The sequence below is a fragment of the Varroa destructor genome, unplaced genomic scaffold (assembly GCF_002443255.2).
Source record: "Varroa destructor unplaced genomic scaffold, Vdes_3.0 BEIS01000004.1, whole genome shotgun sequence".
Classification (NCBI taxonomy): domain Eukaryota; kingdom Metazoa; phylum Arthropoda; class Arachnida; order Mesostigmata; family Varroidae; genus Varroa; species Varroa destructor.
In genome coordinates, this window is record NW_019211457.1 from 13,474,791 (window position 1) to 13,597,436 (window position 122,646).

The 122,646-nt window shown below is 38.9% G+C and overlaps 9 protein-coding genes and 1 long non-coding RNA gene across 30 annotated transcripts in view; 7 read left to right on the top strand and 3 right to left on the bottom strand.

Moving 5' to 3' along the window:
• The window catches only part of LOC111249695 (uncharacterized), a 9,966-nt gene extending 6,715 nt beyond the window's left edge, over positions 1-3,251 (top strand). Inside the window, exon 4 of the mRNA XM_022803918.2 lies at positions 1-3,251. This exon is cut by the window's left edge and continues 3,613 nt beyond it. The gene's annotated coding sequence lies outside the window, so the exon portion shown is untranslated.
• Positions 2,876-4,802, top strand: LOC111248624 (coiled-coil-helix-coiled-coil-helix domain-containing protein 7). 2 transcript variants are annotated; one of them, XM_086987247.1, is made up of 3 exons: positions 2,876-3,256; positions 3,898-3,996; positions 4,626-4,802. In XM_086987247.1, the coding sequence occupies exons 1-3, from the start codon at positions 3,194-3,196 to the stop codon at positions 4,734-4,736; spliced, it is 273 nt and encodes a 90-aa protein (XP_086843373.1). In that variant the 5' UTR covers positions 2,876-3,193; the 3' UTR covers positions 4,737-4,802. The 2 variants fall into 2 exon arrangements, with proteins under 2 accessions (XP_086843373.1, XP_022657012.1); XM_022801277.2 differs by having other exon boundaries at positions 2,883-3,247.
• A 5,824-nt stretch (positions 4,803-10,626) lies between these two features.
• LOC111248623 (ethanolaminephosphotransferase 1-like) lies at positions 10,627-33,340 on the bottom strand. Of its 6 annotated transcripts, none has more exons than XM_022801273.2 (9): positions 33,184-33,340; positions 23,258-24,027; positions 19,630-19,698; positions 16,311-16,500; positions 15,310-15,463; positions 14,512-14,620; positions 13,919-14,109; positions 13,004-13,183; positions 10,627-12,428 (listed from the first exon to the last, which is right to left on the bottom strand). In XM_022801273.2, exons 2-9 carry the CDS (start codon positions 23,804-23,806, stop codon positions 12,212-12,214), a joined length of 1,659 nt encoding a protein of 552 aa, XP_022657008.1. In that variant the 5' UTR covers positions 23,807-24,027; positions 33,184-33,340; the 3' UTR covers positions 10,627-12,211. The 6 variants fall into 6 exon arrangements, with proteins under 6 accessions (XP_022657008.1, XP_022657011.1, XP_022657005.1 ...); XM_022801276.2 differs by lacking the exon at positions 33,184-33,340 and adding an exon at positions 29,187-29,653 and having other exon boundaries at positions 23,258-23,889; XM_022801270.2 differs by lacking the exon at positions 33,184-33,340 and adding an exon at positions 29,187-29,653.
• Positions 33,341-35,620: 2,280 nt separating this feature from the next.
• fs(2)ltoPP43 (female sterile (2) ltoPP43) lies at positions 35,621-41,319 on the bottom strand. 4 transcript variants are annotated; one of them, XR_015326508.1, is made up of 8 exons: positions 40,966-41,319; positions 40,029-40,227; positions 39,719-39,823; positions 38,964-39,159; positions 38,427-38,736; positions 37,849-37,986; positions 37,071-37,507; positions 35,621-36,857 (listed from the first exon to the last, which is right to left on the bottom strand). XR_015326508.1 is itself a non-coding variant. In XM_022803348.2 (8 exons), exons 2-8 carry the CDS (start codon positions 40,218-40,220, stop codon positions 36,805-36,807), a joined length of 1,167 nt encoding a protein of 388 aa, XP_022659083.1. In that variant the 5' UTR covers positions 40,221-40,227; positions 40,966-41,307; the 3' UTR covers positions 35,621-36,804. The 4 variants fall into 4 exon arrangements, 3 of the variants coding, with proteins under 3 accessions (XP_022659083.1, XP_022659084.1, XP_086843366.1); XM_022803348.2 differs by having other exon boundaries at positions 37,335-37,507; positions 40,966-41,307; XM_022803349.2 differs by having other exon boundaries at positions 37,335-37,507; positions 38,427-38,733; positions 40,966-41,105.
• Positions 41,320-41,425: 106 nt separating this feature from the next.
• On the top strand, positions 41,426-46,468 carry LOC147755866 (mitochondrial inner membrane protein OXA1L-like). Of its 5 annotated transcripts, none has more exons than XM_086987241.1 (8): positions 41,426-41,646; positions 42,749-42,811; positions 43,132-43,333; positions 43,780-43,960; positions 44,368-44,446; positions 44,645-44,809; positions 44,946-45,098; positions 45,969-46,468. In XM_086987241.1, exons 1-8 carry the CDS (start codon positions 41,572-41,574, stop codon positions 46,206-46,208), a joined length of 1,158 nt encoding a protein of 385 aa, XP_086843367.1. In that variant the 5' UTR covers positions 41,426-41,571; the 3' UTR covers positions 46,209-46,468. The 5 variants fall into 5 exon arrangements, with proteins under 5 accessions (XP_086843367.1, XP_086843368.1, XP_086843370.1 ...); XM_086987242.1 differs by having other exon boundaries at positions 41,427-41,504; XM_086987244.1 differs by having other exon boundaries at positions 41,535-41,671; positions 43,748-43,960.
• A 1,322-nt stretch (positions 46,469-47,790) lies between these two features.
• LOC111248890 (mitochondrial inner membrane protein OXA1L-like) lies at positions 47,791-53,309 on the top strand. The gene is made up of 8 exons (XM_022801961.2): positions 47,791-48,308; positions 49,077-49,220; positions 49,410-49,611; positions 49,960-50,140; positions 50,643-50,721; positions 51,650-51,814; positions 51,910-52,062; positions 52,431-53,309. The coding sequence occupies exons 1-8, from the start codon at positions 48,231-48,233 to the stop codon at positions 52,755-52,757; spliced, it is 1,329 nt and encodes a 442-aa protein (XP_022657696.2). The 5' UTR covers positions 47,791-48,230; the 3' UTR covers positions 52,758-53,309.
• Positions 53,310-55,010: 1,701 nt separating this feature from the next.
• LOC111249775 (mitochondrial inner membrane protein OXA1L-like) lies at positions 55,011-64,140 on the top strand. Of its 4 annotated transcripts, XM_086987239.1 has the most exons (10): positions 55,011-55,257; positions 55,986-56,141; positions 56,765-56,890; positions 57,496-57,694; positions 58,105-58,285; positions 59,350-59,428; positions 60,835-60,999; positions 62,132-62,284; positions 63,451-63,504; positions 63,988-64,140. In XM_086987239.1, the coding sequence occupies exons 1-10, from the start codon at positions 55,186-55,188 to the stop codon at positions 64,075-64,077; spliced, it is 1,275 nt and encodes a 424-aa protein (XP_086843365.1). In that variant the 5' UTR covers positions 55,011-55,185; the 3' UTR covers positions 64,078-64,140. The 4 variants fall into 4 exon arrangements, with proteins under 4 accessions (XP_086843365.1, XP_022659804.1, XP_022659805.1 ...); XM_022804069.2 differs by having other exon boundaries at positions 55,013-55,257; positions 63,451-64,140; XM_022804070.2 differs by having other exon boundaries at positions 55,013-55,257; positions 56,768-56,890; positions 63,451-64,140.
• Positions 64,141-64,926: 786 nt separating this feature from the next.
• Positions 64,927-72,487, top strand: LOC111249249 (uncharacterized). Its single transcript, XM_022802857.2, has 9 exons — positions 64,927-66,175; positions 68,152-68,372; positions 68,732-68,881; positions 69,192-69,380; positions 69,522-69,636; positions 69,742-69,839; positions 70,339-70,592; positions 71,033-71,136; positions 71,298-72,487. Exons 1-9 carry the CDS (start codon positions 65,869-65,871, stop codon positions 71,393-71,395), a joined length of 1,536 nt encoding a protein of 511 aa, XP_022658592.1. The 5' UTR covers positions 64,927-65,868; the 3' UTR covers positions 71,396-72,487.
• LOC147755867 (uncharacterized) lies at positions 68,012-69,659 on the bottom strand. Its single transcript, XR_015326510.1, has 2 exons — positions 69,520-69,659; positions 68,012-68,900 (listed from the first exon to the last, which is right to left on the bottom strand). It is a non-coding gene; the product is annotated as an uncharacterized LOC147755867 (long non-coding RNA).
• A 1,454-nt stretch (positions 72,488-73,941) lies between the features above and the next one.
• On the top strand, positions 73,942-118,557 carry Liprin-alpha (PTPRF interacting protein alpha). Of its 5 annotated transcripts, XM_086987236.1 has the most exons (17): positions 73,942-74,825; positions 75,029-76,984; positions 91,654-91,816; positions 96,673-96,866; positions 97,333-97,680; positions 99,938-100,198; positions 101,029-101,539; positions 102,069-102,301; positions 102,974-103,069; positions 105,459-105,763; positions 106,273-106,376; positions 106,713-106,930; positions 107,233-107,439; positions 107,942-108,288; positions 108,744-108,897; positions 109,335-109,487; positions 109,993-118,557. In XM_086987236.1, exons 2-17 carry the CDS (start codon positions 76,796-76,798, stop codon positions 110,050-110,052), a joined length of 3,543 nt encoding a protein of 1,180 aa, XP_086843362.1. In that variant the 5' UTR covers positions 73,942-74,825; positions 75,029-76,795; the 3' UTR covers positions 110,053-118,557. The 5 variants fall into 5 exon arrangements, with proteins under 5 accessions (XP_086843362.1, XP_022657409.1, XP_022657410.1 ...); XM_022801674.2 differs by having other exon boundaries at positions 73,942-76,984; XM_022801675.2 differs by having other exon boundaries at positions 73,942-76,984; positions 105,462-105,763.
• The last annotated feature ends 4,089 nt before the right edge of the window (positions 118,558-122,646 follow it).

Below are 122,646 nucleotides of genomic sequence, written 5' to 3' on the forward strand. Positions count from 1 at the left end.
ATTCTATGTACAATTTGCTCTGATTTCGAAAAATACCTTTTACTCATTTCACTATTCAACTGGTGGGTAACGTACGAACTTGATTCAGTTTGATACGACAAATACAAGTTTATATCTTTGCTTCTTATTTACTGAACATTTTAACGAATACAGTATATTTAAGGCCGTCCTACATTTTTTCCTTATAAATTTGATAATTTTCATCGAGTATTATACCCGGCCCGTTAAGTGCGTCGATAAAAAAACTTCACTCCGATATGGTGAAAAATCTAGTCCTAGTTTTTGTATTCGGTTTGCCTCTAGGAATTTTGAATTTCGTTCTAATCGAAAAATCATGAGTTTCTTCGTAAGCAATTTTTTCCATTAAAAAATCCTATATATACATATACATGATGAAATAGCAAACGTCACTAAAGCTCACAGCCGACGTGTAGCGATCAACGATAATTGCATAGTTCCTATCATTCGCACCTTAACATGTTGTATATATTGTACAAACACTCATTGCCATATATATACAAATGCATATGAATATTTCGGTACTGCTGCTGCCTTTAGTTTGAAAATATAACAACGACATTGATTGTTCAGTGCACTTGTCGTACGCGGCTTAGTCTGCAAAAACCGAAGAGGCAGTTAATGAAAAATCAATGATATACCTCGTGTAGAAGTCCGCAACAGCGCACCAATGATCGACTAATGTTTCACGGCGATAAGTTAGTTTAAGCAACGATAACAAATCCGTTATGAACCGTTAATGACCGTTAATTAACACATTGTTATTAAACTAAGGAGTTCTTTGCCGTCTTGAGGCGCTACCTATTTTGTCTCAATATTAAAATTGCGTCGGCTTCGAACGCAAAACAAATAATACCTTTAAAATATAGATACATGAATAGACATAATATGCAAGCACGCAGGCAAACGGAGAAGAGTGAACAAAGCGATCTCGACAATGCACAGAGTGGGATAGCCCTAACGCATCCCCTCAGAAGCTTTAGTCCAAGACGGGAACTTGGAGTACGTGTTACTGAAGAAAGGCGGTGTTGTTCTCAATGGTGGACGAGGATTTTCTGTGGACCTTTACCCCATTTTTATCACAATATTCATTTTGACCCGTTGTATGACGCAAGAGATGAGTAATGTCATGTATCGAATGTGGGATAGATACAGAAGGTATATGAGACACAACGTCGATCTCGCGGGAATCAATCATGTCGTCAGCGTCAAAAACATAACGCTAGAACAGTAGAGAAAATCAGCGTCTAAACTGGTTGTCAATTTTTCTGTATGAATATAGGATTGGAGGGCTTTGTTTCATAGATATGGGGCGAACATCGAGGCGTTCGAGTCCATTGAATTTTTTAACAGTCAAATTTTCCAAAACAAGATCTTACTTACATATGGCTAAAAATGGATTAAGGAATGAATAGAATGTATGACATTCAATTATGCATTATTAATAATGTAGTTCTTTCACAACTCTGTCGTAATTGGATGTGACATCGTCGTCACACTTTGTCGTGTCAGGCCGTTTTTTCTTCTTCAGGAAAATAGTGCTAAAAATATAAGAAGCAAATCCAATGCTGCGAAAGGAGAAGAGGTCAGTTCTATGTTGTTATTGTTGGACGTATTTTCTGCGCAAATTCTAGCGATTACTGCGTGAATCGACCCTATGATGGACCCGCCAACATTAAACACCAATCGAGAGTGCGGTGCAACCTAATGACCCCGGTGAAAGCTGCGCCCGCTTGTTGTCCGACGTTGTTGTGGCAACGGGCAGCTTCAATCAATAAATAACTAAAGAAATCGAGGCGGTACAATTATAGATAAATAAACAATTATATATATATATATATATATATATATATATATATATAAAGGACGAAGAAGAAATGCCAATACAACCAATTACGAGTTAACTGACTGAATAATTCTAAATAATAAGTGGAATATCAATTAACTTTTTGGAAGATAATAAAAAAAACTAGGAAATGTGTTTATAAAAACTTTTTTGTTTGCATAATCTGGAATGGCCGATATGACGTTGATGCAGTTCAGCTCCATCTACTTTAACCTCTGCCCTCTACATCAGGACCCGTATTCGATTTTTTTCGAAAATTCTGTCACGCTTCTAGTGGCAAAAGCTGCCAGTCAGATTTCTTCGATAAGAAATACACATTATATATATATTTTTTTATACAATTTATATATATACCTATTTTACTCAATAAACAAACAACAGTTTATAAAAATTATCGTGCATCATGTTTCGTTATATATTTCATGCTATATAGGGAACTATGCGAATATAACATTAAAATATATCTTTTTTGGTCTTACTCGGTCAATTATGTAGCCTCATAATTTACATAGCATTTTGCGAGACCACTTTGTGGTGCATTCTATACACCTCAGCCAAATACTGCTATGGCGAAGTTGCTATTCCGTTATAGTGCAGTGGCTTACGTTTTGGCCAAACTTAGACAGTCGACAGAATTCGGGCACAAGCAAGCTTCATGTCGTGCTGCACAAGATCAGCCGTCTATAGTACGATTACGGGATTGCGTACTTGGAGTATAAGACATACTGCAGATACGAACGTTTTTACCCTTAGTGGTTTCGCAGTACCGTGTTTGCCTACAAAACTTGAAAATGCGTGAGGTAATTTAGGTTCGGAACTAGGTATAGATACATTTCGTTTTTTCAGGTTAATACTCAACCATCCAAAGCAGTATTTAACTAACACAGTGCCTGACGCTAAAAACTGGTACTCACGTTAGACAACTAGCGCGATATAAACAGCAGGAAAGATTTGGCGTCAGTGAGGGCCAAAAAAACACCGTCTGCTACTAATGGTAACAACCGCACTGACAAACAGACGACATTGAAGCGACAATGAATCACGCGTTCCCAAAGCTAATCTAAAAGCTTTTTTACCGAATTACATAATAAATAAACATGTGGTGTCAGCTAATTCAAACTTAGACTACCACTTTACGCGAGTTACTTCGAAAATTCTTCTTCAACGATATGACAGACATTTCCGTGAATGAATGAAACTTGAAAAAGGGATTACATATATGTATGAAACCTTCATTGCCGCAGTTAACCCGTAGGTGTGTCGAATATCTTGAACGAAGTTTGTTAGATTTTAGCGGAGTTTTTGTCAAATAGAAGTTGCGCTTTCACGATGTCTAAGTCTAATATGCGAAAAGACCAAAACGAAAACAACCCCTGTCTTCGGGTAAGTTGGGTCGGTACTTCATATAAAATTTGTTTGGCTTGTTCAATGCAATAATGATAACAATAACAGTGCTTTATGTGTAACTGCAAATATATGTAATAACCGTCGGAATTTTTATTTGAAAACGATATCAATCAAGAAGTGATAAGTACTAATTTATTTTGTTGTCTATTTGTAAGTGGAAATTAATTCCATCGTACACATAATGTCAACACAGTATAAGCAACTGATGAATAAATAAATAGTAACTGGACTAATCTTTCCCTTCGGGCTCGAATCATGATTTCATAATTCGAGCTGGTCTGTAGCTGACGTCAGATAGACGCGCGTGTGCCAAGAACAGAGCCTGAATTTTGGTAAGCTACAACTAAGGTGACGTAAATTATTAACACCGTAGAGGCTCGTGGTTCGAATCCCTATATAGCATCTACGAATCAAACCAGTCATTTACACTTGTAGCTTTGTTAAAGAAAGGTTGTTTCCTCATTGAAATATTTGAAGATTGGGCTAGGACGGGGCGTGTTTGAAAGTTGGACCAACATCGTATATTTAAGTATTACGCCTTTTACGATGCTTTGCTGTATTACTGTATACATTGCCAGTGTTATTGAGAGATAGTGACGACAACAAAATATTCAATTTTATTTCAGGAACAAGAAATCAGTTTAAAATGTTTGGAGCAAAACGGCTACGATAAAGACAAATGTGGCCTGCAATTCTTAAATTACAAACGCTGCAAAGTGTTTTGGGTGAGTGACTCAAGGTTACATGTGCGTAGACTTTTGATGCTAGCAAGTTTCAGTTACGTCATCGAGGACCTCCTTTTAGGCACCAGTCTTCCGAAACCTTGATCGCGCAATAGTAAGGAGTGTGCCTTTTGACCTATGAGACATTCAGTGGACACATTATTCTATGTTAATGAAACACCCATGCAATAAGGAACACATTGTAATTAACCTCAATTCGTAATCGCTTAGTGCAAATTCTTCGTGTGTCTAGCCGCTTTTCATTCGAAAGATACTGCAGGCTTCCAAAAAAAGAGTCGGGTAAAAAGCAAAGCAGCAATAGTTTTAAACAGTAGACTTTTCATATTTAGAAGCTAGAAGTTGCCTGTTTGCCCTCCGCTATGATATGAAGTTAGGATTGTGAAATAAAGTCCCTTATTCAGAGGCTATTTGACCCTTGCATATTACTAGTGTTCATAGATCCACTGATTTAATACAGAAGTTGTAAAGTTCCACTTATGATTTTGTCGCTCTAAAAAGCTTAAAGGTGGTTTAGCGGATACATGAGCAAACTCTTGGTCGATCCCAGTTGAGTACACGAAAACAATATGTGCTTCGATGATAATTGAAATGTGATGTTATTTTGCTTTCAGACTCGAGTCATCAGAGATAGACAAAGTAGAGGCATTTCTCCTGACCTTCCTCCGATTGAAGAAAGAGCGCGTGCTAAGGAAGAGTATTTGAATATATTCGGTCTACACTAAGATATTTAGAAAATTGTCAAAATATATCAAAACATTTTCTGTATTATAGTGTTGATTCGCTGTAAATTGTGTGTTTATTTATAGATAGACCATGTTTAAATAGCTACACTTATTTGAAAAATTATGATAGCATGACTGTAATTCTACTTTTCTTGTGTTACTCTTTTGTCAATTTGTTTCTAGACAGGTGAAATTATAAGTAAGACAAAGAAAAGCATTTTAGGCTTCGCCGTTGCCCTCAAACCAACCTAATAAAGTCCCGACTGACTTAGGGGCAGCGTCAAACACACACAACCATCGACACTCTGATTTCAGCATTGCGACGGCGTGTCAGAATCAATACGATCGTATATTTCAAGATTTGTTCAGAAAGTTCGACCTTATTTCATTGCTGTTTGTCTAACGAGGAAACTAAAAATCTGCATTGAAAATGAAGACTTAAAGCCGTTTTGTTCTATTGTTAGTTTTATTACTAACTTTAATAATCTATTATTTCTCCGTTTCATTGATTAGTATTGATATTCGTATTATTATTATTATATTTCGTGATTACCATCGTCTTTCTGCAACCTCTCACTGCTAGCTTATGATCTTTCATTTCCACCGCAAACTCCCGGTTTTTGAGAATCATATTGACTATTTCAGCACACAGCCCTCATTTAAACATTGGTTGTCTCAATATTCTTATTTCTATATATATTTATTATATTTTCATCGTCATGATTCATGTTTTTCTTATATTATTTGCACAAATCAATTAATCTCTCTTATCTAACAGTTTCTACTCAGTAGTTCGCAACGCTTTTCCCTGTATTTGCCTGTTTTTTTTAATTTTTGAAATGATTTGTGGTTTTTCGTAACTTTTTTTCTTTGGTTGGATCGTGTGTATGTGTTGCTTTTATGCCTTGATGACGGCTCTAATCTTCTTAATTTTACTACTTTATGTGTTGAATTATTTGATCTAACCTATTAAGCTTCTTGTTTATGCTCTTCGTATATCTAACTGCTCGTTCACTTTCCTCTCACAGCGCTGTTCTTTTTGTACAAGGTAGACAACGGCTGTTATTTTTGTTTTTATATTTTATATTCTATTATCCGACATTAGCTATTACCGGACGAACTATTTGAGTGAAACGAACAGAAAATATCATATTATTTATTATATTACTACTATGAAATGAACTTTATAATATAACCAACCGGATTTGCTTTCATACCTCCTTTAAACCACTCAATAGATGGCAGATGACAGCAGCGAGAAATCATTTATATATATATATACACGGCGTGTGCCACCAATATATTTAATTCTAGCTTTTTCCGGTGTTAGTACTATATAAGGATGAGGTGTCGCTCGAATAAATCGTATCTATGCTGGTATCAATGCGCCGTTACAACGATGGGTGAGGGCGAGAGCAGAGCGAATCGTCAAAAAAGCTAATCAATTCAAGAATAGTTGAGGTGGTCGGCCAAGATTCAAGGCTGCGGTCTGTGTTGGAGCGTTTGACAGAGTATGAAGGGAGTCTCGTGATTTCCAAAGCTACCATTTCTTGATTATTCGAGGCCTGGGCGATGGGTAATGACTTTGGAGACAATACCAGATGTTTACGACTTACCGCGTAAGTCTTTTTCGGAGTTGTTCATGAGCTTTTGCCAGGTGCGGTCCGGCACTGGTTCGAATCCGCTATGAGCACAGAGACGACATGGGATAAGTCCGAGGCTGCCCTTTTCGGGTGGTTAGCAAAGGAAGCACTGTCTTAAAAGCAGCGAGTCTGAGGTATCAACGAGCTGCATCTATCTACCCAGGAGAAACGATGTCTGCAGTAGATTGCTATTTGACTTCAAACCGTTACTAGAACACATCAGGGAATCGTGCCTGTGTGACGATTTCATGAACTGCATGACGTGAGCCGTCTGACATCACGGCACTTGCCAAACTTGCACGAACAGCCGAACCGTTGCCGAAGCTAGCCAGCGTCCATAACAAATCAAGCTTATGCGGTAGTGCGCAGAGTGGCTTTCAGGCTGAGGGTTCCAGCGATAACAGCAGCCAGATCCGGTGCACTCGCGTGGCACGGAATAAAATACTCGTTTCGGATGCGAAACTCCTGATGGTGCCCACTATGAGGTTCCATGGTACGTACTACTGGTACACGCACCTGTTTAAAATCAGAGTAGCAATGCTGCAGATCGCGCGATTTTTGGGCTGAACTTGTGTTCCTGTCCTGTCAGTCTGAGAAGGTAGTGAATATGCACGTATTCAAAATCTCGTAGCAGATACTGACGCCGTGTTGACCTCGGCATATAACTAAAGATTAGGAAGGTGCTGACTTGGTGGAGGTTTTTGAAGGCCGAAACCTAGAAGCTTAGGAAGTACATACGTCTACGAATGTGATCGGCTGCAGGGAGAGCAAACTTAGAAGGAAAGTACTAGCCCAGAGGGCAGAGAGTCTTAGATCGTTTAATAAAATTTACATGGGTAGTGCGGCTGAGTGTAACGGCATGTACAAATAATCCGAAGTATTGGTACGTAAGTGACGATGCTTTAGTACCGGTACAAATGCGATTTATTTGCTGTGCACCTTGTCCTTATATATATATGTATATGCTCTATTATCTATATTATGTACATGACACACGACGCGGTAATATATCTTGGCTACGTCGCTGCTAGCAAACGCGTCATGCCTTGCCTGTCTCGCTTACGCATCTGATTTGCAGCAACCATAATTGCGGTTCTCATTTTCAACATTATAACATACCATACACATCACATGTGCTGCATTGTCTGTTTTCGCTCTCCTTATAATGATTATGCAACAAATTTAAACGAATTTTACTATGTTTTATCAGTAGATCAATAGTTGCTTTTACATCTAAGAAACGGCCGTACATCATAGGCATACATTGTTCGCTCAGCGTATCTTTCTATCAATTTGTTTGTCCCATAGCTCTGTTAACTTGAGCTGAACTTATAAAAACTTTTTTGTTTCATCGCCTTTACTACATCTATCTAACGCTGCTAAAGAGTTTCTGTTCTCGATGAGGAACATACTTTAGGCTTCAACATCAACAGGCTTCACATATGAACGTACATTCACGTAATTACAGAAGTACATTCAAGAAAGTATTTATTCATCAGCGCATTAGCACTAATCGCGATGGTTGTTTTTCTTTCTTAGTACGTTATAATATGTTGTATATCTATTCTGTGTAGGGTCATGTTAGTTCATGTGATCGACGTTTTTCGATTCGTGTTTTCAATTTTTTCGAAAAGAGCAAAGAAAATACGATGCTTTGCGGGTACAATCCGGTAGGATTGATTATAATTTGGCTAAGGTTTTTTGGTCCGATGTCCTCCAAATACTCATAACCATAAAGCATTTAACATATGCTCTAAAATAACCATTTTATTAGTGCTATCATTAAGGAAATTAGCCAAAACTAAAAATTACCAGATAGTGCCAACGGATATGTACACATGTTAACTGATTTAATAGCTAGAAGTTCAGCTAATATCGAGTGTAGAGCGGGCTGTGGGGAAGGTCTACATATGGTGGATTTTCTTGTTTAGCGGTTCGTAACTATATACTGCGACTATGTATAAATTTTCGACAAGTTTCACTAATAGTTGTTTAATAAAAGAAATGCTTTTCTTTAATATAATTCTGCCATATCCGTATGACAATTCGTTGGTCACGTCTAATCTTCGCCGTGTTACTTCTCGGATTAGGAAGGAACAACCTAAGCAATTTTGTTGATCTTATGGACAAGAATAAAAATGACGGGCAAGAAATCTAGGATCGGAAAAACTTGAAAATCCATCGAATCATAAATACCTGCTGCTCTGGTAAAACTGCGCAACCCCCAGTATTTGTGAAGCAAGCCGTTGAGGATTATAAACATGTATACAGGGCATTATAGCTTGTTCCCAATCCCACTTTTTAGCGCCAGCTTCTCAGTCTTCTTACTGCGCATATGTATTCTGTTAACTCTTATGTTCGTTTCGTAAATACTCAAATATTGCTGTGTTGTGGGGCTGTTGTGCTTAACTTGTGAGTAGCAGCCTTCACGTTTGTGCTGAAATACACGCATTTGATAAACGTACACAGATATACGGAGGGCATTTTCTTGCGACTTCTTCATTATAAGTCATTATCGTCGTTAATAGTAGTAGTCAATATATGTAAAAACAAAATAACACTTGTGTTTTTACTCTGTGGTTCTTCACATTCATACTGTGTTAATTTACCTCAGCAGCCCATCATTTTCTGTTTGACTACATATAGACGTAAGCGCTAAATAAGTATGTTCATTAATACATTTTATAGTTTTCTGTTAGTGTTCTCTGAGCCCTCTACTCTGCTTGTCTCCACATGAACAAATATTCAAAGAACAATAATCGCTTCATCATGTTTATATATAACACAAGCATAGCTGCAACCAGGAGTTTTCCCCTAGTTTTTGTCGGGTCTGATGAGTCATCCAAGCATCCATTTAAGCGATCCCAATTGGTGCAAAATTGATTGGAAAATTTGGAGGACCATTCCTTCTCAACTGTCAGACTTACCCAGTCTTGAAGTATAATATATTAGTATTCTTTTTTTCGTTTCTTTATTCAGAATCAAATCCGTTTTAATATCGTTCTGTATGCCATTGATCGTGCATGATGGATGATTTTGCTGCTTGTGCCTTCGAAATCGGTCTCTATCTGGATAACGTGCTCAGTGAGTAAAGTGTTGCTGTAAATTCTAGAGCTATTTTGCGGTTGATAGCGTTTTATGTTAATGTTTTATATTAATTTTCTGCGCGGAAGACTTCTGCATCACACAACCTGTTAGCACATTAAAAAAACCTCACCACTTAAAACAACTCATGCCACTCCGGAAATTTCGTATAGAGTACATTCCCCGCTACGTTTCATTGGAGACTTACAAAAACAGTGTGTATCGAAGGCTGACAACAAAAAACGAATTGCATGTATGTGTATATATATATATCTCAGACCGTGATGCATATGTGACATGGTGCATAAATCGCCACGATGCATATGACCTTAGCGATTTCGTAAGAAAACCCAGTTTAGCACGGTGATAATCTAAATCCATTGCTTTCTCCTTGCTGCTAAATGACTTACTTCTTCATGCTGAAGATCAAGCAGGAAACGTAGAAATGCTGCTTTATGCCGACAATATTATCGTCTTTGGATCGAGTCTATTTAATGCCTATCAAGCCCTTAGAGACTTTATACATATATAGACAAAGCGGTATCTGTGATTAATATCAACAATATTGGCCCTGAGGTTCCGCCTTAAAGGCCGGTTCGCTGCTATTGTGACATTCCATATTGGCTTAAATTACATGACCAACCTCAAGTACGTGAGTGTAATTTTACCTACAAGCAACCGAGCCTTTGCAGAGCGCATCATGGACAGAGTACGACGAGCGACGGTATACAAGCTCTCTTCAAACTTTCCCTATGACTGGCGCTAGTCCTAATCGGAATCAGGCGGCTAAGGTGGCTTCGCTGGCATCCTACTGAATTCAGGTATTGTGGAAACACCTTTCATGGGTGTAACTTTAAAATCGCGACCGAACTCAGTCTGCGTTCCTAAAACGCGCCACAGGACTGCATCGCTCATCGTTGAACAGATACATGTGCTTTCCATGCGACACACTGCCATTTGTAGAAGATCTGAAACGCAGTTTTTAATTTTCGAACCCTCTAGTTGCATGGAGTTTGCAATGCCCTCTAGTTGCATGGAGTTTGCGATGGTAGAGGAAAATCGCGACGATCGTCTTTGTTATGCCTTAAATAAGCCTTAAATAAGCAACGACATATCACCTATCTTACATAGTAGCCATTCACTAGGAAATGACAAAATTAGAATGACGTGTTGATTTTAATCTGTTTCATTGTAAAAATCTTTTCAACTACAAAGCTTTCTTAGGTAACTCAGGGGCATCTATTATAGCATTATCATTGTAACATCATAATAATGGACTAGAAAATGTGACACTCCAGTGGGACGACACATCTTATGCTTGTCAATGTAGGCAAGCAATTGTCGCCAATTTAATTTGTAGGAATTTACAAGCAGAGCCTTTCATAGGTTCTCAACGTATACCGACTCGTTTTCTTGTTGCTTTACTACTCGCCTTAGACTTTCGCTACCGCGCTCTTTAGTAATTTGTTTTATTGAGACGCAAAAACTGAATTGTTATCTTTCCTGAGCACGTTTAGCGTCAGTGTCTGTAGATGTCGGACCCAACACTTCCTAGTGTATGGTCCTGTTTTGTATAATCTGTTGTTAGTGATTAGTATTTCTGATTAAATCAGGTGTCTGCCAATCTGTCTAAGTTGATACAACCCTGATGCTGTTTCGTAACAGCTATGGTTTAACTCTATCGTACAACTCTCCATATCGTTACACTTATGGAACCTCGTCGACGAAGCTTACTTAGCGCGACTCTTTATTCATTTTGTTCTATCGAGCCCATTCCCCAAAGTACCTGGCTTACTCTATTGGGGTGTTTTTATCGCAAGATATTGAGCATAGCAAGACAGGCGATTTATACTGGGTTTCTGGAATCCAGAGATACATTCATTCACCTGACACAATAACATTACCTATTTAGTTGTTATTCAGCCACAAATTAACCAATCCAGATCCATTCACTCACAAACATGGAAGATATTTACGCGCATACTCAGCATGCCACCATACGCTCACTGATAATTATTTTGCTATTGTGTTTTCGTGAAACCGTGTGACTGTTTAAGAATGGTCTGATCAATATCGTGCTGACACAATCGACTTCACGTGCTCAACGCAGTTACGTTTTTTGGTCGTGATGGGTTAGAAGACACGCTTCACGCGTTTCAATAAAGTTACGGTATGGATATAAAACATACGGTATGTTAGCTTCTGTTTACGATAATTTTCTTATCGCATACTTCACGCCCACAGGCATATATTAAAAAAACACAACTTTTTTCCATTTTCGCCATTCATCACACATTTCCATGAAAATCTCTCTCTCCCTCTCATTTTACTTGTCTGTATGTACTACTTTTAATTTGTTTTTCTTCACGGCCGTGTTTTTTGTCCCAGTGAGCTGGTAGAACCCGCCTTCGCCGAAGCTATCTGGTGTTAGCCTTATTCTTTACCTTTTCATTCTTCAAATATTAGCCCTAAACATGGCATCTTCTCTTCCGCGCAAAGTTGCTCTCGTCAAGTTGGTTCTTCAACATAATAATTCAGGGTCGCCCGTTATTTGCAGCGCAATTTCGACGAGCGTGCTGTGGTTTGCGCAGTAGTTGCGTGTTGTTCACTTTATTACATTCCACTGGCTTCGTTGGCAGCGAAGAAGGCTCACCAAGGTTGAGCGTCGAATTTGACGTTGATCGGTGTGGGGGTTCATCGTTACTGGGGCGAGTGAAGGGACAAGTTAGACAGCCTTTGATAAAAGCTTTAGTCTATCTTTTTTGGTGCACGTCGTTGAACAGAGAAACAGTTGATTCTGAAGTGGTCGCACATCTGACGCACAACACAGATGGCGTAGTGGATGTGACCCACAAGGACGGCGGCTGTGAGGGTATATAGACAATATGTCTCGTTCCATCGCAATCCAAATACGGCGAAAAGCGTGGCAAGGACCAAAGCCAGCATTATGTTGAAAAGGTCGCATCTATGCACCAAAAAACGGCAAGAAAAACACGACATACGTGAGAGGAGAAATTATGTTGAGTGATGCCAATTAACTCTATAGATAAAGCTTCAATGCTCCATGCTTTTGTTAGCATAGGATGAATAAATATGAGGATTTCCGTAAAAGTGCAGTGGTAATATGTTTATGTACTAAACTTACGGAAATGTAAGCTGGCATAAGTTCGAAAGCAAGTTATTTGAATTACCACGGTACTGGGCGAAAAACTGAGGAAATTTTTACTTAAGGAAGTACTACTCTCAAAAGAGCAGGTGTAAACGTGATTTGTTTCATGCTGGAGAATCGAGATTCATTAACTTGAGAGTATCGATAAGAGGGTCAAAACCCGAAAATTTGAACGAACAACGGTGTTCACACCGCATTATAAGCTTAATAAAGTACACCGTGCACCTTTATAATAGTAATAATAATTAACGTATTCAAGTTTGCATGTTATGAATAAAGGAAACATATAGATGTAATGACTACACCAATCAATTTAAATTAATGGTAAGATAGCCGATTTAAACAGAGATTAATTGTCATAAAGATATTACCTTGTGGTTGTCATTTGGTTGATGATCAATCGAGTGGCGATGTTCGAAAACAGTGTACCGATCATCACAAACATAACACGGGGTTGCGTCTCAATGATGCTCGTTGGCGAGTTCAAAACCCAGATGGTTGTAAGCGCAAAGAAGATTGTTGGTGCAACCAAAGGGCGCATTCCTTCCCACCTAAGAAAAAAAATTAGTAAAATCGTCATATTTCGGCTAAAGAATAGCAACAGACGTTTGAGCTAAACGTCAATAGCCGTTGGTTAAATTCATTCGAATGCTGATAATCGTTGAACGTTATGTAAAGATAGGCATGCCCGATTGAATATAAAATACATTACTAAAAGAAAAGAGAAAATATGAACAACGAAAAACGCAATCTAATAAGCTACTACAGTAAAAAAGTATCGATCAGTATAGGGAGCTAACGAGCTAGAGAACCTCCCTGCAAAGGTAAGTTATGTATATGATTATAGAGGTTTGTTTCCGTTTTTATCGTTAATTTTATTTTAGTAAGCTATAAGCTAACTGCTTCTCTCACAGTATAGTTAATATGCAGACGTTACGCACGTCCATTGATGCATACTTTTTCACGCAACACCATTTTACAGCAATGGAAATTTGTGCATTTAAGCATATATCGCGCAGGCGATGCTGGTAGTTGTCTTGGCGTTTGTAAACATGTGGCGCGGTGTTATTTTTTAAGATGAGAAAGAAGTTTATAGCCTCCATCGATAGGCATCAAGTAGACATTACACTCTACAAGTGGAAACATGCTTTCCAAGATAAATGCGTAGTGACCCACCGAAAGAAAAAATCAGCCCAATCCGTGCATTTTTAGGGTCTCCTTTCAATAAAACAACTCCGCGCACTTGGACTTTGATAAACAGTAGATCTTACCGTTGGAACACTTACAACGAATGGTGACGAAGCGTTTTAGCCTGATAACCTTTGTAAATATTCCACAGGCTCACAGGTAAGCCGAGGCCAGCTGCACCGAAATGAAGTGCGGCTTCCATGTACAATCCGGAGGGATAGCCCAAAAGGGTGAACTTCCAGAACGTGTGACCATAGACGAAGGTCAGCAGGAAGGTGCAAGTAAGGAACTAAATGACAACAATCGATATAAAAATAAGAACCTTCATTCATATCACATGGTCATTCATTCATACCCAGCTGTGTTTGTTTAAACATTAAGTTAAAAAAATAAAAAGAAAACATTTTTTAAATAATCTTTTAAAATAAAACGTTGCTGCACCTCTACATCGTTTTATTCATGTCAGCTTATTTCTATAAATTATTCGTACTCTATATAATACATACCTTATTGTTTATATTATCGGTCTGTGTATAAATTACAAACGATATTAAGCTACATTAATATACATCATACAAATAGCGAATAGCAATGACGGATTAAAGGGTCTAATATTGTTAACAAAGTGCAGTTGGTGGTAATAAAATTGCCCTTTGTTCACAATAAAGTACAGAACAAAAACTGAACTTACGATTTGTGAAACATCATAACCCCATGGAAGAAAGAGGATGCCCGTATTATACTTTTCCCAATGCGATGCGAGGAAACAGTAGTGCACATCCCACAGAATCAAGTAGTATCTGTATCAATAAAAAAATTCGACGATTCAAATCAATAGAAAACTGGTTAAATTTTGACATCTTGGTATTAGTATCTACGAATATGCTCCAAAATTCAGCAAGTACTTTTCATAACGATATTTCGAAACAGACAACGTCATAATGTAGAAAGAAGTACGTTTCTTGATCAAAAATGAAAACTAGTCTTATGCAATTAAAATACTTTTTACGATCTCTGGCTGTGACCAATATTGAAGTCTATTTGTTGTTAACGGAAAAACTTCTTACTTGACAGTTGTCACACACATATACAGAAATAAACTTCATAGTGTACTGACGATGCTCTTTGACGAATCGGAAAAGCGGATAGCATATTATAGTTATATTTAGACCAGCTGAAATTTAATTTTTGGCTCAAAGTTGAATGCAATCGACAGTTTACTTTTGTATACTAACAGCACAAGAGGTACAACAGTCAGTTTTAGAATATGACAAAGTAAATTAAGTGATATTTCTAGAACTGATATTTTCAAAAGACATATGTCATGAGCAACAAAAACTCTGTTATACATGTATGTATACACGACCATTTTACAAAAGGTTTCGTTTGGGTAACAAACCAAATACTGATTGTCATACTGAGTTTGGATGAGGTTAGCACCTACGCACTAAAACTATGGTCAGCCAGTTGGTTGTACTCCAGCACTTACCGCCATGCAGAGACAGCGAAGTTGAGTCTGCCGAAGACTGAGTACACGCAGACTGGCATGAACAGTGTGGCCCATGAGTCAAGTCCATGATCGAACAACTCTCCCATAGGGCCGCAGAGTCCGGTCCGGCGGGCGTGCTTCCCATCGATGCCGTCTGCAACGAACGTAAATTTCAGTGTAACTAGAAAATCATACCGACATGCCTTTTGATCACGATCCATACAAAAGAAGTATTAAAAGCTGAAAAACCACATTGTTACGAAGACCAGTGCAAATCACTTGCAAGCTGATTTTTTACAGTCGATTAACCAAACAGCTAACTATTTCAAAACTGTGTGCTATAGGGATAACGCTCCATAACGCTTAATACAAGACCCATATATCGCGATGCGTTTTATTGCTTATTACAGTACTTCTACATCAAAAGGGATCCATCTCACTCTGCAGCATATTCTATCTAGCTTAAATTGGTTACGCTGATCTCTGTTGACCAGCTACTACCAAGGAAGCACAGACTAAATGCTTCCGGCACTAATAGAACACTAATTAACTACTAGGCAATTAGTCGTAGTAGCGGTACTCGGAGCAGTCTGTATTTATTCTATGGTGATCGATTTTCAACCACTACCTTAATGAACGAAAGCTTAGCTGCACGCTAAACACATGTATATATCTGACATTCGCAAGCGAAAAATGAAAGAAATATTTGATTAAAATAGTCATAACGTTGTCATTTAATCTACTACATGTATCGGTTTAAGATCCTTTACTAGGAAAATCCAGATCTACAAGATCTCTAAGATACAACGTTTCATATGTTAACTAAGGAAAACAAGTAAGAAAACTCTCCGCGATCGTGGCGCTCCAGGGGTTATTTACTTATTTGATTGCGTCATGATCGTCGATGCATTCATCACTAATATACTATTTTCTAGTTCATCAGTTTTGCTTCGAATTAGCTCCATAACTGAGATTCCTAAATCAAGCTAAACTATACTTACCGAGGGTGTGCGCCATGAATTGATTAAAAGCGCAGACAAGCCAGACCCATTTTGGTACCGGAGGTGAGGGGTGGTCGTCACTTGATGCATAAAAGTCGAAATCATACCATGACAACAGGCATAGACTCAGCACGTTCAACATGAACCCGCCAAATGTCAAACAGTTGGGAGCTACTGAGCGAGGAACCAGCTGAAATAAAGAAAAAAGCGAATTTTCTAATTGATTTTCCATGATAATAAGTACAATCATACCTGCATGTCTACATAGATATCTGCTCTTAACATCGTGTTTAGATATTTATACGATTTATCTGTAGAGCCTAATGTTCAGTTTATCTGTCAAAATGTGCAATTAACAATCGACAGCCTTAGGAATCAACATGTAGTATAAATAGACTAGCGTAGTAGAAGTAGCGAATCTCTGACATCTCTACCTTTATGCTGTATTGTGTATATTAGTCCAATAAATTAATCGCTGAATCTCAGCGATTCAAAATTTTATAATTGATATACACATGTGATATGTATATGATATACGTAATTCAGTACGGTAAGTAGTGTCAAATGATGGCTGAAAACTATAAATCCGGCCGTGAATACTGTAATCATAGCACGCGTTCTGATCACGGCTTCATTTATAGTTAAGGCAATACTGCCGATAAAGATCTCTGCGAGCATGGTAATTAAATAAAGATGTCATTCAAAGGTTTGTAACATATGTTACGAAGAAGTGCATGCATGAAAATACTGTACTTAACGACATGAACAAGATCTATCTATAAAATTTTCATTAACTGTACAACGATGTATCATATACTTGATAAATATCCCCAATTAGTTCCAGTATTTACTTTCAATTTACTTTGTCTGGTCGAATGTTTGGCACCACTTAACTTCCTTGCAATTTATATGATGTCGTATATATATAATATGCTAATTAGAAATAAGAGATTAACCTGCTTTCGGTGCACCCTGAAAGGGATGGTTCTTATTGTTGAGACGCTTTGCGTACCTGCCCAACACCTTGTAATACTTGTAATACTCTCACTCAAAGGTACGTACTCGCCCAAACCCGCTATTTTAAGGTTAAATAACCCACCAGTTATAAAACTCTGGTAAAAGTCACAATTTGCTTGTAGAACGCCACTAAGACCGTTTGAGATATGTTCCGCTGGTAAAATGTTATCAAAAAGGATCTACAATATTGACTATCTAAAAGTTCTGCAAGACATGAGAAATCATTTTATTATTCAGAGTGAGATAATTTATGCATTGTAAAGGCATTTGAGCAAACTGCTGCGTTGAGCCCACCCTTAGGTCACAACAGCTGCGCATAAATCAAGGAGAAAAAAAGACAAATGCGTTTATGCCCCGCAGATTTATTACGAAAGAAAACAATGCTCATAAAATGTTTAATATTAATCCATTACGAGATATCTCACGACTGCTCTCTTTCAAAAGTTCCGCTACATGTCATCTAAATAAGAAGCTACCTTGTGTATAATAATTATTAAATAGACACCTTCGAGCAAACACAGACAGAATATTCAAAAACAGTGGCAAAAGATCACGGGTTTTATCAATTTAACCGTCCAACCATGGCTTCGCCGGCAGAATAATCCAGACTCATGCGTGCAAACAGTAAATAGTGACTTCAGACAAAAAAGAATTAAATTACCTAAAAACAAATTGTACATTATGACGCGCGTCACAATGATTTATCCTGACATAGCCATAATTCCTCCAATTAAGCCACTACATACAATTATTTTATTGACGTTATAGGCTTGCGAGGCTCTTCGCAATGACGGAAATCAATTTGGCCTACAGTGAAAGAAAGGCCTTTTGTGAATCTTGCCACCTGCCGCTCACAGCTTGACTATGCAATCGAATCGATGTACAGAAAAATTCACTAGCGTGTTGAGTATACTTTCTGTTACTGACGACGCGTGTTTAAATGGAAAAAGCGGCCACAAAAAGAGACTCCGTAGTGAAAAAATGCCGAACAGTGAATCTGTGAAATATTATGATATGTATTTTAACATAAAACTACAGATATTAGGTATTTGGACGCCGCGACACTAGTTACTCGTCTAGTGGCTGGTGCTACTCGATGGTATGCTGCGTACGCCTGTCCAAACGTCATTTTTTTCCAGCTACGAGGTATCGCGCTGGATAGATTCAATTGAATTAGATATGATGAACTAATACACTACCATTAGGAGGAAATTACTGCAACTAGTTTTCTAAAGCACAAACATATCGACGCCATCTCATATAGTAAATAGTTGCAAATTTATTTAGTATTTAGAAGTAGTTTACTAATAAACTACTTCGAAAAGAGTACCAGAGAAATCAACATGTAGAATTAGAACAGAATTACTGTAACTCTTGGCTAATGTAAGCCGTTTGGATCGCTAGATTTTAGCTTTGCTAGTCGCTATGTACGACGACGTGTTTCCCCTTGGTTGAAAAAGCAAGAGAAAAACAATAATTGACGCTTTCAAACTTTAGCAATTTCAGCTTAAACATTATTTTCTACAGCGGATAAAAATTATCGCGGAAGGCAGGCTCTATAAAGGTCGGAGTTCGCTAACATGCCAGTTAACTAATCGACAGTAGTAGGACCTCATCCTCTATTATTACGTATTAATATCTTCAGCAGCAGATTATTTGACTGGAAATCACGACCACATTGATTTATTTACGTACACTTACTTCCACTCTGTACCCATAAATGTGGATCCCGTCGGCCTGAGACCATCCAAAGATTAGTTCTGGCAAACGCAATATAGAGGCAACACTATTTCGCAAATAAATAATTTCAGTGCATGACCAGTAAGTACGTAACTTTGACGACAGCTAATCTGATTGTGGGTCAAAATAGCAAAGTACAAGCATTAAAGTAAGTGATAGTCGAAACAAACCAATGTAAGGCTTGTGGAGCAATTCGTCGTAACGCCAGCATGATCGCTTAGTACAGGTAATATCGCGGAGTCTACAACTAGTCGCGACGATATAGTTCGTGCTAATAATGTGGTATAATACTAACAGTAATAATACCTAATATAGATATAACGGCTCTATGGCATGCAGAGGAAACTGGTGCAATACCGAAACTGTACGTAGTGTAGACAAACGTAATTTGGTGTCACTAGCATGTAATTACACATGAGAGATTCAAAATGATTATAGACTAATTACAGATATGGGTTCAATGTTATCCAAAACAAAAGATACTTGGGCTTGACTCTTGATGTTCATCTAATAATAAAAATGATAATGATAATAATATCAAGACAAGACCGATTCAACTTACCTTGACGCACTGGTTCCAAAAAGGGTGCATTACATAATTGCTCAATGGTGAGGTGTCGATTGCTGAATACTTTTGTACACAGCACCCAGTCATCATACGGAGAAAATACATGAAACACCGCAGCAAAAAATAAACGTTAGTGCAGTTGAAACAGTGCTAGCTCACCATGATCGTCAACTAAAAAATACTGTATCTTATTCCAATATTTCACACCAGTAGTGGAATTCCCCAATATTAAGGTAGATCTATATGTAGGTAGTAAATAAAACAAATTTAGTTATCCACAGCCCTGCTGTTGAAAAAGTGTAATTGACATCCTGAGGCATATAATACCGTCTATATTTGATAGATTTTGTTTTCCTAAAATGTTTGAAAATTTTTAATTATGGTACCCTCGAAAAAAGTACTGGTTGCAATGATAATATTTGCTTTATGGGTGCCTGCTACAAACCCTGCTGTTCTCTTAAAAGAAGGCCTAGCAAAAAAATGCTTTATCGTTACAGAGTAAAAATCACCATAGCCTTCAGCAAACCAACCCCTCCAATTTTTCGGAGGGACGTTGAAGCACTCAGTCCCGATAATGCTGAGCTTGCTGTAATTTTTATGGAAAACTTGCGCCACCTCGATGCAATAAAGATGACACATCAAGAGTTTAATTTAGAAATTCTGCTCAGATTTGAAATATATTGAGCGTAAGTAGCCTCATTTCAGCTACAAATAGCTGTTGCGTTGAGGGCCCGAACATAATTTGCAGACATTCATAATTTAATACGCATGAAAAACATCACCGCCTGAAAATGAATGTGTGCACATCCCTGACCTGAGACAACTGTCTTCATTGCTTAAGCATATAAAATTCATATAAATGGCTTGATTTACCTGAAGTGTCTTTTTGCAAATAGGCCTATATAATCCGAAGGTGTAAATATTTTCCTAAAAATTCATGTTCGTTAATTGTTAAGTAATTTTTAAAATCGTTGCTGTTATTTCTTTCTGAAGACTGTTCAGGCGAAAATTAATTCATGGAGTCATTTTTACCTTCCGGGCGTAAATGTTGAACGAAGTTCTCCACTACAATATATTGCACATAACTGGAATAGGCTAGAATTGAATGACATTACACTGGCCTCAGAATAGATTATCAGACATTAAAAATTCCAAATCATTAGTGAAATTGGCAACATCATGGGTACTTGTATTGGATTTAGTACACCCGCCTATGAACTAAAAACTCGGCAAGGACATATGTCTACTAAGGCATTCCGGACTCAAATATTGCCACCATATCACGCAATGTACTGATTTATTCACAATGCTAGTGTATCTATTTCATTTGCCACTTTTCTATACCGTTTATGATAGCTACAGCGTTCATGATATATTAATCAATTTGCTGTTACAAGCCAAACATGCGGACATATGTCAAATCAGCCGTCTGTTGATGACATTAAAGCTTCCGACAAGGCACACGGGGAAAGGGGGGTCGAAACGGCCTGAGCGAGTCGGTTTGAAAGTCAAAAACCCACGTTAGGCCACGCGCAAGGTGGGCACGGATGGTGTCGCCATTGCGAGCACATCCTATATACTGAGAAAAGCGAAACTGCTAAACGAATGGATGACTGCATATTGCGAAGTGACTCACGGCGTCAAACGTTAAACCTGTGTGACAAATACATGGGAGCTTGGTGTTAAATTCAAATAACGTGATTCATACTCGCTACATGCCATAATTTGTGTTGTCCCTTTGTTTTGATGTGTTACCATAATATACAACTGGTCAGGTATATCGTGCATGGCTAGCATTTTTCCTACGCACAAATGCTGGCTTCTGGGTTGACAGCGCAACGGTAATATTAAAAATCGGGTAGCCTATAATAAAAATAAATCACGTTGTCTTAATGATTCATGTCAAAGACGTATTAAACTGTTCCCTTTAATCTATTTTCAACTTATTATATTATATATATATATATATATATATATATATATATATATATATATATATATATAATGGTAAAAGTTGAAATTATAGTAAAGACTAGACGTTTCATTGCGTAGTCATTCAAAATGTAAGCTATATGGTTAGTGTATTATAGAATCCGTGGAAGAGATGAAACCTGATTCTCATTGGGCCAGGTTACACGGATATAGAATGCTCCAGTACCACAATCTTTTCATAACACACACATGGCATATTATATATTAAAGTGCATTCTATCATACAAAAGCTGTGAATGTGTAGAAACTGTTTGAGCAGCAAGTTTTGCTATAAAAGTTCCGCAGGTATTTTGCTATAATGTTGTCGTTATTTAGTATTTTTCGCGTTTTTTGGGTGCCCACACGTCAAGAATAACAACGCAAAGACAAAAAGCTGCAACATGCATCGGATACCTATCGGGTGCGAGTACAGTATATTGGAAGCAAATTACAGTGTAGCGTTTCTTGGTTTATCTAGTCGATAGCTTGTACTCTTTATACAGGCCATGTACTGACGTAGCTGGTAACTTTCGACACCAGCAACTCCTTTTCAAGCTCCTTAAGCACTTTCGTCATGTACATCATTGGCTCACTTCTGTCGTACAATTTCCTCGGCCTTTTCTATTCATTTCACACGTCATTGTATTACGAATTTGCTTTCTTTCTCTCCTTTTTCTATTGTATCTAAATGATGCTCGGCGCTTCTAACTATGGTCCCGTTTACGTCGCACAATTGCGTAAGAGCAAAATCTACACATTCCATTTTTGGATTGAAATTGAACAGCCCTAGAAACAGTCGATTAGGTACAGTTGTTTCGATGGACGCCTGCTATTCAAAGTTTAGCTTCCCATAGTATATAATACAAGGTTTTGAGAAAATGCGGTGTGTAAAAATAATGTTTTTAAGAAATCGATGTACCCCAAAATGCGCTAAACTATTCTTCTTCCATATCTATTATAAACAATGAAAACGTATATTCCAATAACGTAACCAATGAAAACTACAAGCCGTAAGCTCATAATTTACTGTACAGAAAGCCTGTATCCCAAAATAACTATCCTGCTTAACCCTTGCCCACAGCACGAAACCTATACATAGCCAATACTAAAGTTATGCAGTATCTGCGCGTTCTTTCCTTCATCGACCTTAAGGCACCTTCCTCCTACACCGCACCTCACGCAAAAACCCTGACATATCAAAGATTCGGCGCTAGTGAACACCTCTGTGACGTTTTCACGAACACATTAAAACTTTTCTGACAGGAATGCTTCGCTTTTCGCTTCGATTATTTCTGGTACCCCCCCCCCCCCCCCCTTATCATCTTCCGTATTCTCCTTGGTCAAACCTCACTTTTATATAAGTCGCCCTCACTAGCTTTCACTCCAGTACTGTTACCGCCACTACTGTCATCATCATCATTACACCTCGAGACATGACATTTCACTCACTCTTCCATCACTCGTAAGTGATCTCTGAAATACTTTATCTTTCTTGTCCTCTCTGACTTTTTTAATTCCTAGCTGTTGTCTATTCAATCCTCTGGAGTACACACAACCTCCGGATTATCCGAATCATTAACACAACTCTTTAATTTTCACGTTATCTAATAGTTGATGAAAAACCAAAAAACATCACATCCTAATGGCGCACCTTATAGTTATCGAACCCGGTCAGTTGCTCCTTGGAGAGGTAGTCCACCTCCCAATCCATCGCGTCCGGCCGACGACGCCAAAACCGCGGTTTCTGTTGTTTGTGTTGCGTCGATTTGCGTGGAAGTACCGCTGCAGCAGCTGCTGCTGCCGTCACTGTTGTCGTTGCCGACGATCGCGCAGCGTGTTCGTTTTCGCATTCGGATGCTGACAGTGCTGCGGCGCCCAACGTCGCCAAGTACACTGAATCGCTGGCAGTGGAAGTAGGCAACAACTGGCCAACGGCGGGACGGCTCGTCGTCCTGCTGTTGTTGTTGGGAAGGGCGCCGTTCGTGTCGATTTTGTCTACACTGCTGCTGCTACTGCTATTAGTAATAGTTGTGATGGTGATGTTAGTAGTTATAGTAGTGGCACAGCTTTTAGGCGCCGTGCTTCCCCCGTTGACGACAACGCGATCGGATAGAGACACCAGATGATGGGTTGTCTGCTCGACGACGTCGAGCTGGCGCGCAGTGGGACCCGCTAAATTTCGAATTGGATCAGGCAGCATGGTGGGAATTGTATACTGGTGAGTCAGAGATTAATCCGAGTTTGGTCGAAGTTAGGAGATACAGCAGTATTGATCTGTAGAGGCTAAAAAAGAGGAGGATTCAACCGGATAGTATTGAAGGTCGAAGACTAAACATAGAATAAATTGCTGTTGATGCACTAAGTACGAGTTGAGGGACGACTACGCAGCCGATAGAGGCACAGGTGTGAGTTGACGAGAATCTGAAACGAGGCGGAGACAAAGCGGAAATCGATGTGCGTTAGAAAACGATTAAATTTTGACTTTGAATGTTATCCATTATACAATAGATAGTCCATTATATATCACTATAATACAGGCTGGTATGCAGTAAGCGTGACTGTGCCTACAAGAATAACCATTTCCGGTACTCTCAACCCGTGCGGTCGGATTAGTACATAAAACAAATCTTGCGCCGCATACGGTTAGGAACAATTACGAAAATAAGATTATTGAAATATTAATTATATATCCTAAAAAATAGCGGGAAAGAAAAAAATCCTTATCGACGTATAAACCACTTCATTTTTAGCTAGAACTGTAAATTAATGCAACATTATTTGCAACATTATTATATATATATATATATATATATATATTATATGCAACATTTGCAGAAATGCAAATTAGCAACAACTATTATGGACAACGAGGAGTGTTGTCCAAAGGCAGTACAATGAATTTCAATGTGGGGCGAGCAGTTTTTCTCAGCACAATAAAAGTCGATCGGATAAGTTGACCTTGGTCATGTCGATTACAGAGGTACTACAATTATTCTCATTTCGCCCATTTGGCGAACCATTCACTACTTGCAATTTATTTAAAATACGAAACAAAAAGTTCAATCGCGATAGCTTTTAAGTAAATAAACGTCCGGCGAATTATATAGATGGATATTATGATAGCTCGCTTCAAAGGATGCTACCAAATATTCTCTAGCTATGTAGCAATTCGGTGGGCTTTAATGGATAAAACTGGACAAACGAAACCTCAATCAAAGGACACCCGTGACTATTCGCACACTTTTAAACGAGGAAAGGAGCTTGATAGCAGATGAAAACATTGGAGAAGAGACTATTTAAACAATTCGTTGCTAAAAACGGAAATAGATTGAGGATCCTTTTGCTCTGTAGAGTGTTCGGCGCCCACTAGAAAAAAAGTAGGTAATTCTGAGAACAATTTATTACTATAACACATAACATTTTTATACGCTTCTTTGCGTGGCGATTTAGATATATCTTATTGTAATGAAATGAGTAAGTTTGATATGTTATAAGTTTTTTTTTTGTTATAAACGAGGTAGCTTTTTATATTTACGTAGCGTATACCTCGATTTCTGGAGTCTAAAAATAGAATCTTCAGGAATTTGAGCACTATTAGTTAAATATGTAGTTATGTAAACGTTGTACCTCCTGTGTTGCCGAATATCTGCTCTTGGCTACGGGGCACGAACGACGTAAAATAGAGTAGATGATTAGTGCTTACCTAAGCAGTCAGTGGTATGGGCTGCGGAAGGCAGGAAATCAACACAACAACATTTAAGTGCATAGGTTTCAGTTCTATGGTATATAAGTTTCGTACCCATTTTTGTAGACAGTGTTGCCTAGATATCTTTTCTGTTTCTTAAGTGGCATCTCTATTCTTTTTATAACGCTGTACTATATTATTATCATTGTTATTGACGTGTGAGAGCATAAGATAAAATTAATTTGCCAATAAGATAAACAATAAATGTATTCATATACCCTTTTAATAAAACAACGGAATCTGGATGCATTCTCCTGTTTGTTGTTTTTATACGATATATGTACCCATCTGCATTGTCAGTCATATGAGTTGAGTCGATAAAAACGTTTTCGAAACTTAACTGTTTTCGTTAGGAAGGCGCACCTCATAAAGTAATTAGTAGAGATCGATCCATAGGTTCGTTTGTTTTGAACATCTTAATCTGCGCAAAAAAAATGTGTCGTATGTATGGCGACGCCATTCTAAAACTTTGACTGGTTATGGTGCTTCATAAATTTGAATATTATAATGTACTTATTTCACTTATTATACCATATGCAATGTATAGCCGAAAAGTGGCTTTTGAAGTATTACATCAATATATTGCTTCGTAAATTGGCACACGATAGTCTCTGGCCTAACCCTATCAGTGTATCATTCATTACTCGTACTTGAATCCTATAAAAATTATATTTTTACTACAACTGATAACGGTTATTGAACGTAATCGACTACACAAAGAAAGTGCATAAGATCGTTAGCAAATTTTTATTCGTATCGTGTCGTGCACTGCCATCATCGAGTAGATGGGAGGAAACTTTTCAAAACGTCAGCGAGACAACACGCTTAATTTGCTCTATTCTTCTATGCTATAAGGTAAATCCGATGAATTACCTTACATACAAAAATGAAGTGATTCATAAGGGCTCGAATACTGGACGAATCTTTTTTGTATCAAATAGCGAATAAGATTATACAGTAACACAGGTCACCACGTCAAGCCTTTCAATCTACGCAGCAAAAGTACGCAGTCAAATGACAGGTAATTTCGAGTCATATGAAATCCGTAACTTTACTTCGAGTTTCGGGACCAAGTATTCGGTGGTTGGAGTCGGAGTGGAAACAGCACTAGAGTTTTTTTTTATCAAAATATAATAATTGCAATATTTTCAAGCGAACGAGCGAGAGGTTTTCACAGTGAAAGTTCAGAAATGCGTTTTAGCGAGACTAATGTCGTCGAGAAATTCAATGCAAAGGACTCGTTCTTAAGTTTACGCATTAGCTCCCGTAAAAAAATCGTTCACTTATCGCTTTGTTGCTTTGAATTTACCTAAAACATTTTAGTTTTGATCTCGGTAACAAAGCAACTTTTCGACCATATGCGCCTGTTCCTCCTTATAAATAATCTTAAAACGACTGAAAATTGGCGTAATATTGGCTAAACTTCTATATATTGGCACTACCTGTTCAGGACTTCCTCTAAGAACTCGCTATTTTCGATTAAGCCTGGACTTCGGAATAGCGTTGCATGGATCATGATTAGCTCAACATGTGTACAAAACAGTTTGACTTAAAAAATTAGGATCTCTTACCGAAAAGGTCTGTATCCAGTTGGGATGTTGTGCCGCGCCGAACACAACTTCCGCCGCATTTTTTGAATATTCTTATGTAAATGTTGACACTGTTCTCCCATTGATCATCTACCTTTCATCAGACCCGTTTTACTATTGTCAGCTTATTTTTTTTTTAACCAAATCCAATCTCTAGCAACGGATACCCAAACCGATAAATAATGATGTACATAAGAATTTTTGCTTAAACGTACTCGTCCCGTGTACAGTTTCCGCAGCCTTTCACGCACCATCACTTGGTTTCATGATACTAACTCGCAAATCTCGTGTCAGTCTCTATAAGAGTCAGCTGCTGGAATGTTTACTAAGCCTTTCTAGCACTATTTTATATTTGTCCACACGTATACAGGGCTACACAGACATATGCTGTACCACAAAATAACGTAACACGAAATTGTGAAAAATGACGATGTCATACGAGCTAAATAGCTAAGATGGCACGAATAATAGAATAAATGTTCTGAAGATCATTGTAATACTTTTACGAAAAGTAGCCTATTTGACTTTACCCTGATATAATGTATCGCAAATATTTTTTTGACACGCATTTGCCATGACAAAATTTGAGGCGTCGCGATACAGCAATTATTAGCATGAAATCGAGTTCGGTAAGCGTATACGATGCAAGCAATCACTAAAGCCCTTTATAAATTAATTACATAATATTATAAATGTGGATACTGTTGCAGCTGTGCAATTAATACATTAGAAATACTGAAACGAATCAGGGAAAACAATTTGAAGCGACCGTAAATTTTTTTCGGTCAATAATTTTGCACAGCAACACTGCACTATGCCCAAATTCGGTCACAGCTTTCATCGGCGTGAATAACTCGTTCACAACGTTTCTTGTAGTTCCGAGCCCATCCAAACGCTTTGGGATTACTTGGTCAACTGTGAGTCAATTTATTATATAGAGCACTGAACTAACAAACCAAACCGCGTTTAACTCCGTTCCCCCGAAGTGCCCATAGTCACAAAACAGCAGTCGTTGGGTATTACTCGTTGGGTGGATTGCCACAACTTTACGGAATCCTAACTCCAGACACTCGTTTTATGGGCGTAGAAGAAGCTCACCAAGCAACAAGCTCTTTATCTTCCTTTACAAGATTAAATTACAATCTGGAAAACTGGCTAAAGCAAGAGCTGACATGATCATGATAACAAGCTCCCACGGCAAGCACTATTACGTCAATACACTTTTTTTTAATATCTATTCCGCTTTATTTAATCAACTTCCACATTCCGCTTCGCGAACCATTGCTTCTCCGTAGTTGACGCAGAGAAATTATATTTAAACAAATTGCTCGTGTAAACTTACTGACAACCATTAAAAATGGAAAAAAGACAAATGGATAGTAATAGGTACTAACGATCCTAACCTTCTCGAATAATCTTCACATTTCCAATGAATATACAGCTAGCTTGCTCATCCTTCTCTTAGTCTATTTCAACTGAATCTTTTTTTCGCGTATCGCTCCTGTACTACCTGATTTTTTTGATCGTACAAAGGTCGAGTGGCAAACCTAAACACAAAAGCACTTACTGGCTTAGCACTCGGTGCCTTTTGGCAACACACCCTTTCTAGGAACTCTGAGAAACGGTTCTAATTACGGCCATTTAATCTAATTCTTTAAACTCTTCATCTTAACAAAATTGATGTTTTTCCTTGACACGACAAAAACAAATTTAAACATTACACATGCTAAGACACTCATGCCCACAAAGGAATGCCGCATGCCAATAAACTCTAAAACGTTTTTTTATTGATGACACAACTGTTCGACTGTGGCCCTAGCTCAAAATAGTCAGCCATCGGCGGTCGATAAATCGCGTGGTCCAGAAGTGACAAATAGTAACGTAGCCAGTGGGCGGATTTCGAAAGTTTTACAGTTGTTATAGCAGGGGCAAGCGGAGCTTGGTGGCACTTGTATGTGATTCAACTACGCTCTGCTACTACGTTCTACGTATCTGCCTCCCTAATTGACAAAATCTAGCAACGGAAGCAGATTTTTTTCTAAAATTAACAAACAGACACTAATGATCTCCTCTTTAACGACTTCTTGCCCATACACGCTATTATAGGGGCATTCTTTCTGGGCTTCACTGCTTTTCGCCTTCCATTTATTTCGTTCGCAAAAAAAAAGCCTTCGACACGACTACTTAACCGAAAGGCACCTACTTCCCTCAAGCACACTAACCTAATCACCGTGAGGGCTGCTTACTTTCGATAGATCATCACTAGTCGAGTAGTCAGCGCGCTCGAAGCGCCTAAAGAAACAACTATGTCTCACGTCTTTTATAGTCTCATATAAACACTCTACAGCGGCACCGCAAGTTCCCATCCAGCAACAACCAACCGGACACTTCGCCCGCGTGACGAACAATGAGAAACTAACTGATCGACTGATTCTCTCTGCGAATGGCGGGCTATCTAGACCGCAAATACGCGAGGGTGAGCGACTATGGCTGCCTCGGCAGTAACATTCGAGCACACTGTGTGCGTCGTCTATCCGTTAGTTGTAGTCGTAGGCCGCGCAGCAACGTTGGTTCCACTTAGCGCTCTATCTGCGTGCTTGACTGAGTGTCACCACCGATAAGGGCAAGCTGCATATGGCGATATTCGGTTGTAAGACGAGTGCTCTTGCGTAGAGCAGACGGTGCGAGGAAGAAGGCACCAACAGCGCTCACGGAGGCTCCGCAAAAAACGCTCAACTTTGCTGAGGAGTCCGGTACGATATTTTACAGGGCTACGTAGCGAAACAGTCCGCTTTCGATAGAAAGACAGAGACTATATGTTCACGGAAGTTTCGCCGTCGGTGTTTCGTTTGTGGCAGATGAACGAACGGATGGACAGGTACACAGGTTAACGGTAAAGACGATGGCGTTGGTGCAACTGCGTCCCCTTTAAATTTTTAACCCCCCAGCGAGCATAGACACTACAGCTCAAAAGCAAATGTCGAGGCCAAAGAGCTAACGACGACGGGCTTCAGTACAAGAAGCAGTTTTCGTTTAGCGCGAGAACATCTATCTGTTGGTTGACCACAGATTGTCGTTGGAGTAAAACCAACTAGCTTAGCAATGATATGGCGAAAACGCGAGCCGCTATATCTTTTCATTTACGTCACGCAGGGAAGATCACGGTGGTGGTAGTCAAGACAAAACGTAATGTAGGTGTACTACAGTATAAAATGGGCTGGGTATATCGCTCGAAGAAAAAAGTTTATTGCGAAGCAAGCTTCTGCACAGATGGCTGACGATAGCGCAGAACCAGAGCGGTTTCAGAGGTACAGGTCATATCACATCCGAAGATAGGTGCAGAAAAACAAAAAGCGGAAGGGCAATGTGTATATATATATGTGTGTGTGTAGAAGTGTATACATATATACGGTATTTTCGCCAAATGAAGGAAGTTGGTTTATGAAAAAAAAGTTCAGTGAAGTTTATTCACCCTTTATCAAGCAGACTGCAATTACTATTGCATAGTAACTCTTAATACAAACATATTCTTGTACAACTTAGGAGATATCAGAAATAATATCTTATCAAGAGGGTGCTTTTACAGTATGTAAAAGGATTGATAAACCGATTAAGTAAAGGTGATTACTAAACCCATAATTAATTTTCCAGTTGTTGTTCCCAATCCTATATGGACATTCAAATTACTGTAATCATCCACCATGCGAACGACTTCATCATTTTGTGGGTGTTTACCTTGTCGTAGGATATGTATCCTACGACAAGGTAACCAGGATAAGTAAATCTCGGTATTTGCCTGAGGATACTTTTTGAGTGATAGAGGTGGCAATTTTTAAAAGCAGGTCTTGACTAAAGAAACACATCCTAGCGACATGCAATTACTCCGTACACTGTTTAGAGTGCGTCGCTATATTAGGCTTAACAGAAAAGTCGATTTGTTTTTGGTAGAATTTAACTAAATACACTGACCGCTGATTGAAAGTGTTCCTAGTTTCTGATGAAATGTATTTAGGGAAGCTGCTTCTCTTGTCGTCAACGTTGTTCAAGTTACCTACGTATCCAGCGTTCAGACATTGCTTTGTCGCATATTGTTTCCTATATTAGTACCTGAGAGATGTAACAAAACAGCAATCGAAATAGCATTAACCTAATTACATAATACTCCCCGCTAACGCATCAAGGGCGCACTCTTTTTTTTTGTAAATAGTTTCCATGTTCGTAATTGCGTTTTTTGAAAATTTATTTTTTTTTAGATTTTAACAGGGACGTCATTACAATTGAATATCAAGCGTAGAACACTTATCGCAGCATCTTAGAGTATGTTTTTTAAACTGACGAAGCCACGCTGTCTGCCAAGCTACAGATTAACATGGCTCAAGGTTGTATTATTTGATACAGATGACGTATAACGCAAACATAAAGAATAACCATAAATGTAAATATAAATCAATGATTAGTCGTAGGTAACCCTAACATTGTTTTCCCTATATAAATAGGATTTACGTCCAGTTGTTCCTGGTGAACAGCTTATCATTGCGCAGTCTTTAACAAGTACTTCTACCAAATTCGTTGTTGTAGGTGTTAACGTATCTCGTGATGTGAGCGACATTCACAACAAGCGCCCTTTCTATCGCCACTTAACACTCTCCTTCGACGGGTTTTATCTTCAGAAGGTTTTGACGTTCGACGATATGTCGCAAGTGCCTAGCTCCTATAGGCAAACCGACTCTCCACTGCGTTATACATAATGATGCAAACAGAGGTAGTACTTCACGCCGTGCGCTCCTTTACGAAAGATAGGTGTAAGGTAGATTGTCGACATATCGTCTTGTAGGGACTTCTGAATAGAAAACATTCCGCCAACAACTGCACCTTGTTCGAGTCTTAAAGGTGGATGGCTGACTGGCTGGCTGGCCAAACGCCGAAAAAAGCATCGACATAAGAAGTTGCCAGGAAACGAATGTTTCAACGGAGACAGCAAAGATCTGTAACTACTCAGCCGTACGTAATGATTAAAATATATCAAAAACAATGAATGAATGTAGTAACTCTACACCCGAAGGAAGCGCGAGCTTAGCATGTGCCAAAGCGTCTGCCTACATAGAAGACGGACTGGTGCCGTATAACTGATTATAATTTTATATGATAAGACAACTTAGGGCACATAGTTCGGACTAGAATAAATCCTAGTACGTAATCAATGATATTAAAAAGAGCACAGAGCTAATATTCGGTCTGGGTCACGACGAAATCAAAGCATCAAACCTTGACAAATTGTAGTAAAAAAGCGCTTCTAAATCTACGATTTATCCCGCAAGGTGAGATCGGTGCATTGATCTTAATAAGTTATTTATGTACTAAGCGCGCAATACGTCGCAAATGTGATATCCTTGGCATATGTTTAAGAAAACGAAGCGAACATGCAAATACCGAGCAATCATCTATTAGATTCTTCACTTTGGAACGGAATGTAACGTGTACCTTATATGTTTTAATGTACATACCATCCAACGAAACTTTACAAGTGAATACTCTTCAATAAACATCAGATAAGCTTTGTACTTAGCACAGGAGTATCCACAAACATTTCGATCTCAACGAGCAATTAGCACACTGCAATGTCCCGCCATGGCAGAAGTCGGAAAGAAGGGTCGTTGCTTCAAGACCCTTCAACGAAAAAAGTATTACGCAATATTGAATAAATTATGTGAATAAGAAAGTAATTTTTCTTATATAGACAATTTCCGCTTGAACTGTGATATTGCATTCTCTGGAAAAGTTCCAAATCCGTAAGTTATTTCTGACTGAATAACCAGTACATAGAATTGCTCGGGTCCTCTGTAATGACACAAAGGTCGCTAAAGTTGTGAATAGTTACCGGGTGTCATTTTTTCAACTGTATACTACGCCATTTTTTAACTGGATGAGCTTGAATCAAACGTCACTACCTCTACAAAAATTCAGAAAGCGCGGAAGTTTAGGACGGGTTGACGGGCTTCATTACGTACTTCATAAATAAGCACAGCGTACTTAGTGCTGTTTGGACTCGGGTAACAATGCATAAAAAAATTATTTCTTTGAGCAAAGATACTGTAACCAAATATAACTTGTCCGTCACTACCATAACGAATGTTTCAGTTGTTTAGCAGCGATTCTACTGAATCGAACTCGTCGGTGGAAACTTCGTAGCTGCAAATTCAGATTTCTTTATGGCATAATCTATCATTCCGGTTATTTACTTACAGTCTGTCTGTGAACACGTTCAACTGCTTTGAACTTGTCGTTTCAGGACTTCTCTGCTTAACTAGCCCTTGCTATTTGACCGGTCACAAACTCAATTAAATGTCCTGCATTAGACATGGCAACCGGTACGTGAATATGCCTTTCGCGTATATGCTGTCCCAGTAGTCGTAAAGCGAAAGGAAAAATGATCGTAAATGGAGTGCTTGCAATCTCCTCTTTACGACAAAAATACCATTGGCTGGACACATAGGCCTGATAAAGCTCTGTGTCGCTAAAGCAGCCTGATATAGCTGGCAGCAAGTGTTTAGGTATAGCGTTCACAGTTTATCAGCCACTATTTGTTATCAATAGACGATTTCATACTTGTGATAAAAATAATAATTAAGTGATCATAAAGACTAGCGTAGCCAGAACTGCAGAGTAGTATCTAGAAGAGAGCCTGAGAATGCGTATTTTGAAATGAAGAGTCGATGAAATTTTCGTGTTTAGCAGACCTTAAAACTGAATAATTCTTAAATAGCTTGGCTAGTATAATTAGCCTTCAATACGTGCTAAAGCTTCTTTTCCTTGATTTTTCACACACTTCTCTCAGCGCTATGGCGGTTTCTAGGCAGCCATACACAAATTATTTGCATTTCCATATGCGATTACTCCATCTATGGTTTTTCGAAATAAATCGATAGTGGGATATGCGCCCATCAGTTGCCCTTTAGGAAGCCCCAAATCACATGAACTTGAAAAGTGGCCATCAGTTTTTTTAAGGATCTATTATTATAATTATAGAGTGATTGCTTTTTCACTTTCTAATGTCTTTAATTAATTGTACTGACACAACCATTGCTTTGCACAAATATCTTTGTGTGCTTCTCCTATATTTTTTTACCTCGGCACTAGCTGGCTTTTTTATGCTGAAAAGCTGGCGATTGGTGAATTCTGAACGTAAGGAAGCTTGATCATATTATATATAACGATAGGTCTACTTAAACAAAGACCAGAAATAGCTAATTTAAGTACCACCAACGACGCATAAATACCATAAACGTTGTATAAATAAAGAAAAATTTTTATATGGTATACTATTCGGTTGCAAGCAGCTTTTGCGTTTTTTTAACAGCGTCGTCTTTTTTTTTTTATCCCCAAATGAATTATTGCCAATCACATTTGAGGCCTGTGAAGTATTATGAAAGAGTCAACCAATTGCAGACTTATTTTCCGTTTCTGGTGAAATAATAGGTCGCATCATGGTGCGTGAACTTTTCTCCCAGCTTCTGTTCGTGCTTTCAGCTCCTATAGTACCCCACTGCCATCAATAAGGTAAATAGGACTCCGATTTGAGATGTATATACGGCTCCTACGGCAACGCTGAAATTTTTTGTCAATTCCTCATTTAAAGAAGATAACGGGGCGATTGCCAGCTGACCCATACAAGTGTTATAGATCAAATACACTATTATACTATGATATATACTTATAAGCGAGGAAGCGACCCGCTGCGTTAAAAAGGTTCAGACGCAATGCGTCGCATTTTTCGAGGGTTTTTAAGTGTCCAGACTTGCAGACTGCTTATCAGCGCTTGTGGGTACGCGTTGATTTCATAGGCAGTAAGCCACATCGACAATTAAGTGGAACGGAGCAACTACGTCAGCAAAGTTGGAGTACCTAGCATTCATCTGTTTAAAAAGATGACTTTTTCGAGTATAAGAAAACAGCGAAGGAGAAATTTTTCCTATGCTTTTGTTACTTGGCAACTTGGCTGTCTAGAGAAGTACGCATCGACTCGCAAGGGTCCGCTAGAGGCTCGAATGTAGCTGGTCGAAGAACAGCAAACGTGAATCTACAATGAGAGATCGCGAAATTCGTTGAAATTATCTATTCTATGCACGATAGGAGGGGAAATCAAGGAAATTTCACTGAAGAAAAGATTACCTATACATTATTAATATTTAGTAATAATAGCAGAGTGAAATATGGATAGTATTTTCAATGAATACGGTTGAACGTTAGGACTGACCAGAACTCTGTTTGACAAAGCTGTCATTGAATATGAGGTGTGCAAGAAAATACTGACCAAATACGCAGGCAATCGTCGTCTCGTATTACAATAATTAAATGTTCAAGTTTTACGTTCAATCCTACCGGTAGAAGTTGCTTTAGACAGCTGATAGTATCTTCCAGCATAAAACCAAACGGATGCTTCGGTGCTTCAACTATTTCACAAAATTTGCAAAATTTTGTAGGCCAGCACGTTACTACTGCGCCGTGATGCTTCGGTTGAAGACAGCTTCATAGAACTGTACTGGTTGAGTAGACTCGTTGGTGGCACTGAATTGAGTGTCACCAATAAACCTATTTTAATTTTATTTTTATCTAAACCATACAGTATATACACATAGACAGATATTATTTTAAACTAACGAAAAATAACAACAAACAAAGCAACCATTTAGCTGTACTTGGTTTATTTACGCTGGTACTTTCACTAGACATACGTACTTAGCACCAATGCACATTACGTGACCGTGCGATTAACAACGTTTGTTCATATGCAGGTCGGCTATGGGTGCTTTACATTTATTAGTGCTTTACATTTCCTTTTGTACATACCTTTCTTTCTACATATGATAACATACTACGGGACTAGGATGGTCGCCCGGAGCTAGTGCGCGATTCGGCACCGTCAATATATCGTATTTTAAGAGAGATCTCTTGATACTAAGATGCAAACGACTCAACGGTAGCCGCTCTTCGTATTTTTCGTGAATCGGTTCATTCGATTTGCATTAGTATTGAAACTACGTACATGATTAATATTTTCCTGAAATTGAAGATATTAGCATAGCATCGCAAACAATACTTTCGTCACTTTACGACCTTAGCTCGGACTCTTCTTCAAGCAAACTCCCGATTTGTTTATGAGAATATGTGTAATAAAAAATAAATAATTGCTCAATTAAAGCCAGATTTCGACACTTTCAGATGCGTTCAGAGTCATATGGCAGAAAGGCTGTTGGAAAGTAAAAGCGAGATTAAGTGTATATAGCGTATCGAGTTATTCACCAGTAGTTAAAGTATCGTACACGTTGATATTGAGCAGATACAGCAGGCATGCAAGAAATTTCAACACTATCTTTTTCACCATACACACAGTGCATTAGGGTCATTTTAAGCCGGATAACTATTTTCTTGTAGCGGCGACTCTTTATACAATAAACCCTAAAAGCTAAGAAATAAAAGTTTTTAATATTAAAGCTCCTTCGCCTCGCCCATCACTTACAATCTTTTTGTTCCTGCAGTAAACAACATTAGCTGCGCCATTTCGCAGTCAACAACGAGATGAGACGCTTGGCTTTTGATCCCTTACTCTGTTTGAAGCGGTTTATTTTTTAAGCAGAATGCAGAAAATATTGCCTTTTGTAAGCAAAAGGCCGAAAAGAGAGCAGCACTTCCACTATGTGCTAACAGTCTCAGTATCAGTATTAGTACCTGTTATTACTCTTTACAGGTATGCTATCATCAATTCGCGCCTGCTTAGTCACTTCGTTTCATGTTCTTGCGAATTTTAAGTGGGAAAACCTAACAGTCACAGTCATCAATTGATTGCTACAGTGTTGCGCAAATCTATTAATTAGTGTCATCGTCATCATACGCTTCTTCTTCAGCGAAATTAACACATCCTGAAACCGAATAGTAAATAAGGTAACGTTAGGTCGTTGACCTATAATGAGCTATGGGCAAGCTTCAATTTAGCGCAAAGAGTCAGAATGTGCACACCGAGTCACGGTTTCTAGTGGGTATCACCATGCCAAATAATAGTAACCTAATTACTGCTGACTTTAAATATGCATTAGAGAGAATTAAGTAACAGCTTATACCTAATATCAACTTGCCATTAGGTTTCCACATCGAAATCTTTACGTCGCTTACTATCTGTAGAATGTGCACATGCTAGATCATCACACGAAACCATAATTACTTTAGTTCAATTTTAGCGGTTTGCGATATACTTCGCAAAAATGCTCAAATTCTCTGATCCATCCAACAAGCATGCATCCGGATACTTTATAGTGACACGGCAAGACTCGGACATACTGCCCCAAGCGGTTTAATAGCCATTGAACAGCTCAGTGCATTAGCACTATCCTACAATGAACCTTCGCTGTCGACTTCATCGTCGTCGCTCCCGTATCCCGTCTGAGCAGCCTTATCATCGAAATCAATTCTCTGGAACCTTCTTTCAATATAGCTGAGCTCATCATAATTTTCTAAACTTTCGTCAGGCTCTTCCATTGAGTCCCATTCGTTTTCCTGACCGAAATCGTCGTACCTAAATAGTGCATGTGATCACGTTATAAAACATTAATGTTATATTGAAGAGTAGGAAGCTAGGAGAAACTCAAAATAATTTCTGCTACATAACGTAGCATCGTTCCCACGATTAGACATATTCTCTGGCGAGAGCTGCCATGACTTGAATTGACTACAGCCTTTTAAAAGCACTAACTGTGAACTTTATATATTACTCTAAAACTCAATTTTCGGTACAGATGCCCGTAACGTAAAAATGTTACAGAAAAAGCCATACATGAGATAGCGGGATGAAGAACGTCAAAATATATAGATATAGTCTTTCTACACTATGTACAGACAACCTTTATAATCACTTACCAATCCTCTTCGTCGGGATAATCTGCATTAGGGTGGTTTTCGTCATTGCTGTCTTCATCAGCGCTGTAGAGAAATGGATCTTCAGGAAACTCGTCATCAAACATTAGCGTTTCTTTCGCAACATCGAATGTCTCAAGTCTGCGTAAAGCAACAAAAAAGGATTCGAAGTTGTTACAAATGATTATTTTTTCAACAGGGAATCAACGACAAGCAGTTGAATAATAGTAGAAGTATTACAATTCGAAATCTCATAAACTCAAGATCTACCCCTTCTCGTATCGTATGAAGTAGAATTTTAGGAACATTTATCTGCGCTTATGAACACGTATCCTATTTGCTCGACGACAACTAACCTAATTTAGTTACCAAGGTCTGTCGTATATTTGAATTTCTGCATTTTTAATAGCCTTCTTTTTCATATTTATGCTTTCTGATTTACGTTCTCCGACATACCCGATCGTCCTACGCTAAACGGCAAACAAATCTCAACAATCTGGCGATTGCCAACTGATAATAAAAATCATAGTTTCAAGGGAATAATAATAACGGAATTATAGGTTAGTTTTGACTTCACTCACACATAATCGTTGGCATACGATTGTGGACACAATGGAAGATCTTCTACTGTGTTTTTGTCTGCTTGAGCCACGTAGATATCGTAAACGAATTTTTTCTCCATTGCTGAGTCGGTTTGAGTATCTCCAAGGGCTTCCGAAGAAGCTTTGGAATCTTCGCCAACCTCTTGCTTTTCGCAGTTTTGAGCTTTGACATCATTGTCGCCTTGTCCACCGAACGAAGTCACGCTAGAGACAGTTGAGCTGCTAAATTTGGCACTTGCTTTGCGTGATATTTTTGATGAACCAGCCAGCTTTGCGCCGTTTGTTGCTACTAGAAAAGAAATGGGAATAAAAGTTTTTCTTAGTTCTAAGACGTCGCAAAAATTGGCGCGTTGCACGTAGATGAGTTCTAATGACCACAGATCGTTTTGAACTATTAAGACATAAGCAGAAGGTACTGCATCGTCCGCCCAGCCAGGTTAGGCAAAAAGTCTCTATCCCCTTGTAATAAGAGTTTAAGCACAGCCGACAATTAGTAATTTTTCTTTTTTCATATACCAATAATATCTTCATGCAAAGCATCGTATATTTTCAGGCTGCTATCATTCATTTTATCGCCGGCATCACTCCAATCACTTGGCACCAATGCGTCATCTTTTTCAACTTTTCTATTCCGAGGCTTCTTTGTGGATTCTAAAATTTCATCATCCATAGCTGATAATCGCTTCAGAAGCTTCTTGTGCTCCTGTAGGATCTAGAACAGAGCAAACGAATCACACAAGCAATATTGCTCATTAATCAAAAGTTCTACTGACCTCTATGGCGATATTATGCAACATAAAGAACCTTATGCCTTAGACGTTTAATCTGTATTTGCAGAGTACTGAAATGTTTGATACAGATTTGCAAATGAAAATTTTCTGAGCATAAATGATGTCTTCCATGGATAAGGTCGTTTACGCATTTCTACGTACTGTGTTAAAAATATTAATTTATCTCTGGTGCTGGTGTTGTTAACATTAAACAACTTTTTGACCACATGCGGTTATATTTACTCCATTCTCGTAAACGACATTTTATCAGTAGTCTTAAAACGATCTAAAATAGGTGTCATCTTCATCACTCGTTTGTTACATTGCTACCAGAGGGCTTCTTATTTGTGTGCACCTTCGATAAACTTGAGATTCAGATTCAGCACGAAGATTGATTAAATTTAGCTCTGCAGAACCAAACGGAGGTATTCGCAGTTATCAAATTTGTACTCGCTAAACTCTGATGGGCATTTTGTAGCTTCACGTTACGAGCAAACTCACTTCGAGCTTTCGTTGTCTAGCATCGTTCGTTCTTACTGCAGCATCCTTTTCAATTGTAGCAGTTTCCTGATGCCGCCGAATCACGGAGTGTACGAAGTCGATATCCTGCAATGTTCACGTAACAAACATCTTATACGAGCTGCTAAGTTTTTTGGCGCGAACTTTGTTTTTGATAGGGAAAAAGACAAATAAAATACGTAAGTAAAAAATAAAATATAAATCCATCATCCAAGTTCATAAATATACTTCTTTCTTTATCTCTTTCTTTTTCGGAGGATCGGGTCGCGGAATTGGTCAGGGAAAAACTCACAGCCCTTTCTACAGTTCCGACGAAAGCAAGCATAACTCCTCGTGCGGCCGACTTAACCTCGCTTTGAAAAAGGTCTCGATCCTGGTCGTTGTTGGAGTCGCAAAGGCTTACACGTCGCCGTTTAGCCAAGCGAAGAGCTTCCACAGGCGCATCGTCAATGTGACGTTTAACACGAATAATTGCCGATGACATTTTGAGCCTGTCAATATGACAAAAAGGAAGCGATATCCCGTCTTATAAATTAATTTTCCATGCATTCGTTTTCATTCGCCTCTAGTGAATATAATTCACGTGACTTTTATTACATAATATTACGCAGAAAGTATATGTTTGTGGCACGAAATTCCATAAAATTAGCAATGAGTTAGAAGGCAATACGATTATCGTAAGCATAAAGACGACTGAAGTTGAATTATTAGTGGTACCTTCCCACTTTATTAATAGTATAAGTTACTGAACTATAAGATTTTCAGTTATTGATCCGCTTATTACTTGACTGGAATATGGCTATTAGAAGTGCCCACAGTCACTCCTCAGTTGTTAAAATCAAGGCCTTGCAATATGCGGCACGAACTCACTATGAAGAAGTTGCGTCCGCTTTCAAGACCATAAGATGTTCTCTATACTTATTTATTTGATGAGACACTGATTAGAACAGCTTGTAGAGAAACAGGCAATGATTTTATATAGAATAAATAAATAAACTTAGCTATCCGCAGCCATTTCCAGCGACGGCGTAATTCGACCCAAGTTGATGCAGGTAGGTAGCGTCGTCAAGACTTAGAACACTTAAGGATTGTGTAGACCTGGCTAGATTGATAGAATATACTGCATGGCGTCCTTTATATAAATTGCAGTTTCGATACAAACCTGTAATGCAAAAGGTTCAAATTCGCATAACACTGCACAAATAAAATCAGAAGTTCAGCATTCTCACCAATTTTACGAAATTCTAAGTTGACTGCTGGAGCGGTTTGACAAACTATCTCCCACCAATATTCCTTCAAAAATAGTCCAGTCTTGGTTGTGCCGTTTTGTGGTGTGAGATGGTTAAGTTGGGATATCACTTATGCTTTCATACAGTCCTGATGACACTTTAGCGAAAAATCTCGGCTTTACTTAGCACATGGACAGAATCAGGTGTTTCGCACTTGCTGTTGTGCGCCCACTCTGATGCCTTTGAGTTCTTATTCGAAAAGCGGGGTGGTGCTTCAAATTAATCCACTAAAAAGAGAACTGGAAGAAACTGTTACCGCGTGTGTATCAGTGGTCTTGCCATACTGTGCCATATACTCTTAGCAAATATTTATCGATTGGTTCCATGGCTGGAACATATAGGCAGCTTTTGCGTATGTGAGAGATGTTTTCAGAGGACCAACTGGATGGCGCTTCTGGCGCACATTTCGAAGTACTGCTCAGACCGTAAAGGCCTGACAGTCCGGTCACGGAAAGAGAACATCTTGTTCGATGCCACTTGTAAGAAGGAAATTTTAGACGTGAATATTTTTTGTGAATTCGATAATTTGCGTCGACGATCGTAGAAATGTTGCGCAGTGCCGTCTGTCGTATTGCTGTTCGTCAGAGCTTTCTAGCTACTCTCCGAGTTCCGACTGTTTATGTAAATATACGGTTGAAAATAATGGGTAATTGTGTAATTGTATTATAATATGTCATAGGCCTCAATGAAAACAATCTTTAAATTTTCTAGCTGCGACCTGTAATATCATCGATAGAAATCATCAATAGTCAGGTGTTTTTTTTTACTGTTTAAGACAACATTAATCGGGGTTAAAGACAGACACCGATACAGCTTGTTTAGCAACAATGTTGGATGGTTATAAGGTCGGCTAATAAAGGTCTATTGTTCCGCAATATCCACCACATACTCACCAAAGGTCCGATCCATTGCTGTAGCTGTTGTTGACGAAAATGTTATAATTTATTGCTTGACTCTCTCAATTTGGTTGAACCGTAATGTTGAATTGGAGGAATCTCTAGCGCTTTCCTTATTGATAGGAAATATCAGCAGTAATTATACGCAGTTCAAAATAGCGTTTGTATTATAGCACAAATGTGAAATAAGAGGTTATGAAAAATGTGAGCTTTTTTCTAAAATATGGAATTTGTGAAGATACTAAAAATATATGTTTACCTTCGGTTTATCTTATTTGTACAAAAATATGTACCCTAAATACTTGAAACATGAAATATAATTGTATCGAATTTAAGCCTCGAAATATAGAGGCAACATATCTAGGCGTTACGCAAACGTTCCCCGCTCACAGCGTGCAAAACAGTTAGTAATGGCTGCGAATTATGAATGCAATGCAGCTCCAATTGTGAATCATATGCTTATTAAATCATCTGCAGAGATTATGGTATTATAAGTCGATATACATTTTTTTTAAAACTCTCATAACAACGACATGAACAAGTCCGCAAAATTTTATGTTTGGTACAGCAAGACTTGCTTCCATTAGAGGTCTAAGACTTTTGGTAGGACTGAGTTTTGTTGGACTTATGTGGGGTGTGTTCAACGCACCTATGAAACATAACGGTAGCCAAGTGGATATACTTGATTTGGGAACGTTGTCTAAGGTGTTCAGCTAGGTACTTAGTAACCTACATAAAATACAACCAATACCGTTTAGATAGATTTACAAGTTATATACTTTTACAAGACACTTGACTCCTTTGCGAATACATCTTGTTCTTTATAGGGTACTTCGATATTCTCGCGCTCGCTGAGTTCGACGCAGCGAAGACTTGAAGCGGTTTCTCCTGTAAGTACCTCAACTATGTTACACTTGATCACCATCACATATTATGCTAACGTATGCCAACACTACCGGAAGTTGCGTGACTATCAGACCGAGCGCTTGGATGGCGCGTAGCAGTGTTCAGGGGACTCAAGAGCCGGAACCTATGAGGCACTCCAGGCCAAAAGTCTGCTAAGTTCCAAAAAGCTGCCACCATTCAGTAAACAATAAAGACCCTGTTTGCCATTTTTGCGTATGGATTGCTTTATTTTACTTCACTCGTGGATTAGTATGTAAATATGTATGCAAAATCAGTGCTAAAACGGAGACCTTTTCTATTCCAGACAGCAAATGTCAACAAAACCAACTCCTCCATTCTGAATACTGAAGCCACCGAAGCTGTGGATCTGTCGGCTCTAGCCGAGAATCTAGTTACCGATCTGATTACCGCCGATGGTAGAACGCCGAGTTTAGGCGATTACGGTTTGGGCGGATGGACCCCCTGGGGCCTAATACAAACTGCCCTCAACGAGCTGCACTCACTAGGTTGAGCCTGTTATTTATTTCGTTTAATTAATTTTTTCTTTTACGAAATCGAATTATTTTTTTATACTTTGGTGTGTTCGTCTAGGTCCTATGCAGTCGGTACCGGTTCAAGGAAGTATACAAGTTGGCCTAGTATTAAGATGAAAGGAGATAGTAGTAAATGGATTGATTCAGGCGAAGAATACCACGTCGGTTTTTAGCAGTATATAGCTAAATGCAACTTAACCTATTTTTCTTTATCTACTAACAGCTTTGAGTCTATGCCCGTCGTTTTACCACGTCAAACGAATGAATCAACTAATAATTACGAAAAGTGTGAGCTTTAGGGCCTAGTAGCTTGTTTTTTATAGTTAGCCAGTTATATTCGAGATGCAATAGTATATAGATAATTAAAAAAATATATATTCTTTGAAGATTATGCCGATTATGTGCTATCTGTCCGCTAGGTGTTCCCTGGTGGCTTTCAATCACTTTGGGCACCGTGACACTCAGGCTGACTTTATTGCCGCTTATCATTAAAAGTCAACAGTACAACGTCACATTAAACAACAACACACCGAAAATCTTGGAGCTGAAACTTCGACTAATCGAGACTCGTCAGATGGGGAATGAACTTGAATTCGAAAGGTAGTTCCATTTGATTAATAGGCGATTGTTTAACTATGTAGACAAAGTTCGAAATTTTTTTTATAGTAGCCCATAGCGCTATTTGTTGTTCGAATTAACATAGTTTCTAGCCTTTTTTTTATTATAGGCAACGTTCTCTAATTAGTTGATAAATACATAATCCTTTATCCATTAGAATTGCTTCACTTTTAAACAAGATTGTTGACGAGAGCATATAGGGAGAGAAACACTTCCATGAAACGTAGTAAAATGCGTAAACCAACGTCAAACGCAGAACTTTCTACTGGCCTTTTCCACCAAAGTTTGTGAGATCTATTTAGCGTATTTTTGTATGAACTCAAATGTAACGTAAAAAAGGCGTTCTGAATGATGTTATAATGATATTTATGCTATTGTTGGGCTCGCAGGGCGCAAAACGATTTCATGAAGTTCTGTGAAGAGAAGAAGGTTAATCCCCTTTATGGGTTCGCTCCAATGATTATACAGGTTGGTAGCGATAGATGCGCAGAAGCATATGGCGTACAGAGCTGTTCCGAACTAAAACCAATGGGAAACTATTCTCTGAACTCATGCATATCTATGATAAAGGTTTCGAGTCAACTATATATATACATATATATATCATCAGCATGGAAGTAGTGCAGTTTATTTTCTACTCGATTTTCCGGTTTGTTGCTTTTTTAGATCCCAATATTCGTCTCCTGCTTTTTGGCCATTCGAGGCATGACAAATTTGCCACTGGAATCAATGAAAACCGGAGGCTTTTATTGGGTTTCCGATCTGACCACTACAGATCCATATTGTATCCTGCCTCTCTTTACAAGTTCAGCGCTGTTTTGCTCTACTTATGTAAGTTTAATTATATTCTCACATTGTTATTCGTACTATTACTAGAATTCGTTCGACATTTCGTATGATCACCAGCATCACTACCATTACCAACACCAGATTCGTTTCGTCGTTGTTTGTCTTGTTTTGTTTCCAGTTAGCTTCAAAAACTCAAGTTCAGACACAAGACATAGGCATATTTCGGTACGGCATGTACGCACTGCCATTCATAATCTTTCCAATTTCGATGCAGTTCGCCTCGGGAGTTGTCTGGTATTGGACTACCACAAACACATTTACGTTCTGTCAGGTAAGAGATGTTTCGTTGATTACCCTTCTTCTCTTGGACAGGTCGCAGTTTCCACATTAAAAAGTGTCATTATCCCTTCATTGGTTAACTTTATGCGTGCGCGTTTATTAAGTGTGACTTAATACGAACGAGAGAATCTAATGTTGAGATTTCTTTTGCTTTCAGATATTTTATTATTTTCGTGATATAGAGATAATAGTAATAATAATTGAGTTACCAAATCATTTTCAAAAATATCATTAAAGGGGAAAAATTCTTTATTAGCAGATACGGTTACCGCATACATTAATTCATTACCTTATTGTTTGGGTATGTGCTACACACTCTTGTCTACTTTTTAACTGCGTTTTGATAGTGTTTGATATGTTTAGACATGAGAAACACATTGAATTACAATCTCAAGGGTTTTCGGGCTAGAATCACACAACTGTCTCTTTAATTTGTTTGCACTGAAATAGCACAGAATCACGCACAACAAAGCTAACTAGGGTAAGATTTTACTGGCTCGAGCCACCTTCTAAGTTTTTCCCCTTAAAAGTGAATAAATATTTCTTTCTTGATACAAGCTTCAGCATTTCGTTTATGTGGTTCTTAAGATCTTATTACTGGTACTAAGATTATGACTATCCTATACTTGCAATACGGAATACTCAAAGCTCACCATCTGAGAAAAACAAATCGATTAGAGAGATAAAAGGTAAATCATGTCCTATTGAGTTGTAAAAGCGAAACGGAATCTCGGGTGGCCGGTTATGTTGAACATAAACTCGGAGGCTTATGCATCTCCGCTGTTGGGTTCTAACCCATCGTAATTTTCTCGCAAAAAATTAACCGACTTTTTCCTTTTGACGTTTGGATTGACTGAAACAGCTGGTCTTTCTGAACATATCCACCGTCCGCAAATGGTTCGGAATTCCGAAAATTATTCATCATAAGCTTCCAAAACCGGGTATTCCTCTGGAAAAAATGACGGCCATGAGGCCATCTCAGCGAACTCGCCTACGGGAGGCTGTTACATCTGCTCTCAAATCTGACATGCCAGTAAATCAGCCCGGCAGGTTTGACCGTCCAAAAATGATCGTTGATGATTCTCCTAAACGGCGTAAATAGGCAAACAGTGTTAATTAAAAGACCGAAAAAAATGTGAAAGAAAATATTTGATGACAACCGTCTTGCGCTTATAGGGAATTTTGCAAGTTAATTGATTTTTCATGAGAAGGAACTTAATTAAACAAAACCTAACTAGAGAAGAATCGAGATGAAGTTATGGAAGCTTGATAGATGCATTTTCCTAGGAGTGAGTTGCTTTGTAAACTTGTATATATGTATATTAGTAAAAAAAAATAAAGGCTATATGTGTTTTACTTGAATTGCGTTACCTTGTCTTGAGATGGTTTCATTCATGCGAGGGTAATTTAAAGCTACGACGTAATATAACTGAAATACATTCACTATCGTCACAAGATGTTGGCGAATGAGGTGACCAGGATCAGTAATTACTCATCATAGGATATCTAACTCTTACCATTAGATGCACCGGAATTGCTAAACGTTTAGTAGAACCCATATAAAATTATATTAGAAACTCGTGAATCAAGAATATCAAGAAGAAAGTTAAGCGGTTTGTCGTACTCTTAGATTCAAAAATTGCCTATTTGTCACTAAATCGGATCGACGAATTCTTTTTTAGATGCATCTGATCTGCACATCAAATGGCCTATTGTTTTATATTCCTCAATTTTCAACATTCTATTTGCTAATATTTACGCGTTTGTCTATCCACCAAACATCAGAACGCGTTACTCTCGGCTCCACATAACAGAGAACCTATACATGCTGTTATTTGAGCACTCTACATATTCCATATGGAATGCTGGTAAACTTGTCTTGAATTGCGGCTCGCCAAAACCTTTTAACCATATTAAAGGTTCGTTGGAAAGGAAACTCTGTGCGCGTTTTGTTAATTAGTTCGCTTCTATTCGATAACCATTCGTCAATCTCAATTATGCAGTCATACAAAAAATCAGAAAAGGTTAGAATGCAAAAATGTCAGAAAGATAGATAGACGGTGTTGATAAATTATTTCTAGCTCAAAAATGCTCAAAACTGGAACCTATATCGATAGCGGAAGAAAATTATTTTTATGTCATACATAAATATTACTATTGCTTAATATGAATGTGCAGCAGTTAGTAACCTTTCTCAGCCACTATCCAATCATAGTAGGATTTTACATATAGTATAATACGATCAAAAAGTACGCAGAACCAAAAAAAAACTAGAGCTTTAGGATCAACAAGCTATTTCGCGAAAAAAGATTATTGAATTCGTGAATAGGTACAAGTGATTTATAAAACATGTGGGTCGTCATTTGAGTCTTTTTGTTTTTCCAATTGCTGCTTTACTTTAAGTTATACTTTTCTAACCATTTAAAATATAAAGTTTATAATCAAATGCTTATTCATCATTAGGTATTATTTTAGTTTAAAACAATGATGTATATTTTGCCCTCAGCCATCGATAAAAGTAATTTGATGAAAGATGTAAGTGTTAGAGGCTATAATAAATGGTGAACATGCATTCTCACTTCATTGAAATTGCTGCCAGTAGCAAACACCCTTCTAACTCCCTGCCGTTTCAACAGATGCGGTGAAAGGATTATTTGTTGTATTTTCGAAATACTCTAGTGATTGGGTCTTGGGCTCAGAAAAGACAGTAGTAGTCAAGATGACGCGACAGGGTTTCGAAATACCGCGGATGACAATGATTGGAGTAATTTTGCTCAACTTCCACAATGGATGCAAGGGAATCTAGCGAAACGATGGCACTATCGATTGAAGAAATATTATTATCTGTACTGTGAATTTGGAATAATTTCTAAAAGTTGCTTGTTGAGGAAGACGATTATCATATTCAACTGAAAGCCGCCGATGCGCGGTTCGGAGTTGGCATCGTTCTATTCCAGCGCAACATCTGAAAAAGAACGTTTTGTTCCACACTGTGCCCACTAAAGAAGGAGTCTCAGGCTGGGCTCTCGCGCATGTATGAGAAGCGTCAATTTTCGTCGTTTTTGAGTTTTTTAAAAAAAGCGCGTTCTTCGAAGTGAATCTTCTCGATTCACAACCAACCAAAATGCTCCTAAACGTGTACCGACTTACAACTCAAAGGAGTATTTTACCTTTATTGAAGACTTCAAACATTTATTTAAAGGTAGGTCACTGCAGTTAACACTGCGAAAACTAACTATTTTGTTAGTTGTGTAAGTGACCGAATTCGGTGAGAATTTGTTGTTGTTTTCGCTTCGAAATCGTGTATAGCATGATGTCAGTTTTGATTTGAACGTGTCAAAATTTGCCTATTTGATTAATGATAACGTCTAACTATTGGAATTATTATTCTTAGAAACAAGTAGCTAAAAAAGTGCCACTTTGGTATCTTACAGTAGAAATCAAGCTGAAACCGAAACGAGCTCAAGTTCTCATATATAATTTGGAAGTGGTTTTAGTAGCAACGTTCGATTTTCTCTATATATCGTCTATATAATATTATATAGGATTCAAAATACAAAAATGTCTATAAATATAAACTATAACACAGGCAGTGTACGCATTTTAGTGTAAGTACTATGCAATCACTTAATTTTATTAAGTCCATTCCGATTTGTGAAGTTACAGCTAGCAGATCTTACCGATACGATCAAATTAATGAGATATGCCTAACTATTGCTGGCAGTCTGCCAAAGTAAGATAATTTCTCATAGATTGTATGTTTGACTGTTTTTAAATCTCGTTAGAAATGTGGTTCGGGTTGTGAAAGGGTGTCAATTAAAGACAGCTCTAATGAAGTTTAACCAAACGTTCAGCTTTTGCGGATAATTTCTTTTAAAATGTTTTTTTTTTTTGTTTTTAATTTAAATTTGAGACATAAAACGTAACCTTTGCAGCGAGCATCATTAATATGAAATTTCTTCTTTTCCAGGAGACGTTACCACTGCGTTCATTCAGCGCAACGCCAAAAAAGTTCGAGGCCGAGTTTTTTAAAGACATTAGTTTTAGTTCTACTACCAAATTAAAAAATGAGTTAACTTCAGCCGACATACCGAACATCAAGTCGTTCTGTCCGGTGAGCGTTTTCAAACAGGCAGTTGCTAAAGTATGATGATCAGCATTAATTCATCTATGACAGTTACTTGTCAATATCAAATTATTATTATGCATAGTACATAACAAATAAAGAGTCAGTACCTGTTTTGCTTGATTATATTTTTTACGTTCGTATCTCCTCATTTCAACATGCCTGTCTCTGCTATAGGACGCTTCCAATGACGAAGCGCGCTGTGGTTTTGAAGAGTTAGACGCGAACCAGTTTGTTAATGGCGTGCGTCCTGGCAATAACCTACTCGCAGCAGTTCCTATCACTGCCACTACTGCTCAAAGCTTAGCTGATGCAGGCCTCGGTGGATGGACGCCGCCAGGTTTAGTGCAAGTGACTCTCGACAATCTTCATTCAATTGGTTTGATAAGTTGCTGAATTTTATTCGTTATCTTTTATAATGATTGTTATGTGATACACACGATTACACAAAACGCATGAAATAACTACTATTTTTCTTAATTAATAAGAGTGATAGAATACTTTCGTGAGTCGTCACTAAGATTTATATATCGGAGCGGTGTCTTGCACGGTGAGAAGAGCTAGAAGTCACTGTTTCGAATCACCGCACCTGACATACACTGTACACGACGTATGATTAGTGAAAAGAAATTTTGAAAACTTCACATCTATATGATTCATAGTTTATCAGCATTAAATATGCTAACTTTTTTTATCTGTGTGCCGTTTTTTTTGTGTCCTTGTGTAGGTCTTCCGTGGTGGGTCGCAATTGTCGTCAGTACCTTCACAATAAAGTTGCTTCTTATTCCACTTGTCGTAAAATCCCGTATAAGTTCTGTCCGTTTACAAAATAACATGCCTGAAATGATGAAACTCCAATTAAAAATGAGCGAGGCCCGAACTAACAGAGACCACGTCGCTGCAAAAAAGTGCGTGTTTATAAGTAATACATCGTGTAGGATTTTTTAAAATAGTGTCGTTGCCATTGGAATTTAAATCGATGTGTGTAAAGTGTTCTAAAGTTACATATTGTGTATTAATTAACAAAGAGGAAACTAAAAAAGTCAGCCACATTAAAAATCTTTTAGGACTTATCAGTTTTCATTAGATTAAGCGCTTCGATATTGTATGGTGCATGCGAGGATACGATGTCCACCCGAACGGCGAAATACTGTAATTGCTGCTCTGGAAGTGGTATTTGTATGGAACCTGTTTGTACTGTATCTCATCCATCATCATACGCAACACTAGTAGACCTCTGTGAACTAATCCAGGCAAACATCGACAACAGTTAACTGGAAACTAAACGCAATCCTGTTAGCAACTTCAGTTCGATTTACTACTTAGAAATTAATTTTTTATAGGAACGTTGTTAGAACGTTGTCACTGTTAAGATAAATATCAGCGTGTTATTTTTGCTGTTATTTGCAGGGCTGCTGAAGAACTTGTAGCATTCTATCGAGAGAAAAATTGCAGTCCAATATCACCAATATTACCAATTGTGGCACAGGTTTGTATGACGGCTTTACTGTATTATGAGAACTTTTTTCAAATTTTTCATATGCAAATATATTAAGGCACCAGCTTATCCTATTTTTGAAATGCAGGATGATTGTAGAATTGTTTTTGGCGTTCACCTGAAGAACGCTGACCTTTAAGAAAAGCGCGAAAAAAAAATTGCGGGCAAGGTAAGCACTTATTTACCAGTTACGTAAGATTTCGCTAAAGATCAAATCATCGTTTTCGAAATTTTAAAAAAAAACATGGAAAAAAGAGTCTGAAACCCGCCTTGATTGCCGAATATGTCAAGTCTAGGCTAAATACTATTTTCATGTTTATCTGACGCTGCTATTTTTCGACAAATTTGAAGTTTTTTACTCTTCCTGCTATTGCTCGATAATTATTATCTAGAAGCTTATTCACCGTACAGCTTCTATTACGACTGCAATAAAAAATAGCGTGATGAAACAATATCTTATCATAATATTTTTTATTCAGTGTTCGTTAATTATTTTTATGCCTAATAAACTATAATTTCTCGGATGAAATAGATTCAGAAGAATGTATTGGAAATATCAAATATTGTGAAAAACTTTTTAACTTCTAGAAATGCACGTTATTGAACATTTACTACAGGCTTAGCAAAATAATTATAGTACAATTGCTTTGAATGATTAAAAAAATAAAGAGAAAATATGAACATCTTGAGAATATACTTAGGGTATATTCACACTTTTCCCTTTAGTTGATAATTTTGTCATTACTAAAAATATTAGAAACCTAAAAGCCGTGATATCTTTATGTGAATAAATACTAAAAAGTAAACTATTAAATAATATTTCCTTATTAGAAGTTAGCGATTAGCTATTAAATTTGTATTTCTCGAATTTTTCGGACATTTGCCACTTTTAACCTTTGACTGTTTGGTTACTTTTCAGGCTCCTTTTTTTATCTCATTTTTTCTCGGTATTCGGCAAATGGCAACTTTGCCGCTGGAATCAATGAAAAATGGAGGTGTGTTGTGGTTTACCGACTTGACTATCGCCGACCCATTCTACATTTTGCCGTTTCTTACCAGCTTGTCGATGCTTGCCACTCTTGAGGTAATTGTCACTTCTGTCGTGATCGTAGTAAATCGCAGTCGTATGCAGTACCTGCATCATTGTTCAGTCATGCTATATTTGTTGTTTTTTTGTAGGTTGGCGCTGAGACAGGAACGAAGCCGGAGCAAATGCAGCAAATGAAGTACTTCTTACGGGCAATACCTGTTCTTATATTTCCCGCGACGATGTGGTTTCCCTCAGCAGTTCTGTGCTATTGGTTAACCTCGAACGTGTTCACGCTTGGTCAGGTGAGATGCCTATCATCAGAATACTTTTTTTTCTAGTGCGCCGATTTAAGCTGTTGAGGTTTGTTGTCAGTTCAATTTTTTACCAGGCAGTGGAATCATTTTGTTGTCTCTCTTGGTTTTAGCGCTCTAACTTCGACTTCTTCAGTTATTACGCATGTGTCAATCCCAGATCATTTCTAGTATAGATATTATTGATTGATTGTGTTAATAAAACAGAGGTATGTGTCATTCCTTAAAGCTGTTCACAAATGTTTATTAGCCAAATTCACATGTTAAAAAAAAAATAAAGAAGAAACATTTGTTCTTATATTTTCATTCGTATTGCGGTCAGATAGTATAAACGGAATGAATACATTCGCCTATTGCAGGTGGCAATTCTGAATGTGCCTGCTGTGCGGCAATGGTTCAACATCCCCGAAAGGATTCCCCACGTTCACGTGATGCCGCCTATCATGACCATGAATCAGAGGAAGCCAGCGGAGATGATGAGAGAATTCCTTCGAAACAGTCAGATCAGCAAAGAACTCGAGGAGCGAGGGCTGGGAGACAGGATCCGCCAGAAACAGGCAGCTATTAAAGCTTGTGCTAGTGCATCCAACAATAAAATAGAGCAAACAAGCAAACCATGTTTTAATCATCTACCAAAATTAGGTGCTATCGAGCGCAAGGAAGCGGACAAACGCAAAAACAGTTAAGGGTATTCTGGCTGTAGTAATTGTGCTGATAGAATATTAATGGAGCCCTATATATGGGCTTAAATTTGATATTTGCGTTTTGTATGTCGTTGCTATTAAGTAGATTTTGTCAGCTTATTCGTCTGTCTGATCAGCACGGAATCGTGCGATAAATAGCGAACTGGATCAGTAGTTGTAAAGATGTACATAATTTCATGTCCGTAGGCATGTCTACGTGTGTACATACGGAAATAAAATTAATGATTATATGCCAGAAAGAGCAGTAAGCGCTGAGCTGTGTTGGCTCAGCTAGAGTGCAAGAAACGTTTGCACTATATAAGGATGTAAAAAAAAGGATATTTATCTAAAACGGCTGTGAACCGAAAATATAACCTTACTTATTCCCCTCTCTACATAGTGAATTAATCTGCATACTAGCGGGTGACTAGCAAGTCGAGTGGCGCCGCATTTTGTTGTTTTATTGGCAGGCAAATGAGAACTCCATTTGGTATTATATATAAAAATTTATGTGGACAGCGCTTTGTAATGAAGAAGTTCAGATGTCTTACCTAAGCACTGAGTCTTTTTTGTCTTTCGACTTGTCAAACAACTATGTGTTATATTTGTGAAAGAACTTCGTAAGCATGTTAACTATTTAGAATTGTTACTATAGTTCTATCATAGCTTGTTTCAACGGCTAAAATAGCTTCCGTGTAGTCTCTAATGATCAAAATGGTCTCAATAATTAAAACTCATGGTCAGAATGAAAACACCTAATTAATCTATCTACTATATAGACTATGTAACACATACAGTTATCTGAAAGGGCTTGAGTAATAAACATGCCTTGTCATTAGTTGAAATTATTCGAAGTATCAAACATATAGCATCGAATGTCTTGAGTGTGAACTAACTGCTGTAGAAGTCTCATTGCTGTAGAAATAATCTCAAAAACGTGATCACAACTTAACTTTTTGCAGAATATATTTGCTTAGCCAAATTTTTTTTTTCTTTACAATAGGCTTTGAATCAAAACGCTTTCGATTTTTCTAGTAGTTTATTGCCGAAAAAATTTACGATCAAGTTTCGGTTAAATATTGAGAAGCAAAAGAATATTAACAACTGTATTAGAAATTACCAAAATTACAATATTGAAATACAAATGGCCGAGAAGGTTAATTTTTCTAATGTGCTTTTACAGTCATTTGATTAGTGATCGAGCATTTGGTGCGTTAAGAAGTTCGTTGCGTATAAATAATATCATCATTAGTATCCATTTGATTTGCATGATGCAACGTCACTCTAATGTGATTTAACCTTTGCCGCCGGCAACCGCCCATGCTACCCGTATTTTGTACGAGCAGTACAATCTTCGACGTTAATTAGTAGGTGAAGAAAATCTTTATAATGGTACATGGCTTGAAGTAAAAATAATTTTTTCCTTTAGATATTTCTAAACGATTTAAAATTAATGTTTTAAATTTTCAACCGAGTATTGACGTTAGGCATCGTTTCAGATTAAGAAACTTGGTTTTGCAATAGTTCAAAACGAGCAATATAAATGTTCCAAGCTTTTATTTCCTGCATTTAGTTGAGCATGGCTTTAGCCATTTGACCTGTCCTAATACGAAGCAAAACCCCTACGCCTGGTTTCAAACCCAGTCAGATCTCTCGCCTGCCTATTTTTAGTAGTAGGTAAATATGTTAGCACTACACTATCACATAGACAGATCGAAACTCTTTTATCTTGTTTGTTGTGTGTGAGCTCATTATATTGCCTTCGTTTTAGTGTTGTCTCATTGGTAGGCTACTTGTCTCTACTGTCATAGAGAACATCGACGGAGCGGTGTCTCGAAAAAAAACCCGGGAATCACACCACCGAAGACATTACGATTATCGATTTATTTAGTGCTCATCGATTTTTTGATACTGTCAGAGCTCGCTGGCATAAAACATAGTTTTCAGGAGCCTATTGGGGAAACTGAACCATTAGGTTTTGCTGGCTAGAGCGCGTACACTAGCGTATCTTACAGGTTACACCTTTACCCATTTAGTTTAAGACCATTTAACCAACCCAGCTGCTGTGTTCGTTAAACATTGCATACCCTCACATATTTTCTTGAATTGTACCTCATTGTAAGTATATAATACTTTAAATGATTAATTGCTAGTGCTTTTACAATTAACATGAGCGACGCCGTAGCGAGTACCCCATGAACCGTGCGGCCCTCATTCTGTAGCAGTCCAAATACGGATATGTGCGCGGTTCGAGGTACCGCTGTGTATTGCTTATAAAGGAGGAAATGTCTGTTGTTTCATGCGGTTTGTAAAACAGGGCAAAGGAGACTGGATTTCGTTGTTTTTTCGTTGTCGATGCTTGGGAATTTGTCGAAATATTGTTTTTGGAGTGATGTGAATTTTGAGAAACAACCTCAGATTTTAAAGCGACATGTTAGTTAATGTGCGTCGAATAGCGGCCCGCAGAGGCAGTGTGGCAACAATAAGGAGTTCACTCTTTTGTGTAAATACCTATTTATAAAATTATTAATGAATGCTTGCAGCCATAACGAATATAGTATTCTGAAGTCCTACGCACTTGTTATGGATTTATGTAGGAGTACAGTAATCTGGCCACGATTACCCTTATGTGATAGCAAATAATTAGGTGACCGCATGTTGCGGACTCAGATTGAAGATAAGAATAATTACTACACAAGATGTATTAAGTTCTACAGAAAAATTTCATTTTTGAAAATCTATTCTACTTTGGTTAGGAAGTAGGTATCAGAGAGAATATGCACCTGACAATCTGAGAAGTTTAAGGCATGCTTTTGGATTACAATATAGAACGTGGAGCATTATTAATGCTTCATTTTTTAGTTATTCAGTTTCTACGCTTGGCAAATTGCAGATCGGCATGTGTAGTTAGTCATATTATGTTAGATCGATAAGTATTCCTAGCAGTGCAAAGTATGTTAATAAAAAAACAAGTCTTTTCACTATAATATCGAGAGGACCACTTAAAAGTTCAAGTCTGAAACATACAAGTTTCCATGAATAATGTGATATAATACAATGCGTTAAAACCCCACCACCGTTTTTATATATTTTTTTCATTTATCCGGTCTAGATATTCTTTTTTCCCTCAATTAAGCTCCATAGCCACTCCATAATCTTAATCTCTTAACCACGAAATCTTACCTATTAAATTACTCAATCTTAATTTTGCCTGCTTATTTGCTACTTCAGGGTTTGTCGTTGAAGTTACGTTCATTGAGCACGACACCTCGAAGACTCGAGGCAGTACCTGCGACAGCGATCGTGGCTGGACTTGGCGTCACCCCCTCAACGACGAGCAATGCAGTTGCTGTTTCCACATCTACCGCAGCTTCTGCTGTCCCTGCCGTAGGTTGAACACATTCTGTATACTACTTGTACATGTACAAATTGCTATGTTTTATATACTTTGTATAAACAACGAGTCGAATGTGGGCAGATTAACCAGCGCACATTTATGTAGCCATCGGTGCAAAAGTGTACGAAGCTTGGAAGCAATGATAAAATCTACAAACAAAGTGGAGAAGATTGGGTTTTTAGAATCAATTTTTTTTTCAGAGTGAAAGACTTAATGTGATATTAATCATTAGTTAGCATCTTACAACTTCTTGTTTAGCAGAACATGAGGTTGGGTAGAATAAATCTGCATCACTCTTATTTGTGATTCGCTTTATGATTTCCTCTCGCGCGATGTAGTTTCTGAAGACTATGCGCTTATGTCGTGTATATTAGTATTGTGTCTCCTTCTGAGTATAATAGAGCGATTGAATTTATCATGCATGACAGCAAAATAGGATTATCGTAAATTATTGTTAAAATGCCCACAATTAAGACACTAATAAATGCAGATCTAATCCAAGAAAATGCGCAATTACTTCTGACCGCATGCCGCTCTTGGAAATCTCAACTCCAACTCACAATTTTGCCGCCGGCGTGGGGATCTCCTTATTCGACTGTCGTATTTGATACAGAAGATTACTGCTAGTGACTGGGTGTCAGCTAATTCGCTGTTCGAGTCACCCTATCTCCGACATAATAATGAGATTTTTGTAGAGTTCATCAACCATGATGTGGACATAGAACAACTGATACAACAGGTATAATCTAATTATGTACATTACGATTCATTGTTGAACAGCTAATCGGAACAGGCTGTGATGTTGGAGCGCTGCGTGTCTGGAAACGCAAATAAGAATAAGAATATTATCTCATCTCCTTAGATTAGAGACCCTCACTCGTAGTGGGAATCAAAAAAATGCCATATGACCACAAAGTATCTACACACGGAGCGGGGCAAAAGTCTCTTGACAAACTGAGAAGTAGTCACCCGATAGTTTGGGAGTCTTCACTTAATTTAACGTTTTTACTGCTGCTTTTAATACTTTTTACTTTCTTGCTGCTTAAATAAATGTGAGATGGAGACTTCCAACCTGTCAAGTGTCTTTTCTTAGATTATTAGAAGATTTTTCTTATGTTTGGCCAACCGTTATATTTTATCAAAGCCCGGCAAGATGTATAGAAGAAACGTAAAAACATTATAGAGTAAGTTGTACGATAGTTTTCTGAGCCCTTCTGTTCTGTCGTTCTTCAAGAAATTACAGAATAATATAATTCTTAGTTGAATCGCTATTTCTAAAATACATTATCTAATTGTTACTTTCGTAAAGATGATAACAGTGAGGGTAACATATGCTCTTTTCAGTCATCGCATTCGGCCACAGGTGCGGCCACTGAAACAGCGATACCCAAAATCAGTGCTGAGGAACTTGAACTTTCAAAGTTGGCTGAAAGCTTGAACTCGGAGATCCTCGAAGCCACTGGATCATTCGCCGAACTTGGTCTCGGCGGATGGAGTCCCTCGGGCCTCCTGCAGACTTTTCTCTACACTGTTAACTCCTATGGTCAGATTCTATGTCTTTGGAAACCTATGTCTTGTTAATCAACAGCGGTAAACGTTATTAGTTATCACTCTTAGATAATTATAAAGGCTATTAAAGACACCTAAACTTTTATATGCTACAAATCTAAAGTGTTTAATCATAATCCACGTTAATTGTTTCGACGGATCGGAGCATATATTGAAGCAGGATATTTGGCGCTGTCCATAATAGCGCAAAGGATAAAAATACATTAGTATGCATAGATTGTATATAAGCATTATGTTTATTATTGATATAATTTTTCTGCAGGAAAGCTAAGAATTGAAGCGCACTTATTGAATAAATGAATTCAAGTTCATTTCGATGAACTCATCGATAACAATAAAGCAATTTTTTAGTGACGACGGCCTGTGATTTGATCACTTCTATAGGACTGCCTTGGTGGATGACAATTGCGGCAACGACGCTGACTTTCAAGTTGATTTTATTTCCTTTGACTATTCGAAGTCAGAAGTACGCCATCCGAATGAACAATCATCTGCCAGAGCTGCAAGAGATTCAGCAGCGTCAGCAAATAGCTAGGCAGGAAGGCAACAATCTGGAACTGTGGAAGTAAGAAACTGCAGCTGGTATAATAACGAGAAAATAATAGATATTAAGATATGTGTATTCAATGTTGTATCGTCTTTACTCATACTTTGAGCAAAATGTTATCCGGCGCCTGTACGGTACCGGATATTAAATATAGATATTAAGACAGGCTATTAAAGATATAGGCTATTAAATGCAGGTTTTAACAAATAAGAAACATTGTGCCTACTACACCTAGGCTTCGGGTGTTCTGGCATTCGTTGCATTTGAGGGATTGTTACCCTGTAAATAAGAAATTTATTGTGGAAACGAAGAGATTATTATAGGGCTTCATCCAAGGTTTGCATAACAGTAAGAACAGCACTTCCATGAAATTTTGAGATTTTTTAGACATTTAGGGTATAATAATGGTAATTAATTTATTAGTGCATATATACATATAAAATTGAATTGAAATGAAAAGATGATTGAGCCAGAGTATAAGTCAGACGTGGTTGAACGAGATTACTACAACAAGGTACCACGGTTAGTACACTAAAGTAACTACACTGTGCATCTCTAAGTTATCTGATATGTAGCCAGTCATTAAAATGGCATTATAAGATGCGGCCAATGGACCACTGGGAGGAACTAACGAGTCAGTTTAGTAATAATAATAATAATATGGGCATTGACATAAACATGCATGGCTAAACCAGATAACTATAAAGCTTCTGATACAGCTGTGGCGAGTCTCCCTCTAAAACCCTGATACGCTGCTTTTTGGGCAGAATTGCGAAAGGGTTTTTTCGGGAATATTCATACATACAGGAGAGCAAACTATTGATCCCTTCAGAGCACATTAGTTTACCAAGTTAAGCTATTCCTTGCTCTTGATCTCTTACTTGGCCCTATATAGTTCTGTTTGTGATCGTATTGGAGTAGTTAACATTATCGCATTGATGGAATAGGCGGCAGCGCCGAGGCATTGGAACCAGAGGGTCTTCGGTTGTAATCTGCTAAGTGTTGTTATAAGCGGTGTTGTACTTAATTTGTTATTTAAATAGATTCTTATGCTCTTTCTAACTTTCTACTAATTAATTCAGGGCGAGTAATGATTATGCTGTCTTCCTAAAGGAAAAAAATATCAACCCGTTAAAAGGCATGATCAACATGGCTGTACAGGTGAGTGAGTTATCTCGGTAAAGTTTACATAATTGGCTTTATTCAGGTACCAGTAGGTATAGATTAGGTCTGCCTTGCGTATCGGTCGATATGGATAATTTGCCTGTACATTTCGCTGAAGTCACCGGTGAGTTGTCTTGAGCATAGCGCAACTATGTGAGTGGAAAAGAGTACTTTTGTTCGTAGTCGTGTATTAGTATTGTTGATCTATTAAATGACAAAAGACAAAGCCTCTGGGCAAATGTTTACAGGCAACGTTAATAAGTCAGGATGAAATAAACGCAAACATAACATGTAGATCTATTTGTGTACCTACTCAATAAATAAGGTGAATATATGGCGTTTATGCATATAGATATATAGCATCATTTACCACTATGGTTAATTAAAAATAGCCAATATTGGCGGCATTTAATGGTCATACATTCATTGTCCCATGGATTTCCAAACCTAGTCGTTACTGCGATGCAATACAACAGATTGGTCAATTTGAAAAACAAGCGAAGCACAATGGGATTTATTAGCGGTGGTCGTTTTGAATCTAATGCTTCGAGTTAGTTCTACGTCCGCCGCTATTTTTCAGTTTACAATAAACTTTCTTTGCGCCTTGTGTGTTAGATTACGCCAGATCTAAACCGTGAGGTATTACCGTCCTGGAGGGGAGCCACAGTATTAGCGGGCTTCAGTCTCCAGCTGGAACCCGCAAGAAGAAGGCTTACGTGGCGCAGCATAAGCTTCGACATTAAGTACTTAATTTCATGGTTCTTCTCATCAGTCATTGGCTATTCAGTATACTTTTGAAATGCCGTGGTAACATCAAGCTAAAATGTTGACGGTGAAATAAAAACCAGCGATGGCCAAGTATTTGTGGTTACCATGGAAACATATTCAAAAAGATGCGCAGTAGCTACCTAGATCACGGCCCCCAATAACGTCTGGTACTGCTTAACATGATTCCAATGTTGGCATTATTCGTCTAATGTAAGGTTAAATCGTGTAGGGATTGAGTTCGATTCAGTCATAATGTTTTCTGCATGCTTCTAATCGAAAATACTTACATAGATTTTTTTGGAACCCGTGAACTTACCGATTATACAACTTAGACTTCAATACTGCTTTGATATTCCTCTGATTTTATGGAATTCTCATACACGAAGCTTTGGATTTCGGGGCCTTATGCCTTGTTTCGGGGCTGATTCTGATATTACCTCACGTACATACACAGACTTGCACAGCACTTGCACCACGATATGGTGCCTATGCTACTTCGTGAATCTATAGCGCGTTCTGAATAATATCGAGTGGCGGCGGAAATACTAAGAAATGTGAAATGATGTTTTCAATCAAGTGTCCTCTCAATGTGTGCTTTTTCTTTGCTTTTTGTACGATTCTGGCAATTTTCTCAGGGTCCCGTCTTCATTTCATTTTTCTTCGCTTTAAAAGGCATGGCCAACTTGCCCCTGAATTCTATGAAAACTGGGGGAATGTTTTGGTTTACTGACCTCACCGTCCCAGACCCGTTCTACGCGTTGCCAGTATTGACCAGCCTGACTCTCTTTGCAACCCTGAAGGTATGGAATTATCTAAAAACGCTAATGCTTCTAGGTGAATCTGGCTAAGCATGAGTAATATACGACGGTATTAATTGTATTTATTCCAGTTAGACTTGTCGAATAAGTCAGCTATATGTAAAATTAATATGCTAGATTTTATTCGAAGGAGGCACATATCCACTGATCGGTTTTATAATGCTGTCTGGTTATTTATCTTTCCAAAATGAACGAATGCGCAATATTATTTCATCTGAGTGTTGAACATAATTACTTGTTTAGAAGCATTAACCCGGTCGGGATACTAGGACATTTCTGTCTGATTTAAAAATTATTTGCAAATAAAACTATGTACAATATAAATGTACTTGTAAATATGATAACAAGTTTCATTATTACGATCATCCTAATTACAACTACTATTGAGACGAATATATTGTAACAGGAAAAACCCGATCCTAGAACGACATATCTAAAAATATTTCGAAACTTCATTCTAGTGCAATAGATTTGTACACGCATCAATTTTTACAATTTCTTAGGGAAATGGGCGAACTTAGTACCATAAGAAAACATAATCATATGCCAACTCATTTAGGCAGTCAACTCCACATAGTTAAGCTTGGACGCGAAGGCTACTGTGTCGGACATTATGAAATAAGGATATAATTATTAAAGATTAATACTTATAATCACAAGCATTATCAGTGGATTTTCTAATAGCAAAGATATTCAAGAGGACCGCGCGCAGCCTTTCGAAAATGTGAAGACAGGATAGGTATTCTACGTGAGGAAATGATAAGCAAATCGGTAGAGCTTTAAGTATCGAACCAGGCGATTTCGATTGTAAAAACTAAGGTAAACACTGGATGCTCTCATTGGCAGTTATCGTAGAGTCATCAGAAATGTTTTTACAACGAAGATTATTTACGATGTTTGATACCAAAGTTTAATAAAATACTTTTTTTTCGTGTATAAAAGAACTGAGGGATCTCTATATTTGCCTACAAAATAACTATATACATCTTATTCACCATGTGGATGAAGAAAATTTAAACACGGCTTATTAGCCCTTTTTGTAGGGCATTTTCATCTAGAAAGCATCTAATGGAGAACGTTTCCCTCAAACGGGTGAGCATCTCTTCATTTTCAGCTAGGTGCAGACAGTGGCGTGCGTCTTGACAACATGAAATGGGGTCGATACGTTCTCGGAGCTATACCCGTTATTCTGCTTCCTTTTACAATGAATTTCCCGGCGGCCGTCGTCTGCTATTGGTCAACATCCAATCTCTTTACACTTGGCCAGGTGTGATTTTTGTGTTAGTTACAACATAGATAGAAGTATACAAACATACTAATTCGACCATAAAATAACTATATTGGATGTACGAATAATTTGGTTCCTAACATAAGCATAGATACGCTTATCTATTACGTTTTTTGAACAGGCGTTCTGAAAACATCTGAAATATTCTTTCTTTTTATAAAATTATGTTATTAACTTTAGCCTATATAGCGTTCAACTGGATGAGGTAACGTTTATTTTTATTTACTATTTATATATATAACTATACATGAATATGAAGTCAATATACCGGTTCGATTTTTGCTGCGTATAATAAAGGTAGTGACCGAGTTGCCAGTCAAATATTTATTCATACATTAAATCACGATAAATCAGTTTCAAATTTTTAAAGTATCGACCTAAGGACCTACACGGAATAGGAGAACAATCTAATCCGAAGAGCCTAGCACTGAACGTTTGAAAAATAATTCTGTCTGCTGGTTAAGTCGCTTTCTCAGTTGAAAGGTTGAACAGTCGTAATAATAACATTTTGTTAATAATAATAGTAATTATTGTTATTATTATATCATACGTAGCATAAATAAGTTCATCACTTTCTCATATGTATACACTACGACCTTCAAATGATCTCCCTTGTCTTCGATATGTATTATTATTAATGAGAAAATGATTAACGGATTTTACGCTCTTAGTTTGAATAAAACACCGCATACACTTAGATCGCAGTGCGGCAGTAAGCAAATGAGAGAATACCTGCAATCGCATACGTGTGCTGTGAAGTGGATAAGCTAACCTAACTAAAAAGTTTTCTGTTCTATCAATGCTGATTGATTCTAGCAAAAAGCGGGAGTGATGCGTTTCGAGTTAGAAGTTTTTATTTTGAGTTTTACATTTGTTGGTACCGTCTTAGTTAACTATTACTCCAGAGATATGGCGACTCCTTTAACCACGAAACGAAGTGTGTCTGTATACGGTTTCGAATCCAGAGCACTTGACGTGTCCCTACGTCTAATAGGTTAACACGTTACCACTGCACCAGTACAGAGAGGTTTGACAATTCTACGCACGACGATTTGGAAAAAAACGCGCCACGTTGTGTCGCTAGTAGCAGAAGACAAAGAAAAGGCAACCTTAAGTTACTTTAATTTATTCATTTTGCATTTCAGGTAGCCGTCCTGAGGATTCCTGCTGTCCGTCAGCGGTTGGATCTTCCGAAACTCGTGCGTCACAATAGAGAAAATTTGACTTTTGGGAAAAAAAATTTCGCTGATAGTGTCAGAGAGGCGTTTCAGCAGCAAAAACGAACCCGGATGGTTAGAGAACTCGAACGACAGGACGAAATCCGCTTTAAACAGGCTGGGATAGGTCCTATAGTTAAGACATACAAAGATGATCCGACAAAAGCCAAGGCGGGGATGGTTGCGCAGGCAAACAAGCGTTAAGACCTCTAACATTTTCAGGCAACCATGTATGTACATTGTAATGATCGCATAGACAAATACCCTTGTGACCTGGCTCGTAAGGGTGCAGCTGAGCTAATAAAACGAAGGGAATAATGAGCTTAGCTCGATTGTTCACCTCTATAACGGTTTGTCCGTAATTGATTGTCTGCGTGGAGGAACAGGTTACAACGAAATGGAGTTTGGAAATAAATGTAAATCTTTCGACCTCTTGTCGGTGTTGTTCCCGTGTGAATTATTCAGGCGTGCAGCGAGCAAGGAAAACGTCACAAAGCTAAAGGCTGTACATACTGCAAGGATAAGAAGTGCATTCGTTATGCACGTCGATTTTAAAAGATCGAAAAACAGTAGAAAATAAAGAAAGGAACAGTTGTATTCATAAAAGGGCCACAAAAAGCGTGTTTTATTATTCAAAGAAGCTTCTGTACCTGTATTTAGGTTATGCATTAATGAAAGCGATAGCCGTGGCGTGCTAACAAAGTTACATTTTCTTCAGCAAACATTTTACCTTGCGTTGCGAAATTGTTACTAAATGTTTATCAGATTACATGAATAAAAAGATTATTTTTATACGTATGACCGTCTAACTCTGTTTCTGTTAGTAATTGCAACCGTCGGTCCAATCAAAAACGCTCAATTCTACTAAGAAAAGGAACCGCAGGTAGTTACCGATAGTGACTAAGTTTGCTAGCGAGCTTCAAATATAATGGCTTTTCCCCTCAGCCCACGATTTTAGAGCTCCGCTCTACCTCAGTAGTCTATTCTATGAGAGACCTATTGAGCATTCACTGAATGCTCATTCACTTTTGCGTTCCTTGTACCTGTTCCCATGTTCAAGTCAATGGTTTCTCCTGCAGCGCATTGACCTGCGATACTGATGCGACACTGAATGGACTTCTCATTGAATTACCGAAGCCTTTGGAGCGCTGTCGGATGCATCGTATTTGAGTTCGGACCTCTGCTACATCGGCTCTATCCTGACACTGATTTTCAACACCCTCTTCGCTTTGTGGCTCATAAGCCTTTCTTTAGCCACCACATGGTTCTTTTTGCTCTAGTGGATGCTGCAGTACGCTTTTGTCATGGTCTTTTATCGCCCATCTTTTTAGCTAGAGACACCAAAAGATTTGGTTAGGTCGCTTGGGATGGGTTGGGGCGGCAAGAGTGCCTGTGGTGGTTGATTCAGCTAGCGGCTGGTTCTGTTTCTACACATCTCGATCTGCAGCACACGCTCGCAGACAAGCGTTGGCTAGTGAGTGGACGGGCAGTGAGAGCTTGATCGTTTTCGTGGGATCTCGATGATTTTGGGTTCGATGGGACGATCGTTTGGGTACGCTCCGTCTTCGGATTCGGGTGTGGATCCGCTATTCGCATGTCGTCTGTTTGGATATCGAGGGTTGTCTGATGAGGACGAAAAAGTTCGGCTAGGTTTAGCTTCAGATCATTGCCGGAATAACGACCGAGACAGAAGAATTAGTAACAACAACAATAACAGAGGTGGGCAAGAAACATACATGGGCAAGTACATACTGAAAACGATGCTATGCGAAGTAAGGATGCGATTTCTTCGGCATTCAGTGTGAAAGAAGGATATGTAATTGAATAATGAGGACCGTGAATATTTCTTGCACATTGAAAAGTTGCAATAATTGCGTGACATCAAGAAAGTGCCCAAAAGCGGTCATAACTGTAGGCGCTCGAGTGTCAACAAGAGATAATCAAGGCTAAACGTTGGGTGGATAATAAAGTGGCAATAATTGTGAGCCTGATGTTCATAAAGTACAATTTCGACAGTACAGATGAGTGGGAATAGGCGTATTTATTCGAAAAAAAAATAGTCTTAATAAGTTGTTGCAAATAACATCCGTGTTTATTCCAAGAATACCTCGAACTACCTGTTCAGTTGGATTTAAGTGACGATAATGCTGAACATAATCTGGGTCTAGTTGCTCGCGAATTTCAACGAAACAATACATGTCGCATTGAGGACAAGGACTTATACAACGTCTCCAATTTAGCAAACCATACATTTGATGTTACTCGTTGTTGAGAGAGTTAGGGTACTCACATAATATACTGGCTGAGACTTGATAGTTAAAAGTATTTACTAGTTGGTGAGGTACCATGGCCCCGACAGGCGCTGGTGCTCTGGGACCTCCGTATCGGCTATATTTCAATGAAGATGAAACAAGGTCAAGAGGGAACGAAGATGGCAAAAACTGCACAAACGTCAGTTCCAAGGAATCGTTTCTTGACCTAGTAGAAAAACGCTCGAAGATAGTGGCTCGCGCGCGAAGTCACGGTCAACCACAAAAATACGTATCGCTCGTGAATGAGCAAGATACTGGTACCGACGAAGAAGAAACTGTATTCTACGAGAACAATAACATTAGCATTCATGCAAACGGTAACTCAAATATAAATCCTCAAGGTGAGTCTTGCTTAATACCCGAACAGCGTATGTAGAGTAGAAAAAAATTAAACTGTTTAAACCTTAGCATTAATAGGAATGCTGATTCAGGCACCAAAGACACGGCTTCCGGAAATCTCGACCCACATGACACAATCTATTTGTAGAGGCAAGGAAGAACGTCGTAACGTTAGATGTTAATTAGATGACTGAATAGTTGGGATCTTCAAAAAATTATTTTAATTTTCGGTTATTCTTTATATTTACTTCAGAGTTAGTGTCAATTCATCAATTTGGCTTCAACGAAAAACATTTGGGAACACTTTTTCGAAAAAGTGCGTGATTTCGCAACTTGACGATTTTGCCCTCTATTTAACATAACGTCTCCCGACCATTTCGACCTCTTAGACTCCCTTGGTAGTTGGCATTGATAACTATTTGAACGCAACCAAAAAGCGTTGGCGGCGCTCTCCTGGACGAACTGGACCATGCGTCTGTTCACTCCATATTTCGAACGTAAACTCTGCTTCATCATTAAGCGTCTCTAAGTTTCGCATGCAAACAAGTTTTTACGTACCCCATTTCAGACACGCATATGAAAATACGTCGGTGCATCAGTAAAAATAAGACAGAGTATCTTGCCGAAACGTATACGCCACTAGCTGATGCCAAGAGACCGTTATCCTTGGTTCCACTATTAACAGGTCCATATTTATAATTTTTAACTTGCTTATTATTATAGAAAACATTAAACCCGAGAAATGAGTTTATCATCTCTTTCAAGTAAATAATAATAAAGATCTATCTAGGAAGTGAAAGCAGTGCGTTTTCATGGCGGGTGCTATTAGAAAGTATTTGTTGCGACAGCGTGGTTGTTGCGTTTAGTGACTTGTTAGGTTTTAATAAAGTTTTATTATTTAGTAACTTCTTGTTGTCTCTCCGTGTTCAGGTTTATTCTTACTTCAATAACCAGAAGGTAACAGACCGCACTATATTGGAGCGTTGATGGCACATATGCAAAACGAGGGACAATACAATTTTTTATTTACCCAGACCGATATATTTAAACGATAATCCTCTTACGGGAGCTTGCTAAACTTGTCTGTTTTTGTCGCATAAGAATGTCCTGTTCGAGAAATATATTAAGCTCGTTGCACAGGAGCGCTCGTCATGTTGGCAGCAACATAACTCAATTGATTACAAACAGAAAGACTATATTCAATACTAACGTCATAACCCGGTTGAAGTACGGCTTAGTTATGATTTAATTTGCTTAATTGTTTATACTTAGCGTTGTCCCCCGTTAAAACGCATGACTCTATTTTCTTCTCAGCTGACCCCGGCCCCAGGAAGTTTTTGATCGAGTGTAGCATTTCTAGAGCGGCTGTTAAGGTTTGCAAACCGGAAATTTGACAGCTTCAGAGGCTCTAACTTTGTGCAACTGCTACTAGTTCAAGAATATTAATCAAACAGAACCTTCTAGGGCTTTTCATATTTCTCCGTGAAAGAATCATCATTGCGCAACTTATGCGTACGTTGGTTTTGAAGGTACAGGGATTACCAAAAACGTGTCAGAAAAGCATCAAGGCTACAGGAGCATCAAAACTCACGAACAGTACTGTGTATTGTGCTTGTGGGTTTTTATCTATAATGACCTATCTGTTCTGTCCAATGAAAAAGTTATGCGTAGGAGACGGCAAAAGTAATTCAGCTTTAGTGTAAGCTTGCTTATGTCAGGGTGACTTCAATATTTGATGGTTTAAAGCTATCCATGTATTCTTATGACATGAGCTACGTGTTCTATATTAACGATGTTCGTGTCTGAGAAGGGCTTCAATGGCAAGATTATTCAGTCCAAACGATATGTTATTTCGGACAAGCCTATTAATTTTTATTGTTATTTCTTAAAAACATGTGTATCGCAAATTGAAATCAACTGTCTAATTAGCTCCAATTAGCTACATTTACACATACGTTGGTATTTTACAAACTTGCAGGACATGTACGACGAGAACAAGGAGAATCCATAACTGCGGACGTCTTCAAAAACCGCTCGACATCAAAGCACCCTTCAATTTTCTCTTTTCGGCGTTATTTGATAGCCATTTGTTTGCTTTGTATCGCTTTCTTAGGTCTGTATTTTACATTACACCATGATGGCTTGGATCTTCGCACAGCAGTGGGATTACCGGCATACTTCAACATTACATATCGCATTGTAAGTACCTCATTGCATTCATCGTTATATTTCTGGTACAAAGACTTTTTTGGTGAAGTCGATCCCTTTGCGAACTTCGCGTACACACATGTACCTAAATCGTTTGCTAGAAATAATTCAAACACTCATTTTTTGAACCACTGCCTCAGCAGCTCACCGTTTCCGAACATTTGTGAACTCGACGCATTGTTTAAAGTATCTTATGGTTTCCATTTGATAGAAAGAGATATTCATGTTAAGGATGGACGGAATTTTGGCTAATTCCTGTACGATCCCACCCTGTATGCCCTCTATTGGCCACACTCTTCTGAGGTCAACTAGAATCAATTAAAGTTGTTTACGTTTGCGTTTACTGAAAGGTGATTGGAGGATTGCAAGTAGATACCAATCTCGCCACGCTGCAGCTGGTCAACAATACTCGCGCCTTGTTCTTTTCTGCTGGAAATACCATTGTATGTGCAAGAATCGATGCCGACCACCTCGTTTGGAAGCGCACCCTGATCCACAAGGTAGCCCAGACCTATGAGCCTTAAAAAGTATTTGTTTATTAAAACGAGTCTGACACTTGTGTTCGGAAAAAAATAGTCTTTTAGAGTACCAACGTACTGTAAAGGTTAACAATAGTCGAGTTTATGAAAATAGTGTATCTTCATAACAAAACTTTGAGAGAAGCAACAATACAAAGAAAAAAAACAAACAACATCCATATGAGGCTGTGAAACATTCTGTTAGATTTTGGCTTACTCATTTCTAGTATACGATTTCCTTTGAGGGAAAGTATATAGTAACTTCGCTAAGTACAAATTGTAATGTCCACAGGTCGAATACGTGCAATGTAATGATGCCGTTTGCGTCTTCTACGGCAATAGAACGATAACTGCTTTAGAGCCGAACAATGGGGGATTTCTATGGACATCGAGGGTGAAAGCGCGTCCCTTTCTCATGACAACCTCGTGGGGGAGTCGAATTGTGGTGTTTCACAACGAGTACATGATTATTTATCGTCAGGTGACAAGAAAATTTCAAAAATATTTATAAGCTGTTTCACTATACTGACAGTGTATATCGACGTCAAATTTCTATTATACTGTTCGAAGCAAGCAAACACCCTAAAACTTAGAACAAATCTAAGGACCATTCCTCTTACAGGATACTGGCAGCTCGATGACTCATTTTCGAATTAAGAACTGCTCGCGGATTAACTATATTCAGCCGATTGGTGTCCGCCTCGCCGTATTCTGTCAGCACAACATCAACCTTTCGAGTGAGCTAATTATCATCTTCAAAGTGTACGCAATATTACAGTCCTTACGTAAAGAGAAACTCAGTTCTGTTAAATCGAACTTGATTATATGTTTTTAATTTGCAGGCATTTCATTGTACATCATTCCGAAATCGGTGTTGCTCCACTTCACACCACAAACGCAAGATAAACCGATTTCAGCTGATTTCGTCGGATACTTCAAGGTACTATATGCGGCAGAACGTGATCGCGCAGTAGCAAAATACTTGCTACTTTGCTCATATTGTTTTGGTTCGACACCGTTCGTAGATATGCTTCATTTTGTGCTGGATGATAACACTGCTTAGTGTCCATACCGGACAGAAAACATCAATCATTCCTGTAGACCGTACAGTGTGGTCATGCAGGACGACTATTCGTGGTGCTTGTACTTGTGAAAACTACAATCCTTATCAACTCGCTTTTCTGTGGCGTCATTTGTTAATGAGCTGTTCCTGTGAATTTCACTCATGGCTCTCATAAAATCATAGTTATAGATAGGCTTCTCTAATATTCACCTAGCGCAAGGGTAAGAATACGATTATAGCACTATCCACTGGATACTAATCTTCGTAGGAATTGAGCTTAACAGTTAGATTTTATTATTAAATCATAATTTTCAATATTTATCTGTTGACACTCTTTCCTTCAACGTCATTTCTGCCTGACGGGTTCCTCTCGTAGTTGCCGGTTCGAGTACACACTTACAATGATACGGTCCTGTACATTTTACATGACCGAGGCGTTGTTTCAACGCTAAGCGTGACCGAACGTCGCGTAGAGGACATCCTTAATATATCTGCCGATGTTCGTGAGGTTCTGCCGATCAATTGTACGCATACACTCGTTCAGACTCCGAGTCAGCTATTGATTTACAGTGAACGTGGTGCCGTTTGGCGGAAACCCATTGTCGATGAACATATCACCTATATACGAAGGTGAGTTCTGCCTTTTCTAAAATCAAGTAATATTAGATATACTACTCAAAAGAGAATATATTTACATTATATATATATATATATATAATGTAAATACCGTAGATGGAAGCTACAAGATGTAGTATTCAATGATTCGAAAATTCGGTCGAATATATCCTACAAGTTTGTGTGTTGTAACTTCTTGTTCGTTCATACATAATAATTTTACTAATTGCAGGTATTACCAGTATATATTGCAGTAATTCCTGCAATTAGTAAAATTATTATGTATGAACGAACAAGAAGTTACAACACACAAACTTGTAGGATATATTCGATCGAATTTTCGAATCATTGAATACTACATCTTGTAGCTTCCATCTACGGTATTTACTACGCTTAAAATAGAAAGATATCAAAGTGAAAGATGACGTGAAGAAAAACTTTTGTCTTGCTTACAGACTCAGTCACAATTTGATCCTGCTGAAAAAAAATCTTAACCAACTTGCGATTCTTGACATCGCCCTCATAAAAGAGTTTAAGGTTGACTTTGGAAGCTATCAAGGTATGCAGCGTTTGGCCATACTTGATTATTGTTAATTTTTTTAGCGTTACAATTTGATTCTTCACCTGTATAATCATCTCGATGTTTCTATATATTCTTTATTCTACTCCATTCAAAGAAGTTCTTTAAACTCTGTATTTGAATTTTGCATGCGATTGCAGAGCTGCTTTTGGTCGAGGGCAAAGACCACACATTATTTACAGCGAGCGTGGCCCAACACAACGCCACAATCATTCGAACCATTCGATACCATGACTAGGTATCGGTTTGCAACTGTATTTCATTAAAAAGCGTGCACCTGATAGACTGTCTGGGAACTGCGTCAAGGAATCTAACGATCTGGAGACCTTCTAGCAGTTCCAAAAGCTGGCCTCGACCCTTCCGAAAATGCCAAACATTAACGTGGTATATATATATATATATACATAAATGAGGATTTTCTGGTATTTTATCACCTTAATTAATGCCATCGTCTATCAAACACTTTCTAACTGAACTGTTCTCTAATGTACAACCAGAGATGGTTTTCAATCTGACACGTGTGCAAATGGCGTAGGTATATGCTGTTTAGGAGATTTGAGATAACAAAATCCTATTTGTTTGATTCGTTACTTGCCGTTGAGTAATACCCCAAACTTTACTTTGTCTTTGATATCAAGTTGTGGTAATGGCGATTCAGAATTAGTAAATATTAAAAAATTACGCTTGGTTGTGCCGTAAATATACTCTAGGCTTATTGTGGAGTGTGTGTAAAGTTCGGTTTCAAAAATATATGCATTTATCTTATAAAAATATAGCTAAATTAAGTTTATTAGGCTTATTGACGTCAAATAGGGTAATTGACTCAAGATGCTAGAGAAATATCTTCAGATACCAATTGCTGTTCCTCTGTGTTATATGGTTTCACGTCTTAAATATGACTGCGTAGCTGTGACTTCAAATTGTATTATATAAGGAAAGAGATAAAGACCACAAGCTAATGTCATTTTCCGGATGAAAGTCCAAAGATAACATACAGTTACATCTAAAGATGTTACCGGCTTAGCCAAACAACTATCATGGTAAGGAATGCAATTCCATAGTCAACAAGTATTATTCTATATGAGTACGTGCATCTACTAGACTACCATTCTTCCCAAACAGATTAATTAGTTTATTAGTTAGCAAGTGGATTGAATAGTGGAACGTCTGAATAATGAATCTCCATTTTAGAATTATTTAGTAATTTGAGCTCATATGCACTATGTGCAGGATTGTGCCATATCCTAAAAAAACAATACATATTATCAACCAAACATTTAAACATGTCATTTTAGACATAAAATAAATGTGACTTTGATCATTATAGGAAGCCGAGATGTTTTACTGTTACCTTGTAGTAAACATGAACATTTTTAATCTTATATTGAAGACCTAATTGCTCTCGGGTTTCACTTCTCAACGTAATTATTGTTCTTTAGTTCATCGTCATTGGATCTTTAAGGATTTTTAGTTTATCATCATAAGCTTGAACAATTTTAGAAATGGATAAGCTGGAGAATTGATCGATGCCGCTAGAGTCGATTGGGTATTGACGATTCATACCTTGTAACCCATAAAGATGATAGCGGTATCATTGAAATGACACCATTGCTGTGAACCATGAAATATTAAGGACGACTAAAAGGTACCAAGACAAAATAAGTAGCTATGGTAGCCTCGAATGGTCTTAATCTTGTTAGCTAATGCTTAATGGAGTTTGCAACCGTAGCAAAGACGAATTAAGATTTTGATGGTAATTTTAACAAGACTAATTTTAGAAACAACTGAATATTTTATATACAAAAAAGGGATTGACTGATAATACCGTTCAATACAATTAGACAGCTAACTTTTATTATTTGTTATGCCAATTGTAGCAACGAAAATAAATAGATACAGAAAGACATTTCTTCTTGTAACAGTTCTATTTTTTAACAATGTTGTATTAGCAACATAAGAATTTCAAGCTAACAGTTGATACATTCGGTTTAAAACAATGGGTTCAACTTTCCAATATAGATTTAAAAATCAACGTATTTACATTAGAATGTTTCCCTACTGGCTACTTTGTGGCTTTGTATACAAATATATTCTAAGAGCATATATTTATGCTCCCAGACATCTGCATAATTTGCTTTTTCTAGTGTTAGCATTTGCCTCAACAGTATTTAGTACTATTGCTGTCAACTAACAGTAGTTCGTTTAACATTCGAGTCGCATCCATTCAGGTACTGACCTCGTCTGAGCTTCTTTAGCTCATCTCAGATATTATTTCGTTTGTTTATGCCCTATTGGCTTAACTTGTCTGTGCACATTTTGAGCTTACTCTGTTCCTAGAAGATTCAACTTTGATTGGCTAAAGTGGGCTCAATAACGGAGAACAGGTGGATACTGTTTAGCTCTGGAGCGCTCGACTCCGTGGTGGTGGCGCGGTAAAGAATTTGGCTAATACACTGAGCAATACGAGAAATGGTCAAGTCTGAAACCGGCCATAAACAGACAATTCATTTCGACCTGTAGAAACCACCAGCCGCCTGCATCAATGTTTACTGAAAATAAGGGCATCGGACGTGAAACTCGAAGCATCTATTTATTTGTTTTGTAGGTTTTAAACGTCCCGCTTTTCCTAACTTCCGCACTCTCTCGTTTTTCTCGCACCCAATTCGCTCAGTCGCCCTTTCTCTCTTAATTGGTGGCGCTTGCCCATTAGCCGCTTGCTCGATGCGAATCGCCCGGTCGCCTTTCACAATGCATTCACCCAGAGTATACGTCGCATTCTGTCCGCAACTCCATATTTATCAGGGGAACAGAGAGTAGTGAGCTGCAAAAGGATCGTGATGGGTCTCGCGCTCGAATCGGCAGTGGTTGTCTGAAGCGTTGTGCTGCCGTAGGTTTTCTGGGGGTTCGCCTAGTGAATTAGCCGAGCGTCGAGCGTTCTCCCCTGAATCTCTGCGGGGCGGCGAGCTTCAACGACGAGAGACAGAAACACTCCCGAAGTTGAAGAAGAACAAGTCCTAGAGGGTTGCTGGCGGCAGCCGCTGCATCCGACGACAACTGTATCTGCCTGCGTATGACTGAGAGCGTATGAGAGTGTGTATGACGGGGTGTATGTGTGTGTGTGTGAGGCTGTGTGTGTGCGAGTGTGTGTGTACGGTGTATTATAGGCAGTAGCGACCAGTAGTATTCGGTCAGGCAAAGGATCCGCAACAATCAGTGAGTGCGAGTCCAGTTGTCGGTCATGGACGACGACTACGGCCCTATACCGGATACCGAAAGTGGACCGGATTATGCTGCAGGCGACAAGAAATAATCGAGCTGACCCGGCCGCCGGGCGTAGCCGATCACTCAGAGATCAGTCAAATAGTTTTCGACCGGAGAAGAAAAAGAGCTCTTTGCTCTGCTAGTGGTGCTGGACAAGTCGTGGCTAACAACAGCGGCAATACCCGCAGTAGTTGAAATAATGGAAGTGACGGCTGCACTAGACCGCCAATCACTTCGTAATGATAGCGGTGCATATCTGTCATTCTAACAATGGTGAAAAATGTTCGGGACCGCTAGTCAGGAAACTGCCGAAACGGACACGAAACCTCTGGTCATTGATTCACCATTATCTACTGCGCGCTGTGTTTGTCTCGTTCAGTAGTCGGCCAGTTGGTCGAATTTCTCCGGTAATACCTGTAGTCGGCTGATATTTACTTATCAATACTATACTATTAGCACTGCAAGCGGTGATAGTTACACCAGAAGCCCGAACAAAATTCCAGATGAAAGCCAGTGGTCTGTTCTCGGTTTGATTAGCAGCTTGATTCGACGCTAATTTATCTCTTGGTTTTTGTCTGTTGTCATTCTCGTATGTCGATTCCGTTACTAGTTTTTCGTAGGCGGATCAGTTCCTAGTGAATACAGGATATCCGTTAGATCTACCGTATGTGGCAGCTCCGGCAGCACCACCAGTGAGTTCTTGTCACTCCACTCTCACATGTCAGAGCATAGAAACGGATATAGTGGAAATCGCGTAATGATCGTGGACTTCAGAACTTCGCTTTGGCTTTTACATAGCATATTGTTCGAGTCGTAGGCTGTGCTTGATTTGGATCGGTTGCTTTCCCTATAAAATACAGAAAAGAGATTACTGTCTGACGTTTGTGTATGCGCGATTTGAATAGCGGCAGCGACAGTACGGATAGCTGGAGCGTGGTCAACGGTGGAAGTCGGAGCAAAACGGAGGAAGTCGCTATCATTAATAATTAAAGTGAAACGAAATGCAAATAAATGGTTGCAGATTGAAAGAGTAGTGTGAATAAAATAGCGGGTGACGAAGACGTCCATATGAATGTGCTCACTGTGGGTACAGCGAGTGTCGTAGCAGAAGTAACACAAAATAGCGGCAGCAGCAACAGTAACAATAACGACGGCTGTATGTGACACACTTTGAAGTGAAGGAAAATTCGAAAGAACCACTTTCGCGCGGTCAGTCGGCCAATTTCATGATATCGGGTGCACTTCGGACGAGTGGTGTGTGACTAGCTATAGGTGAAGGACACTTCCGTGTGGCAATAGGTTTTAGGAGGGTTCTTATACCATCAGAATAAGGGTCACTAGAGAAGAATGAATAGTTGAGGGGAACACGTGTCGAAATTTGTGCACACACTTGGAAATTTGAAAAGTACGTTCCGGCCCCTTCAACCACTAGTGTAAGAGAAACGAAACGCAAGTTACGAGAAAAACCGAAAGAGAAAACGAAACATTCAGCTAGAGAAAAATACAGGGTATAAGTATACATATAAAGGCCATTGTAATTCTTAGTTATGCCATCTGGAGGCATTTTTGGTGTCCAGATATTTGGTGACTGTCTGCGCCATGCTCAGATGGGTGACACCGTCAACTCAACCGATATACCCTTAGTGTAACAAGAATTGTCAACGATGTGATATAATGTTACCCCTAGAAATGATGGAACGAGTTGGAATACCCGTTTGTTTTAGATGTCTGCTGTTCTACGGAGAAATATGTGTCTATACCGAAGAGGAATCATGGGGCACAAACTGTTCTTAGAAAAGTTGAAAACACGAATTGACCGTTTCCTAAACGTCGTCTCCGACTACAAATGCAAATGAGAAGCGTTAGCGCTCGTATGAATACCAGTTAGACAGCTCACTGTATTCATATCGAGAGGGCCATATTATGGAAACAGGATTAGCGTCGTGAAAACAATTCTCTCCGTCGAGCAATGCAAAAAATAGGTCCCAGTACCGTTCAGCGGTATCTAAACAGTGGAGTTTGGCTTTCGTTGCTCAAGAGGGTTTCGTACGGCTAAGGATTACGACATAAAGATGAAAATCGTTTTGAAACCTGTATCTTTTTGTTGAGGCCGAGAAAAATTCTTGACTACATGCCTGTGCAGTTGACTACGCGTATATGTCGTGTTGCTGCGGAACCATCCGTCGAACCTGTGCGAACAGTGTCGGAGACTAGGGCATCATAACAAAAATGACGACAAGGTGAATTATCAACCCGAGCCACATCCTCTCTATTCGGGACAACTCGACCTTGCGACGAACCGTGTATATATATATAGTTTTAGGTATTACCAGGACGCACACCAGCCGTGATCACGGCAGCTGGCGGGCCAACCACAATGTGGAACATGATCTGTGACGTGATGCCGACCATCTCCGAGGACCGCAGCAGTTGCGGCCCTCCTGGTCCTAGCGGTGGCGGGGGGAACTGCTCCGGCGAAGAGAATGAATCCAGTAACATTGAACAACTTATGGTCACCATGCTGGATGATCGAGAAAAATTGATGGAGAATATACGTGAAACACAGGTAAGCATGCAGATAAAGTAAAAAGATGGTGTTTGGGGAAACTCGAAATATATTTATACATAAAAATCCAAAAACTTATTGATGTTATTTGAAGCTGTAAGTTTGCTTACTATAACTTGTTGTTTTATTTGTTTATAGTTGTTTTTCAGTTTGTGATTTGAAAAAATTGCACAGGTTTTGTCTTATTGTTTTGCCTATTATAGCACACTTCATAATTGAAGCATAGTATGATTGGGTTTTAAAAATTTTAAAGTTTGCGTACAATCACGCATGACTATAGATGCTGATGACTGATTAGATTAGAAGCAATTCTGAAAAGATAAGTTATTAGCGCCGGGCGTTAAATTTATTGTTGTGGCTTGTTTTGAACTCGGGGGCTATGTAGATATCTATTCGTGGGTGCACATCTGGTAGGTATTCATTTGCTGCGAGATAATTGAGTTTAGGTTAGTACACGAAAATTCTGGATCTGTTTGTGGCTGTGTTAGTTAACACTGAGAGTGCTGCTTGTTTGTATCGTATTTAATCCTCGTCTTTAATTATGATCACTTTAATCCAATACAATAATATCAGTTTTTTTTTCATATTATATGTTCTAATGTTGGTAGCAGTTACCACTGACTAGATCTTTCAGCCCTTTGTCGTTGTTAAGTGCATGAAAATAAACAGAACATCACACCGCCTAGTTTTCGGGATGCATTGTTACGTTGGATTAAGCCCGTCTTAATATGTGCCACAGTCCATGTGCTTCAAACGAAATTTCGTGCATTACTTTTTACTATAATAGTGCATAGCACGTGCGAAACCAACCTTGACGGGGTGTTTGTCATATCTGGCATGCGGTTATTCGCTAATCCTGGTCAAAACCGACAGCCAGTTTTCCTTCCACAAAACAACAATCTCGTCATGGCGAGCAACGAAGCGTCGTCTTTGGAATTTGAACGAAGCTCAACTTTTATCCAGTCTTCATGCGGTGGACGAGAGCCCACCAAGATCATACATTTCTTGGGATTCGACCGCGTTTCGCGCCAAAAGAAGCAGCGTCCTGCATAGCACAACGGAAAATATACGGTGGAGAAAGAATAGTGCGGACTCCAAAGTTAATCGCGGCCGTCTAAAAATGCATTTTTAGTGGTGCTTTTTGTCAGTCAGGACGTTAGTGAAAAAATTTGATACGGGTAAGCGTATAATATAACGGATTATTCACGAGGTCCCCAAGTATACATCATAAGTCATAAAAGTAAAATAAATACTCTCTAAAAACGATAAAAACCAAAAAAAGCCATCCGTGTTATTTGCTGCTCGTTTATTTTAGGAATAAGTCAGTAAGTTGTCCTGAATTTTTCTTATACGAGAAATTCTCTATCCTCTCTGCACAAATGATCGCTAGCTTGCTTACGACTCAGAGGACGTGCCCTTATGAATAGAAGCAAATTGTTCGCTAAAATTAACGTTCCGTGTGTGGTGTCTAGTAAAGGAGACGTTACGGCGTAATGTTTCTTGCAGAAAGGCGAACGCATCATTAAAGAACTTTATCTGCATGTTCTGCAATCAATGTACCAATGTATGTGCAACTATACCTGAAGTGTCTAAAGAAAAACCATATGACCTTTAACGAGATGGTGCACCGGCTTATATAAGCCGGTTGATGCAGGGTTCGCTGCTTCAAAATACGAGTACATCCTGGGATGAGCACATGTGAATGCCAAACAGTTTATACTTGAACCCGTTAAATTGTCATGTGTCTTGTGCTCAGCTTATTGCTGAACTGCATTTACTGCGAGTATATTACCACTGGTAGCTTTAGCTGTATGATGTGATCGCACCGAGCACCAAATCATACTGGCCTAGACAAATGCTAATTCTGAAAAACACCCAACCTGGGCCTGATCTGTCATCAAAAGGTGAAGGTTCACTGAGGAGAAACTCTCCAAACTTTTTTGCCTGAACATCACAAACACGATTTATTGATTAGAAATAGATTACAAAATATCAAGGCAAGTCAAAGATAAAAAGCTGTTTCCTCGGTACGTGAGAGTAACTTCGTAATTCAAAACGTTTTTCGGCTTACATTTTTTATTGAAATTACAAGTTTTATTGAAACCAAGAAGAAAGAGCATTAATGCTCGATAACCATTTTGTTAGACGGTCCGCCATATATGAGCGAAGCAAAGGTCAAAATTATTGAATATCATTGACCGTGGATTTTACAGCTTGGATATTTATTTGTCAAGACAGCAAGCAACGTTTCATCATTAAGAGACATGTCGCGCCTCACAGTACGGCTAACTGCTTTTTAGCCAAAAATCTAACCATCGGGGCCATCACTTGAACAATCTCAAACGATGTTAGCATTTAGCTATGAGCTCCTAAGTGGGATGTCTAAAAACCCACTGTACTCAGCGACAGCAGTACAGCACAGTAAAGCGTTTACGCAGATCTATGTGTACACAATGTGTAATGTTGAGATGACTCATTCAGTATTTTACATTAGTCAGTCACAGAATAGTGAATATATTGTGTCGTTTATGGCAAGATAGAAATTATACTAGCGATGCGTTATAGTTTACCATATTATCATCATTAAGCTGATTTTCACCAGTAACCATCAGATCATATCAGTGTGTAACAGAGTCAAAACGATAATGGCCATTATAACTTATTTTTATTTGTTCCCTAGGAGACCTTCTTGCTGGTTGCATCTATACGGCGAAATACTATCCTTCGCTTAGCCGTTAGATATGCTAAAGTTTACATAACGTAACATCAGGCAAGCGTGTTGTTGATAACTCTAATGGTACAGGGAATGTTCAGTAGTCGTTTAAGCTGCGATAGGTAGAAAAAAATAGTTTCCGCTATGGCTATTCTATAAACTAGCAAACTAACGATTTCCTTATCGTTATTGACGAATTCACAATAAAACCGTCCTCGCTTCAAGTAACTATGTTTTTAAGCTAATCCCTACTTCCACTAATTGTGCTTTTGGAAAGTCATAAAGCTGTGAGAGATATAGTTCAATATTTGTAAAAAAAAAGCTATACAATATTTTCTAGAAGCATTTCTAAAGTTCAGACGAATCGACGGAAATTGGGTCGCGATCTTTAAAGCCGATCGTAAACCAATACGAGCCACCCGATTGTATATATATATATATATATATATACATATATGAAAAAAAATGCCACACCAGGACTTTTGAGGGACTGTTCAGTTTGCTGGCATTATTTTTATTATTAAAACTCTATTACACTATATAGCTACTAACTATATCAACTCTTATTCCATTGTCAACACCTACGTTGTAAATGTCATTTCGGAAAGCCTCGAGCTGGCCTTGATTATCTTGTAAATGGATGTATGCAAAGCGTTCAACAATAATGCGACGATTATTATCGGACGACATATCGGCTCATTGTTATCCGTGGCTGTATTGGGAATTTTTGATAATCGACTGATTTGATCGCTACTTTATCAAGGCAATAGTTACTCAGGCGACGGAATTTCTTAATACCTGACTCACTAGCAGGTCTGCTTTAGAGTTCACCTATCTTGTTGAATATGCGACCATAACGGACAGAGTTCGGGCTTTGGCGAGGCAAAACTCAGCAAATAAGTGAAAAAAATAAATGGGACCCTTTTATTCTGATATAGAGCTACATTAAGCCTAGGAGTGTTTAGTAAATTGCAACATGAGAGGGACTTTTTTTTTATGAAATCGCTTATTGGGCTAAGATCTGTTTAAACAAACTTTTGAAGTTTTTTGAAGTCCGAAACATGTTAAAGAAACAAAGATATGACAAAATGTAATAAAAATTTTACAATATCTCTTTCTAAGACATCTTTAAAAAGTCTTTCTTCAACTTTTAAAAAATTATTTTCTTTACTCACACAAATTGCGCAATATTCGATTGATGCCTAAGTGTAATAATAATAGGCGTTTTTGCTTACTCCTTCCTTTATCCTGTTTTTTATTTACTCACCCTCAAGTTTTATATGCTGTTAAGGAAACTCTTTTGCTTCATAAAATTGTTGTCAACGGATATTTTGTGCAAGTCGCAAGATTCTCCCTTAAACTCGACTAATGGATATATTGAACCGTGAGAAACGGCATTTTCGACCTTTTCATTCATTTTTATAGAAGTAAAAAAATCGGCGAAACAATCCGGGACAAATGTAGCGTGTAGACGACGCTCAAAAGAGACCTGCTAATTTAAGATATAACGTTGCCTGCAAGTTAAAGGGCTCACTTCACTCGACTTTTCAGGTTTAACGGGGATCTTCTTGGGCTATTTTTAATGAGAGCCAATTGTTAAATTGGCCTAAATTTCTTAGCTATCGAGCCGTAATTTTACAGGGAACAAATATTTTAAATAACTCCCATAAACTTTTTTATGATCCGAGGAAATGACGCAAACAGGCTTGTGGAAAAAAGATTAAGTTTTTTAGCTTTATTTGAAATCATCGACCATTAGCTAACAAAGACTTAGAAAAAGAACGTAGTACGCAAAAATTGCGATTATTTATGCGTCAACGAAACATATATATGCGGAAAAACAACGGCTTTTTTCTTACTTTTTCGGCCAAACCGATTCACGACCCGTTCCTAAGAAGATTCGTGCTATGCACAGGTTTTGGCGGCGTACAGTTCAAATGCTATGACTTATTATACCGGAAACAGCACAGTTACCCGCAGTTGTCATTGTCGAAAGCGTCCTGCCTCGACCATTTTGCGTAAATATTTTCCTTTGCGGACGAAAGTTTTACACAAAAATTGAGACTCCTTATGTGTGTTTCTCACAAACAAAACATTAATTTCCTGGAAAAACAGTTACTGTAGTAATCGCATTGCTCTGCACAGTTCTAAATAAGATCATAAATGGGAATATTTATTGCAATTTCGTACTTCTTAATTGGCATTAATAATAGTCTTCTTCCTCGTACAGTTGTCTAGTAAATAGGAAAGTCTGGTCGTGATAGCCACAGTACGTAAAAACGTTACATGAACTACTTGCGAATGGATGAAAATTGGTTTATTAGCAGCCATGTGGCCATAACAGGCGTTATCATTATTGCACTATGTTCATATGCGCTTGATTAGGTGTCGTTGTTGAACAGGGCGTTATGGCATCCATCGAGTTGAAATTAAGGCATCTGCCTTTGGTATCCTACACGAATGAGAAATAGCTGATAAGAAGGCATTATAACTTGTATATTGATTCTATTATTATTATTATGAACAGTATTTTATATTATAATCAGTACTGTGGCTTTTATCCAAAAAGGACACCCATCAAATGAAATAAAAAAACAATTTTACCTCATTGCTAGTAATATGCCAGTAGTGCGCCGTTCCTTTGGGCGAAAAACCACCGGTAGCATTAAGTTTGCAAGTTGATTGCAGTGCCGCTACCGTGTATGCGAGTCTTACGAGTAAATTTCTTTGCAGACCAGATGGAAAAAGTTATGTTCTGGAATATAGGAAGTAGGGTAAAAAAAAACCAAAAGGCCTGGCCCGGGTCTAAAAATACGCTTTTGTCAACCAGGCGACGATGCCACGCAAACCGAGAGAGTTTGCTCGAACTATTCGCTATAGACGGGATAGTTAGTAAACGCTTTTTAGTTAAATAAATCTCAGATAAAAAAAAAATCGTTGCTATTGCCTATTATCATTACCTGTAACCAGATAGATATTTGCATGTTGCTAAGCTGATTACGATTTAACATTATATACTGTATTAGATACAATTGTTGAACTAATATAAACTTTGAAACATTTGAGCTGCTCTAGGATAGCCCATGTGATAATGCGATGGATATTATGTCTGTCTACTAAACCTAGGAACACTCGTAGGTACTAGGTATACTTCAGGTTCAAAACTGGATGTAGACACACTCCGCTTCTTTATAGAGCCAGCCATTTGAAGCAGTGATTAACTAAGGCAATAGCCGCCCGGCGTAAAATTTCAAACATTTTTACGATCTTGAATGGGCTCACCTTTGTTAAGGGGCTAGCTATCTTATAATCTCAATTAGGGTAATACCAGACTCAAAACACATACCTCATAGATACTCTTAAGTGTAATGCGCTGTATTAGACATAGTTGCTGTGTTGGGTTCAAGTTTTCTTATGTGTATATTGTAAATAGTGGTGTTTGTCTACAATGTGTATCTATGTGAAGTCAGATGAGGGCCGACTTTGATCCACCTACGTCGGCTGTTGCTGAAACGAACATGAATGAAGAGAGCAACTTAGTCACGTGCAGGTCATTTTTTCTTTTACTTCTAGGTGCCTAGGGTACCTTACCATTCCCGACCCTTGACTTTCTCTGAACACTTTCACTACGAATGTGCGTTGCCTTGTCCTAGATCCAGACAGGTCCTACATTCCGATATATAAATTCAACTATTTGCACATTGAATAGCGGGAGTGATTCTTTTGACATGAGCTTCCTAATTGATGCAAACGGATGCATTGCAGTACTGATCACATATACGAGTTTCCGGTGGTCGTGAGAATGCCCAAGAAATGAGACGGCTGACAGACATCGTGTAGAGGCCCAAACGGGATGAATGAACACAGCACAGCTCGTCACACGAGACAGATTAGACACTGGCTAGGTAGACATACGAGCGGCCTTAAAAACTGCCGTCACATCCGTAAGTGGAAACAATAAAATGACGACGTGGGTATTTTAACCGAGAGAACTGCCAGAGCCCGAATATGCAGCAGAGTCTGTTCCTGCCTCTAAGAAAACAATATTTTGTTGTTGTTAGTATTGCGATTACCTTGTTGATCTGCCTAAATTGCCTCTTCTTTAGATATATATATATATATATATATATATATATATATATATATATATATCTTTATATATAAATTATATGTACTCATATGAAATCAACTATTTCGAAATTAGTATTTTTGCTATAAATGGTTTTTATTAACATTGAAGTCCAGACTGTTTTCATTATGCGATATACCAGCACACGGCAACGAAAAATTCGTGCAAAAACAAGGTTGATCTCGTTAACTTTTTCTATACGGAACTGATTTACAAGCACAGGATTAGCTGAAACTTCCTTGACTCGCATGCTGTTGGCCGTTGCTAGCTTTCCCCGTACACTGAAGGTAACGGGGCACTTCGTAGAACCAGTCCATCTATATCTGGAATGCCATAATCATTCTAGATTTTACTAAACAGATAAAGAGCGAGAGGCAAACTTCAAGCCTGATTCATACCTATACGCTATGTTTTGTAAAATGACAGAAACCCGAATTCGCGCATCGTAGGAATCGTATCCTTATCACACACTTTGTGTCCATGAATATGCGGAGGCAATATTCAGACGCAAATGTATTATCTATGCCTTGTTTCATATTCAATCATAACCGAAGTCGTAATAGATGTACTAAGAACTTGTTATGACTGTAGAAAAAAAATCTTAAAATCAAATCGTTTCTGTGAACAGTGTTTTCCGCATGAGCTTGTTCGCTGCAGACGCTTCGCGCACATGCCACCCTCCGCCACCATCCAGGATTATCTGTAGAAGATGAAAAGGATGATTTTGTGACCGAGATATAGTAACATTTCATGAAGTTGATTCAGCTTATGAAACGATTTGAATGATCAGCCCATATCTGCCTTCGGTTGCTAAACTCAATGTTCTATTATTATTCTTATTATTATTATTATGTAGCCGCATCCGACTGAGTGCAAAAAATTGGAAGCAAAATTCTGTAGCATAAACACATGTAATAATAGAAAATCTGATGCATTTGATGGTTTGAGCAAGTATGTAATTCCGGAATGCCAATTCCGTCAATCAGGACACCAGGTCGTGTGTTGGTACGAAACGTAAAATACGAATACAGATTAAAGGAGTGACACTGATGATAATAATAATAATAATAATGTTTTGAAGATCCACTACTAAATAATCAGTGACAAAATAAGATTGTTCGAAAGAGGCCAAAAAAAATAGCTGATCTTGTCTTATATTCTTATATGGTGCGTGAGGTTCCATCGTAATGAACACTGGATAGTTTATAACTTAAAAATGCAAACCCATAAACCTAGATTGGCTATATAATGTTTTTCATTTACAACACACGCATCTGAATACGACAATTTTATTGACAATGATTTTTTTGTTGGTAGTCGTTATATTCCATCACTAACACGGTTTTTAAAAGTACACGCTACCCTTCAGCAATTTTTAGTCCAAAAGACATAAAGGAGCCAATGGTATGCTGCCATGTTGCACGATTAAATCTTCTAGAACTACAAAAATCACGACTCTTATGGCAGTGGTCGGTCCGTCTAAGTCCTTACCGTTTTTGGCAATGAACAGATTGTCATTGCCGCGCACTGCGTAATGATTAATAAATGTGCTATATATTGTAGTATACATCTTTGATATCTGGTACTTTGTTTCACGACGTGGGAAGGCTTACTGCTGAACCGCCGCAACGATTCGTACCGGTAACACGCGGTTATCAAGACCGATGTTTGTTCCTAAGTGTTTTTAGCTACAGTCTGTTTATCATCTGGGGCGACTTGATATACGATAACTACAAGACGATATTAGAACAGACGTATAACCATAAGCTAGAATTTGTGGTCTTTTTGGACTTTTTTGACTAATATTATTATTATTCACTTTGAATTTATTCTTTCTTGGTCAGTCAACTGCTGCGTAGCTGAGCTGTGCCTTAATTCAAACCTAACCAGTTGTTCTTATTGCTGGCTGTTTTCTCAGTCGATTTTCAACAGTAATTTCTATCGAATATGGGCGGACCCGGAACGTTCTCATCATCAAGAGCTCAAGATAGGTCAGGCCAAGTTCTTTCATCTCGCCATTTCTCTTTTGTGTGCCGCTTTTGACTCTATGCTGAAGCTGTATCTGGCAACGCTTTCCACAACGTACTCTCGACGCTTGTTTCGATCATCGAATATGCGAATCTGAGGCCGTCAGGGACAGAAAACAGAGATCCAACGGCCGGCGCAGGAATTGAACGCCATAGCGTACTTACTATCGTTGGCGCATTTCGCACGAGCAGAACAGGCGAAAGCGGGTCTGCTCGCTAGCGGCACCGATACTGGATGTATGCCTTGATGTAATAAACCCGGTTCCGGATGGATCTGTCAATAAAGCGCGGTTCTTTTGCTATTGCTGCTTTTGTTGTTGCTGCTGTCAAACCCGCCCCCGCAGTGGACTGATAGTATGAGCGACCGCGCGCTGTTCGACTTGAAGATGATATGAAGAAAAGGCAGATGTGGTCCGTATCTGCTAACATCTCGGACTTGTGGGCATGTCACGATTACCAGCACTTCTAATAATAATAATCGTAACGCTGATGATGGCGGTGATCATGACATTACTAATGGTGACAATTATGATGACCAAACCATAGACGATGTAGAGTTAAAATTGTCTGCTCTGTTCTCGTCTCGTAAAAAAACGACGACGCATAATTACGAAAACGCCAAAAGGCGACGCGAATGAAACAAAAATACATGGATATATGTATTACATCAGGAGAATCCGTTCGCAACGAACAAGCTGCGCCTAGTAACTTACTTTTATGTAAACGTTATTAAATGGTTCCACAGTTCGTGTTACGGAGGTTGCAAATTATTTGTTTGTTAAAGAAAAAGGTCATGAGTAAGCTGATTGAAGGTAGAGTTTTTCCAAAACTGAAAACTAACTTTGTTTCCGGTAACTCATGTAAATTAGCAGGGTAAGCAAAACAGACCGACGGAGAAGCCGTTAGTTATCTGGCTAAAAATCTGTCTCGTCCACACGTTGACATATTGAGGCTAGAAAAATACTATAATTCCCTTTCGGTAGTTTTACACTGGGTTCTATATGTGTTAAAAAAAAAACAAAAGCTTTTTTATTTGTTGCTCTAGAAGTAACTGAGCTGAGAAAAAAAAGCAAATCAAAGTACATCTTATTACACAATGTGTAATATATAGGCTTTTAGGATTGACGTAAAAAATCACTACGGAGTTACCGTTTCAATTTTTTTATAGTGGAATGATATCAGTTCGAATACTCGTGAGAGCCTGATGAGCGTGTCCTTTTTTTTTTATATATACGAACTTGTCTAGGGTACTACAGCATCTTGTTGATGAAATATTACCCTAGCGATCTTCGAAGGGGAAGACATTTAGCACTTTATTGCTTTTGCTAGGTAGAGAAGGCTTCTGGGTGGTCGTTACCCCGTTTCTAAAAATTTAATCATCTTTTACAGCTAGCCGAGATGTCATGCCCCCCGGTAGGTAATAGCATACACAATTATATAGTTTCAGTTGTATAAATCAGGATGATAAATTTGTTTGCCTGCTGCATTTGACGACTTCCCCACACTTGCTAAAACTCTAAAACATGCGCCAATTCACCGAGTCACAAAATCAGTTTGCCTACTATCGATCTAGGCATCCGCAAACGCGTTTTACCAAAGCTAGCGAAGATTTCAGGATGTTAAATCTGAACGCAGATGGCTTATTATTCCTTTGCGGATAGATTCTGTTGCTAGTCTGTCGTTGTCCGTCCTAGCTTTAGGCCAAACTTGATCTATATATTATTACCTTTAAAGTCAAAAATAGTAACGGGTCCTGCAAGAAGCGCATGCAGGTATTGGGTATCACGTTCACAAAAGCAAAATGCTGGGAAAAGACTTTGTGGTGGAGCGTATGGGAAGGAATACATGTAGCGCCGCCGTGCAAGTCAAAGCGGTAAAGTATCGCGAAGGGAACATGTTGCCATTAATGAAGCGCAATGTTGGACGAGGTCGAGATCTATTCGCTTTGATTGCGTTATGACTAACGTGTTAAACAGAACGATTGATTAAGTAGCGGTGATCGAAAAAATTAAGCGATTTCGGGTAATTTTAATGATGTGCTAGATATGTGTTATTCAGAAGGTGACGAAGTCAAGTAGGGATGTCTGTTATATATACAGTTGTTTTGCGTCTATACACTCTAGCTTCCTTGAACATTTTCGAACGGGCGCTTAATTCGGAGGCATAAACGAGGATAGTTTTTGATTGGTGACTCAAAAGATGGTTCGGCTTCGAAATTGATCTTCGTCGCTATAAAAACATCTTTGTCGGGGCCACGTACATTAGTATTGCTATTATTATTATTATGGCTGCATACGAGCGATGCGATTGCAAAGAAGCAGGTTTATTTTTAACGTAGAAGCATGTTTTTCGTTCGAAAGTCGGATCGGTTGAAGCAACAGTTTCTGTTCTGTTAGCGAAGAGCTCAGGGATAGATTGACAATGGATTGAAGGCACCGTACATATGATCCGACCGAGTCTCTGACAGCAATACTGTATATGTATATCAACAAGCTACTAAGAAAAAAATCGGTCGTTTCTATTGTCATTCCTGTAACCTGTACCTGTATGTATTTTTGTTATACTATATACATTTTGATAAATATCGTCATCACTGCCGTCGGCTGCACGAACGTTTCCTCGTTCGTAAAACCGAAGCAGGGCAAACAGTGTTTATTCGTTGCCAGAGTTGATGGGGGAAGATACCTAATCTCATTTTGATAGAATTCACCGCTAGATTAATGATTCAGAGTCAGGGAAGATGAGTTTTATTGGTTATTTACGATTAATCCTGTCCGCCCATCCTTAGTTTCACCGCAATAGAGAGTCCTCAGTTATTGATTGGTACTGGTACGAAGATAGCCAGTTGGTTTTGACAGCAATCGGCGCATCGCCAGGCCCCACGGACCATCTGGGTTGGTTCTGTAAAGCTTCCTTGTTTATATCATAGCTAGCGACCCAATATGGCAGGTTATGCATTTGTGAGTCTTTATCCGCCATTGTGACATGCGTAGATCAAGAAAGAACTGTCTGATGTATGAATGGTCAGATATATTCCCTCCTTTAAACGCTCGAGTGGAATGAGAATACGTAGTTAAGTTATCCTACTGGGTCAATTGGGTCAAATATATGATAGCGCTTAAGTTGCCGAATTAAAAAACTGCAGCGAGAACAATTGTGTATGACGTTAATCAGTGTAGAGAGTAAAAGACTCCGTTGCTCATAAAATTAGGCTGAAGCTATTAGAAAGCCATAGCGGATGCTAGTTTAAGTATAGGGCGATACACAAAATAATGAATTTCGGCACGTTGGATCTAATTTTTACTGAAAAGCAGATCGAATTTGGGGATCGTTTTATACGAAATTTGAATATCATATATTTCACTAAACCCATCGAGAGAAGAACAGTTACGACAGTTAACTGCAGGTGAATCGCTGTGCGTCACTGAGGGCCTCGGCTGCTCGGATACAACGAAGCTTGTTTAGGAAATTAATCGTTACCATGTTAACAACAACAAAATTAAAAGAGTTCCTAGTTAGTTTTTTTCGAAATTCACACCATCAATCGTTGGGTTCTTCTTTGGTTTATCAAGCACGGATCGATCTTAGAATCAGAGCTCTGAAAATGCGGGACTCACTCTTTCTAAAGCAAAATTTATCTGTAAACCGCTTCAACATTTGACAACACGCGACGTAAACAATTAGTAAAACTGAATATTTCTGTATGTGATGTCTTAACGTACTTCTTTTATTCGATGATGCTGATAACGAGTTGCGTGCTCATATTGTACTTCAAAAGAGGTAGAGAGTATTAGCGAAACTGGATTAGCTGCAATAAGAGGATTAAGCGGCGATGAACAAAACGATCAAACCTAGCTTGATTGCTTTCCGCTCCTAAGTCTTTACCATTAAGCATCACAGAAGATAAATGTACATCATCCCTAATGACTCTGATTTAGATGGATATGGGCAAGAACGGCAAAATAGCTACAAAAAGCGTTTCGTTCCAGACAGAGGAAGCCCTCCGTTCATTCTGGGCTACGTTTTAACATGGATTTTTAACATTGAAATTTGATGTTCTGTACCGTTGACACACTACATTTTTTTAACTACGATGTGTGGCAATCAGGACCAAGTTGGGCCGTCTGTGTTGATCTGCTGGTAAAAACATCAAAAGTCTCTACCCTGCCGATAAATGGCTGGTGAATGATGACTGAGAAGCAACTTTCAGTTCAACGCAACGAGGAATGATGGATTCAATGCCACCATGGGTCACACTGCATTACCACTTTGCTTGGCGCACCATCTGCGCGTATCGATCAGGCAAACATAAGCCTATCATAGCTCTAACACTGTTTACATTTCAGCTAGCCCCCTTTGCCTGTTCTGCATTGATTAAGAAGACACGTACAAATTTACCGCATTTACTTTGAAGATAAGACTAGTTAATTCATTGTTTGCTATTTTTTTTCTGAACTTTTGATTATTTAAATCCGTTTCTTCCGATTTATCTGAATCCGCTGCAAATTGGTATCTTCGTAGTTTCCAGTAAAGAGCTATTTTCGTGAATTTTCGCACAAAGATAGTATCGCAAAGTCACTAAAACTATTATTAGCGTTGTATAAAGCCTGTGAACTGAAGTCGTGTATATCTTCACCAATAGATTCTGTCTTATATACATATAATACTGTTATGAATAGACAAAAACCATCCGGGGTTACTTTGGCTTGCATATAAACAAGCCATTCACGACTTTGTTGCGTCGTTATTCTATAGTAACCCACAGCAATGCGCGACCAAAAATCTTCTAATTTTTTTGTAGAACGATTAGACTGAGATAAATAAAACAAGTGATACGCATCGGTGTCTAAACTATCGAAGTACCTCTTCAATAAAAGTCGTGAGAAAATAAAAAAACAAGGAAATAGGTAAAACTAGTGTATCCACCTGTACCAATGAAAATCTAAATTGTGCCTCACAAATGACGAGTAGATTTTATGTAGTATTTTGGTGTTAATATATTATCCAGTTGATGACTGCGGTATATACTTCGGCATAATTTCTCTTTTCTAGAGAGACTAATTGTAGGACGTTTTTAATGCACCTTATTTCGTGTCGACACTAGCGCTGTTCTTGGAATTGAAGAAAAATTAATTATGTGTTTATAACATGCTGATTAATTGATAAATTTCAGTACCTACTCAGTATCTATAGATAGAAAATAAATGCTTTGCGCTTCGTGTCCGATCTTTAGCAAAAAAATTACTACTTCATATAGCTAAAAGCCCCGTCTAGCACGAAACAAACCATGTGTGTATCTATGCCCGCCTTCGATTCCGCATCACATTAAGTTTAGCCGTCGGCAAGCATATTAGCGGTGCGGCATTGTCTGCTATCGGGAATATTCCGAACCTATGGATAGGTATTGTAAGAAAGTTCACCGAAAAGATTGACCATCTTAGCCAGCCGCACAACTCACAAACGGCCTAAGATATCCCCTCCGTTTGTATAGTTCCCGGGGGTGTGTTTCGGCTCGACAATGAAAGACTGTTTTCAGCGTCTCATCTTGCCAATAAGGAGTCGTTTATTGGCCCGTTTGTTTTTATTTGCGCGTCTCTCTACAAATTGCATTGATTACATTAAATTGTCGCCACCGAATACCGTCATTAGTACCTTGTGAATGCATGTTCATATTCGACGATGGGCATTCTCTAAAGCGTTATGCCTGTGCTTGTTTTTCTCGTTTTTCGCCCTCGTGTTATTTATTTATTTGTATCTACGGTCATTCTTACTGTTGCGTCATCAAAAATCGGTGTTGCAGGAGCAACTGAGTCAACATCAACAAAAGATTAGCGACATCACCAAGGAGCGAGATGCTTTGGCACGCCAACTTTCACAAACCATGCCGCAAGACTACACAGTCCTTAGCAAGGAGCTCAATATAGCCCGGGAGCATATGCTCGAAAAGGATGAGGAAATCGCTGGTAAGTCGTCGTTCAGCCTGACCTTTTCTGCATTTGGGCATCTTGGGATCTGCCGTTTGGGCAGAGCGGATGATTAGTTGAAACAACCGGCTTACGGATAACGAAAAAATTAAAAACCGTTAGACCTAGTTCGTCAAAGATGTTTGCAAAGCGATGGAACTTTATTGTTATTTTTAACACCACGTTCTAGCTTTTTAACCTTCCTCATAATTTAATTTATTGCAATAATACACTTTATACTTTTGCTGAAACAATCGATTTTTTTTCTCCGTACAGAAATGCGTGGCAACAAACATTAGCCACGTTACTAGGTGCTGATTGGCCTTACTCACAATTACTATTAGTTTCATATTACTTCTTCATTGCTCATTGTTTGTTATACTGCAAGCTATAATAACGAGTAATTGTTACAAGTCATGATAACGATTTTTTAAGGGCACATAAGTACAAATATATTATAATACAAAATAGCCCGTTGGATATCCTTGTTCCGAAATTATCTGAATCTCAGCTCCTGACTGGAAGAAAGCGAAAATTCAAATTGTGCTTCCGATTAAATGCATTCTTCAAAGCATTGCTTCTTCTTGTATTATTTATGGGAAACAGGACTCAACAATAGTTGGGTACTACTTGCTTGGATACAGGTCAAGGGTCAACATGCGGCATCTTCGTAGCACTGAATACGCACGGATTGTCATGCTCGTGCTGTCAATAGTGACCACAGCATACGTCGCGTGATATGCAGAAATCACGCTTAAGATCCAAAGCATAGATTCCCATTCTATTTACTGCTTAAAACGATTTGTCGACCAGCATTCCCGATTTAGGCACATGTAATTCAAAGGGTCTGATGCTCCAGCCGATCTTGAAAGTTGGTTGTCATAACATGGCTAACTGATGACGTCCACTAGCTCAGAGGCTTGGCAGTGACCCGAATTGCGGAAAGAAGTTGATTAAAAGGCAGTCCTCCCTTCATTCGAAGTGTCGGATGTGACGGGAGAACTTTTTCAACAACAACTAAACTTCACATAAAGTTTAGTTGTTTTACAGTGTCTGAAAAAGTACTACGTTTAGCTAAAGATCTGTTCTGATCTGTAAAGAACGAAAATTGAACTGATTCACAGGTGTCAGTCCACTAAACGTAGTGCCTCGACTACAAACCGTGGGATGAGACCAAAACTCTATAGGCATAATATTGTTTATTTAATCCAAATATACATCCTGTTCAATTAAACCGTCAATCATTTTCAAACATGTGCGGAGCGATTGATTAACTGTTGGTGATATTTAAATGCCGTAAAAACTGTGCCGAACGGGTGGTTAGATACGCGTTTGTTTTGATTTTATCCATGTGCGAGGTTTGCGTTGAAAATAATTCTGTTTCACCATAGCCCTTTTGCGAGAAAGAAAACACGATGATACGCAACGATGTGTTCGTTTTTGTCCAAAGCCGATTGACTCCATCGATAAACTGGGTTACGCCATCGAGCAGGGTCACACCAGACCATACGCAGTACAATATTTCGAATGCAATAACTTGTTTTCAATTAGTTAGTGTCCATTTATTTCGAGGCAGTAACACAATCCATACCACGATCTCTGTGCCGTTCCATACGTTCCTTGAACGTCTACGAGAGTCGAATGTTTTGGGTCTCTTTGACTCGTAATCGCAGTGCGAGCTTTCATGAATAGGCGCTCCGTCATGGATCTTCCGGGGTGTTTTTATTTGTCTGTGTAGTTCGAGCTATGTTTAGTTCATTACGATACAATTGCAACTCTTATGTACGACCTGCTAATGTGTATCAGTAGTTATCGTAACCATAGTAAGCAATTTGGCTGCTTGTCATTGATACCGCTGCAGGCACGAATGCCCGCCTACCTATTTTGTCGACTACGATAGGAGCACTGCTAAACGCCCTCGTCAGAGCCCATTGCTTTTCTCGCTGCTTCGAAGCCACCCGAACAACTTGCAGGTACTTCAAGAGTTTCTATTGAATCAGCCCATCGGATCGACTTAGCCAAGAGGCTGGCCAACGAAACAGCTTCATAGGGCATCGGCTCGATTCGTTCGGCATTTGTGCGTGTTGTTCCCTTTTAACAGTGCGCCCGATTGCTTTATGCTATCGTCCAGCGCGACTGGTCGCCCAATGACGTGTTAACAACAAGCTAGGCGAGACAACTTGTTCGTATTGACAAGGTAAAAAAAGCCCGCCTGCTTTTGTGTGTGTGGTGAAATAATAGTTAGCAATCTATAGGTTAGGATTGTGTTGACGCTTGGAGCTTGAAGAGGAAAGAGGCTAAAGCAGTTATGTCAGAATTGGTTTGCCGGGCCTTATCTAAAAAATCCAAGCCTTAGAAGGCAATTGCAGCTAAAAACATAAACCACCCCCTCATTACCGTTTTCCGTGTAACTTACGGAACTGATTTACTGGTCATCATAAAGCTCTAGAAATAAGTCTATTATATATTTTCTTCCGGTGTATTTGATCGAGTCCCAATTGAGAATCCAGTTTGTTCTATCTGTTTATAAACAACGTCTACAACAGAGGACGTCAAAGCATATTTCGTTGGTGTTTCTGTTGTGATTCCATTATGAGGCGCCGTCTAGCGGCGATACCATATCGCACACCAACAGAACCTTAGCGCGCCCGCCCCACGGTTTATTCTTAGACGTCAGGACCTTATGAAAACAACGCGTTTGCTACGCTTACTCGTTCGCACCTGCTTGTTGTAGCGTCTTGGCCCGTAACGATTTATTTGTTAGTAATCGAAAACTTGCATTTCAGCAACAGCAGCAGTAACGTACATTGCTAGGGACGGCTAAAACAAGACTTTTAGAAAGACATCGCCCTCAGGCTCCAGCTGTCGGTTCGTCCGCTCACTCACCCGGAGATTAAGGAATATCAGAACGAAATCAATAAACAGCCATTGAGTCACCTCCTCTACTTGAGTATATAAATGGAATTAATGTTGTGTGCTAATAAAAAATTTGTAGGGAGTACTATACATGGGATAATAGGCTTTGAGAAATGCTCATCAGCGCAGGTATTACTAAAAGGTCTCAACACAACTATAGTCTGCAGTCTGTGCCCGGTAGGAACTAATTGTAAGTACACGATTCGTACAAAACGAAGCTAGAATACGCACACAATCAGCTTGAACTCCTCCCGAATCAGGCTAGGTTTTTTAAAGGGGACCGACATCCAATGACAGGCTGCAAGCAGAATTTAACGCTTAGGAATACCTCTTGAGAACAAAAACAAACAACAATCTTTTAAATTTAAGTTAAAAAAAAACGAAAAATTTAACAATATAATAAATAGTAATACAGTAAAGCTTATTAAACTATCCATGAAAGCAGATGGACTTTGAGTACTATCGAATATGTAGTTTTTCGAGAGACTGGAAACCGAACTAGAGGACCCTTCGTCACAAAGCCGTTCTCATCAAGTGGCGGCTGTTTACAATGCAGGCGGTTATCGCGCATTCGGCTGTTGGATATGAAGTACTAGGACAGTTTCTCTCCAAAACGTGATTAAATATGGTTGATAAGTGTTTTGCTCGCTTCAAATATCAGTAGAATAGCCGACAAAAAGTTCGTAGAAAAATTATTAAAATGGTCAAAATGGAACTTTTCGTTTCTGTGTGCGTTATATATATCAAAGCGTTAGCTTGTCGATGCAGGGTCGATGCAAAAAATGCGCACAGGTGGCAGATATGTACTACATATCTAAAAAAAAAAATAAATAAACAAAAATCGATTTAATTACCCGAGATGTTTTTGTTCTTTGGCGAATTGTATTCGCAACAAGCTAATGTGAAGGTGACAAGTTCAATCGAAATTCTAAGTACAGGGCGTCAGAAACGCGGTTTCTCAAAAAGACAAGGAGCATTATAGCTTTATCTGATCATGTGTCGCTTTTTGAAAGATGTACATTTTTGTGTGAATGCTATAGTTAAGCCGACTAACAGGACCCTGCAATACGTAGTCAAGGTCATACCGTTCGAAAGAAAAGGGCATTTTCTCCTTTTTTCTAGGAAAGAACTGGGATCTCTCTGAGAAAGTGATACATCCAGAATTCAAACTTGTTATTTCATGGATTATGTTTTTTCACGGTGGTTCGTTCAATTAGCCCAAAAAGGCTATGGAGGTTCAATTTCGGCTGGATTATTTATTTTGGGAACAAATAACTCGATTCCGGGTGTCAAAGATGTTCACCTGAGCGTAGTCTCCTATGCACCGTTCTTCGTGTTCCACAAATAATTCGCAGGAAAATAGTGACTGTCTCTATTGCAAAAAGATATCAGTTTAGCACGTAACGCCGGGAGGAGGCAACTTACGAAGGCAGCCAGTGGTCAACGTGTAACAGGTTGGCCATAAGTGGAACACTTCGACAGACCTCTGTATTCGATCATGTTCCGTGATATGATTGCTTCCTTCTGAGAAAGAAGGCAGTCCGCACACTCCTAACCTATTAGATATGTCCCCATGATTGTGCAGGGGCAACGCGTTCGCCCATTAAGCTTAGGGGCGTGTGCTGGTTTAGGTATGAAGCTAGAAACATTTATTTACTTGATTCTACATGAATATTGACGTATCCTAGAAACTCCTCAGACGAAACATAGGGGTTATTATCGACTTGGAAAATGATATTGTTTCACATGTTGGTTTAATACTTGCTTGTTAAGGATGCAGTTTAATTTGAATTCTCCCAGTGAATCTGTTGTTGAATGCGTACTCTAACAAATAACAGGTAAACCATAAAGCGTCCGTACGTAATAATTTGTTCCACCTGCCGGAATAATCTTTTTTTTTTTTTTATTTTATTGGCGCGTGTGTGGTTGTGGTATTACAGAGCTCAAGGCGGAAAGAAATAATACTCGGCTGTTGCTAGAACATCTCGAATGCCTCGTGGCTAGACACGAGCGGTCGCTTCGGATGACCGTAGTAAAGCGACAAACGCAATCATCTGCGGGGGTCAGTTCTGAGGTAGAGGTGCTCAAAGCCCTTAAAAGTCTGTTCGAACATCACAAAGCTCTCGATGAGAAGGTAATTTATGAAATCTTTAATTTAATTTTAATACGTTTATATAATCGTATTAATGATGTTTAATGAGTAATAATCGCTTAGAGTTACTGATTCGTTGGTACTTAGAGATATGCGTTAGACGCGGCAAAGAAAATGTGTCTTTGTTGGAGAAAAGAACGATGTCTGACTAATTCCAGATAACTATTCTCTACCTACACATTAAACGGTAGAAAATATTAGGAACAACTTCGAAGATTCAAGTAGAGTTTCAAACAGTGCTCCATACGATATATGCTAACGATTAAGTCCTACAAAAGGCAGTTGAGATAGCCTTTATGTTAGAGCAACAAATGAGCATTGTCTAGCCCTAGGTTCGAGTTCGTTTAGGTCACTTTTCATGACGTGTATGTAGTATTTTATTCAAATACCGGTAAATTATTTGTTTTTCTCATACTTCGTTGCTTCTTCTCTTTTGCCCGCTGTCTAGGTGAGAGAGCGGCTCCGTGCTGCCCTGGAGCGAGTTTCTCAGCTTGAAGAGGAGCTTGCTCGGTCCGCAGAACAGCTGTCTCAACTATCGAGTCAGGGCAAAAACAATGGCTCACAACAGGGTGGTCCCACTATACAAAGCCATGAGCAGGACGCAGGCTCAAAAGGCCAACAACAACAGCAGGTAACTAATGCGGTCCAGGTTGGTCAAAATAACAATGCAAACGGAAGCAACGTGCAAAACGACGTGCAGGAATTGGAAGCACAACTCGAACGGCAAACTGCAGAGCTAGCTCGCGGCCGAGGTCAGATAGTGGAGCTCAAGGCGAGGTGCCGGGACATTGAAGAAGTATGTAGGAAAATGAGCCTAGACGATACGTAAATAGACGTTTTGTCCTATTTTATGAATGGAGCGTGCAACTCTGGGCATTTATAGTACGTGCATGGGGTACAAAGTGCGATACGGTGCAGCAGTATATGCAGGTTGAACAGGCTAGAAACAGGGTGGAGACGGAGGGATCCAGGCAACGGAACGACGTTGGCGGAGTTGTGATTTTTGAATGAATGCAATTTAGACATCGAATATTTTAAAGGGTCTAAATCAAAAAGTCAGTACAACTGGCAGGCGAACCGAATTAGTCGTTTTTACAATTCACAACAGAGGACGCCTTCGAACAACGGGCCTATTGTCGTCTGAGTTAGTTTCGAAGGTGTCCCATATTTGCCACAAGTTGACATGTTCTTCTTATGTAAGCACAGTTCGGACTCACAGTAATGTAAGGCAGAGCTTAGTTGAATAAAATGGCCGCCTACAATGAGGTTAAGCACGCGGCACGTGCGCAGGTTATAGATAACCAGAAATGGATGGTCTTGAATTAATGTTTCCCCCTTGTCTGATCCAGAAGTAGAAACTATGCAAAAGACAAATATTGTGATGCTGCCGAATATAAGCAACACATTATCAAAACATAAGAATGTGTGTTACATTGGCGACTACATTGCCACTGCCTTCTTCTTCTTTTCGCTTATAGGTATCATTTTGGCTTCTTTTCCACCTTTCTAGATTTTTCGGTTATGACTTAGTATGCACATGGTTAGATCGACCTGTTGGCTTTGACCTTTGGCCTGTGTGCCAGAGGCCAATGTCTCCACTGGCCTCTGGCACACAGGCTAACTAACGTTGGCCAAGTAGAAATATTATACGTCGGCATAAAGAATTTTTATTGTTATTCGTTATTTTCGTGCGTTTTCGCTCTATTATTGGTCATCCATATTACCACGTTAGACCGATTAGACATTGGTATTTCTGATAAATTAAGTCATGCTCAAAATGAGCTTTGACGGAAACGGGTTTTATCAATACATCAAAAACTGGTCGTATACTACTAAAGCTAGCCTCTCTGTCCATGGAACCGGCCAAGGTAAAAGCCACCATCTTTTTCCATCCACTATCTCTAAAATGAGTACGAAAAAAAGTTTCAATGGATGATACCATATGAGATCTATCATACCTCCGCCCTATTCTTGAGGGTAGTATTTGTGGAAAAGGTTGGTATCATTGCAACGCTTTGAGCAAAATTAATTTTATTCTAGCACGTGATTGGTATAGACATCGACCTAGCTTGTTTCTTTACTTCCAAAGACAAAACTATATCGACTGCTGATTAATTTCGGGTTCGACCTAAAAATGCCAGTAGGATTCAAAGATCAATGATGAATTTTCGAATACTTCTTTACTCAACGTCTTCTGCGTTACATCGACGCTACTCCCATCGAACTCGAAGGTGCAAAACCTATCGCTATATTTATACTAGCCAGCTATATACGTTATTACGGCAATGCTTATGCATAAAGAAGAAGAAAATAAAAATCAAGCATTTTCTACCTCTTTCGAAATACGAATAAAGCTCTAATTCTCCTATCATTCTCATAGATGAAATGAATTTCAGCTGTGACGATCGTCGTGTTGTACCCTCTGCTAAGCTGACTCTTCTTGTTCTGTAGTCCTTAACTGGGTCTCACAGCTTGCATGTTATGCTTGAAGTGCCTAAAACCTTACGGCCTAGTAGGTATATAGCTGAAAATAGTGATAATATTTCTATAAGACAGAGAGAAAGTACTACTTCATCAAACCGTGTGACCATAGCGAAGTGCTATCGCTTAACGATATTTGACTTTTGCCAAGAAAATATACCTAGCTAATTTGTTTGAAAAATGAGCCCAGTTAATTATCTTCTGTGAATTCCAGCTGCTTAACTAGTATAATACGTCCTACCTAGTGTGTGGCTGGGTCTCTACATGCTTGGGTTCACCATATATTTGAACAATGGCTTCAACCCGCGTAGTATATTCCTCTTGTAAAGAAGATGCTGCTAAATGCCGGTAGAAAATAATGGAACGATAGTCGAGATCCTATGCAAAAGGGCCGCTCTTAAATGAATTTTCTGAATAGTTGTTCTGTTGCTGGGGATGCTGGCAGTATTGTCACGCCTATGTAAGATGTGTTCCTGTTTCCCTTGTCCCTAATCTCACAATAGACTTCATCCTGTGGCCTGAAGCCGTTGTTTGACACTCATGCTGGTAACATCATTCGGTTCGCTCGGCAGGTTTTACGGGATACGCAGAAAGATCTGCTTCAGATGAAGGAGGAGAACCAGCGGCTGTGCCGTGACCTTGCCGAGAACAACGCCCAAAAAGAGGATCAGGAGGAACGAATTACGACATTGGAGAAGCGTTGCCTTAATGCTCAGAGGGAATCTGTGTCACTGAACGATGTCAAGGAGAAGCTCGAGCATGAGGTCGCTGCGCATCAGGCCCAGCTTCGACTGGCCGAAGAGCGATGTCGGTCCTTGCAGGAACGACTGCAGGTGAGTCGCGATGCATTGATAGATGAACAAAGAATTGGTCGAGGGGTCCGTCTCGAAGACGTAAGAGTTTTTTTAACCCTTTAGATGTGCTAGGTATAAATAAAGCGATTTTCGAAGATGTGAAAACAGCTATCTCTATAGCCCTTAACATCGGTCTGTCAGGCCGTGTAGCAGTTCCATTATTCAAAGGTAATATTACTGCAATCAATTGATTTTAATGGCGGAATTTTAAATTCGTTTCAAGAGTTAGCTAAAAAAATTATGTTTCTCTGTATGGAAGTATCATTCCACTATTGCAGTTTATGCTTAGTTGAACTTAGCATTGCATTAAGTCTATTAAGTAAATTAGAGAATGCTGGGCATGACACTTATGGATAATGGAAGTTAATAATTATCCGAGGGACGCCACCTAAATGACTAGTTTAAGGAGCGCCGATTCGAACCTGTTGCGCATATGCACGCAGGAGGTGTTGCAGAAGCTCGATTTTATATGAAGACGTTATCGCATTTTCGGGATGGTCCACTTTAGTCCGTGAACAAAGAAAGGGAGAAAGTTTCCCTGTTTCTACAACCAAGCAGCATAACAAAAAAAACGACAATAATCCGTCTAGCAACATTTAGAATAATCGAACAGTTGTATGAAGTGAAAAAAATTATTTTAAAGTGAATCCATTTCCAAAACATTTAATACAGACTGAACTACAATACTACGCAATACTAATCTCATTTTCTTACTCGTCCCAGTTCTCGTGTCTCAATATCTTAAATCTTTTCCTTTCATCCGTTACCATCTACCACTCCATCGATCATCCGATCTCGGACTGGATCAGGTGGCAGAAGAAAAGCTGTTGTCCGCTGCTGCGCGCGAAGAGAAATTGATCGAGGAGGTAGCTGCGGCCACCGCCGCTGTCGAGGCAGCCCAGGCTCAGACCGGTCAGGGTGAAGGAAGCAGCGGGGGTCAGGGCAAAGTGCAACCTGTCGACAAGCGCCTGGAAGAGCGACTAACTCGACTCGAGGCGGCGCTCGAGGAGAAGACGCAAGAGCTGAGCCGTGCTCGTCAAAGAGAAAAAATGAATGAAGAACATAGTCAAAAGCTGAGTAGTACTGTAGACAAGCTGCTCGCCGAAAGTAAGGAGCGGCTTGAGGCGCAACTCCGAGAGCGAATGCAGGCACTCGAAGAGAAGAATGCTTTGGCGCAAGAACTTGACCAGCTGCGCAAGGCGTCTGAAGGTGCGGCGCTTGATAAGGGCAAATTGCTACATGAAGTCGACAGAATGCGTCAGGAGATGGTGCATATGCAGCACTTCCACGAACAGCAGCTTGCCAATGCGCACGCCATGGGTGAGTGACCGTTTCAATCAATGGGGTTGGTGCGGTTTATGTACATGACAAAATTCATCCTTAGGGAGGAAGATGATTTCTAAGAGAAGAAGTACTGAATTACCCGCCATTCGGTGGTCTACTTCTGATATTTGTTCCCGTAATGGTAAAACATTTTCATGTACTAATAAAATCAGGGACAACAAATGAGATGGAGTAGTCTGGACCTAAAATCGAGTATAGACGCGGGGGTTCGTTTGATCCTAAAAAGAGCCAGCAGTATTTGTTACCTAAGGTGGTATAATAGGACGTAAAACTGGAAAAGCTTATTCATTTATTCTGCTTTAGCACACCTCTTGAACCTTGAATGTCTTGAATAAACGTCACCGATCGTAATAGGTTAGAGGTGTCTGGACTAGAAGATCTCATTTAAGCAAGATTGCGAAACTACAATCATAAAGGTTAAAGGAAAGTTTCTCTCTGCAAAATCACACTTGATACTTATATGGGTGTCTTGTTCGTATGCTAATGATTCACTATATAACAATAGCAACGGAGTACGCGAATGCCTCGTTGTCGAATGGTCTGGATCACGGCGGTGTGGGTGGCGGAGCAGGAGGCCATCAAGTAGTGGGAGCCAAAGACGGAGGTTCAGTCGTAGACAGCAAGTGGCTGATGGGAGACCCCGCGGTGGACCAGAGCGACGCCCAGGCCCTGGCTATGATGCTTCAGGAACAACTGGACGCCATCAACAACGAGATTCTGCTCATTCAGGAAGAAAAGGTAGACCTATAGCATGCATACCTTGGTATTCTACATTTGGTCACTTTGAGGTTGGTTGACCTTTATGAAGCATAGCAGCCAGATATATAACGTATAGATAGATATATTTGGGATGTAAATTTAAATGAAGAGATTTTGTTATGCGAGGTGTTGGGTGAAGTGCACAGCTCTTATGCATACACGGGCTCATTATTTCCCCCTGCACATATAATAAGACGCGATTACGAATCAAGAGAAGCTAAACGTCACCCACAGCACGTGATCATTTCTCGATAGGTTTCCCCTGGATCGACTCTCCAGGGCCAGAAGCATCTCACAGCTTACGGCTCTTGAAACTCTTAAAACCTGGCTACCGGGGTAGCTATGAGGTACGCGTTCGTTGATAGGTAGAATTTTAGAAGTGCAAACGCCCAGTACCACCTGCAAGGCACGCTTTAATTGGTTCCTTTCGACTGCAATATATCACCATTTTGTAGTAGCGTACCTTGGCGGAAGTTGGCATTATTTGAATGTCGGATTGGCGCAGTTCGATTTTCACTTCGACAAATTAACCCCAAGGGAACTTAAAGTGTGCGCGCGATGCGCATGACAGGGTGTCCTTTATGTTTGTAGAGCAACTAACTGATTTATGCTCCGATCGATCGCTTTCCCTGTCTCGACTGCTCTTATAAGGAAAATACGGAACAACGGGCTGAAGAGTTGGAGTCGCGCGTCGCCGATTCTTGGCATCGCTCTCAGCTCATATCGGCGGCACAGGCTCAGCAACAGGTGAGGGCAACAAGCAAAAGACTGATATTTGTAACCAAAAATGTTACAAAGGCACTCATTTTCGGGTCGTGAATGTGTGAAGTTTCAGTTGACTGTGACAGGAAATTTGACGGGCCCATTTTTGCGTATTTGTCGTTTAACATGTTGTTTCCTTTAAACAGTTGATACTCCTAGCTATCGTGTAATGCAGCGTTAAATATGCGAAACTGAAATCTCTGGCTTTTTTCATTATTATAAATTGTGTTAGTTTCGCTTTAATAAAACCTTGGTAGGTCAGATGTATAAACGAATATTTCTAACCAATATACCGTTCAATTCCAACCTTAGACTATAACAATTATACCGCGTAGAAAGAATTCATTCAACGTTAGATGGCATACAGTCTTTTGTACGTCCGTATATACAGCGTACGTTTGAATATATAGTAACATGAAAAGACGATCTTAATTTTCGTATGAATATAGGCTGCGTTACTTCATTACTCTGTAGTTTTAATATTCAGTTCTATACAGATACCCTTGTATCAGTACCAGTTGCCGTCTCTATGTGATATATATATAAATACTCAGTGAAAGCAGGTCATACATAGGGAAACATGGAGGGATCCAATAAAGCATCGTTTGCGGTTCATTAAATCTGGATGACAACAGCCTTGCCTAATTGGCTAGCGGAGATACAGGCCGGTATCGCGTCAACGAAGGAAGACTGTGCTGGCCTTTCAACGCGGCCGTTGGACATCCAGTACTAAGGGGAATATGATACCGTAATAGTGACAATAATAGCTTTGCACATACTGAATAAACGTTGAAAACGCAATGAATTTTGTCTGACAGATACATATTGATATAGAAAGCGCGCGATCTAGGACGTGCCTATTATCCAACTAATCAGGCCGCATGGACGGAAGAAGGTCGAACCTGCTCGAGAAACCATTTATTTAGAAAGCTAATCACAATAATCGATGTAAATGGTGGTTTAATTGTGGTCGACCATAGCTTTTACAACTGACGAGTCCCTTCATGAATGAATGCTTTACGGCGAATAGCTTCATATTGGATTTTAGCGGTCAGTTGCATATGTGACCCAGCGTTTCCGTAAACAAATTAGCTTATGTTTCGTGATTACTCTTAGCGGGAATTGGATTTCCGTCTCCCAACCCGGGCAATATCTGATGCTTATCTTCTGAGACATGCTACCTTAGGAAATAAATCAGCTGTTAGACGTTTTGTCGCTAAAATCCGCTACATTTCTGGTGAATTTGTTGATGTTGCGACTTCAGCGGTCGGCTGGGGTTTGTATGGCTCAGTTGTATGTAGGCTTTATCCGTAGCCATCGAGTTCACCTCTGCATGTCATAGTTCCACATACAGGATCGAGCGAATACAGCAGCTAGTCTAGCATTGTGAGTGATCATGTATATATATAGTTAGGGTGATAAAAGTTGGCGCTGAAAAATTCGAAATTATCGATCTCCGGTACTAGGATAAGTGTGTGTTGTTCTCTGTGTGTCTGTGTAGCTAATCAGGCGAAACTGATTGATGCCTCAATCGTTGCAGTTTTCTAAGGCAAAATAGTCGAAATCAATGATTAATTAATCATATAGATTTTAGCTGATAGTTATACTGAGGAAAACTATGAACGCTGATTAATGTAAACTGATTTGGGTAACATTGTTTGGTTTTATTTTATGCATAACTGTGTTTGTCTTTGTTGTTTGTCAGTGTCATCCTCGTCGAATCTTGACGCGCCTTATTATATAATGAGTGCTCATAACTAAGCACTATTATATAATAAGAATGTGATATGGTTTTTGCTTTTATATAATTATTATAACTCTTATTATAACTCTTATTTAATTATAACTCTTATTATAACTCTTATTTAATTTTTATTATATTATAACTCTGCTATACAGAAAAAGACAACCACCCTTTTCCGGATGTTTGTTGTCTATCTCATCCTACTGATTGAGTCAATTCTATGTGCAAAGCTTCATTTACATTATTACCTTGAACACAGACAGGAGAATTTTGCATTACATTTTCCATTAGTAGTAGGAGAGGACTGAAATATAGCCGTAAAACGCTGTTTGGCTCGTACTTATTCATGTTCTGTCATACTCATGTCACAATTGGTAATCACGAAAAGTTGCATCACATCTTTCATCCATGTACAAATCGACCGCTGCATAAAGCCGGTATCTCACTTTCGTTTCAATGTCCTCGTGCTTCATTGCTCTCCCCTAGTTCAGTGTTTCGTAGTGGCTATACAGGCTTCTTCATTTCGATCGACTCGCATACTCCGACGGGTTTTTTCCTCTTAGTTCTTGTTCAGCCTGCCATCTAACGTGATCTCTCTGTTGGACTTTTCTCATTCACCCAAAATCGAAGCAGGCGTCGTCGGCGCAGCAATCAGTTGGAGCTGGGGGACATCCACTGGACCAGCAGATGCAACAGATGGTCAATCCCAGGCCTCCGAGTAGTCTAGGGACTCCGGCCGCAATGGGCGCCGGGTCTGCGGGCGGCGTGCCCGTAGGGGGTGTCGCCTACCACGGACCTCCAGGCGAACATCGGCCATTAGCTCAGAGCCGCACCATGGCGCAGATCATCGCCGAACGCCAGCTGCAACAGCAGCAATCTAACATGCTCATGCAACGAGAGTTGAGCGGATTGCATACGCCTACTGAGGGAATGAGGTATTAGAGGAATTTGCCGTTAAGAATATTCGGAAGAATTTTCCAGTCATTGTTCAAACTAACTTTGTTGGAAGTTTTAAGTTTCAAGGCAGACTATCTAAAGGTTCCTATAGGAACAGTTTGTTCTGGGTCCTATAGGAACAGTCTGTGTGCGGGGTTCTATATAGTGACTAGCATATTAGTTGCAGTGAAAACGATCAGGGATATCTCCGTCGGTGTCAATTAAGGTTGCGGTAAATGAACGCGTTAGTAAATAGTTAGAGGTATGAATGCATACTCGACGCCCGCGATTTTATGAGAAGCGTTGAAAGCTGGTGCGATTTAGCATTGATTTCTGGTATTTGACAAGTAATTCATTGGTGGGTTATAGGTTACCACCGTAGATGAATGATTATATCTTATTTTTCGTCTGTGTAAATGGAGAGATGTTCCTGCTGAGCGCAATATGCGTAACAGGATTTTTTCTACTATCCGACAATCGTATGATGTTATGCTATTCGTATTTTCAGTACGGCTACTAGCCAAGAATCACTCTCGGGTAAGAAGAAAAATAAGGGGATCAAAAGTTCGTTTGGACGCCTTTTCACCAAGAAGGATAAAAAGAGTAGTTCGAGTAAGTAACCTAACGGGTCGGTGTGCTAACATGACATGTTCCGCAGGACATTCAGTGCTTCCCATTTGCGTCAGGTTCAAAGCAGGGTTAACCATAAAGAGAAACGGCATATGTATAAAAGCATAGTATATATAATACAGATGGTATAGTACACATATAAAAAGATACACATACGCATAGAGCAAAAAGAATAAATCGGTTATGTCATCATCTGCTAGTGGAACGCATATACTCTATTTTAGGCCACTAGCTTCCCGCCTGCCGATTTTTCAAATTTGGTTGCATATACTTCTTATTCACAAACATTGCTAATCTTCTATTTTGGTAATTCCTCAGTGGTGGGAATTAGCCAGATGTACGCCGATAGCGAATATGGTTCGTGTAGTGACATTGTCGGAACACATTCGGGTCTGGCGTCAGGATTGGCCTCGCCAACAGCGTCGATTTCGTCGCGGGACCTCGCAGGTTTCGCGCGCGGCGGTGGAAAAGACAACCAGAGTACAGTTGACCGGCGTACGAAGAATAAGCACGACCTGCTTATTGAGTCACTTAAGGTTCGACAACTCAAAGCTTAGGGTTTAGGTTTTTGTCAGCGGAGAATAAAAGTTCTGACTCAGCTAAGCTGGGAAATTCCGCTCCGAATTTCTGTTCCAACAACCGAATTTTCGTTTAAGACTAAAGCCATCTGGTTCATTTTGTGAGATAGTCAATCATTTTAATTACTTCGCTGAAACAGTTTAATTGACATTATTTTGATATTTATACATTAGAATAAGCCATGATAATTGTCCTTCCTGCTTGTGAAACTACCTAGCGCAGAGCTTCTATTATTTTGTTAATTGAATCTAATGCATAGGCGGGAACGCCGTTCGCCTTATGGAACGGCCCAACGATAGTCGCCTGGCTTGAGCTATGGGTTGGCATGCCCCCATGGTACGTAGCGGCTTGTCGGGCAAACGTCAAATCCGGTGCAATCATGTCCGCATTGTCCGACACAGAGATTCAGCGAGAAATCGGGATTAGTAACCCCCTACATCGGCTAAAACTTAGACTTGCCATTCAGGTAATGTTTAGCGTGTATGACATTCAAATAGTTTACTTAATCCTGCTCGTGCCCTAAAGTCCTGTTTACAGAAGGCACCTAAACTGCAGTTCCAATTAGCCATCCGCCGGAGTACTTGGTCCTCAATATTTCAGCTAATAGAACAGTGTTCGTATAGGAATGCAGTATTTAGAAAACGCAAAAGTGGAAGCTTAGAGCTACCAATGAAATTGTCCACTGCAACGGTACCGTACTACACGAATCCTTCTATTGTGACCACTACTATTAATGCTACTAAATAATCTTGTATATACGAATAAGATTTTCGATTTAAGCCATATGGAAATTCAACTACGTTCGTATATTCGAAGGACTCTTCTCTATACTGCAATAAAGTGGTACCTTGCTCAAATGATATGTGATACGATACATATCGTTTATTGAAAATAGATCGTGAATGATAGCTAATCGATATATATATCTATCGCTCATGTTTATTTGTTTTTCCCCAAATTGCACGCAGGAAATGGTTGCGTTGACAGCGCCTGCGGGTCAGGCTGGTGGCCCTGTTCATGGTGTTGGACCTGCTAAACCTCTACTAATGGGCATTGGTGTGGGAAACAGTGGACTTGCGTTTGGAGAAATGAACCACGAGTGGCTAGGGAACGAGTGGCTACCTTCTCTAGGCCTGGCACAATATCGATCAGCCTTCATGGAATGCCTAGTCGACGCTCGCATGCTAGAGCACCTAACCAAGAAAGATCTACGGGTCCATTTGAAGATGGTGGACAATCTTCATCGTATCTCATTGACATGTGGATTTCAGTGTCTCAAACGGCTTAATTTTGACCGCGCACAGCTCGAAGAACGGTATGAATGAACGACCATTTTTCGGTGCCCCGTTGCCCTAAAGTACACCTGTTAGCAACATGGATGCATATAATGCATGGCATTCAAATTTCAGTTCTGTTATAGCTGCACCTGATTATATTAATTCATTTATTATAGACATTGAATTGCTCGCTATAGGGATGTGTATCAATTTGTCAACGGTTACAATCATAGAATTTTTCACTAGTACTACAATAAACAAAACACTTTTTCTGTTTCATCTAAATGCACCGGTACGTATACGATGTTATTTATAATTCGTCTCCAAGTATCGAGTAATTTAATGGTGCAATAGTATCGAAATACTGTTTTGTTCCTTACAGCATTAGGATAAGTATTACGGAATTGATATGAAGGTCTTCGCACATACTAGAAATACCAATTGGTATCACAGAAGTGACGTTTTCTATTTGTATGTTCTTCCTTGCATATAGGCGACGTCTAGCAGAACACGAGACATCGCGAGATGTACTGGTCTGGTCAAACGAACGAGTTATGCGATGGCTAGGTCAAATCGGTTTGAGGGAGTTTGCTGGCAACCTCCACCTCGAAAGCGGCGTCCATGGCGCTCTCATCGCGCTTGACGAGGTATGAGCTAGGAATAGGAACAGTTAATTCAATTTTTGGGCGGGAAGATTACATTCACCACAAAGCCTTCATTAGTAACCTCACAAATGTGCGAGTACAACTGTTTTCCTTCCACGTGAGGTCTATTTATAGGCGACTTGCTTGAAGCAGCGTGTGATAGTACTACTTGACAAGAGTACGTACAAATGCAAACGATGATGTTATACGAGAGTACGACTCCCAAATAGCGCTGTTGCTTCTAGGACAAGGCGTTATTTTTGGTGACCTGCATTCCGTACATGGCATGACGACGCTCAGGATGATGGTAGACCAGGATCCTATTACAGACTATTACACATAAAGGGTCCTTTTGATGGTTCGTATTCCGTGCGGGGAACTGTCCTAACTAAAGGAAGCTCATCATAACATGGTCATGTAAATTTTGTTGACTATTGCAGGCGTTCGATGCCAATGCTCTGGCCATTCTATTACAGATCCCGTCGCAGAATACAGCTGCTCGGGAAACCCTTGAAATGGAGTTCAATCAGTTGATCGCTCATGGTACAGAACGAGTTGTAGGGTCCGGTCAACCGGGAAATCCTGAAAACAGGGTAAGATTTAATTAACGAGCCTAAGCCTAAGGGTATTATTTCAGTGTTACAATATACTGCATTCATTACGGAGCGTATCTGTCTTCACAAAAATGGGTACCGTCAAAAAAATATAGCCCAATTCCTCAGAGTTAAAGGTTGCTGCTGTTTCAAATACAAAAGTAAATGAACACGTAAAAGAAGTATAACAATTAGCAAAGTTAACAACAGGTTATGGTATCATCAGATCGATAATTTCCGGCAGTCTTAAAAAGATTGTTGTAAAAGGTCTTGGCTGCCCTAGAGTCTCGTACTGTACTGATAAACTAAAAAGTTTTCGGAGAACCCATACTTCAGAAACATATTTTTTGTCTGTTGAAACGATACTATAACGTGGAACGCTGAAGAGCGCCGTCCTTTGACCTTATTAATATATAATAGTTAAGAAAAGCTTCCCTTTAAGTTGAAGGTTTTGCTTTTATATTTGCCTTAACTTGTCATCTATTTATGCGTTCTCTTACTACAGGTGTCTTCACATCATAGTCTTAACAATCTTCCATCACTTCAGGGCGATCGACTCGTCTAGATTACCGCCGAAGATGTTGTAGAAAAATTACTGTAGTTACAGAAAGTTTCTGCGCCAGCAAGTAATAGGCAGATTGAAAAATCTTCAGAAACTTCAAGTGACTAGTGGCTATTGTTCTAACATGCAACGTTGAGCTTGGCAAGAATATGCATATCGTGGTTGATCCCTTCGTCAGATCGGCGGAAGAGGAAGATATCATGCCGCTCTGTACCGTTCTTCATTCCACTTCAAGAAAAAGCGCTTCAGATGCGCCACATTATCTTACAGCAGAGCAAAGCTCAGCGTCCATCGCGCCCGCTGATGGATAATACGTTTAGTTACCTTACTAGGTCGAGTTCAAACACTGGCAGAGGCCGTATCGACAGTGTGTTTCAACCATTCATTCCATGCGACACCAAAGAAATAGGTGGTCACTACACAGTTAGGCGCCTATTGGATCCGGATAGTGGCCGCCGTACCTTTATCTGAAAAAGAACGCCCCTACGAACAGCCAACTGTAAGGACCAACGCGTACAGTCTAGCGTTGACTGCATCTCAGGAGTTGCGCCTCAGTCAGAAGCTGCGGCGCAGGCCGCGAAGATATCGTCGATGAACAGTTGTGACAACGAACGTTCTCCTCCATAAAACCGCCGATTCCGACCGCACAATGCTTCCCGCCCTATATCACTGAAGGGAGCCCACTGTAACGCAATATAGCTATGCTTATTGCGCACAATTGACTGGCTGTTCTCGCCGGTAGAGACGAATGTTAAGGCATCTAGCGAGGAATAGTATCGATCTCATCATTAAAAGACAAAGAAAAAGATAAAATGAGGCAAAGAAAAAAAGTCGAGGGTGGGCGGCGGAAATTGAGCAAAAACCGCGAATTTAACGGTAGTTCGAATGGAAGCGACGGCAATAACGTCGACCCTGACACCTCTAGGAGAACCTGATTCTCGGCGGAATGAAATAAAATTGGAAAAGGGACACGTCAGCGCACTTGTGAATATAGACTATATGTTATAACAATGATTGCTGATGAATCTATAATAACAATTATTATTAGTATTATGATTATTATGGTGTACGGAGAGTATAAGAATTATTGCAAATAGACATGGAGAATAGAACCCATGCCAATCTAGCCGAGAGAAGATCATACAGATGGTAGGGGATATCCACATGGTGCGAGAACGGAAACCATACGGTGACACATGATATATGGCTATATATATATATATATTCGTGTATCACCATTATATATTTGGGGCAAAAAACATTGGAGATAATAACAAATGCGTCGATATAGATGAAATGTAAGTGAGTGCATAAGGCGGGTATTATTCTAATTATTATGATTATTGAAACCGGCCGGATGGCCGTCCGTCAGAGGTCGACACAAACTGTTGTTTTTTGAATTTCTATTGGATCGATTATTATTATAATTCATTTTATTATTGTTATTAAAAGCACGCTGTCATGGTTATACAAGAACGAGGGAATGGGGTTTGGGCTGGTTTTTTTGTCTGACAGTTAACCAATGCCAAGGTGGCGTCGAGAATAGAAACGATGAACAGAATGTGGCTGGCGTACGTTTGGCACATTGTGTACTCGAGCCCTAAGAGTTTAGTATTAATAAGCCATACGGTATTGTGAACGCTTGGAGAGTACATCACCATTAATGAATTTTGAGGGGCGAACGACTTTGTGAGAGGAGCATTGGGGGACCTGAGTGCGAGGATCAACGGGGGAGGAGAGAGAAAACGAGCATATTGACCGGCGCAGTGAAAAACAAACATGCTGCTAGACATTAACTTTTATTGCGCGCCGTGTTTCAAAGCTAAAAAAATGCTGTACGAGGTAGGCGTCGTTAGCAGATGAAAAACATGACTGGAAAGGAGATACGGTATAGTCCACACTCCTAAACGGCTGAGGCTGGTAGAGGCACGGCGCCAGGAATGGCTGGCAGACTGCATATGGGCAGGACGACGACCGAAGCATCGGTCATGGATGTCTTCTATGTCTAAACAGTTTGAAGCTAAAAAGCTACGAGGCATTCGAAGTTGGCAGTCGACCAGGACAACACTTCAGATGCCGTCTGTTCATGGGCTTCGATGTTAACCGGTGTATTGGTCTGGAGCTTTAGGTAAATTAGAGAAAATAAGATACGGATTATATAGGTGAACAATGCCGAAATAACTGATCTTGGATATAAAGTCAAGAAGCGGCCATATGTACGAAAGCAGCATAGCCAAGGGATACATTTCAGAAGATTATCAAAGGCAGCATAGGAAAAACCCAATTACGCAAAAACAAGCAAACGAGCCACATGGGTCAATACAGGGTCAATAGGGTACCCGACAGGCGACAGCTAACATAATACATTAAGTTTCTGCTTCTGCGCAGTAAATTCATATCGATGCTATTCAGATCAGATAAAGTCGACTGAATATTGTTTACTGGTAGAGGGATTTGTCGTTTGTGCGCTGGCCGTTTTATTCGTATAGCAGCTGACTGCAGAATTTACACGAACGACTCGAAGCTCTTGCGAGGTACGAATGAATAAGATCGTGGATCATGAATTTGTGTTAAGAAATCTTTGACTTGACGAGAAAATGTCGTTCTGTTATTTTGCGAAGCAGGGAGGGGAAGTTGACTTCAACAAATGTAGTAAAGGCTCAGTTATATATCTACGTGTTGCCATTGCCATGATGTGCTCGTATTGTTCCATGAATTTTAATCGACTCGTGGCAAAGGCAAGGCGGATAGCGTTATTAAAATACGATTTAGCTTCGGTATTTGCAAAGAAAAAGACGTTTGTAGATCGTACTCGAACAAATATCCAAGCTTCGGATCATGTGAACACAGCTGATTAACAGGATCACCTCGTTTGTCGGTCAGTCAGTAGAGTACTCATTTATATCCAAAATGGCCAAATGACCTACGAAGGAAACAAACGGTCGTAACGCGCCCCTGCAATGCTTCATAAAAGACAAAACAATCTAATATAGGTCGGTACCCTATTGCCATTGAATTAAAAGTCAGCACGATCAGAAGGGTACAACTATAAAACAAGTATCTGTCAAGATTGTTATTATTATGTTGTTGCCATACCATGATGTCACTTGCCTGACCTCAAGAAGTACCCTTCGTGCAAAACCTATTGTCAGGAACATCAGTGAAATATCGGAATTAAGATCTCAGCGCATAAAACTGATCCATCACTGATCAAACAATGAAAACGACCTCGCTTTGTCAAGCGTCGATGATTTTATTGCAGCTCTACATGATAATTCTCTAACATTCTTTTCTGTGCTAGACATCACCTGTGGTCGATATACATACGAATAGTGACGCGCTCAGATACGAACGACTTTCCAAAACGATATATAATCATGTTTTATTTATATGTAGAAAAATGGAGAAGATTACATGCCATGCGTTTTGCTGATGGGATAAACGCTCCTTCCGCCGCCGGTGTAACTTAACTACAGTGTATATATATTCTATTTTTTTGAAGAAATTTTCTATTTTTCCTACTTGTGTTTTTCTGTGCACTTTCCTGATAAGCCAAAATTATCATGTACGCTATTTTTCCGATGCTATTTTTAGCCGCCCGCCGTATCAGTTCGAAATTTCTCTAATACTATCCACTGACATACCTATGTATCCTTAGCTAAACAAATGAAATGAGCACGAACAGTCCATTCCTACACAATCGGCCATGCTTTTTTTCGTTTTCCAATCATGCGGAAATGCTGACGCGGAAAAGGATTGTGAGAATGCAATGGTAATCGTCGTCTTCCAAAGATGTTTTCCAACGACGGATAGAGCTCGTCTGCTGAAGGTCCTTCCTTCATTCATTCAAAAGCTATCCAAATTTCCAAATTTACACCTTTGCCTTTGACTATCTACTATTCTTCTTGGACGCCGCGATGACAAAATATTTTTTTGCTATGCATTTAATTAACACGGTGTTCATATATACATATATATATATATATATCTCAAGAGAGAGAGAGAGAGAGAGAGAGAGAGAACGAGAACGCGATGAAGTGCAATCTATTAAGTTGTCAGATTAATGTTGTTGTAGTTTTGCTTCTAAAGGCTGGCTGTCTTTTTTTGAGGCGGCTCTGTTGTCCATTCCTCTCTTATCGAAAAGTTCACTGAGCACGCTCTCGTACGAGACGCTGCGATTTTCTTGTAATTGTTCTTGTAGTAATAATACGTTTTTTTTTTTTTTATTATCTAATGATTGTCGTCACAGATCATTTATTCCATCTGAAATAAACTAACTTAACGTTTACAGTATTTCAATTATTTCAATTCTAGTACCCGATAGCGAACAATTTTGAAGCACGACATCCGTTTGTAACGCAAATCTCGCTTACCCTGCTAGGTGTGTTTAATGTGTATGCTGGCTTGACTTAGTCCGATATGTGTGTATCTTCGAAAATAGGAAAAACATGTAAATGTAAAAAAATCAACTGGAACATTCAGGTAATGTTCAACATTATGCCCGGCTGTATTTCGGTCCGAATTTTTATTAACTAGCAGGAAGACTCTTGGGGCTACCTTTATGTGTTCAGCACCGTGTATCATGGTGTCGATGCGTATTTGAATTGATCCATACGTACTTGAATTGATATATTATAATTAAGGAGTGCTGCCTCAAGTTGGATGTTCCTTTAGACTACGGCCCTGCGGCGATGTCAACTTCTATTCATGGGTAGTTTTCTTACTAATCCTTTTTACAATACACTTCAAGACACTTCATATTGAACATCTCCCTGTATAACTAACGTCTGTTCCTTGCTTAAGTTTATTATAATGATTATTAATTGACCATACGTGATATCGGTGTCAGTAGACAATGCGAGACCTACCGCGTCTGCCAGCGAAGCTTCTTAGCCTCGGACACTTTCAATAGATATTCGTTTTTTATAACCACTATTATCAGGGTCATGTTACCTTCTTTTGGCGGCCGACACACACACACACACACACACACAAACACGCAGCAAACTCAAGTTAATAATGATAAGTTGATTTATATATGACTTATCTTTCAATCAGGAAAACGTGCTTACTGTTGCCCCTGCATATTGGCCACCGGCGAACATGGGGGAAAAATTCTTTGGGGTGTTGCCTTGTAACTGCGTAAACAAACTAGTCAAATCTGCATCGGGCGTGTCATATATGCTATAAGGAAAAACAAGGAGAAGAAAATGGAATAGACCGAACGCGAATCTCTTGACCACGATAATTGCTCGAATCATCTATATATCTATCGAAACTGCTTGTACTATGTGACTAAAGAACTACTGTTGTTTCTATTGTTCTACTATGTTGACGACAATAAACAAGAGAAACCCTTTCGGGACACTTTGAAGCGACACGAAGAAGCTAGCAAGGCTCCTTAACACGTGTAAATGGGAGACGTGCTAGAAATAGCGCAGTGCTAACAGTACAATGCGAAACAAAATATGGCCGTGTCATAGATGCTGGAAGGAACACGTAATTACAAAGTAGCTCTAATAGAAATGACACCTATTATTCATACCAGTAGCGAGTAGCAATGTTTGAAATCCATGAAGACGATCTATGAAAATCTATATACATCCAAAAACGACCAAAAATTGCTCGAATATTACCATGAAGCGTACGGCTGAGAAGGTTCACTCATGATTATGGTCATCTGGTAAAAATCAACACCAACAAAACCAGTCTGTGGAGTGTGTATATATATATATATATAAAATTAGCAAAAAGAAAATCACTACTTAAAAGCATTGATTTTACGTTACCGATCGACATCGCCATAGTGGTAGATGACATATTGCAACTGAACGTCATAATGCCGCTTTGTTATCCTTGGAGTCTGTGAGAAAATGGTAAAGTGAAATGAAAAATGCACGCAGATTGACCAACGTCAAATTCTAGTGATGGAACGGACGCGTTCTCTAATGCTTCTGCTCAATCGGTGCAGAAGCACTTGTTTACCGAACAATAGATAATAAGAAAAAAATCGCATAGCGCGAGCTAGTTTTTTGATTCAACTGAAATTGGGGAAGATAATTATATACAAATATATAAGTTGATGTGTATATGTTCCAAGTTTGCACATTAGTTGAACACTGGTGAAACATAAATGGAAGAAGAGTTAGGAACAATTGAACAAACAAAACAGACTCAACGGACATCTTTGTTGCGGGAGCCATGTCGAAAAAAATATATAAGCAATTGTTCTAGTCCATACGAAGTCCATCAAGGGCATATACGTGGAAGCTTATGGTATAGCTGTTGATTGCAATAGATAGAAAATTAAAATTGGTAGAATATGAGTATTCCTAATCGTATACATGTATGTGTCAATCTATAGCCCGATAATAGTTGTGTGGTATGACATCTTCTCGTGCTGACACCGTGCGATATTCACATAACAGGAGTCATCGATAGCAGAATCATATATAGTTATATATGTTTCGCCTAACCGATACATGACCAACTTAGCTCAACCAGCCCATACTTACCCTTAAGTTCCATCTACGTACACAGCATAACAATTTGTACACGGGCTAACGAACGAATGCAAATAAATGGTACGACGGGGCGGGTAAAGGGCATCGCGTAAAGACGTCTGGTCGCCAATGGGAGCTTTGTGCAGATATCTGTGCGGTAGCTCCGTCAGTACAGACGGAGTCCTTTTGAGGAATAGCAACCGATAAGATCCTTATCTCACTTTCTCCCCTCTCCCTCTCTCTGTCCCCTACTCGTAGATTCCACCCCAATTTGATGTACTGTATCTCGGATAGATCGACGTATTGGATAGCAGAGGCCTCCTATGCTTCCTCTCGCATCTTTCAAAAAGGCCGGCATCGAAGAGGAACGGGTGCTTTATAAAAGACGACCACGATTGATTGGGGGTTCGATAGCTATTTGTAGCTGTTGGCGAACTGAGTTGCGAGACAAAATGTCTGTTCTTTTTCGACTTCATTGATGATAAGCATATTTGAAGATAGTGATGATGTTGATGATCACGATAATGCTGATAATGTTGATGGGCAGTGAGTGTAGAGGCGCAAGGACGCACATGGAGGACGCGGATACACACGGATTAATATTGAAACACAAACATAAAGACAAACTCGCACAGGGGAAGCACAAGGGAAGCATAAGGGGCAACGATTTGAACCGCACATCATTCAGAGACCGTTTCCACACGCCAGAAAGACAATAAACACATGTTGAACGCGCAAGCATTAGTCACGGTCAATCCGCAGGATCGAAGGGATACGCAAGGAAAATCATTAGCCGAAAATAGAATCCCTGTTGGCGCACACAGTGTGACGCGCATTACATATCGAAATGATCTCGTAGCGAGCTCCCCCCTACGCGGGGCGCTGCAGAGGAAACACTTATGTTGTTGACTAGTTACTCAGTTGGGTCGAGCTAAGCCACATTGCAATGTAGCGCTATTAGCTCGTTATTTCGCGTGAACAGGCAACGCCCGTTACACACATACACAACAGTACACGGGTTTATAGAGACAAGCTACTTGAGTGTAAAAAAAAGAAGAACGAAATTCTCATTTTCGGTCTGACGCAATATTGACAGCGATGAGCAGCGACGATGTTTGTTTTCTGCCGGGCGACGTCCTTGAATTGGTGCGCGCGGAGATTTGTAGAAACAGATAACTGGATAATTTAAATTCATCGAAACAAAATTGGCCTAGTTTCAACAATCTGATTAGGAATGCTGGCCCTTCGACGAATTACTATACTAATTCTTCCTAAATATTGTTAAACAATGGCCAATTACGGAGGGGGCTGTGCACGTATAGCAGTGCTGCTATGATATAAAGGCCTTCGCGATGGCGCGACGATAATGTGTTAATTCGCTAAATATAAGGACACGATGTGAAATGACGTTCCGGTTTGAATAGACATAACGTTCATTTCGTGCTGGGGGAGGGACGTAGTCGTCGGAAACAATCTTTAGCTCAATGCCGTAGAACCGGAACATTTAGTTCTGATAGGGAAAAACTGCGGCTATCATATGGTATGTTGAATGAAGAGAAAACAATGGACAAATACCATTTGGACACACACATGCACAGACACATACGTATATAGATACGCATACATCCACTAGGACGGAAGAATCAAAAATACATCAAAACAGATCACTGAAGGTATCGACAATGATGACGGTATCCGCAACGAAAACCAAAATTTAACAACCGATGCTAGGGATAAATGCGCTTGTGCGAAGCGTAGCGAAACATGAACACGAACTGATTGACAAGATGTATTCAATAGCGGCAGTGCTGGACTGGGCGGCACGGGGTACACGGTAGTCGAGACTTGTGAACAAACAGGCGGCTGAACGGTCAGCAACGACAAAAATCACAAAAATGGCGAGTGGAAAATAGAATAGCAGACGAAACAAAAGGAATAAAAAGCAAATACTGATAAAAAATGATATAAATAAAATATAAATACTGCAATATAAGCAAGCATGTGATATTGATGTGATTCTTTGAAGGTAAAATAGAAGTGGTTTATGGGCTAATTTCCTAGTATTATTTGCATGGATTTATTACTTCGCTTTGCAACATGCATTTTAAATAAATAGGCTCTCGTTAGTGCTGAGCCTATTCTGAAGGTTCTTTTATACTACTAGATAGAGGAGTAGGGCCTTAGGAGCTCGTTTAGGTCCTGAGCAAATCTATGAGTTTCGTTCGAGGCCGATGCTTTTCGGCGAAGTGGGTGATTAAAGCACACATTAAACTTACTCAACGACGAATCCCCAAGAAAAAAAATATGTACTTACTGCTTAGGTAGGTTCGTCTCAGCGTGAATCGCACCCCTAGATAATAGTTCGTTAGTGGAACCTTTTGACCGTTGGGGTTCCTATTTGAATTTACCATCGAGTTGTGGGTTTTGAATTTCGATTTTGAAATTTCCCCGTAATCTCTTGAGGGTTGAAATAAAAATACGACATTCAATGATCTCTTTTTATTTTGGTATCACTGTTATTATTGTTGCTGATAGCTCGTATTTAACGAAAGACGAACGGTAGAAAACCAATGTTCTGCGCACGAGCACCAAAGTGTAGGAAGTTCGCGTGGTTAGCTGGCTTGTACCCTTAATATTGGCAAGTAACGTCTCTGTCCATTGTTTTTAAACTGTACGTTTTAATGATAATATAATAATAAAAATAGTAATAATTCTCTATCGCTTAAAATTGCTTTGTTCTTGAGTGCTTCAGCGGTACTCACGATGCCACAGTGACAATATAGTATATAAAATAGAACTATTACGTTATACTAATATATATTTAAGAGCGTCCGATTTTGGGGCATTATGTAAAGCTTACGACGCATAGGTGCTCTTAAATTATATGACACTTGCTTTAGGCACTAATGTTCGCTGGTTGATAAGTTTTAACTACCGTTTTCACTAAACTTAAACTCAGAAATTTAATGTTATTGATTCTTTATCTTACATACTTGTTTGCTTTTTATCGATTTGTGCTTTCTTGTTGCAAATGTCTCAAGCAATAATTTAATGCATTGCAAAAATTTGCAACGTACGTAGCTTCGGTCTTTTAGACATTTACATCGAAACATCTCATTTGAAAGTGATCTGTCCTATCTCGAACGGAGAACACTGTCCGAGGTAAACCCATGTACTCCGCGTACATCGAATTCAATTGAGATAGGTGCTTCTTTTTGGCCATATTTTTTTTTCATCGTTTCAGCTGTTCTTGTCTGCTTCTCATTCGGCTTCAGATGACATTGATTCTCATAACATTTTGGGGTCCACCCCCGCTACTTCGTCCTCTATTCCTCGGAACATCGAAGACGACGGCCATCCCCCAGTACACACCTTGCCAACACAACTGATAAAAAATCCTTTTTTTTTCATGCGACTGGCTGGCAAAAATGCCATAAAATTGTGTTTTAGATATTAGCTTATGCGTTATATGTCCTTGGATGGAATGACTAAGTCTGATGATTTTTCGGTCGTTCCTTTCTGATCGTCTTAGGCTTCTGATCGAAGTCGAAAATTTACTTGAAATAAATATCTTCCATTAAGAGTTTGTAGAGCTATATGAAGTGAAGGTTCTACTGTTATCAGTAGAACTTCTTATGGAAATTTTCCCGTAATATTTTTTATCTCGCAATATCTATCTGATCTATCTATCTAATCTATCTATCTATCTATCAGATCTATCTATCTATCTATCAGATCTATCTATATATCTATCAGATCTATCTATCAGATCTATCTATCTATCAGATCTATCTATAGATAGATCTGATAGATAGATCTGATAGATAGATAGATAGATAGATAGATAGATCTGATAGATAGATCTGATAGATAGATAGATAGATAGATAGATCTGATAGATAGATCTAGATAGATAGATAGATAGATAGATAGATAGATCTGATAGATAGATCTGATAGATAGATAGATAGATAGATAGATCTGATAGATAGATCTGATAGATAGATAGATAGATAGATAGATCTGATAGATAGATCTGATAGATAGATAGATAGATAGATAGATAGATAGATAGATAGATAGATAGATAGATAGATCTGATAGATAGATATAGATAGATAGATAGATAGATAGATAGATAGATAGATAGATAGATAGATAGATAGATAGATAGATAGATAGATAGATAGATAGATAGATAGATAGATAGATAGATAGATAGATAGATAGATAGATAGATAGATAGATAGATAGATAGATAGATAGATAGATAGATAGATAGATAGATAGATAGATAGATAGATAGATAGATAGATAGATAGATATAGATAGATAGATAGATAGATAGATAGATAGATAGATAGATAGATAGATAGATAGATATGATAGATAGATATGATAGATAGATAGATAGATAGATAGATAGATAGATAGATAGATAGATAGATAGATAGATAGATAGATAGATAGATAGATAGATAGATAGATAGATAGATAGATAGATAGATAGATAGATAGATAGATAGATAGATAGATAGATAGATAGATAGATAGATAGATAGATAGATAGATAGATAGATAGATAGATAGATAGATAGATAGATAGATAGATAGATAGATAGATAGATAGATAGATAGATAGATAGATAGATAGATAGATAGATAGATAGATAGATAGATAGATAGATAGATAGATAGATAGATAGATAGATAGATAGATAGATAGATAGATAGATAGATAGATAGATAGATAGATAGATAGATAGATAGATAGATAGATAGATAGATAGATAGATAGATAGATAGATAGATAGATAGATAGATAGATAGATAGATAGATAGATAGATAGATAGATAGATAGATAGATAGATAGATAGATAGATAGATAGATAGATAGATAGATAGATAGATAGATAGATAGATAGATAGATAGATAGATAGATAGATAGATAGATAGATAGATAGATAGATAGATAGATAGATAGATAGATAGATAGATAGATAGATAGATAGATAGATAGATAGATAGATAGATAGATAGATAGATAGATAGATAGATAGATAGATAGATAGATAGATAGATAGATAGATAGATAGATAGATAGATAGATAGATAGATAGATAGATAGATAGATAGATAGATAGATAGATAGATAGATAGATAGATAGATAGATAGATAGATAGATAGATAGATAGATAGATAGATAGATAGATAGATAGATAGATAGATAGATAGATAGATAGATAGAGATAGATAGATAGATAGATAGATAGATAGATAGATAGATAGATAGATAGATAGATAGATAGATAGATAGATAGATAGATAGATAGATAGATAGATAGATAGATAGATAGATAGATAGATAGATAGATAGATAGATAGATAGATAGATAGATAGATAGATAGATAGATAGATAGATAGATAGATAGATAGATAGATAGATAGATAGATAGATAGATAGATAGATAGATAGATAGATAGATAGATAGATAGATAGATAGATAGATAGATAGATAGATAGATAGATAGATAGATAGATAGATAGATAGATAGATAGATAGATAGATAGATAGATAGATAGATAGATAGATAGATAGATAGATAGATAGATAGATAGATAGATAGATAGATAGATAGATAGATAGATAGATAGATAGATAGATAGATAGATAGATAGATAGATAGATAGATAGATAGATAGATAGATAGATAGATAGATAGATAGATAGATAGATAGATAGATAGATAGATAGATAGATAGATAGATAGATAGATAGATAGATAGATAGATAGATAGATGATAGATAGATAGATAGATAGATAGATAGATAGATAGATAGATAGATATGATAGATAGATGATAGATAGATAGATATAGATAGATAGATATAGATAGATAGATGATAGATAGATAGATATGATAGATAGATAGATAGATCTGATAGATAGATCTGATAGATATGATAGATAGATCTGATAGATAGATCTGATAGATAGATAGATAGATAGATAGATAGATAGATCTGATAGATAGATCTGATAGATATATAGATAGATCTGATAGATAGATAGATAGATCTGATAGAT

Excerpts from the sequence above, each read along its gene's own strand:
- LOC111248624 (XM_086987247.1), top strand. The coding sequence starts at position 3,194 with ATGTCTAAGTCTAATATGCGAAAAGACCAAAACGAAAACAACCCCTGT. Across the intron at positions 3,257-3,897 it reads CCTGTCTTCGGGTAAGTTGG|GAACAAGAAATCAGTTTAAA; the intron begins GTCGGTACTTCA and ends ATTTTATTTCAG. Across the intron at positions 3,997-4,625 it reads AACGCTGCAAAGTGTTTTGG|ACTCGAGTCATCAGAGATAG; the intron begins GTGAGTGACTCA and ends TTTTGCTTTCAG.
- LOC111248623 (XM_022801273.2), bottom strand. The coding sequence starts at position 23,806 with ATGCTGCCTGATCCAATTCGAAATTTAGCGGGTCCCACTGCGCGCCAG. Across the intron at positions 15,464-16,310 it reads ATTCATGGCGCACACCCTCG|ACGGCATCGATGGGAAGCAC; the intron begins GTAAGTATAGTT and ends CGTTCGTTGCAG. Across the intron at positions 12,429-13,003 it reads AACCAAATGACAACCACAAG|ATGCGACCTTTTCAACATAA; the intron begins GTAATATCTTTA and ends TTTGGTGCATAG.
- LOC147755866 (XM_086987241.1), top strand. The coding sequence starts at position 41,572 with ATGTTGCGCAGTGCCGTCTGTCGTATTGCTGTTCGTCAGAGCTTTCTA. Across the intron at positions 43,961-44,367 it reads AATGAACTTGAATTCGAAAG|GGCGCAAAACGATTTCATGA; the intron begins GTAGTTCCATTT and ends TTGGGCTCGCAG. Across the intron at positions 44,447-44,644 it reads TCGCTCCAATGATTATACAG|ATCCCAATATTCGTCTCCTG; the intron begins GTTGGTAGCGAT and ends TTGCTTTTTTAG.
- LOC111248890 (XM_022801961.2), top strand. The coding sequence starts at position 48,231 with ATGCTCCTAAACGTGTACCGACTTACAACTCAAAGGAGTATTTTACCT. Across the intron at positions 48,309-49,076 it reads CTTCAAACATTTATTTAAAG|GAGACGTTACCACTGCGTTC; the intron begins GTAGGTCACTGC and ends CTTCTTTTCCAG. Across the intron at positions 50,722-51,649 it reads TATTACCAATTGTGGCACAG|GCTCCTTTTTTTATCTCATT; the intron begins GTTTGTATGACG and ends GTTACTTTTCAG.
- LOC111249775 (XM_022804069.2), top strand. The coding sequence starts at position 55,186 with ATGTTAGTTAATGTGCGTCGAATAGCGGCCCGCAGAGGCAGTGTGGCA. Across the intron at positions 56,142-56,764 it reads CAGCTTCTGCTGTCCCTGCC|AAGATTACTGCTAGTGACTG; the intron begins GTAGGTTGAACA and ends TATTTGATACAG. Across the intron at positions 58,286-59,349 it reads AACAATCTGGAACTGTGGAA|GGCGAGTAATGATTATGCTG; the intron begins GTAAGAAACTGC and ends TAATTAATTCAG.
- LOC111249249 (XM_022802857.2), top strand. The coding sequence starts at position 65,869 with ATGGCCCCGACAGGCGCTGGTGCTCTGGGACCTCCGTATCGGCTATAT. Across the intron at positions 68,373-68,731 it reads TCAACATTACATATCGCATT|GTGATTGGAGGATTGCAAGT; the intron begins GTAAGTACCTCA and ends GTTTACTGAAAG. Across the intron at positions 69,840-70,338 it reads ATTTCGTCGGATACTTCAAG|TTGCCGGTTCGAGTACACAC; the intron begins GTACTATATGCG and ends TTCCTCTCGTAG.
- Liprin-alpha (XM_022801674.2), top strand. The coding sequence starts at position 76,796 with ATGTGGAACATGATCTGTGACGTGATGCCGACCATCTCCGAGGACCGC. Across the intron at positions 76,985-91,653 it reads AGAATATACGTGAAACACAG|GAGCAACTGAGTCAACATCA; the intron begins GTAAGCATGCAG and ends TCGGTGTTGCAG. Across the intron at positions 100,199-101,028 it reads CCTTGCAGGAACGACTGCAG|GTGGCAGAAGAAAAGCTGTT; the intron begins GTGAGTCGCGAT and ends GGACTGGATCAG.